At 38.2% G+C, this 144,179-nt stretch overlaps 2 protein-coding genes across 11 annotated transcripts; one reads left to right on the top strand and one right to left on the bottom strand.

Moving 5' to 3' along the window:
* Positions 1 to 27,905: 27,905 nt before the first annotated feature.
* LOC100806966 (arginine/serine-rich coiled-coil protein 2) lies at positions 27,906 to 49,136 on the top strand. Of its 10 annotated transcripts, none has more exons than XM_006575124.4 (8): positions 27,906 to 28,108; positions 28,391 to 28,446; positions 28,600 to 28,742; positions 31,852 to 32,697; positions 32,788 to 32,925; positions 33,404 to 33,495; positions 48,528 to 48,596; positions 48,725 to 49,136. In XM_006575124.4, the coding sequence occupies exons 3-8, from the start codon at positions 28,607 to 28,609 to the stop codon at positions 48,758 to 48,760; spliced, it is 1,317 nt and encodes a 438-aa protein (XP_006575187.1). In that variant the 5' UTR covers positions 27,906 to 28,108; positions 28,391 to 28,446; positions 28,600 to 28,606; the 3' UTR covers positions 48,761 to 49,136. The 10 variants fall into 10 exon arrangements, with proteins under 10 accessions (XP_006575187.1, XP_014623222.1, XP_006575186.1 ...); XM_014767736.3 differs by having other exon boundaries at positions 48,692 to 49,136; XM_006575123.4 differs by having other exon boundaries at positions 27,907 to 28,108; positions 48,719 to 49,136.
* Positions 49,137 to 78,936: 29,800 nt separating this feature from the next.
* Positions 78,937 to 80,995, bottom strand: LOC102663368 (uncharacterized). The gene is made up of 5 exons (XM_014771905.1): positions 80,917 to 80,995; positions 80,739 to 80,828; positions 79,902 to 80,684; positions 79,612 to 79,820; positions 78,937 to 79,497 (listed from the first exon to the last, which is right to left on the bottom strand). Exons 1-5 carry the CDS (start codon positions 80,993 to 80,995, stop codon positions 78,937 to 78,939), a joined length of 1,722 nt encoding a protein of 573 aa, XP_014627391.1.
* Positions 80,996 to 144,179: the final 63,184 nt, after the last annotated feature.

The following is a 144,179-nucleotide window of genomic DNA, read 5'->3' as shown; positions in this document are numbered from 1 at the left end:
CTAACTAATGAGATTACCCTCACCCATCTTGGCACTAAATTTGTGTTGCATCCTTAAACACCTTCACAGGTGGCCAAAGATCAAATAACTATGAAAGATAAGAGGGATGAGGAAGAAAAACTAGAAAAACAAAAGAAAAAGAAGGATAGTAAGGCCTTGTCTTCAAAGGCCAGGGGGAAGGAAAAAGAGGAAAAGGATTCCTCCAAGAAGATAAGGAAAATCATCTTGCAACAAAAGGTGATATCAAAAGAGCACTCCTTCATAAACAATCTTTCTACCTTGTCCTATCAAGGGAAGCATCCCTCAACACTGCCATACCTCTTTAGCTTGAGGTTATTCCTCAAGTAAAGGAGTTGTTGGATGAGGGTTTAGTTTGTAAGAGATTAACTCCTTGTTCTTTGTTGGTGCCAAAAATAGGTATTCTGAGGCATCGAATCCCTATGATAGGTGGTATGATGAATGTGTAGAGTGGTGCAACCCTTTTTTTGTAAAATCACCCATGCATCCAACATCTTCATGATTCACATACATACTGACTCATTAGGTTGGCTTGTTCTTATTTTTAGTTTCACTACAAACTTAGGTACTCATATGGGACACCTTAGATTTGTCGTACTTTTTGGTAGGAAAATCAACATGAAAATACAGAAAAATGTATGTTTTATTGCATTACTTTCCTTAATTTTTTAAATAGTGATCAAGGGGTTCCCACGAACCTTAAGAGAATAAAGGTCATTCTTGAGAGGCCCACTCCACCAAGTATAAGGAAAATTTGGGGCTTCCATGACTTAACAAACTTTTACAAAAGGTTTGTCCCATATATTTCTATACTTGTAGCACCACTCATTGAGTTGGTGAGGAACTATGTTCCCTCATGGGAAGTTGCCCAGGAAATGGGTTTTCAGACCTTACCTTACTCCAACATACCAAACACCACTAATATATATGTTTTTATTCTTTTTACAAGTGTTGAGGGAAGAATCCCAGAGTTTCAAGAACCTCTGGATTTGAGGTCAAATCCTTTTCAAGGGGGAGGGAATGATGCAATCCTACCCCCCAATGGCATTGGATAGAAGACTCCAAGAAGATTGGGCCAGAGATGCAAGAGAAGACCCTAGGGTTCTTATGAGCCTTATGGTAGATTTCGGGCCCATGGGCTACGTATAAGCTCACTTATCTTTGTACATATTAGATTAAGGTTTCATTATTTTTTGGCCTTGTATGTGGCTCCATAATGTAGGTAGGGTACCCTAGAAATGTAAGATTTTTTAGCCCTTGTATTTTAGGACACCTAGACTAGTTTTTGCATTTGGGGTAGTTTTGTAATTTCACATGCATTAAGTGAATATTTGATGTGTGTCTTGGGAAATAAATTTAATTGAATTGGGAAAAGCCCAATCCAATTAAATTTTAGAGAGGGAGGTGAGCATTTGCTTGCTACTCCCCATTGCCACATCATATAGTCACACTTTGTGCATGTCCTTCATGTTTTATATGCCTCATGACACCTAAGCACACTTAGTGGGCTGAACCATAGCTAAAATTCACTAATCATAATTAGTGAAATTTTGGCTCCACAAATTCAAGTGAAATTTGAATATAAATTCAAATTTTCCTCCAATTTTGTGTGACACTTAAGCTATAAATAAAGACCATGTGTGTGCATTTTTTCAACTTTGATCATTTGAGAATTACACTTCAAAGTTCAAAGCTCATTTGAGGCACAAAATTTCATGCTCCCTCTCTCCCTCTGCCTCCACTCATCTTCTCATACCTTCAAGCTCTTATCCATGACTTCCTATGGTGGTGAGGTTGTTATTGACTCATTTTCTCCTTGAAGTGGCGTCTCCGATCATCTTTCTTCCATCTCCATTCTGTTGCCATTGATCTTCAAGAAGCAAAGAAATCCAATGATGAAGAAGATCCAAGGCCTACAAGCTCCACATGGAGCTACATCACATCTCATCTTAATGTCATTCTCAACATCAACATCATCTCATCTCAATGAAATTATCAACAACAATAACTTCATCTCATATCAACATAATCATCAATAACAACATAATCTCATATCAATTATTATCAATATCATCTTCAATAGCAACATCATACTCTATCAACATTATCATAAACACCAACATCACCTCATATAAATTAATATCATTAATAACAATATCATTAGTAAATCACATTCCGCACATACATACATATATAGTTCATGCCTGAGATTCACATTCCCCAGGTCTTCAAACAACACAAGTCTAATAAAAATAATAATGTCATTTATCAATAACAGGTGTATCGTATCCCATTAGTCAAAAACATTTTTTTCTTGAAAACCAGCATACATAGGGAGAGACATACATTCCCATAATTAGGTTCCTTGACCCCAATTATGGTATCAAAGCCATAAAATTATAATAAACTCCTCTCACCTATCATGAGCTCTCCATCAGCTCCTCTCTGGGTTGCTCAAAGACCTCTCTTGTTCATGTTTGTTGGTCCAAACGCAAAGTTCTATATACCAAATCGAAGGCAATTTAGTATAGATTTCAAAAACAAAGCAAAGAGCTGAAAGGCCTACCCTACATTGTTTATCGCAAGTAGACTTTGATTGAATCTTATGTAGATTGATTGCAATTTTATGCATTGAAATGATCAAGGCAATGTTTTCATGTTTAGCCAAGAGCCGAAAGGCCTACCCTACATTATTTATCCCTTGCATCTTACTTTGAGTTTAATTGATGTATTCTTTTCTAATTCCCTAACCTTGAAATTTATATGTTTATATATCCACTACTACCCTTAACTTAAAGGATAGGAAAACATAAGTCTAGGAATTGGGAAAAGCTTTAAGTTTGGAGTGCAATGCACCACTCAAAAAGAACAAAATAAAATGTACCAACAAGAAATCACGTGAACAAAGGTTGAAAGTATTATCCTCATTCTCTCTTGTAAAGTATTGAAAAAGAAAAAAAATCTGAAAAATAGAAAAATAAAGAAAAACAAGAGAGAAGCAAGGTAAAGAAAAAAATCAAAAATTAAGGACAAAGCAAAGTATGTATGAAATTGAAAAATTAAGGTACCAAGGATTGGTAGGACGTGAATGAAATGAAATGAATAAACCAATGCTTTCCTTCCACTAAGTTACTTTGAAATATCTAGAAAAACCAATACTCCTTGTTATCCAAGCCCATTACAAGCCAATAAAGTCCTTAGTGATCATTGCATGCCTTTGATGTATTGATTAACTTGAAATAAAAGTCAAAGTCAAATTGTGGTGTTCTAAGATGTGAATTGAGTGAAACACAAGCTAAACCTTGAGCTTAAGAGAAAAAAACTTTATGAAAGGACAAGTTGCTATGTGATTAGATTTGTAATGCCACTCTTGTTTCATGTTTAAAACTTTGCAAACGATTTGGTTGAGCTAAAAAGCTTAATGTGGGCACCATACTTAGACGATTGAAGAACATAATCAAATAAATCATTGAATAAAAAGAAGGAATGCAAGAGAAGCATGTTTGTAACTTATCATTATGAATCCTTGTTCTTAATTTTAGTCTAGTTTTATTTTAAATTTTATTGGTCAGTTTGTTTTTAGTTCACTCTTGCTTGAGGACAAGCAAGGTTCTAAGTTTGGAGTGTTAATAAACGTCGAATTCACTATAATTTCATATGCAATTTGAGACGTTTATTTGATACTTTAGGCCTTGTTTTGAATCAAAATCGTTTTGTTTTTAGTTTGTAATATATTTTAGATAGGAATTACGATTTTAGAAGTTTTTAATATGATTTTGTAAGTTTTTACATAGAAATAGGGAAATTTTACAAGGTAGCCTCACTCAAGCCATCTCAAATAGGGGAGCGCGCTAGACAGTGTGTCTAGAAACATAATTAATTCAAAATGGAGATATAGCTCGAAGATAAATGAAGACAATCACTTGGAAGACAATTGCAACAATTAAAACAAATTATATCAGCTAAAGAAATAATTTTCTTGTATAGATTATATTATTTTGTAAATTAAGGAGATCATTTGCCTGTATTAAAGACATTTATGATTTTATAAAAAGAGAGGCATAGGCAAAAGCAAAAAAAAAAAAAACCTCTACAAACCACCCTTCACTGAAAAATCCTCTTCTCTTCTCTATTCTTGTATTTCATAAGTGACTAGTTTCTTTCTAAGCTAGAAGAGGAAAGGATTAAACCTTATTTGATGTAATTTTCTCACATTAATATATTGTTTAAGTTCATTATTCGCTTTCTATACTTAATTTTTTGTGAGCCTACACCTCATAGATGTTTCCAAGAATTGACATGTACTTTGGCGAGTCTCGTTGAAACCCGAACTAAATTGGATACTTAATTGGGGTTATCTTTAGGGATATAATACATTAGTGAATTAGGTATGAACAATATAACGATTTAGAAGTGTGAGGAATTGAAGCAAATACGGGATTCGGACTACAATCTTAGCATCACAACATTATTGTTTCCATCTACAATTATTATCACGTCAACAAGTAACTCTTACCTTTTCTTTTAATTTTTGTTATTAAATTTTCAACACATTAATATCTCTAGAAAAATATATCTTTTATTTTCTATTTTGATTAGTTTTAGTTTTAGGTCGTTTAAAATATAAAAACAAAAATATCTTTTTCTAAAAGGTTTTTATTTGAATATTCATCCTTGCATTATTCCCTTGGGAGACGACTTAAGCTTTGATTCAGTACGACAATTGGGATTTGGTTATAGTTCGCAAATGTAACTCCTAACATAACTAAAATGTTAATAGCATTTCAAGAGGGATTGCCCAGAGTTTAAGAAATCTTGTGAAGGGGCATCTGCTCAGCAAATATGGTAGAGCCTGATGATTCATACTACTACAATAAGGGAGATGTCTACTACAGTGAGGGAGATGTTCTCTTTGGCTCATGTAGTTAGTTGACAAATGCATGGATTCTTGATTCTAGATGTTCTTACCATATGACTCCCAATAGGGAATGGTTCACCACTTACAAGTCAAGTAATTTTGGTAATGTTTATATGAGTAATGACAAAGCGTGTGTTGTTGTTGGAATGAGACAAGTGCAAATTGCTATGGATGATGGTGGAGTGAGAATGTTGTGTGATGTCCGACATATCCCTAAGTTGAGGAAGAATTTGATCTCACTTGGTACCTTGCAAACTAATGGTTTCAGTTACAAAACTTATAGAGATCGAGATACCCTCAAAGTATGTAAGGGTGAGTTGATTCACAATAGACTGTAGAAAATATTTATATGCTATTGGGGAGCATAGTTGTAAGTTGAGTTACATCTGTTAAGTCTGATAATGATGCTACCAGATTGTGGCACCTGCATTTAGGTCGTCTTAGTGAGCATGGGATGATAGAGTTTCATAAGAGAGGTCTCTTGAAAGGAGTTCGTAGTTGCAAGTTAGACTTGTGTGAGTACTTTGTGCTAGGGAGACAAACCAGAGTACAGTTTAAAGCTGCGAAGCATACCACCAAGGGGATTCTAGATTATGTTCATACTGATATGTGGGATCCTATTAGAGATTCATCCTTGGGAGGTTATCACTATTTTGTGATCTTCATATGTGACTTTTTTGCAAGGTCTAGGTGTACTTCATGAAATAGAAATTTGAAGTCTTTGAGAAGTTCAAGTTGTGGAAGGTTAAGGTGGAGAACCAAATGGGTAGAAAGATCAGGTTCTTGAGGTCTAATAATGACAGAATACACAGACTCTTGGTTTCAAAAAATTTGTGAGGAAAATGGCATTCAAATAAATTTCTCAATGTGGAAAACACCACAATAAAATGATGTTGCAAAGAGGATGAATAGATCCCTCATTGAAAGGGCCCAATGTCTGAGGCTGCAAGCTGGCCTTTCTAAAGGATTTTGGGCAAAAACGGTGAAAATGACTTCTGCTCAAGGGGGATGCTACCATGTGGAAGAGACTCACACTTGAGGGGGAGATTTTTGGAGTACAAGTATGAGATGAAGTCTTACATCGGGTATAAATGGGAAGGTCGAGCTCCATATAAGTAAGGATAAGACCCATAAACCTAACCTTTAAGGTTTTAGGTTAAATTGAGGTGTCAAGTTCACTTGTGTGATTACTCATGGCTCATTGGCTATCTCCCTGATGTTTAACTCCCCTTAATTTCTCAACAATTGTGGTGACTAGCTTAGATGAATATAATGGAGTCAGTGGTGGATCCATGGACATACGAATCCCTTGTATTGAAAGTCTTCTTGGCAGGTAAGTCCATGCATGGAGGCTAGGCAGCGGGTCTCGTAGGTGTTGCAATAGTGCAAGATACTAAAGCATGTTGGTGGCAATGGCTGGATGAGCCAGGTTAGCCATGATTAAACTCTAAGGAGCACCATTGGATTATCGTGGATTAAAAATGACTTTTGCTTGAGAGGGGAAACTTTTATCTGAAAGAGACTTACACTTGAGGGGGAGATTGTTGGAGTACAAGTGTGAGGTGAAGTCCCACATCAGGCAAGAATGAGAAGTTTGAGTACCATATAAGAGAGGATAAGACCCATAAACCTGAGCTTTAAGGTTTGGGTAGGAATGGGAAGTTTAAGTACCATATAAGTGAGGATAAAGATCCATAAACTTGAGCCTTAAAGTTTAGGTAGGAATGAGAAGTTTGAGTACTATATAAGTGAGGATAAGGCCTATAAATTAGAGCCTTAAGGTTGTGGGTTAAGGTGTGATGTCAAGTTCACTTATATGGTTTGCTTAGTGATGCATTGGTGAAAATCTCTCTAGTATTTACACCTTTGGATTTCCCAAATAGGTACACATAATTTGGCTTACAAAACATTTAATCATAAGACTCAAAGCATCATAAACAAACACAACAAGTACAAAACTTAAAACAAAAACAAAAAATACAAAATGGAACTAGAACAAAGGACAAGGATGACCAAGGGTAACTAATTCCCTTCATCACTGTCATCACCAATGTGATGCTTCCTCAGGCTTGCCTTAATGATGTTCAACATCTTACTAATGTTGTTCAAGTGCTCATTTTGAGTCTCATTTTGTTGGAGTTGCCAATTATAGATCTGATCAATCTTCCGCAACAGTGTGATCTCGAATGGTGAAAGAGGTTTCTCTTCAACTTTAGGAACTTGAGCCATAATCTCTAGCTCTGGTGCTTCCTCCCTATACTACCATTGACAATCTGTCTCATCAAGAGCCATATGAGATAACATGGCTTTGTCAACCTTGTATTTACCAGTCAGAATTTTGAACTTCTCATCCATGAAGTCCATTCCATAGTGCTCCATGACCTTGGTGAGAAAAATTGCATAAGGAATCTAAATCAGACAACCTTTTTATCTTCAAGATGTTGACAACCACACAAGCAACCTAATCAAACTTCACTTTGTCCTTCATGGTTTGAATGGCAATTAGATCGCCTATCATGAGTGTTGCATGATTGCCTCCTCTTGCCAGAAAGATCCAAGCAATGGTGTATGCAAGGAGTCTTTCATCCATCTTCATACCTCCAACTTTGAATAACTCAGTTATTGGCATTTGGAGGGACTCTAAAACATTCCTTGTAGAAAGCCACTTTGTCAAATCCTTCAAGACCACGAATGACTTTTTTACCATTAGTAGAGAACCCATAATCAATATCTATTCCTTTTACTCTAGAATGAATTTCACCATCCTTAAGTCTTGTATTAACATTAAAAGCTCTTACTAGTTCCAGATAGTGAACTCCATGCATCTCCACAAAAGATTTTACCCCTTGCTTGACAAGAATTTCTTGAAATTGAAAGTGTTGCATTTCCAACCAATCGATGGACAGATAATTATGAGCGATGATCTTCTTTTGTGACCAAAATGTTTGAAGTAATCTTTGTCCTTTTCATTTGACAACCACCCTTCAACATTAGCAACATGGCTAACTTTCTCCTTCACTTTCTTCTTTGAAGCCTCAACAACAGATCTCTTTGGCCTCTTGTTAGGGTTGGATGAAGACATGATGAGAAGGATTGAGTTTGGTGAGGAAGAGGGTTTGAGAGATGAAAGATTTGAGAGAAAGGTAGATGTTGAAGTGTGAAGGTTGAGATTAAGAGGATAGAGTTTATATAGGGGTTTTGAGTGTTTTTAAGACATTATGAGTGTTTATAGTCATGGGAAACAAAAGAGTGTGATTGGGTTGGGTTTTGCACCCAAAACGAAAAGACACAACATTCAAAACACATAATGGACAAAATGTCTACTAAAATGATAGCCTAATCGACTATTTGTGTAGAAAAACCATACAAAAAAGTTGACTGCTACAAATAGTCAATAATTTTGGGAAATAATCGATTGTTTGTAAGACAACATATGTTCCCAGATCCATTTAGTCAATTATTTACTTGAAATCATGGTTATCAAACTCTTGAGTTAACTCACTAATTCTTACAAGTTTACGAGTTCACTTATTCTTTGCGAGTTGGCTCGTGTGTAAACTCTCTTTTTAGTAGACTTTGGGTAGACTCAATAAACTCTAAGTAAATTTGGTAGACTCTCGAGTTTACCACCGAGTCAACGAATAAGTTAAAAAAATTAGACCAAAATGTAAGTCATTATGGGTTGTTTTTTGTCTGTTTAGTGTTCAACAAACCTTGATTTAGTGTGTTGTTCCCAAATAAAAAAAAATCACCTTTAATAACATCAAACCTCTGTTCTCTAATAACATCAAACTTTCGATGGGAATGATCTACCACTAATATAACATCTGCAGGTTATTATCTAGTAGTGATGCGTTACTAGACTTGGTTATTTAAGTATTGTGAAATTTATGATTTACTATTTTGCTTTATTATATTGTTGAAATGTTTAATTGTTATGTTATTTGTAGATATTTTGTTATTATTTTTATATGAAGTGGACTCTTACGAGTCTACGAGTTGAGTTCACAAGTCGAGTCTATAGAACTCTCATGAGTCTACGTAAACTCTCGAGTTTGATATGTGAATGTATGAATACAGATTTTTTATGAAGATAAAGTATAATCAAACAAGATTGCTTTAAGAAACATTCAAGGTTAAGCAAACAGAGATTGCTTCAAGATTAATTCAAGGTCAAGCAAACAAGATCAAGAAAAAGATAAGGTCTTAGTTTATTTGTTAAAAGAATCTCACTGATTGATCAGTTATGGCCTCAAACAAATTATTTTCAACAACTTAAGGCATTCGTAATCGATTACTAAGCACTGTAATCGATTACCAAATATAAGATTGCAAATGGGTTTTTCAAAGGGGCTTTGGAATTTGAATTTTAAATCTTGTAATTGATTACCGAATGTTTGTAATCGATTACCAATAACGACACTTTAGAAAACACTTTGAAAAGTCATGACCCTTCAAAACATAACTGTGTAATTGATTACTAGAATCCTGTAATCGATTACCAGTGAGAAAACTTCAGAAAAGCTTTTTGAAAAGAAACATCTCTTCAAACCATTTTGAAAAGGCATAATGGGCCTATATGTGTGTGTGTTTGACTTCAAAAAGTAAGAGAGAGATGTTCTAAGAGAACTTAATTGTCAAATGCTCTCTAAACAACTATTGGCTAAACACTCGCAAATCTATTGAGAATTCTTCTAGGATCTTCAATTTGTATCATCTACTCTAAAGGAGAAAATCTTTTTGTTCATCTCATAAACTCAGTTGTAATCAAGAGATTATTTGTCTCTTGGATTGTGAGAATATTGAACACAAGGGTGAGGGATCCCAAGGTGTGTTCAAAGTTTGTAAAGGATTTACAGAGATAGTGGAAAATCTCAAGTGGGTTGGTTGAGGGCTAGACGTAGGCACAAGAAGTGGCCGAACCAGTATAAATTGAGTTTGCATTTCTCTTTTCCCTTATCTTAGTTATTTTATTGTAGTTTACTCTGTCTTGCGCATTTAAAAGAATATTATTAAATTGATTGCTTCTTCTTCTTTTGCATTTTGAGCCTATCATATATCATTTAAAAAGGGGTTAAAATTTGTTAGTAGGAAAATTTTAAAACTTAATTCACCCCCCTCTTAAGTTATTGAGGTCACTTGTCCAACATGATAACCTTGCTTGAAATAATTGACTATCTGCAAAGCTAGAATTTTTCCAGATGTGAGATAGTCTATTATCTATTTGAAATAGTCGACTATTTGTGCTTCTAAAGCTTTTCAAATTTGAGCAAAGCACGAAATAGTAAATTATTTGTTGATATAATCGACTAAGTGCAAACAGAGATCACTTATTACACAAAACACACATCTATGCTCAAGACATACAAATCATATACCAATTAGCAGACACAAACTAAGCTATACATAAACACCCTATAAGCAGAAAAGAAACAAGACATAAAATTAAAACACATACACACATGTCGCAACGTGCCCTTCGCGGGCGAGCGAGGGCGAGGCTCACGGGTGCGCTTTCCAAAGGAGGAAAGATGCGCGGAGTCACCACCAACGTTTATTTGTGGAAAACGTCGGGAAAACCGAAGGAAACCAGTCAAAATGAAAATTCTAAGTTCGGGAGTTGTATTTACGCTTGAGGAAGGTATTAGCACCTCTTACGTTTGTCTCGAAAGATAACAGCCTATTTTTTAGAATTGTGGAATTGTGTTATCTTAACTTTTATTTCTTTTTATTTTTTGAGGTCGACAAAAGCGGGGCTCTTGCTCCTACGTACCCTCCTTTGGAGAGGAAATCAGACCTACGTAGTTCTTTCATATGCGTGAATCAAGTGATTCTTTTTACTTGAAAGGTGGTCATTTTAAGGCGTTGGACCTTAAGAATGATCCATTTTACTTGGTAAGAAACTGAAATGATAAACTTCCGAAATCCTATTTTTGTGGACGAGCTTGACTAGGCGAGTTGATTTTAGCCTTAGTTTCACTTTAGTTATTAGTCAATTCAATTAAGAATGAGAAATCCCAAAGAGAAAACGTCTGATTGATCTTACGCTTTTATTTTACTAAAAGGTATTTTTTTTATTATTATATTATTATTTTACCTCTTTTTTTATTTCCAACGTGGTTACGGCACGACCGAACGGTCGGAATTCGTTTTAACCAAAATTAACGGATGATACAATTCAAACGATCGGTGGAAATTTATTTTATTTTTAGATTAAGCGAGAAATGACTTAAATAAATGGCTTAAGCACGTCAAAAGGGGGTATAAAAAGTAAATGAAAACGAGAATAAAAATACATGAAACAAAATGTGGACCACCACGGGTACATAGAATGAATTGAAAAGCTTGGTTTGAGGTACTTACCCGTTGAAGACTGAAGGAAACGAAGAACGAACGATGAATCTTGAAGAACGGTCGAGAATTTTCGCGTAATTTCTCACAGAAACGTTACGGAAGCGCCTTGGCTTGGATTTTCTTCACGGAACTAATTTTCCTCAGCAATTTCGAGAGAGAGAGAAGTGCCTAAGGGGCTGAATCCTTTTCTTCTTCACTTCTCCCCCTATTTATAGCAAAATAGGAGAGAAGCTTGCCGCCCAGCTCGCCCAGGCGAGCAAGGTTGCTTCCTCCAGAAGCAATAGCCTTCTGGAGGAATCTTCTGGAGGGCCCAAGTGGGCCTGGTTGCTATTTGCACCCCCCCCCTTTTACTAAATGCACCCCCCTTCTATTTTTTTGTAATTCTTTTTCTGTAACGTTACGAAACTTTGCGAATTTCGTAACGATACTTATTTTCCTTCCGCAAGGTTACGAATTCTTACGGATTATGTATTTACTCTTTTTTAGCTTTCGAAGAAGTTACGGAAACTCACAGATTGCGCAAAACCACCTCTTTTCGACTTCCGCCACATTATGAAATTTCACGGATCGCGCAAACCTGCTTCCTTTTGATTTCTGAGACGTCTCGGGACTTCATTTATTGTGCAACAAAGGACGCCAAGTATCTCAAAGCGGCTAACCAAAGGTTGCATGTCATCAAGTAATAATCCCTGGACGAAATTAGGGTATGACAGTTGCCCCTCTTTACTTACCTCTCATCGGAGATAAAAGGAAAGCAAAGATAGGACACTGATTTCGTCCGTCCTGCCCTTTTTGTGATGACAACTCTCGTCTCTACTCCTTTTTTTCTTCTGCACAAAACAAAATACAAACAACAACAAGAACAATGAACGTAATATACATATACACATATTTGGCGAAGGAACCGATCTAGAAAACAACAGAATAATGTGTTTCCCAGTCACCAGAGACTTCGCGCTTGATAAGGGAGGACACATGAACAGCGCTAGGCAATAACATTCATGGGGCTCCGCAAAAGGAGAGAATGGAGGATTGCCTTGAGGGTCCGCACTTAGGCAATCATGAAACACAGCTCTAAACTCAAAAGTGGAGGACACATGAACAGCGCTAGAAAATAACATTCAAGTGGCTCCGAAAAAGGGTGAGAATGGAGGATTGCCTTGAGGGTCCTCACTTAGGCAATCATGAAACTCAGCTCCAAACTCGAAAATGGAGAACACATGAACAGCCCTAAGCAATAACATTCATGTGGCTCTGAAAAAGGGTGAGAATGGAGGATTGCCTTGAGGGTCCTCACTTAGGCAATCATGAAACTCAGCTCCAAACTCGAAAATGGAGGACACATGAACAGCCCTAAGCAATAACATTCATGTGGCTTCGAAAGAGGGTGAGAATGGAGGATTGCCTTGAGGGTCCTCACTTAGGCAATCATGAAACTCAGCTCCAAACTCGAAAATGGAGGACACATGAACAGCCCTAAGCAATAACATTCATGTGGCTCCGAAAAAAGGTGAGAATGGAGAATTTCCTTGAGGGTCCTCACTTAGGCAATCATGAAACTCAGCTCCAAACTCGAAAATGGAGGACACATGAACAGCCCTAGGCACTAACATTCATGTGGCTCCGAAAAAGGGTGAGAATGGAGGATTGCCTAGAGGGTCCTCACTTAGGCAATCATGAAACTCAACTCCAAACTCGAAAATGGAGAACACATGAACAGCCCTAAGCAATAACATTCATGTGGCTCCGAAAAAGGGTGAGAATGGAGGATTGCCTTGAGGGTCCTCACTTAGGCAATCATGAAACTCAGCTCCAAACTCGAAAATGGAGAACACATGAACAGCCCTAAGCAATAACATTCATGTGGCTCCGAAAAAGGGTGAGAATGGAGGATTTCCTTGAGGGTCCTCACTTAGGCAATCATGAAACTCAGCTCCAAACTCGAAAGTGGAGGACACATGAACAAAAACGCAATTCATGGAGCTCCGGAAAAGGGGTTGGCGGGACCGAACGGTCCACCGGGTTTTTCCACCTAAAAGGATAACACGCTTTTTTGCAAAGAAAAATAAATCATTCGCGAGAGCACCACATCTTAGAGAAACAATATACTTGTGCCAAGGGTAATCTTCCTTATAACCGAGAATGAAGGGTAGGATGTCAACTTCTAGCTTTCAAATGAGCACGCAGGGGAAACATCGGGCTAAGCTGAAAATAAATCACTCATAGTGTATAAAACTCACAAGGCAAGTGTTTTATCCTATTTCCAAACCATAACTGCCTCATGACTCTATTTTGCACGCGACTTCCTATCGAATCAAAGATCAACCGTACGATCACGGACCAATAGGATTTTCTCGAGGGTGGTGTTTTTGGAGAGGAAGCTGGGTGTTTCGGTCTTTTCCTCTTTGTTCATGTGGGGTGGAATATTGCCAGTCAAGAATGATTCTGAGTGGCAATCTGGCTTTGAAGAATTTCTGTCCTCTTTCTTTCATTGATCGAGAATTGCTTTTTTCCTTTTTCACTTCTTTTCGATCCTTGATTGGGAACCCTTCTTCCCTTTCTTCAGTTCTTTTCTTTATTTTTCTTTTTCTTTTTTTTTACTTCTTTCTTTCCATTTCTTCCTTCTCTTTCTTTTCACTTTTCCTTCCCCATCCCTTTCTTTGGGAAATCGGGTTTCAGCATTCTATTCACTCTCCCTTGAGGGGATTCCATTGTCCTTTGCTTCGGGGGAAAGAATGAGGATTCCCTTTTTCATAGGCCAAGGTTCAAAAAGGTCTAAGGTTGTCTTTCAATGGGGTCTTTTATCGTGTGAACCCAATCTTGATATCTGGGGCGAAACAAATTTGGGTGTCAAGGTGTCGATTTCAGGACGAGCTTCCATATTGTTCCATAAGGCACGCGTGACAATGATGATTTGAAAACAGCGTGCAAAATTAGTCATGGCTACAGCCAGGTGGGCACTCAAGCATCCTGTTTATGGCATTGTGATACTACGGTTGGGAATTTACACAGACAAACCCAATGTTTCCAAGTTATGTTCTTTTATCAGTTCAATGAATTCATCCATCCTTATCTCGGTTCATTCCGGAAAATAAACTCTTAGCATCAGTCCCTTGTTTCCAGAAGATGCGTTTGCTCTTTACGAATGATTTATACTTCTTAACTATAACATGTCGACCTTCGCAGTCTTTCTTTCTCTTTCCTTTTTGTTTCATTTTTATATATTCACAAAATTATACACCTATGGTCTTCTATGAAGAAATTTTCCTTTGTACATCTACAATCTTATACATAACAAACTCTTTCTGTATATGCATTGGAACTCTCTCTCTTTACGTCACACGGTCAAACCCTATTTACATTCAAAGATCTTTTCCGTTTTTCTCCAACACACACCCATGGCTCATACAAAAGTTTCTTTATATACACTTGTTGCTCACACACACAAGAATTTCTTTCCACACATCATTTACACACAAAGACCTTTTATACACATTTTCCTTTTACATACATGTATAGATAAAAATCTTTTTCTTTTCTTTATGAACATGACTTTTATTCACAACGCTTCTCTCTTTTTATTAGGATTTTTGGTTCATTTTATTTTTAGGACGACGTTCCTAAACGAAAAACTCTACACGATTCCGGAATTCCAACAAACACTATTGATAACAATGAAACAAGTACCGACGTAACAACTCTAACGATATGTATGTACAAAACAAATGTTAATCAACACGAAACAAACGTTAGTCCCTCAAGTCATAGAAATAAGATAACATACAAATGATAAATGATGGAACATACGAATTTGGGGATCCCACGGTCATGTGGCTCCGCATGCCACCAGACCCTTGGGTCACGGTAACAAAAAGTGGGGTGGTCGACAAAAGCAGGGCTTTTGCTCCTACGTATCCTCAATTTGTGATGAGGAACTCAGACCTACGTAGTTCTTGACAACTGTGAGACTAAAAATAGTCTCGGTTTTTTCTTCACCCAAATGCGAACATGCTTTAGTAAAGAGACAAAACTTCCAACTGATCAGAGCAACATATGCTTTTTGGATGAAAAATAATGTGTCTATCGGGGAAGGAGAGTATGCTGATGAAATTTTCTCATAACTGTAAATGAGATTTTGGATGTTAGCATTTCATTTCTAAATGACCATTTAGAGGAAACACTGGGTCCAACAAAGATAGGAGAAAATCACTCAAAGTGTATCAATCTCACACAGGTAAATGTTTTATCCTAATTTCGAACCATAGATATGTCATGACTTGATTTTGTAAATCATTTCCTATCAAATCAAAGATTACATGCGTGATCATGGATCAATAGGACTTATTTTGGGAATGGTTTTTAGGTGGGGAATTTGGCTTTGAGTGTTTTTGCCTTTTCCTTTTCTGTTTTTGTTTAGTGCGAGGCGAGAAAGTCGCTAGCGCACAGGATTTTGATTGGCAATCAAAGGGAGAGGGCCACTTTGGGTCGTGGTTTCCTTTCTTTTTTTGTTTACTTGGTGACAATTCTGTATTGTTCAGATATTGTCTGGTCCGAAGACCTTTCTGCATATTTCTTCTGTTTTCTTCCGATCCTTGATCGAGAATCTTTCTTTCTTTTTCTTTTTTTTTTTTTTTTGCTTTCTCCCACTCTTTCATTGGGAATTTTCTTTTTGTTTTGTGTCTTCTACCTTTCTTGGATTGGGAATTCTCTCTTCTTCTTTTTTTTGTGTCTTCTCCCTTTCTTGGATTGGGAATTTTCCTTCTCTTCGTGTTTTCTTCCGAGGGTAAGGATTATGGTAAATTGGGATTTTGGCTCAAGGCTTGTAGAACGGCTGATCATGATATATGTCAGGGTTTGGCCAGCGGTTCGGGGATAAAGGGGATGTCCTACATTATTTCCATGATACACATGCAACAATGATGATTAGGAAATTTTATGCAAAACTGGTCATGCATGCACCTATGTGGACACTCAAGCATCAAGTTTTTTTATGGTCATGTGACACTAGGGCTCAGGATTCATTTTCCCTATCTTAAGTCAACCCAGTATTTCCAAAATACGTTCTTTTATCAATTTGTGCATTCATTCGAGTCCATTTTGGGCGTCCGGGAAAATTTTCACAGCATTCACCCTTCAGGTGTATACACATTCTTTCAAAAACTAGTTATGATCAGTGAATTTTTTCAAAGAAAAGTTGGAAGTCATCTTTTTTTAATGGTTTTTCAGCTAGACAACTTTTTATTATTATTTTTTTTTTTCTATATTTTTTTTTCTTCTTATTCTTTTCTTGCTCGCTCTCTTATTGCTCCCTTTTTTTTTATGAGGTATTTTGCTACCTAAACATACGTATAATATTTTTGCTATATACATGCATATCCAAGGTATCTTGCTACCTAAACATACATATATATGTTTTATGAGATATTTTTGCTATATACATGCATATCCAAGGTATCTTGCTACCTAAACATACATATATATATTTTGTGAAGTATACATGCATCTCCAAGGTATCTTTCTACCTAAACATACATATATACATATACTTTTTTGTGAGGTATGACTACCTTCCGAGCTTGTGCTTGTTTTATTTAAATTCCTAGGATCATGAGCAACTAGGTGTGTCCTACTATTACTTGAGAAAGAAAGGTGATCAAACAAGCAGAGATTTAAAAGTTACTAAGTTGCCTCCTAGTAGCGCTTCTTTAACGTCTTGAGCTGGACGCGTGATGGCTTGTCGGTCACGGACCTAGTACTTTGCTTACCTTTAACTTTGGACTTGGTCGCCTATTGGTAGGCCATGGGTCGTAAGCAACGCTCTAACCTTTTTGTGGATGAGCTGAGGTGAACTCTAGAGGTGATGGCGGTGCGTCTGTTGCCCGCTGCCGGCCATCCCCAGGCTGCTGTGGTGTTTCGCCCTGCGCCTGCCTGGAGACGCAGTACTTCTTGATGAAAGCTCGATTAATAGGGGGCCTGATGCCCTTGCTGGAGGTGGCAGGCACTCCGTAGAACTGACAGAGACCCGTAATCAGAGCTTGACAATTCCAAGACCCTGTTGGACTTCTTCGGGTCCACTGGGTGTTTTGCAGGCGCGATCCCTGCAAACAATAGATGCAATCAGAAATCAGTCGAGCGATGTGCATACTTACCTATGATGATGTGATCTTGCCGGGGGGAACGGGCACCCTGTAGGGCTACAGAGGCCCGTAACCAGAGCTGGAAACCCCCAGGGCCCTATTGGACTTCTCCGAGTCCACTGGGTGTCTTTGTGGGTGCGATTCCTGCAAACAATAGATGGTATTAGAAATCAGTTGAACCATATGCATACTTACCTATGTCATGACGGCACAGACCAACCGATACATCTGCAGGGGGAGATTGGCATTGTGGTCGCCGGGCAGAATGTTACTAAATAGCAACGTCATCCATATCCATGTAAAAGTGGTCATGTTGGTGCGCATGATCCACACTCGTCTTTTTGCAGCGGCACAGGTGAAATCTTGCCCCGGTATGCATAGTTGATGCGTGATAGCCTTCTTCTCTGGATGTGCTCGCACAGTTGGTCGCCCTCCAATATCAGGGGGTGGCCTAGGAACTGATAAAAGGAAACTACTAGCCCCTTAACCGGGAGGGCAAGTCTCGGTTAAGCATCTAAGGGCAAAGGACCTTATATTCTCTTAAGGTGTGGATATGGAGCACACTGAAAATGAGGACGCGTAGCCCTCTAAAGGCGAGGGCGTGCAGCCCTCTGCAGGCGAGGACATATAGTCCTCTAAAGGTGACAGGTACTAGTACCCAAGGGTCCATCTTTATGAGAAAGCAAGAGATCGACTCATTGAGAGGGCAGGTCATCCAAAAAGATTGGACACGAGATGTAGGAACTCTATGCAGTTAACATGATTTTTAGGGATGCAGACGTATGCAACCTTTGTTGTGAAACTTGGTAATGCTGACCGCACATGAAACAATGCAATGCAATGGAAAGTTGTACAATGTTCATGACATTCTTTCCCTATTTCGTGATTTTGATTTTGATTTAATTTTTTTGGAAAACACAGATTGACTGTCCTTTTGAAAAATGTGATAATTCATGCAACCTTATCCTATCTTTTGCAAATCTCTCCGGAAACTCCCTCAGAGTGTATATTCTGTTTGATTTAGTCACTTGACCATTTTGGAGTGACGACAATGGATCTGTTTGACGTTTAATCAATCTATTGAATTTCCAGGGCTTGTCTCCCTTTTTTTTTGTTTAAAAACATCGACGGGTGAGAACTTTTGATCTGCCCCTATGTTCACTTGAGGCTCATGCACGATGCCCCTCATTGCCTTAGTGTAAGGCTTTGAGGTACCAATTGTTATCTTTTGTCATGACCTTGTAGCTGGGAACCTATTGGGTGAAAACTTCTAATCTGCCCCTAGGTTCGCTTGAGGTTTTTGCATGGTGCCTTTCATTGCCCCAGTGTAGGGCTTTGAGGTACAATCGTTGTCTTTCGTCATGACCTTGTAGCAAGGAACCTATTGGGTGAGAACTTCTAATCTGCCCCTAGGTTCATTTGAGGTTTATGCATGGGGCCTTTCATTGCCCCAGTGTAGGGCTTAGAGGTACCAATTGTTGTCTTGTTTTCACAACCTCTTAGTGAGGAAGAATGAAAGATGCAGTTGATTCTTGCAAAAAGAATTTTCCAAGGACGAGAAATAGTTGAAGGATCTTTCAAATGATGGATTAAGTCAAATGACTCCTATGTAGAAGCAAGATGTTTTGATGTCTTGATGATGCTAAAGGATCAAGTGCTTCTAAGTTTTACTCAAGACAAGAATCCAAGAAAATCAAGATATATGATCAAGTTGATCTCTAGAATCTTTAGGAAGAAGTTTCCAAATTGAAAATACAAAAGGTTTGACCAAAGAATTCTATCATTTCAAATTGAGATTTTCTCTATGGTAATCGATTACCAGCAGTTGAAAATGTTTATCACAGTCACTAGAAATTTGAATTCAAAATTTATAATGTGTAATTGATTACCAGAGGGGATTTTCAGAAAATAATTGCCAAGAGTCACACCTATTAAAACTTTTTTATGAATGACCATCAAAGGTGACTTGGAAACACGAACTTAAAGGGAGTTTTCATTGCCCAAAAAGTTTTATCCTCTTAAAAGATTAAGAGTTTTTCTGAACTGAAATATTTTATCCTCTCAAAAAGATTCCTTGGTCAACCACTTGCATATTCAATAAGGAATTTTGATTGATCTTCATTGTACAATCTATCTCTTTTAAGAGAGACCTCTTCTTCTCTTCTTCTTATTTCTGAAAAGGGATTAAGAGACCGTGGGTCTCTTGTTGTAAGGGATTCTTGAACACAAGGGAAGGGTTGTCCCTGTGTGGTTCAGACTTTGTAAAAGGAGTTTTACAAAGAGAGTGGAAAATCTCAAGTGGGTTGCTTGAGGACTGGACGTAGGCACGGGAAGTGGCCGAACCAGTATAAATCAAGTTTGCATTCCTCTCTTCCCTTAAACTTCTTTTATTTATTGCTATTTATCTTTTGCTTTAAAGAAGTTTATTTTGAATTGTCTTTTGAGTAATTCATGTTTAAGGGTGCATTGTTAATCCGAAAAGAGAGAGTGAAAGTTTAATTGGGGAATAGTCTTCGTATCTTAATTCAATCCCCTCTTTTTCTTAAGGTAACTGAGGCCATTTGTCCAACATCCTATTCTTGATAACTCACTTCTCTCTAAAAAGACAAACTTTCCGGAATGATAAAATGAGGTCACATGGACGTCTTGAAAACACAGTCAATCAAATGCTCTTTTTTTTTTCTCTTCTTTTATTTTTTGAACTCTTTTTTTTATTTTGAAACTTATTGGTTTTGAACTTTACTCGTTGTTTTACGGCACCCCCACCAACGTGCAAGACGAGTAATCTCTGATTGAACGGTCTTGGAAGTCCAAACTCAGGAGCACAGGTTGCTTGAGCAAACAGACCAATGGCTTGCACCCACATTCCGGTGAAAGTTGAATAAGTAAAGATGCGTTTGTGAGAGGATGAGGGACAAAGATATCAACTTCATCCATTTCTTTTAACATTGTAACTGTGGTTTACAATAATGGTACAAACTTGAAAATCCTGATGAGTCATTAGAGACATCTACAACAGCTTTCAAAATTGCCCCATGTGTGGCATCTTTTGTTAATGTCAGGATTTACACGTGATTCTCCTCAAATTTCAGCCAGTCCGCATCAATTAGACCTTGCACCTTACGCTTCAGAGCCCTACAATGCTCAATGGAATGCCACGGGGCTTCTCCATGACAAGCACACATTGCGTTCGAGTCGTATTCTCGGAGAAATGGAGGTTGATGAACCTTGGTTGGGGTTATGGCGACCATTGAATTATTAAGTAGATATGGGAGCAAGTCAGCATAGAACACTGGAATTGGGGTGAATTCTAAGGCTTTCTCGCTGCAAAATTCATTTTTTGGTTGGTGTTTTGGTTTACGCTAAAGGTGGTGTTTGTCATTGGAAGTGCGGTAGGTAGGCTTTGTGGTTGATTTTAGGGATGGCCTTTGTGGATAACTGGGCGGTGGGTAAGGAGAAGGTTTGTTATTGGCTGAGTAATGACATTGTTGGGTTGGTGGGAAACTTGGCTGTATTGGAATGGCAATCACAGCACGGGCTTCTCCTTCATCCCCACCCTCTTCATTTGCCCCAGTTTTCTCATTCGTCCAAGCAGGGTGACTAAATTTGCCCTTTTTCAGACCCACATCGATCCTTTCACTGGCAAAGACCAAATCCGCAAAGCTTTGAAGGTGCGTAGCCCACCATTTTCCATAGTAGAATACTGGTAATGTGTCTACTATCATTGTCATCGTTTTTTCGTCATTGAGGTGCCACTTGAGCTGCCAGGTTCTCCACCTTTGGGCGTATTCTTTGAAAGATCTGTGCCCCCTTTTTTGCACATATTTTGTAGTTGCATCCTATCCAAAGCCATTATACCGACACTGCCTAACGAAGGCAACCATTAGGTCCTCCCAGGAATGGACTCGGGAAGGTTCCAAGTTAGTGTACCAGGTAACAACTACCCCAGTAAGATTTTCTTGGAAGGAATGTATCAGCAGTTCCTCATCTTTTGCGCATGCCCCCATCTTCCGATAATACATCTTTAGATGGTTCTTGAGGCAAGTAGTCCCCTTGTACTTGTCAAAGTCTAGCACCTTGAACTTGGGAGGGGTGATGATATTGGGTTCTAGGAACAACTCTTTTAGGTTAGCAAAGGCATAATCTTCACCTCCTTCAATGGCTCTGAGCCTTTCCTCTAAATGATCCAACTTTTCCATTTCTGCCATAGCACGAGGGTTTTTACTTGTTGTGGAATGCAAGAGGTGTAGCTGGGGGTGATACTGAGGGCCTTCCGAAGTGTTTTCAAGGGGTATACCACCAACTACTTGCCCTTCAGTGGCATATCCGAGCCAAGGCTCGAAGTCGGCTAGATTGTGGTGGCGAATTTCATGTGTCTCCCCCACGGTTTAGGAGACATGTGCATGATCAGTTTGGAGTTGTTGGCTCTCAATGGGTATAGGAGTGGGGTTATTGACATTCTTATTGGGAGTGTACGCCACATTGGGTGGCGTATAGTTGGGAGGCAAGCCATATGGTGGGGAGGCATCCTTGTTTTGACTTTGCGCATAATGGGGGCCGCTCGTACTTCCCAAATCTTTGCCTACCATATTTCAGGTTGGATGATTCATTTGGTTGATGCCGAATGGGGACGTCGGGTTCACCTTAGCAACAACACTGGTAGCGGCAATTGCAACCGCATTGGCTTCCATTATCTTCTTCACGCTCATCATGGTCTCCATCATTGCGGCCATTTGCTCTTTCATGGCCTCCATGTCGGCCTCCATCTACTCTTGTACCTCCTCTACTTCACCCATTACTCTAGCTCTAGCACAAGTTGGTGAGGGCACCGTAAAGCATGTTTTTTTTCTTTTTTATAACAATGATTAAGTTCTTTTTTTTTTTCAAGGAAAGAATGCAATGAGCAATGCAACCAATGAACAACATGGATGTATGCGAATGATGCACAGTTGAAGTATTGTGAATTTGTACACTGGATATGGGGTTGAATCAATTTAGATTTTCAACATGGTCCATGACATCTTCGTCAAGGTGAAACTGGAAGTAACAAGGACATTAACAGTCCTAAATGTGTTTGGCAGTAGACGAAGCAACGATGTAACCCAATCCATCTTTTGCCCCAATTTTTTGCAAGATGGTTACTTCCATGCTTCAAATTGACTCGATGAACCTTTTCGTAAAAGCACAAGCTTGGTTCAACCCCATAACCCAGGGAATGACAATTTTGATCGCCAATACTTCAACAACATTTCATAGGGATGAAAGACTCGGGAATATGCATGATATGCATGGAAAATGTAATTATGAGATTGAGATGCCCGAAGAAACATCTTTTCTTAGTTAACCATGCATTAGGTACCATGTTCAATCATTTTGTTTTTAAGTGAAATGAGTTTATGATCCCAACATGGTTGGCTCATGGTACCTAACACATGCAACTAAGAATGCATCATGAATTTTCATGCTTCCCTTTTTTTTTGTTTTTGTTTTGTAGAGGAAAATACAAGGATCATGTAAGAGCAAACATGTAGAACAAAAAGTATGTTGAATGCATATGCATGATGATGCAATGACTCATGCAAAATGTGAGGCGGGAATGTGATAACGGACAAATGCAGGAACGATATGTTCATTATGATGCTGAAGAGATGTTTATGCGGTGCATGATATGAATGCATTTACGGACACGAGAGCCCGGAAAATCATCTCTCCTTACTTGCGCATTGGGGGGCACAGTGCCCCATGTGTGCAGTTAAGAAGACGATATGGATCTTCTGGCTTCCCATGACAAAAGACGAGACCAACATACAACGCGTGCATGACGACATGATGTAGACGCGCAAAAGCATAACATGGGGAGAAAACACAACAAAGGGGGAATTTACATATATGAGACCAAAAAGATCCATCTTTTTAATACTACGTTTTAGGCATTATGGCGCCTCAACGTGTGTATTAAAAAGTGATGTATTACTCTAAAGAAACCAAACATCACAAGCAAAACTATAAACTAGTGCTATTTACCAAAAAATGCATGAGAACGAATGGCACGGAGCGTGTTTTCTCTTTGCCCCTATTTGGGAACCTATAGGACAATATCTAGGGGTCTCTAATAACTACTCCCCAACAATTCATAACTCACACGGTTGTTTTCTAGAGGTATCATCACTCAAGATAATAATATTGTGGCGGTATGGAATACCAGCGACAACACATTATAAAGAGAGAAAGCTCTAGACGAGGTTTCACTATTATCAAGCAAGTCGGAGACCTAGCATGATGATAGATTCACCTCCACTCCTTAAATTCCCATGAACCCGGGTATAGGGCCCCCTTTTTTACTCAAACCCGTGGGTGCTTAGAATGCAGTGAAAAGAATGCGAAATAGACAACAGTTATTTACATTTTACACAGTTCAATAAAAGCACACACAAAGTTTCACAATTTCACAATTCCTAAAATAGGCCTAACTCACAAAATCAATCCCCAGTGGAGTCGCCAACTGTCGCAACGTGCCCTTCGCGGGCGAGCGAGGGCGAGGCTCACGGGTGCGCTTTCCAAAGGAGGAAAGATGCGCGGAGTCGCCACCAACGTTTATTTGTGGAAAACGTCGGGAAAACCGAAGGAAACCGGTCAAAATGAAAATTCTAAGTTCGGGAGTTGTATTTACGCTTGAGGAAGGTATTAGCACCTCTTACGTTTGTCTCGAAAGACAACAGCCTATTTTTTAGAATTGTGGAATTGTGCTATCTTAACTTTTATTTCTTTTTATTTTTTGAGGTCGACAAAAGTGGGGCTCTTGCTCCTACGTACCCTCCTTTGGAGAGGAAATCAGACCTACGTAGTTCTTTCATATGCGTGAATCAAGTGATTCTTTTTACTTGAAAGGTGGTCATTTTAAGGCGTTGGACCTTAAGAATGATCCATTTTACTTGGTAAGAAACTGAAATGATAAACTTCCGAAATCCTATTTTTGTGGATGAGCTTGACTAGGCGAGTTGATTTTAGCCTTAGTTTCACTTTAGTTATTAGTCAATTCAATTAAGAATGAGAAATCCCAAAGAGAAAACGTTCGATTGATCTTACGCTTTTATTTTACTAAAAGGTATTTTTTTTATTATATTATTATTATTTTACCTCTTTTTTTATTTCCAACGTGGTTACGGCACGACCGAACGGTCGGAATTCGTTTTAACCAAAATTAACGGATGATACAATTCAAACGATCGGTGGAAATTTATCTTATTTTTAGATTAAGCGAGAAATGACTTAAATAAATGGCTTAAGCACGTCAAAAGGGGGTATAAAAAGTAAATGAAAACGAGAATAAAAATACATGAAACAAAATGTGGACCACCACGGGTACATAGAATGAATTGAAAAGCTTGGTTTGAGGTACTTACCCGTTGAAGACTGAAGGAAACGAAGAACGAACGATGAATCTTGAAGAACGGTCGAGAATCTTCGCGTAATTTCTCACGGAAACGTTACGGAAGCGCCTCGGCTTGGATTTTCTTCACGGAACTAATTTTCCTCAGCAATTTCGAGAGAGAGAGAAGTGCCTAAGGGACTAAACCCTTTTCTTCTTCACTTCTCCCCCTATTTATAGCAAAATAGGGGAGAAGCTTGCTGCCCAACTCGCCCAGGCGAGCAAGGTTGCTTCTTCCAGAAGCAACAACCTTCTGGAGGAATCTTCTGGAGGGCCCAAGTGGGCCTGGTTGCTATTTGCACCCCCCCTTTTTACTAAATGCACCCCCTTCTATTTTTTTTGTAATTCTTTTTCCGTAACGTTACGAAACTTTGCGAATTTCGTAACGATACTTATTTTCCTTCCGCAAGGTTACGAATTCTTACGGATTATGTATTTACTCTTTTTTAGCTTTCGAAGAAGTTACGGAAACTCACGGATTGCGCAAAAACACCTCTTTTCGACTTCCGCCACATTACGGAATTTCACGGATCGCGCAAGCCTGCTTCCTTTTGATTTCTGAGACGTCTCGGGACTTCATTTATTGTGCAACAAAGGACGCCAAGTATCTCAAAGCGGCTAACCAAAGGTTGCATGTCATCAAGTAATAATCTCCGGACGAAATTAGGGTATGACAACACAAATGCATGTGCATGTTATACTAGATAATCTTCATCTAAAATGTCTACTTCATTTCTAATGGTGTAGAATCTATCCCTATGCAAGGGTTTTGTAAAGATGTCAGCTAGTTGGTTGGTTATATCTAGAAACTCTAATACACGATCTCCTTTAAGCACTTGATCTCTAATGAAATGATGTCAGCTAGTTGGTTGGTTGGTTGTTTCTAAGAGTGCCAAGAAACCAAAGCACTCCCAAGCAAATGACAAGTACCACTAGAACTCTTCCTATGAACTTTACAACCTGCATAATTTGAATCGGAATACCCAACTAAGCTAATAGATGCACTCTTAGGATACCACAATCCTACTTTTAATGTACCCTTAATGTACTTAAGAATCCTCTTAATAGCCACTAAATGAGATTCCTTAGGATTAGCTTGAAATCTAGCACATACACAAACACTATGCATAATATCGGGATGACTAGTAGTTAGATATAATAGTGAGTCAATCATACCTCTATATTTTGATTCATCTACATGTTTACCCTTTTCATCCGGATTAAGGTAGCATGAGGTGGACATAGGTGTCGATGACTCTTTGGACTTCTACATACCAAACTTCTTAAGTAAGTCAATACGGTACTCATATTGGTTGATAACAATACCACTTTCTAAATGTTTTATTTAGAGTCCTAGGAAGTAGGATAATTCCCCCATCATGGACATTTCAAACTCTCCCTACATGGTCTTAGCAAACTCTTTGCACAAGACATCATTAATAGCTCCAAAAATAATGTCATCAACATAAATTTGAACTAGTAAGATATCTTTTTTAGTTTTCTTAATGAACAAGGTAGTGTCAACCTTACCTCTTTCAAATTTTTGTTCAAGTAAGAAATTACTTATTCTTTCATACCAAGACATAAGGGCTTGCTTAAGTCCCTAAAGTGCTTTCTTTAGTTTGTATACATGATTAGGAAAGTCATAATCAATAAATCCAAGGGGTTGAGAAACATAGACTTCCTCTTTTATGTATCCATTTAAAAATGCACTTTTGACATCCATTGGAAAAAAACTTAACATCCATTAAGGAAGTTAAAGCTAGAAGAAATCTTATGGTCTCAAGTCTTGCAACAGAAGCATGTTTCATCATAATCAATGCCTTATTCTTGGCTATAAACTTTGGCTACTAAATGAGCTTTGTGTTTTGGTTATGAAACCAGTTTCATCAATTTTGTTTCTAAATACTCATTTAGTTCCCGTTACTTATTAAGCATTAGTTCTTGGAACAAAATCCCAAACTTCTTTTCTTTTAAATTGGTTCAATTTTTCTTGCTTTGCCAACTACCAATGTTCATCAAGTAAAGCTTCTTCAATAGATTTTGGCTCTACTTGGGATACAAAAGCCACATATCTAAAATTTTCAAAAAAGCTATGAGTGGTTACCCATTTGTTTATATCACTATTATGTTGTCAAGTGATAAGTCCCTAGAGGTTCTCCATTCTTTGGGTAGCTTCTTAAGGTTGTGTATAAAATTTTAACTTTTTTCTAATAAAGGTTGGGTCATAGAGATCAACTAATGACCCATTGGTTCAACCATTGACCGAGTGACCAAATGCCTTGACCATATCAATCATCAATTCGATTTTGAAAATTATGGGTGGTGGTGGGATGAAATAGTGACAACAATGGTGACAATAACGATGGAGGAGGCGATGAAATGGTGGTGATGGTGGTGAGAGTAGCATTGGAATGATGGTGGTGATGATGTGATGGCGACGCTGACAGTGGTAGTGCCGATAACTATGGTGGAATGATGGTGGTGGTGGAGTGAAATAGTGATAACGACAACAACAACACGATGGAGACAACAAAATAGTGGTGATGGTGGCACTAGAGGCAATGGTGAGGGCAGGGCGGGGAAAGTGGTGGTGGTGATGGTGATAATGATGGTTAAAATGTATTTTTTAAAACTAAAATCAAATTTATATAACCTTTTTTCTTGGTTTTGATAATAATTGTAAAATATTTTTGAAATTGAGTTAAAAATCAATTAAGATCTATTTTTACTGAGTGCGTTTTGTTTTAAAAATTACATATCGAAAATCATAAACTAACCATCATCATGAAGGGACCTTAGTTTATTAATTATTATATTAATAGTTATTATATTAAAATATATTTGATGTTGTTCCACAAATAAAATTATTAAAATTTATCTAAATCATTTAATATTTATTATAATAATATTAAATTGATGCATTAAATTAAACCTACAAATTTTATTTTGGTGGAAATTTAACCTGTAGAATGCATGAATTAAAATATTAACCAGGTATGGTTAAAAATTAAAAAATATCATTTTTGGGGGTGAAATATCTATCGCCGCTCAGGTCTCTTCTTTCCGATTTTTTCTCTTTTTATTTTAAAGGCGCAACGCTCTTCTTCATTCAAACGAACTGAAACGACATATTGCAGAATCAATCAAGGGTTTCGTGGCTTCCTGCGCATCTATTCATTCTCTCTGCTTTCAATTACAAGCACCAAAATTCCGACGAATCAGTCATCTTCCGAAACCTCGCAGTAGCTGGTTCCGTTTCTTTCTCTTTACGTTTTTCTGACCATGAAATTTGATGCTTGCCTTGTTTACATTTAATCTTTGGATTATATTTATTTTTTCTTCGTTTGCTTGATTACTTAGGAAAACCCAGAGAACTGAAGCGATTAACTCTTTCATTTTATTTAAAAAATTCGAAGCGGTGCTGAATTTCTGGATTGTTTTTCTTAATTTGAATCTTTCATTTTTGCTATTCAAAAGCTAACAGTTCCATTTATTTATATGTATTTTAATTTTGCTGTGTTGTTGAAATAGTGAAGCCGAAAAATTGATACCCTCGATGTCAGTAGGACTAGCCCTTGGTTGAAGAGGTTGGCATTAATTTATTTACGAGTCTGTTTAATAGGCACTGTAACTGCTAGCTAGACCCCTAATTTCTGTCTATTTCTGAAATTTTGCACTAGTCTTTTGCCTTGTCTTTTTGCACTAGTCTTTTCTTACCGACTGTGTTTGTGCAATTACAGGCTTAGCATGATGGATTCAAACTCACCGTTTCTGCCTCATTGCAATTCTGATACAAAAAATGCATTTCGCAAGCCTTCTGGTGATGCAGCTAATAGGAATTATCGGCGTCGGTCACCTGTTGAAGGATCACCCTCACCTGATGGTTGGGATCTTTTAAGCTGTTGATCTTATTTCTTTTTAAAGTTACAATGGTATTTGATGCTTATTTGCAACCAATATTGGTAATTTGGCATTTGAAACTTAATATATGGTGTTCATTCTTGGTACTTATTGTGATGGAAATTAGATAGGTGGTACTTTTAATATCTTTTATCACTGACCAAATTATCTAATTTATGGGAATACTAGACTGTTGGATAGCTGCCTTAATTGTGGCCAGTCACCCTTAGCCTGCCTTAGCTGTGGCCTCTTTGGGAGCTGATGCCTTAATTGCAGTCTCAAGGGTGCTAATTTAGTCCCACATTGGCTAGAGATATGAATCTAATAGAGCTTATAAAGCTTGGGCAGTCCTCTCCTTACAAACCGATTTTGTGGGGTTGAGTTATGCACTTATGCCCTAAGACTAATTTCTAAGATAGACTCAAGGTTGATTCACTGTGTTTTCTGACTTGACAGCAGTTCCCTATGCATCTTAGAAAACTGATACTGTGTTGTATGATTGTTATTAGCATAAGAGGGGAATGGGGTTTCTGTTTAGAAAATTTTAAAACACTTGCGCTATTTTAATTGACTAATAGCTTATGTATTCTATTTCTTTTTCCTATCTATGTGGTCAGTGTTTTTGGAGAATATTTTAGCTGGTATGCCATGAATTTTAATTCCCCTATAGATGGAATAGTTTTTTCTCTTATTAAGGTAGGGATACACAGTTATACACTCAATTGTTAGAATGTATGTTTAGAAATTAGAAGCATAAATCCTAACAGGAATTATGCACTTGTAATCTTATATGATGTTGTGGCATGAGTTATAGTTCTAAATTTGAAGGACCGAACTTCATTTATTCTTAATTGGAAATCTGATTTTTAGTCTTCTTGGGGGTGTTTGTTTCGTCGACTAAATTATATTCTTGGGAATGATATTTATGGGAGTGATGCTCTTGGGAATATTATTCCCGTTAAAGACGTTTGGCAACCACTTATAATTCCTTGGAATATTTTTAAATTTATTTCAATTAAAATAAAAATATTAAAAAGAAAAAGATAGAAGAAAGGGAAAGTGGAAAGTCATGTTAGAAAATAACTTCCATTTCCATGAGAATATAAGATTCCCACCCTTTTTACATGGGAGTAGAAAGAGGGGAAACATGTGTAATATGGATTCTTGTAATAAATAATGCCTGAGAATATTTTTTTTTAACTTGTACCAAACATGGGAATGTTACATTTCCAGGCTCACACTCCCGGGAATAATTTTGTAAAACTTGAAATAAAAGCACCCTAAGTATGGTTGAATAGAAATTTTTGTAATTAGTTTTGTTAGCCAGAAATTGTGATTAGACTAATTTTTAAAAAGATACTTATATTATCCATTTGGTTTAGCCTATAATTTTTATATTTTCTCTACAAGTAAATTGGAATGGTACTACATCTGCATGTTCTTGCATATTTTAAATGTTGTAGGATAGGAATGATTAGGTAATCCAGTACAAAGTAGTTAATAGTTTCTCAGCTATTGTGCGCCACCATTTTTTTTTTTTTTTTGATCAGCCAAAAATATAATATATTCATTAATGAGTACCAGAGGTACTATAACAGTACATACTTTTTAAAAATGCAATTCGTAGCTGACTCACTAGCAGACCTAGTGATTACACAAACTGATAAATACTACAATCAGGTAATAAAACAGAACTGTGCGCCACCATGGTTTGTGGGGCTGTGTTTCACCATTGTGGCATGTAGATTGGAATGCCACAATGGCTCTCAGTCATGTCTCAAATAGCAATGCCACATTTCTGGCTAGAAACCATTGTTACTGGCCCAAATCCATTCTCCATCTGGCTGTAACAACTTATTTTGATATTTTCTTTTTTTGCCCTTGGATGAAGAATCTGTCCCGCTGAGTTGAACCTGAAGTCTTGTTACCAGCCTTTACTCCTTTGGTCCTTTTCATATTTGGTTCAGATCCCATCCTAAATTTTGGAGCCATATTTCTTTTATCCTTTCTGTTTTGGGTGCAATTTGTTTTTTCTTTATATCTTTTTTTTGGAGTAGTGGTGGTGGTAGTGATAATGATGTGATCAGTGTTGTTAAATGGCGGCCATGGCGGCGCCATGGCGGTTTTCCGTGGCGGATTTTCGAAAAAACGCCAACCCTTTTATCCTTTGGCGGTTTTCCGTGGCGGATATTATCTGCACCAAATCCTACTTGTGGCATTTTGCTCCCTCATGGGCAAACTTGCAAAACAAATTGATCTTCCTAATTTCCCTCTTCCAAAACTACCCTCAAACGTAATCCTCAAGGTATGTTGGCTTCACCACCTTCCTCTTGCTCCTGGTCTCTTCTCCCTTCTGCACCCTTGCTGTTGGTGCTTCCTCTGTTAGCTGCATTTTCGTATCACTAGTTGTGTGACCTGACATGCTCTGTGTGCCCAACCTGCTGTGCAAGAATTGCACAATATGGCTCTGAATTGCAATTCCTCCAATATAGAAGCGATTCACATGATTCAGCAAATGATTCAAGGTCAAAAGCCATTGTGATATGTATCGAACTGAAGATTTTGTATCAAATCAGGATACAGTGGTTCCTATTGTCTCTTTTATCTTATTGTTTTTGTTTTTTCTTCTGAAAAGCCAAATTTTCTTCTATTTTCATAGTCACATAAAGGTTTACTATTCATATTGGTTAATTTTTTTAGTGCGTGTTTGGAGTTTGGACACGCCAAAATGCATATATACTAATAAAATCACATTAATTACCTTCAGTTCCGTAGAAGCTGTGAATCTTTGTTTTGTTAAACACACAACGTATGAAGATGTGAAAGCAAACATGTTGTTACTAGTTCTTGTCTTATATGCATTGAATACCATTCATTGCACATTATGGCATTGCTTATTGTTTTTCAAAAAGTTTGCTTTTGGGTATGCACTAATATCAGTGTCCCTCTGCTGCGATAAGAATCTCTATGAAAGTGTTTTGCATAATATGACCCTGCAATACTGATCTTAGTGTTACAAAATTCAATGCTAAGCTATTCTACTTATGACGTAAGGTTTGAATAAATAAATTTATGCCCTTCTTTATTTGCAGCTAGTCCTAGGCATGGACATAGCTCAAGTCCAAATCTAGTGAGAGAAAATTCTGCAAGAGTCTCTCACCATTCTAGGAAGTATGATGACAGGGAACAAGACCAACAGTATGGAAGAAATCACTATGGCAGAAGCAGTGACTCTCTTAGACATTCTGATAGACAGTCATTCAAGAGTTCCTATGGTCACTCTCGGCATGATAAGTATGCAAATGAAGACAGATATCGTGAGAAGCTATTGTCTCGTTCTGGACATGAGACAAGGGATGATCATATGAGAGATGAGAGTGATAGCAGGTCAAAAAACTACCAGCGCAGTGTGGAAAAGTATTCACATGACAAATATGACAGGTCTGATCATAGAAGCAAAGAAAAACGTAGAGAAACATACTTGGAGCATCAGAAATATAAAGATATGGATTCTTCATATGATAAATCTGCATCTAGCAAGAGGCATGCACTGTATGATGAGGTGGAGAGGGAGGGGCATTCAAGGGACTGGGATGGTCGAAATGAAAGAAGAGATTCCCGCAGAAGTTCAGGGGACTACAGAAGTGACCAGGCAGTCTGTTATTCAGAGTCAAGGAACCAAAGAGATGAATCAGGTCCCCAAAGAGACTGTGGTAAATCTAGTTTAAAAGAAGGTTATAAGAGTGAACAGAAGGAGTCAAATGATCAAAACCTTCCATGGGAAGAGAAAAGAAAACATGATGATACTGAGACTGGGAAGGGTAAAGACTGGAAAACTAGACAAGCAAGCGAGCAGTGTGGTATTGAAGACAAAGAATCTTCTGGAAAGAAACTAAAGTTGTTTGATCTTGACAAGGATGACAATTATAGAAAAGATGGTATCTTTTACATATTTTTTGTACTGATGGTTGATATGATTTGTACCATTATTGGTGATTATTGTATTACTTCGTTTTCATGTATTGAAGCAGATGAAAGTAAGACTTCAAGTTCAAAGCTTTCTCACGAGAGCAAGGCAGATGTAAGGGCTGCCAAGACCAGTGGCTTTGATGGTGACAATGACCTAGATGCTGCGAAAGTTGCAGCCATGAGAGCTGCTGAATTGGGTATACTACTTATCCTGAAATTTTTGGGTTATGAACATATGTTCAGTTTTCTATGATTGATTGGATTCTGATAGATTGGAGGTTCACGATTTTAATTTTAACATTTACTGAAGGTGAATTGATGTGGGTTTGGATGTATGCCGTGGGTTTGGTTTTTTCTTTCTCCTAATAATTTGTGTTTCCAAGTCTTCAACTTTTAAGAAAAATGATTTTAGCCAAGCATCTAGACTTTGATACATGAGAATTCTCCTAATAATTTGCGTTTCCAAGTCCTCAACTTTTAAGAAAAATGATTTTAGTGAAGCATCTAGACTTTGATACATGAGAATTCTCCTAATGATTTGTGTTTCCAAGTTTTCAACTTTTAAGAAAATGATTTTAGCCAAGCATCTAGAACTTGATAGATGAGAATGAAATAGGAACTTAATTGTAGATGACAAGCAAATTGTATTCATCTGGAAATTTTGGTGCATGACAGTTAATAGGAACTTAGTTGGGGCTGGTTGCTTGACTACTGACCAAAAGAAGAAACTGTTGTGGGGTGGCAAAAGGAGTACACCTACTGAAGAGGTATTTTATATTTTTCTTTTTTTGGCTGCGTTCTTACCTTTGCATATGGTATAAAAGAGTAATTTTTTTTCTTGGAGATTGATACTTAATGATTGACCATGAAGTTGAAATGGACTATGTTAGTGTTGTAAAAATTTAAGGAGCTACATTGTGAAGGGTTTGAGATAGAAAATATCTGAGTGAGTTGTGTTAACCCCCAACACTCAGCTGTCTCTTTTATAATGTGAAAGTAGCTTATAGAGGAAGCACAAGAGGAAAAGTCTACAGCTAAGACAGCTTTATACAGCTGTCCAACACATAATAAAATAACTATTCTAACACTCCCCCTCAAGCTAAAGCTTACTAAGCTTCAGATTGTTACAAGAAAATAATTTCTTCCCAACATAACATAAATACTTGGTGATTTGTTGGTCATGGGTTCGAATCCGGAAACAGCCTCCTTGCATATGCAAGGGTAAGGTTGCGTACAATATCCCTCCCCCATACCTTCGCATAGCGAAGAGCCTCTGGGCAATGGGGTACGAAGTTTTTATAACATAAATACTTGAAATCCACTAAATGGCAATATTTTGAAGACAACTCAGGGATCTTTGTGAAGTCAGGGAATATTGCTAGAAAGGGAGAGTTGGAATATCCATCAGCCTCAGAAAATTCAAAGCAAGTTCTGACATTCTTAGAACCAAGATTTGGAAGCTTAACAATATTTTGAAGACAACTTAGGGATCATGGTGAAGTCGGGGAATATTGCTAGAAAGAGAGAGCTGGAATACCCATCAGCCTTAGAAAATTCAAAGCAAGTTCCGACTTTCTTAAAAGCAAGATTTGGAAGCTTTTAAACCAATAGTGGAGATCCAATAGGGGGCTTCAGAAGAAAAGAACAACAGAAATGGAATCTATAGGTGAAAAGATGCTAGAAAAGTTAAACAGTGACAACTCCGGCAGTGGTGGCTGACAACATGGTCAGGCTCGCCAGAAGAAGATGAGCACAATGGTGGCAGTGGGTCTGCTGAATCTCATCGGAGAGAAGTAGATCTGACAAAAAAGGAAGGAGATGACCGGGGGAGATAGGTGAGAGGCGCATATGATGGTGGGATCGTCGGCCATAAACATCTTCGAGAAAAGATAAACATAAGAGGGCTAGCCAGATCTGAAATTCGCCAGAAAAGTTGTCGAAGACTAGGACAGCAGCGCCAATGACAGTGGTCGGCAGCAGACACTGACTGAAGCCTAGCACGGCAGCTGGCAGCGAACCACAAGCAGAGCGGGATTGACCTGCTCTGATATCAACCTTGGAAAAATTTAAGGAGCTACATTGTGAAGGGTTTGAGATAGAAAATATCTGAAATAGAGTTGTGTTAACCCTCAACACCCAGCTGTCTCTTTTATAATGTGAAAGTAGCTTACAAAGGAAACACGAGGAAAAGTCTACAGCTAAGACAACTTTATACAGCTGACATAATAAAATAACTATTCTAGCAAGTGTAATTCACATTTCTAGGCTTCTTTTTCTTTGGAAATAGTGCTTTACAATTTAGATAGTTAATGGTTCTGCAATACACTTTGAATTTATTGTGTAGGAATACTGATAGGAACCTGGTTTTTTAGAAGAAACAGAGCTATGCTCCCAGCTAAGGAAGATTTCCCTTAACCCCAAGCTAATGTTGAACTATCCAGCAATCGAGAAAGATCCTTCTCTACTACCCGATTCTCTCTTTTCTAACATAATAAATGATTTCCTTCCCTCTTTCTCTCTCATCTAACCCAGGCTATAGGATTTCTTGGGCCTTCGGGAATATACCAACACGGGCTTGTGCGTACTAGTCCTAACCTTAGTAACTACCAGGTCAACAACTCCATCTTTGTATTGGGTTACTTGGGCTTCGGTACTTATCAATACCACCCTTCTGAGGAGCTGCCTTGTCCTCAATGCAAAAAGCTGGGAATTGGTATCAATGATCTAGATGCGACAAATGTTGTGGCTGAGAAGGACTAAATTTAAATGTTGCTAAAGAAAACCAATACACACTTTCACAGCAATGGTGTCTGAAAAGTTGATGGGGCATTTATGAGGACGAAAGGCATGACTAGGTACACATAATAACCTCCATGAGTCTGAAAGGAAATTTTATATTTATCTTTAACTTGGATTTGATGAAAACCAGACTTGTGGTCTATTTGGATGAAATACTAAGCTCCGTGTAACTCATCCAACATCTAATGAATCGTCAAAATTGGGTCCTTATCTAGAATGGTAACTTTGCTGTGGGCTATATAATCCACACATATGCCATGTACTATCCTTAACTGGAATTATTTGACTAGAAAATGGACTAGTATTATGTTTAATATGTCTTGTGTTCAATAGATCACGAACTGATTGTTCTCTCATTCATCTTTGTGGCAAAAGGATACTGATATGATCTCACATTCACTGGATTTTCTCCTGCTTGTAATACTATTTGCACGATCGTGGTCTCTTATGAGAAGCAAACCTCTTGGCCTTCGAAAGATCTGTTGAAAGTCCTGAAAAATCAATTCAAATTTCTGTAACTGTTGCTCTTGGAGTTTGTTTTACTCTACTGCTTATGTCGAATGTGAAATTTCTTCAATGTCACACTCAAGTGTCTACAAAACTTGTTGCAAGGCTGTAATTCGTGGTTGTCCCCCCAATGTTGCATCCCTTGAGGGTAACAACTTGATCATTTTAATTAAAACACATAATTTTCTTCTTCCAATTTGTCTTAGTTTCGTGCAAAGCTTCTAGCCATTCCATTCCCAAAATAAGATCAAGACCACCCAAGTTAAGCATATACGCATCTACCTTGAATTTCACCTTGCCAACTTGAATTGTCAAATCTTCACATTTTCCTTGCAAGAACCGTTTACTGCCATCTACCTTAAATCTTCACGTTGCCGACTTGAACTGTCAAATTCCCTTGCTTTTCTAACAAGGTGCCCTAAAGAAGCCCCATTGTCATTGAGGAGAAGACTTGAAAATCCCCCTAGATATTGTTTTTTGTCACAACAAACCATCTCCCTTCTTGGTAAATGTTGTGAAGAAGGTACTGTGGTTTTCAAGTTTCTTCTTGGCTTCTTCAGGTTTCGTAGCATTAGGAAGGAAAGGTTCATTATAGTCATGGAGTTTGCCAAGATAGGTGCACATCGGGCCATTAAACCATTGTGGAGCAAAAGGGTCATGAACTCTTGGCACAATGCATAGAGGTGCTGAGTGTCATTAGTGTAGAGAGAGCTCTTGCTTCTTAACAAATCAATTCTCACATAGCATGAGGGTGAAAAATCAGTTTGATAGAATGGTGAATGGTGGATTTGATGACTGCACAATTGGGCGTCAATCTTTTGCCACTTAGCACGTTCAGCTTCTGGTACAGAATCAAACAGTAGAAGTAAGGTGGTCTTTGTACCCTAGACCACTAATCCAAAGGAGAATGTCGGAAGCCCATGTAGAGTAATTGGAATCGTCCAACTTGTCCATGGAGTGTTATTGAATTTGTATACAAACTGTCTTGGATGACCACACAAAGCCTTTATTTACAAGGGGTTTTGAAAAAGATTTCACAATCCATTTTAACCAATGGTCAAGTAGTATTAGTCAAGGTTTTTGTATCAGTAGAGGCTAGAATAGTATGCAGGGCAACATATGTATATTTAATTTATTCCTTACTTTGGTTCTCCTTTAGACTAGGACTGTCTGACTGTGGAACCAGCAGTAAGGTCTAATATATATGTATATCAGTACCTCTGGTACTGCATTTTATCTATCTAATATATTATCTTTGTCGATAAAAAAAAAAGCCTTTATTTATAATGAGCAAATGGGATCAATATTGATTACATTGGATGAATCTAATAATGGGAGTAATAAGGAATAAATCCCTAATTTCTATCTATAATAATAAATAAGAGAATGTTAAGTAATCTAACACTCCCCCTCAAGCTGGAGCATATATGTGATATGAACCAAGCTTGTTACAAATGTGGTAAACCTATTAGAAAGGAAAGGCGGTTCTAGCCGTGTGGTCGTGCTGAATAAATGATGGCTCGACACCAGTCAATGGAGGCCCACAGTTTTGACGGGTACGGTTCACCTGTGAAAAGAGCACGCATTGAAAGCGTGAGATGCATGTGCATAGGGGCACGTGTGGCAGCAGATGGTGGTGCGGTTGCGGCATCTGGGTCATCAAAGACAGGCATCGATAGTTGTAGGTAGGCATCGACGAAAGGGCGTTGGGAAGGCTGCCAAACAAGGGCAGAGGCACAATGCAGTTCTGTTCACTGTGATAAGGGCTTGTGCAACTAAAAGACATGTGTGAGAACGCATAGGTGGTTCTTCAAAATGCCGTCAATGGTGCAGCATAGATCAGCAGAAAGAAGATCCACGGGTTATTCACTAGAAAGGTCATGGAGCTTCGGCCGTGGCCATTGCTAGTGGACAGAAAAGCTTAAACTAGTTATTGAAAAGAAATGGCGAGCGAAGGGCCCACCGAGGACAATGGGTCCCCGGTGAGACACGACTTTTGTGATACCTCACCCAAAAATAAGAACAATCTGCTCTAATACCATATTGAATTTGTATAGAAACTGTGTGCCTTGGACGAGCACACAAAGCCTTTATTTATAAGGAGAAAATAAGATCAATATTGATTACATAGGATCAATCTAATAATGAGAGTAATAAGGAATAAATCCCTAATTGCTATCTAATAATAAATAAGAGAATATTATGTAATCTAACAAGTGTGAAGTTTGAAAGTAGGGCCTCAAGTTTAGATGTTTTAGTGGCTCCGGAAGATGCAATCAGACACACGAACAGAACCTGCAACAACAAAGAACGATAAGGCGGAAGTCTAGATTACAAAGGGGGTGCAAGCACTGCAACTCTGATTGCCCCCAAACTCCAGGGATTGGGTCGCTAGGAGGGGGCGTCGTTGGCGTGAAAAATGCTGCCTGAACAGAGACTACACGTGCTGACAGTGCACGTCTAAGCATGTCTGTTTGGCGTGTGGAAAAAACACGCATAAGGCCGTGCCTGTGACCGGAAAAGGACGCCATCAACGGCGTTCTTTAGATTGGCAAACACTGATCCTTACGATGGTTTCGGTGCCAGAAAAGTTGTTGGATGGCGGGTGGTTCGTCGGAAATGTCTTAAGGGATAGTGGCGACAAACAGAAATTCGAACTGGAGACATAAAGCTCATGGTTCGCGGAAAATTTTTTCTTTGGGGACATTGGGTCCTCTGGGCAAGCACGTTTTTAGAGGTTGCCTTTCTAAGAGGCTCTAGATACCTTGTAGAAAGGCAGAAAACACCATGTGTCTAGAGACCTCTCAGATGCCAGTTTATATAGTATTATTGTATTGATTACAAATAAATAGAGGAGATAACATTTCGTCTAAATCAAAGATACAGTTTCCATATAACATTAAAAGGAAAGATTATTGCTTGATATTCAACAGCCTCTATGTAGATAAACTACTGGTCATTGGCAGCAATGCAACAGAAATTGATAAGTTTAAAAGGAGAATAATGTTGTAGTTTGAGATGACAAATTTTGGATTACTGTCCTATTTTTTGGGGATGGAATTTGTCACTACAAATGATGGAATTTTCATGCATCAAAGGAGGTATGCAATTGAAATATTGAAAAGATTTCACATGCTGGATTGTAATTCTTCCCAAACACCGGTTGATTATAGTACAAAGTTAAAGAAGGAAATGACAATGTAGTTGATGTAACCTTGTACAAATTGTTGGTTCATTGAGATTTTGTGCAGCTGCAAACCTGACATAACTTATGGAGTGGGTTTGATTAGCTGATTTATGGATCATCCAAGGCTTTTTCACTTGCTTGCAACTATGAGGATATTGAGATGTGTGAAAGGCACTTTGGGCTATAAGTTGTTTTCAAACCATGGCAGAAATGTGACTGGTGAAGTATTTGGCTACTGATTAAGATTATTGTGGTGATAAAAGTGACAGAAAAAGTACAGCAGGGTATGTGTTGGAGCTCTTGGTGGTGTTCTAAGGAGGAGTCAATGGTGGCATTGTCCTCATGTGAGGCTGGATACATTGTAACTTCAATGGGAGCTTGTCAAGGCTTGTGGTTTGAGGATTTGATGTCAAAATCGAAGATTAGAAGAGGAGACTATGAAGATGCTAATAGACAACAAGTCAGTCAACTTTGGTTAAACATCCTGTTGCTCATGAAGCTAGAGTTGAAATACCCTATTACTAATGAATAGGTGACTGATATTTTAACAAAGCCTCTTAAGATTGTCTGGTTCAAGTTGAATAGTATTAGAGTATGTACTTGTACAACTGTGAAAATAGTTTTGTAAAATGATTTTAAGGGCTGTTAGCTTCTGCTAACAGCACCCCTCTAGAGTTAGATAGCAGATTATATGTTTGTAAGGGCTGTTAACTTCGACTAACTGCTCCTCACTAGGATTAGGAAATCAGAGTCTGTTAGTGTTGTAACTAACTCTAACTAACTTTTCAGATCACAATAATAGCAGTTACACTTTTCTCTAGTTTTCTCTCATTTCTTTTCTTAGTTTATCGAGTATGGTATCTAGAGCCTTTTTTCGTAATCATTGCCCCTTTGCAAGTTCTAGATCAGTGCTTTCATGGCTTCTGCTCCTTCGAACCTCGTTTCTTAGTCGTTCCCAAACTCCATTGCTGAAAAACTTGATGACTTAAACTATCTTCACTGACGTTAAAATGTAGAACTAGTTATTAAATCACACAAGTTACAACGTTTCGTCGTCAATCCCATCGTTCCACCTCTCTATCTCACGAAGGACGATCGAATTTCTGATCATGTGAACCCTGACTATGAAACTTGGGAGGTTCAAGATCAAACGCCCCTTGTTTGGCTTCAATCTACACTTTCAAAATCCGTACTATTGTGCGCTCTTGGCTCTAATCATTCCTATCAAGTTTGGGAGAAGATTCATGAGTACTTTAGCCTCCATACAAAGTCTCGTGCTCGACAACTTTGCACTGCGATGCGCGCAGTTACACTTGACGGAAAATCGATTGATGAGTACTTGCGCAAAATCAAAGGATATGTTAATGAACTTGCAGGCGTCAGAGTGCCTGTTCGTCACGAGGAGTATGTTGATGCGCTTCTTGAAGGACTGTCGTCAGATTAGACGTTGATAATCTCTGTAATCGAGAGTAAGAAGTGCACTCCATCCGTCACAGAGATAGAAGCTTTACTCTTATGGTCACGAAACTCGTCTTATGTGCTACAACAGAGATGCACAAGTGATAAGCTTTGCGTCCTTTGATTACACTCAAGGCTATTTGCAACAAAAACTTGTATAAAACTGGTGATTCTGATGGTTCTCGAAGTTCATATGGCCGTGGTGGTGGTCGTGGTGATTCCAGTGTCAAATTTGTCTTAAATATGGACATACTGCCAATGTTTTCCATTTTAGGTCTGATATGAATTTTCAGTCCATGAGTCTCTCACCTTCTTTGATCCTACCACATTCCAACTCATTCCTTACTCCACTAGTTCAGCCAGAGCCTTCAATACCTGGGTTAATCCCAATTCCAAACCTGTTGTTCCAGTTCCCAACCAACCCAGTGCTATACTCAAATTTCTCCTCTCATGGGAATGGTCCTGCTGGCTCTACGTGGATTCCAGACTCTGGAGCCAATTTTCATGTGACTGGTGACTCAGAGAATATTAAACAATTCCCTCATTTTGATGGACCTGATTAGATTTTCATAGGCAATGGTTAATGTTTAAATATCTCTAATACTGGTTCCTCATCCTTTGTGTTCCCTAATGATGTTGGCATAACATTTAAACTTCACAAATTATTACATGTTCCTTCAATTTCGAAAAATTTGTTAAGTGCGAGTCAATTTGTCAAAGATAACTTTGTTTTCTTTGAATTTCATCCTCACTTATGTCTTGCGAAATCTTAGGAGACCAACAAGGTTCTTCTTCAAGGAGTTGTTGGTGCTGATGGACCTTACTCCTTTCATAATCTCAAGTTTCAAGCCAACTCTCCTCTGCTGTTGTCTAGCTCAACCTCTGTTTCAAATACTGACTTCCCTAGTTCAGCTGCTACTGTTAATAATAATTCTAGTGTAGTTTCCAATTCTGTTGTTTCTTCTTCTAGTATTGCTAATCTCTGGCATGCTAAGTTAGGCCACCCTAATGGTCATGTAATGAAAATCATCTTCACTGATTGTAACATTTCTCCATCGAATAAAAATTTCACAGGTTTCTGTTCTTCTTGCTGTATGGGCAAATCTCATAGATTACCATCTCACAATTCTGTTTCTGTTTACTCCCCTTTAGAGCTTATTTTTACAAATTTGTGGGGACCTTCTCATGTCACTTCATATGCTGGTCATAAATATTATGTGTCCTTTATTGATGCCTTCTCTAGGTACAACTGGATATGCTGGTCTTTAGTGAATCTTGAAACAAGGCTTTCTTTGTTGAAGCAATCTTGAATTATTCTTGAAGCAAATGCTTATCATTTGAAGCAGCCTTGTTAGATTTTTCTTTGACATCATCAAAATTATGTATGCATACATTCACATCAAATACTGACTTCCCTAGTTCAGCTGCTACTGTTAATAATAATTCTAGTGTAGTTTCCAATTCTGTTGTTTCTTCTTCTAGTATTGCTAATCTCTGGCATGCTAGGTTAGGCCACCCTAATGGTCATGTAATGAAAATCATCTTCACTCATTGTAACATTTCTCCATCGAATAAAAATTTCACAGGTTTTTGTTCTTCCTGCTGTATGGGCAAATCTCATAGATTACCATATCACAATTCTGTTTCTGTTTACTCCCCTTTAGAGCTTAATTTTACAAATTTGTGGGGACCTTCTCATGTCACTTCATATGCTGGTCATAAATATTATGTGTCCTTTATTGATGCCTTCTCTAGGTACAACTGGATATTTCCTATTAAGTCCAAGGCTGAAATTATTTCTGTTTTTCAAGCTTTCAAGTCTATGGTTGAACTGCAGCTTAATACCAAAATCAAGAGTATTCAATCTGATTGGGCGGGTGAATACAAACCTTTCTATACTCTTCTAGCCTCCTATGGCATCTTTCACAGACTAATCAGCCCCCACACTCATCGCCAAAATGGTGTGGTTGAAAGAAAACACGGACATATAGTTGACTTGGGCCTCACATTGTTGCATCATGCCTCTTTACCCTTTCAGTTTTGGGATTATGCCTTCACTACAGTTGTCTATCTGATTAACAGGCTTCCCACTGCTTCCCTCAACTTTGCTGTCCCTTTTGTTACCTTGTTTAATAAGGATCCTGATTATCATTTTCTTAAAACCTTTGGCTGTGCCTGTTTTCCTTTACTTAGACCATACCATACACACAAACTGAATTTTCGATCTCAGGAATGCTTATTTTTGGGGTATTCCTCTTCCTACAAATGTTACAAATGTTTGTCCTCATCTGGCAGAATTTACATTTCCAAAGATGTTTTGTTTAATGAATTAAGGTTTTCCTATTTTGATCTGTTTCCCTCTTCCTCTAAACCCATTAAAAATCTTGATTCCTACTTCAGTCTCAATCCCAACCTTTCTCTACCTTTTGCTACTTCTACGCCTCAGTCCTCTCAAATGTCACCCTCTAATTCAGCCTTTGTTCCTCTTGTTCCCCCTGGTTTTTCTCCTATACCAGCTCATTCCCCCGTCACCTCTATGTATGTGCCTCATCCATCCCCTTCCTTTGAACCTATCTCTATTCAGCCTCAAGTTACAGAGTCTACTACCCCTGGTGCATCCACTTCAGAGTCTGTTTCAGCACCTAGTTCTATACCAGTGAATACACACCCTATGCAAAGAAGGTCTAAATTTGGAATTCACAATCCTAAACTACATCCTTCTTTATTTCTTACCCATTTTGAACCTAAAACCGTGAAACAAGTGCTAGAAAATACAGATTGGCCTGCTGCTATGCAGCAAGAGTATGATGCCTTTTTGAAGAATAAAACTTGGGACTTAGTTCCCTTTCCTCCTAATAGACAAACCATTGGTTGTAAATGGGTTTTCAGGGTAAAGGAAAATGCTGATGGTTCTATTAACAGGTTCAAAGCAAGATTGGTAGCCAAGGGATTTCATCAGATTCATGGTTTTGATTGTCATGAGACATTTTCTTCTGTGATCAAGCCTGTCACTATTCGAATTGTTCTCACTCTTGCTCTGTACCGTGGGTGGCAATTGATTTAGCTTGATGTGAATAATGCTTTCCTGAATGGGTCTCTTGAAGAGTCTGTTTTTATGATACAACCTCCTAGTTTTGAAGTTGCAGATAAGTCTTTAGTCTGCAAGCTCAACAAAACTCTCTATGGCTTGAAACAGGCCCCAAGGCAATGGTTTGACAGGCTGAAATCTACACTGTTGCAGTTTGATTTTGTTGGGAGCAAGAGTGATTCCTCCCTATTTATCTATTGGCAACAAATGCATATTGTTTACCTTCTAGTCTATGTGGATGATATAATCCTCACAGGTAGCTTGACCTCTAATTCAGCAGCTCACAAACAAACTACACATTGCATTCTCTCTCAAGCAACTTGGTCATTTGGATTATTTCTTGGGTCTGGAGATCAAGTACCTATCCAATAATTCTATCCTGATGACTCAAAGTAAATACATTCGTGACTTACTTCTCAAAACTCACATGGCTGAGGCTCATTCTATTTCTTCTCCCATGGTCTTCAACTGCAAGTTATCTCGATATGGTGTTGATGTTTTTCATGATCCAACTCTATATAGATCTGTGGTTGGTGCATTACAATATGCTACCCTTAATAGACTCGAAATCAGCTTTGCTGTCAATAAAGTTTGTCAATTTATGGCTGCCCCTCTAGACTCTCACTGGGCAGTGGTGAAAAGAATCTGAAGATATCTCAAGGGCACTTTTTTTCATGGCCTACTTCTATTACAAAGCCCTTGGTTATTCGTGCATTCTGTGATGCTGACTGGGCATCAGATGTGGATGACAAGCACTCCACCTCAAGGGAAATTATATTTCTTGGTCCAAACTTAATATCTTGGTGGTCTTTGAAACAAAAAGTTATTGTCAGGTCCAGTACTGAAGCTGAATATCGCAACATAGCTCAAACTTTCACTGAGTTAACTTGCATTCATGCTCTACTAATAGAATTACAAGTTCCATTCACTACTGTGATCTTTTGTGATAATCAGATTGCTGTTTCTATTACTCACATCTCTGTATTTCACAGTCCTACAAAACACATGGAAATTGATGTCTTCTTCGTAAGAGAAAAGATTCTGGCCAAGCAGCTCTCTATTGTTCATATTCCAGCTCTGGATCAGTGGGCTGATGTACTAACAAAGCCTCTTTCTGTGTCAAGATTTCAAGTTCTTAGAAGGCAAACTCAATGTGAAGAGTGTTTCTTCTGAAAACTCTTTCCCTTGAGTTTGAGGGGGGGGTATTAGAGTATGTACTTGTACAACTGTCAAAACAGTTTTGTAAAATGATTGTAAGGGCTGTTAGCTTTTGCTAACAACACCCCTCTAGTGTTAGTTAGATAGCAGATTATATGTTTGTAAGGGCTGTTAGCTTCGACTAACTGCACCTCACTAGGATTAGGAAATCAGAGTCCGTTAGTGTTAGTTTAGAGGGGAAGAGGTCTATATATATCTCTGTTGTAACCAACTCTAACAAACTTTTCAGATCACAATAATAACGTTACACTTTTCTCTAGTTTTTTCTCATTTCTCTTCTCAGTTTATCAAATAGAGACATGATATAAGTGCAATCTATTACTAATCTAAATTAAGGGGGAGAGTTGCAGATAATTCAGTTAGTGATTATATGTTAGGTAGTTAGTGGGTTGTTAATTAACTACTTGTAACTTAGTACTATAAATATGGATGCCCAATGTGATACACAAAAATGAGAAATAAAAATTCAGATTCAATACCCATCTCTCCCTTTTCTTCTGTGTTGTGAGTGTGTATTCTAACATTGGGTTTGACAATCTGGACAATTTTCAAATTGCATGTCAAGCTGAAATGGTATAGTAATTTTATCACTTTCAATTGTAGTCTCCCAACTCTCCGCTCTCATCAATGACAACATCTCTTCTCAACACTATCATTTTACTAATAGGGTTGTATAGTTTGTATGCACCAATTGAATATGAATACCCTAGAGATACCACTGGCTCTCCCTTATCATCCAACTTCTTTTTTTCTTTCATTTGGTGCATGTCTAAAGCAAAGACAACCAGATACTTAAAGCTGACTTACTCGAGTTTTCTTCCTGTTAGGAGTCACATAATATATGTTCTTAGTCGGACTTTTATTTAGAACATAGGCTGTTGTAAATACAACTTCACTTACGTTTAAGCATACATATAACCATGTTCATCAAGGTTCTATTCCTCCTTTCAGCCTTTCCATGATGTTGAGGTGTATCATAGCAGTAACTTAATGTATTAATCCATCCTTATCCCTATAGGAGTGAAAATCATTTGAGGTGTATTCACCACCCTCATGTTTTAAGAGGACTTTGATGGATCGACCACACTGCTTCTCCACCATTGCATTGAACCTTCTAAACACCTCAAATGCTTTTCCTTTTCTTTTAATCAAATATACCCATTAGCTTCCTAGTAAGGTCAGGAAAGGAAATGAAATAGTGATTACCTCCAAGTGAAATTGACTCCATTTGGACCACACATATTTGGGTAGACCATTTCGAGTGGTGCTTTTGTTGCTAGAATACTTGAATGTTGCTCTAGGGTCAAGTTTACTTTGATTTGGTTCCTGGGTATGCACCAAAACAATACATCCAAACATTAGGTAAAGTGCATGAGAGTTATTATTTGGGAAAGTTGTGAAAACATCAAAAGGAATTTTGATGTTCAAAACTTTGCTAGGCATTCTATTGATAAAAAAATGTTTCTGTTAAGTTTTGTGCCATGCTTTGAAGTAGCAAGTTTTGCAGAACTTCAAGTTTATGCTTAATTTTTCTTTCAGCCACTCCGTTTGTTATAGAATGTCAACAGAAGAGCTTTGATGAATGATCCTAACATAATATAGAGAATTCTAGAATGTTATAGATGAAGGTACAGTGAGCAACAGTGCAGTAGGCTACAATTATAGAGGTGCTACATCTGTTTTCCATCTGTTGAGAATTAGAAATATTTAATATATAGATTTGATTAGGATCTGATTTAGGGGAAACTTAATCTCTAATTATGTGTAATTATTACTATCAATCTATATAAATGAGCATCCGCTGTGTACTCTGACCCACAGTTTCCAGACAAATATCCCTCTGTTTTCTCTCATTTTCCTGGTATCCAGAGCCTGCCTGAGGGATAATGAAAATCATGCTCCACCGGGCCAACTCGTGGCACCTTTTCTGGCAAACTTCTTTCACTGTTTCCGCGTTCCGGTGGACCTCTCTACTTGTTGCCCTTCTTTCAACAACCTATTTCCACATTCCAGTGAACCTTTTATGCTCGTCACACTTATTCCAGCGACCTGTTTCTGCAACTCTGGAGACCTTTCCAGCAACCATTGCCACCGCTGCTGTTGCACTCCAGCGACTTTTCCAGCTGATGAACCCACCAGCAGCAGCCCTGTCCACCGATCTACATGGTGCTGCTCATGGCATTGCAAACGGACATCAAACATGCCCTCACACACGTGTGTTCCTTGCACCAAACAGTTGTTGTGCTGATCTTATTTCTGGCACGTGACAACACGTCTGACCACTGTTTCAGCAGTGCTTTTTGTGTGGTTAATCATGGTGTACCCCCAAAGACTCATGAAGAGGTGGAGTTAATTCTTGAAGACAGATGATGCTAATTCTTGAGGACACATGATGTAATCCTTCCTCGAATCATGGTGTACCCCCAAAGACTAGCCTATCAAAGTACCAGTATTTCAAGTACCAATCCTAATCAGGCACTCCTGGACTATCTTCTTTTAACCACATGTCCAAAAAAATATTAGGACCCTACTCATTTAACATTAGGAGCCCCACAAAAATTTGGAAGAGGGAGTATTATTAGGAGTCATGATAAAGATGTTGCCATGTATGTGGCTGAAAGTTTAGTGTGTTATAGAAGTTTCCAATTTCAAGATATTAATTTAACACACACGAGTACGGTGTGGTGTCCTTTTCTCTCCCTTGCATATTGTGTATTCTTGGTTATCATTTCAGCATGCTCCTCTTAAATTTTGGAGATACTTGACAATATGGTATAGTTGTTAGCAACTTTTGAGGTCGCATAGATTCATGTTTTCTATACATTAACAAGTCTTCTTCAGTTGTGCACGTGATGTCAACCAACCTTCATCAATTTTGTCCACATGCTTTATTGTGAACGTTGAACTAGGTAAGCTCAGGCCCAGTGAGGGTAAAGTTGGTACCTATTTGAGCTACATGGATTCACTTAAGTTGAAACATTAAGTGCATGTTTGGTTAGGAAAAATTGAGGAAAAAATGGGAGTTTTTTTTCCTTCGTTTCAGAAACTCCCAGAAAACTGAAAAAATTAGTAATTTTTCCAAAATAAACTGAAACTGAACTAAACATGATTTTAGTCTGACTTAAGCTGCAATGATCTTCAATTGAATGGGATCCCTTGCGACAATTGTCTAATCTCTTGTTAACGAATGCAAGTGTTTCTTGTTAATTTATGCTAGAGGTTGATTTGTTGGTATAAGTCGTCCTATAGCATTGACCTGAAAAGTTGTCTGCCTATCTTTATTGTATATATAAAATAAAAGATTGTACATATTGCTAAAAAATGTATCTTTGGTCGAGGTTGCATGTAATAAGTGGAAGAGTAGTGGTATCCTAGGGGATGATGTATCTCTGAATGACCTCTCCCTGAGGTCGCAGGATTTGTTAGTGTTCCTGTTTTATGACATGAGAAATAGCATAGATACACATTTATTTTTGCATTTCCTACATCTTGCTACTAACAATGCAATTGCTGCTTAATAATGCTCTTGCCAAATATTGTAGTCTGGCCATCGTTGGGATACAGCTATGTTTTCTGATCGTGAGAGGCAAGAAAAATTCAACAAACTCATGGTAAGTTTTGATTGAGCCGCTGCTTTATTCTGACCCAATAATTACATGAAGGGATTTTTACTTGTATTTTTGAATGACTCACTCCACCATTGTAGTTTCTTCACAAACTAACTCAGTTTGAGTCTGAGGTTGTGCTCGTGCCTATGGCAAATTGTAGGGTATGAGAGGCGAAACAAAAGTGGAGCAGAATTTCAACAACCAAAGTAGTAATGACAGTCTCCGTGCTGAGAAGGAGAAGGAACTTCAGATGGACCTAGAGAAACAATACACTGCAGGCCTTCGACGAAGAGATGGCCGTACAGTTGGCTTAGGGCTTTAAACATTCTCACTTCTGAAAAGTTACATCCTTTGACATTTATGAGTCAAATATCACCCCATGTTTAGGGAGGAGCTTTTCGCTTGTTTGCTGTAGACATGTTTGGGAGTTCATGAATCTTAGGCGCATCACCACTTGGCATCTGGTGGGAGTTCCTGATTTAGACAGGACATGTTATTTCTATGGAATTTCTCGTGATAATATCTAAATTTTTGTTCTCCATATGAAATTGGTTTAGGTAATTTGGTTTTCTTAAAACCTGATTTGATAAACCAACCATTAGGAATGCGTTAATTTTTTCCTTACGCCACCTAAATCCAATGTATTTATTAAACTGCACAGAGATTAGTCTCAAGTAACTAGGGATGGGTAAAAGGGTCCAGGTCCTTAGACTGGCCTGCGGTCCGCCTGGATTATAGACCAATTTTTTTTAAACGGTCCATGGTTGTCATATTTTTGGATCTGCCCTGATTAACCCGTGGACTATGCGGGTTTGGCCTGTGGAATCCGCAGGTTACCCGCAGTCCGCATTAGGTTTGATTTGTGTGACCCTGATTCAATTATATTAGGTTTGATTTTTTTTTTCACTTTAACTTTCCTTTTAAAATAATAGATAAAGAAATATATCAGATAAGATAAAGATTTAAAGATAAAAATAAGAGATTTAAATTAAAAGATGATAAAGATAAAAAAGGATAAGATAAGAAAAATAAAAGATATCAGAAATGAAAGATTAAGATAAAAAAAGATAAGTGATAATATGCTAAAAATCTTCCTTTTTGATATTTTCTCGATCTTTTTTCTTTTAATCTATCCTTTTCATATTTGCAAGGTATAAATAATAAAAATATCAATTCTTATCATTTAAGTTAAAAATAATTGTTAAATAAATATTTTTAAAGATATTTCAATATATTTTTATTATAAAAAATAGCTCACATCGTAATTAGCAGTTTTTCTCCACCACGCAGTCATACACGCACGCAAGTCATACGACTTTTTCCCTTACAAGGAAAACAAAACGCGACTCACACTCACGTAGTCACGCGACATGCCACAGCGGCATAGCCTCGACCCACCATCACTTCTCTCTCTAGAATTTGTTTTTATCCTATTTTTTATGGGACTGATTCATTGTTGTTGTACTCTTAAATGTAGAGATGGAGAAGACTCAAACTACTTCAAATATGGAATCATTTGTTGTCGGAGATGTTTAAATTTCATATTTTAGATTTATTGTTTGGATTTTCTTTTATTAAGACATTATTTATTTTATTGATGTAATTGACTAATTATTGAGATTTTATTTACATCTCTATTGAACTTAATTTGATTGTATTGTATATTTATTAAAATTCTTTTAAAACTAGGTCTGCGGACCGGCCCGTTTGACTCGCGGGGCATGAGCGAACCAATTTATTTGGTCCGTGTAAGAAGCGGGGTGGACTAACACAACCTTTTTAGCTTTGAACTTTGCAAATGTTATCAGAAAGGTCTAGTTTAAATTATGGGTTTTGCTTCTTGTACGAGGCAAATTTCTTCTACATTCAACATTTTTTCATTAATTCCTAGTTTATCTGTTTTTCCTTCTTATTTGTTCATTCCCTTTTCGTTTTGTTGTTGCACCATTCACTGATTTGTTGGAGGTTGGGATTGTTGTTTCGTTATGGCTGGTTTTGTCAACATGTATTGTCACGGTGGTTGATTACCTGCTGTATTGAGGTCGTGGTGGGTGTTGCAGTGGAAATGGCTAAGAAAAGGTAGTATTTTTACATCTACAACAAATATGTATATGGATTGATAAGTTGTAAGAAACATACAAGTTAGACGTATGGTTCATATGAATTGTCAATTTGTATAGTTGATACGGACTGTCGATCCGTATAAGTTATACGGTTACCAATCCGTATAGTAGAAATTTATTTTTTAAATTTTTATGCTTCAAATCACTATTGTTAGCAAACTAAAATATATGATCAAATTCAAAGTATAATTTTATTTTTAATTTTTTATAAATAACTATTTAATTATTTTGCTGATAACTTTTTAATACTTTTTTTATATATTTATAAATTCATTTTTATATTTTTTATACTTCAAATCACTATTTATATAAATATTTAATAGTATTAATGGAATAATATTTATACAAATATATTAATAGATAACATTTTTCTTATACAATATTACCTATTTTTGTTTAAATAAATTTTAAAATAAACACATTATAAAAATTTGGAATTTTTGTTATTTAATTATTTTATAAATAAATATTTTAAATATACAAAAGTACTAAAATAATTATTTGTGAAATAATTAAATAACAACAAAATTTATACATTAATTTTTAAATAAATAAAATTATTAAATAAATAAAATATTTAAAATTAACAAATATATGGATTGACAATTTGTATGATGACAACGGTATTGTGCATAGTTCAAAAAATAAAAACTCAATGTCGATGACATAATGTTACTCATGGCAGCATCGGAGAAGAGACTTGCGGAGGAGAAATCATGTATAGGGAGGAGCCACATATTCAAAACACACCACGAGAGGATTAGAGTTTCACGAAGGAGAAGGATGAGAGGAACAAATGTGCGAAAAATGCAAATGAACGGTGCACTTGGATGGTGTATTTGAGCTTTTAAGTAAAGAGCAAAATTAGTAGGGTGTACAAGAAAATTATTGAATGGTGCATGAAAAATATCCCTTAAATTATTATCAGTCCTCGTCGTCCTTTGCAAAGAGATTGACTTATAACGTGTGTTCATGGTCACATAAATACGTTTTTTAAGTAATTAATTTTAGTAAAGTGTATTTAATATGTAATGTATTTATAGGTACTTTATTGTTTACCTTTTCCTCATCCAGAGATTGGAAAATATTTACCATTTGTGAAATACAAAGGATAAGACCTGGCTTACTATGAGAACATCTTGAGAAATTTGTAAATTTTTTCTTCTAAGCTAATTTAGATTATTTATGGTTTTACTTCGATGTAATATTTTCATTCTTGTATCTATGGTTATCAAACTCTCGAGTTAATTCCCTATCTCTTACGAGTTTACGAGTCCACTTGTCCTTTATGAGTTGACTCTTGAGTAAACTTTTTTTTAGTAAACTTTGGGTAAATTCTATAAACTCTAAGTAAATTCGATAGACTCTCGAGTTTAACATCGAGTCAACGAGTTGACAAGTTAAAAAAAAATAGACCAAAATGTAAGTCATTTTTTATTATTATCGTCTGTTTAGCATTCAACATACCTTCATTTAGCCTGTTTTCCTCAAATATAAAATTCTCACCTTTAATAATATCACACCCTTATTTTCTAATAACATCAAACGCTCGATCAGAATGATCTACTACTACTATAACCTCTACAAATTATTGTCTAGTAGTGATGTATTATTACTAGACTTGATTTATTTAAATATTATGAACTTGATTTACTATTTTATTTTATTATACTGTTGAAATGTTTAATTAGTATGATATTTATAAATATTTTGTTATTATTTTTATACGAAGTAGACTCTTACGAGTCTATAAAAGAAAGAATTAGATCTTTTCACCATATTGGTTATACTATAAATCTAAAATAATCTTAATTTGAATATACTATACTATAAATTTAAATCAGAATATATATTAATATTATAACTTAATTTGGACTAAAATAATATACATTAATCAAATTCACTTTAGTTAATTCAAATTAAAATATGCACTAATCAAATTATGTTAATTAAAATAAGATGAATTAAAAAATAAAACAACTAACTGTTATTTTGCATTGTGGCAAGATAAATTAAAATCGTCTTTATTGATATAATTATATATTTTTATTAAAAACTGAATATATTTTTAATCTCTATAAATTAGAATTGTATTAATTGATGGTGTTTAGTATCCCGTGCATGACTTAAAAATATATTATTTTAAAAATAAATAAAATTAGGGTTAACTAAATTTTTAATCATAAGTTTTTTCAAATTTTGGATATTAATACTTTATTAAAATTTTAATCGGTCAAAATCTCTTTTGTTACACCCTAATTCCGGTTTACATATCATCAATATTTAAACTTATTTTAATTTCGTAAATGTGTTACTTACATTTTAATTGCTTAAAAACTGTAAACTAAGAAAACATAGGTTGAAATTTTACTAATTTTCTTTAAAACTTTTTACTAATTAACTTCAAAAGTTGGTACCACGTAACAACTAAAACTTAACATTTAATTTTTTGTTTTTAAAAACCGTAGTGTTGTCTTAACTAATACTTAGAAGCATCCAATTAAAATGATTAAAACAGAATGAAATATAAACGACATCTTTGGTTTACAAAATATACATATACGTGAAGTAAAGAGCATCATAACAAAGATATTTTTCTTGAGCAGAGTAATAGGTACAACCCCAAACTATAAACAGAAAATACATGTGATGTTAAAATAAGATGGTTGAATATACATATGTCAAAAGTTCTAAAGCCTATGTTTACTCATATCAAAATACATAAATACAAAAAATCCTGGACTTAGGGGAGTCAACACTAAACCTAAAAAAAATGTAATGGTGACGAAGTCGACGAAGGTAAATAAGACAGTATTTGTATGATTTCCACAGACGTTGTCGTCTAATCCTAAAAACAATTAAACATAAGGGTAAATCTTTGATCTTCGTCAAATGACACATAGAAGGACTATCCTCAATGATGTGGTTTTCTATCGGGTCTCACTCTCATCCCAACCGTTCATTACTAGTTTTGTAATCATTTCTCACTGGCCCGCTACTAATAGAACTCAAAATTCAATGGTTTTGCAACATTTGAAATTGGATGACTATTAGGAGTATATCCTTACCACGATACAATGGTGAGTTCTCACCAACATGGTTATGCCTGACATTTGTTGGGATTGCCAAGTCAGCATGAGGAAACACAACCACAACTCAGCGTTAGATCCCCAAGAACATGCAAGTCAGTGAGTGCACCTCACGTACCATTCTGTAGGGCCACCCAATCTCATAAGATTGACTCCTCAATAACTCTCCATACTAGGATCATCCTTTCTTTGTCACAATGGGATTCCACTGCTTTTAGTATTAAACGACAACGAACTGGCACATGAGCTTGAGACATTGCTTCTAGCTCCATAATCATATCAGTTTGAGGACCCATCACCACTCTAGGTGAACATTGTCATTCAACCTCCGTTTCATAGCTGAAATGCCCCACATGACTCTCTTTATCTTATGCTTTCCATGTCTCGTCACGCACTCATGTTTCCATGAATGTATCTCAAAATTATAATTATATTACTAGAACAGAGTTATAGTCATCACAAGTACTCTAGCATATGAATAAATGTGAAACCACTACAAAATCAATTATCATAATAATCACAATTTCGTTAAGTTTTATGTACATCTCACCATCTAAAGTCTTATGATCATCCACGCTTACCGTTAATTGGTTCCTCCAAGCAAGGGTCCTAAGTTCATTCTACGTCCAAAGCACAAATAGAGTTCAATTATGATAAAATTATTCTTAAAATTATTAGTCCATAATCTAGGTATTTTCACACTGTTTAAGGCTAATTTATCGTTTGTCACCAAAAATCACTATTAAAACTAGAACGAAGTTCTAGTCATCATTGGTCCACGTACAGGAGTCCCTGTGATAACATCATAAAACAGCCACCACAAATGAACAATTTCACACTCCAGTCGAAAGTCAACTGTTTCGCACAAAAGTTACATGCACACACAATTTCAATGCCCAAGGTTGACACACCTCCCGGTCTCCAATACAGTTCATTTACCATAAAAACATCGCATATGTCAAATAACAATTGCCTGCGATTCACTCTTCCTGTTTCAATTAACTTGAAACACCACGTCAAACATTTCTTCATAAGACAAATAAAGCCATAAATACACTTAGCACAAATAACAATTTAATTTCATGAATAGAGAAGTAAACTTAAAAACCTAGATTACTGAAAAATAGAACAAGAAACATGTTCCAATTGAAATTAGTAAAGGGTTTTTAACAAATTTTTTTTATATAGAATCAAATTTCATTGACTGTGCTTTCTAACTTGGTATCCCAATTGTTTAGCAAAAATCTACAAAAATTCCTAAGAATTCTACACGGTAGCGAGACAAATTTGATTCTAGAATGATATTGGTTCAAAGATTACATTTTTCTAACCCTCCCCAAAACCAAATTGAGTTGTACTTTCTCCAAATTAAAGCTAAAAAAATTATCTTCTCATCAAGGTAAAATTTGCACCAAAAATCGTTTTCTACAATTCCCAACAAAAATTTCTTTAAATCCATTTTTTCTTACTTCAACAGTTTTTCCAGCACCTCAACTCTTTGTTGCAATACCTTTTAAAATTTGAAGGTACCACTTTCAATTTACTTAATATACATGGTTAGAAAGCTTATTTTGTCTAGTTCAAGGTCTGACAATCACATTTTGAAGATGGTCAACACAAAATTTACAGAATTGATAAACACAGAGTACTGTCAGTTTCAAAATGACAAACAGAGGGGTCAATTTGCAGGCTACGGATGAGCTCCATTTAGCTCCATTTTGAGCTTATCTGATGGAACCCTGATTTGCGGATTCAAGGGAACCAATCAGGGACTCTATGAAATTGGGGAAAATAAAAGGAAAAAACGGAATTAGAGAAGGAAATGGAAAGAACAACGCCACAATCTTGGAAGATTGATAAAAAATAGAATTCTTTGATAAGAATCTAAGGTTTCACACAAGAAACAAGAGAGACACTCTCTTAAAAATGTGTCTAATATGAACATTTCATAAAAACTGTCAACAATGTGTCTAAGGAGTCTATTTATAACTCCTACTAGTAATCCTAAATTAGGCCCAAGGTCCAATAACTAATCTAATAATTAGAAGACTTAAAATAACAATAAATAGGATAGCAGCTCATTACAAGTCCAAAAATAGGTCCACAAATATAATTAAAAATAAAAATAAATCTTATTCTAAAAGTTGGCTAAGATAAATGAGTTTTGCTTCTTCTCCTCTTTCCCCTATAAGAGAATTTAATCTCTCGCTGTTGCATATTCAGCTCCCGCTACTGCTGTTTTCTTGATCTATCCTATTGGTCAGGGAAGCTTTTCAGATGGTATGCCTCTAGGAATTTCAGATACTTTCAATTTTATGATTGTATTTCAGGCTAAGCATAATATTCTTATGCATCCATTTCACATGTTAGGTGTAGCTGGTGTATTCGGCGGCTCCCTATTCAGTGCTATGTATGGTTCCTTGGTAACTTTTAGTTTGATCAGGGAAACCACAGAAAATGAATCTGCTAATGAAGGTTACAGATTTGGTCAAGAGTTTCTAAAACTCTCGAGACAATAGCACTTGCTCAAACCTAAGCTTGAAACAATCATTGCCTCAGATGTTTTGGCTTCGAATTTCAAGAGAAATGCTTGGGTTAAAATTTTGATAAAAATTGGGCAGAATCTCCTTTGTATTTGGAGCCTTCCCAAAGAAATCAAGAGTAAAATACGTGGAGAGAAAAGGCACATGCACTCTCCCAAGTCAATTTTAACACAAAATAGAATGTTAACAAGACAAGATTTCACCCATTCAAATTAACATATAAAGCAAAAATACTACCAATGGAGGCACACATGCAATTCCGTGGTTGAATCCTCCCTTAAACAACCATGGGGTTTGAGTTCACATGAACTAATTCTCCTTACCTAGTTCTAAAGCACACGAGAGAAATAACAAGGGGTGAGGATAACGATGACTTGAATTGGTGTTAATGGGACTTCCCAAGCTTGTATGTAAAGCAAAAAGATGATGAACCCTTCTGTATGCCTGTCGGCTAGCAGCTCCTCAAGAGATAAAAATGTTAGCAAAATGCTTCTGAGTGGATTGTGAGAGGGAAAGTGATTAGAAAGGATTTGGGTGAGGGATTTTGGGGTGGCCGTGGGTGTTGGGGTGTTTTAGTGGAGTCCAAGTGACATTAAGGGATCATGCAAGTTGTTAGTTGGAAGTTTAGGTCTCATTCATGTAGGCTTGCATGCGAGTAGGTGTCACCTAATTAGGGATTAGGTTTTAGGTACCCAAGTTTAGTTTATGCAGTGTAATTTTTATATTGTGTAATTATACTACAATACAATTAAATTTTATAAAACTTATGATAAAAATTTATATTAGTTGATCAATTAAAATTTTATCAGTAAAGAATTATTCAGGTGTAAAATTTTATGAGTATTAAATTATTAGACAGATTTTAGAATTTAAGTAAATTCAACCAACATGTAAACAATTCAAATAATTAATACACTAAAATAAATATTTAAATAAAACACCGGAGACAATTTAACTATAGAAAATAAATCTTAAACAAATAGCCCAGAGAAGTAATTTTATAGAATTACTCATAGAGAAATATATATGTGTAATTTTCATGGTATTACATTTTAACTTTTTTCCATTAAGGTTTTAGTCTCTACCATCCATTTGCATCATTAAATGATGACAAGGTGATAATTTTCTTATTGTTATTATGTTTTTTTATGTTTAGTTTTCTAAGAGTTTAAAATAGTTGGAAATTACTTGTTTGATTTGTTTGAAAGATATTAAGCAATTTCTGGCATTTTTATCCACCAGAAATTAGTTCCCTAAGCACAAAAAAAATCCTAATATTCTAAAATCATACTAGGAAAGAAATTAAAAAAAAAATGGAAGAGATCTATTATAATTTATAAGCTTTTCTTTGCGTAGTCCTCCAAAGGCATTAGTTTTGCCTTTAACTGGCTTTAGATATAGGAACATAGACCATTTTTCATCATGTGTCATGACTAGCTAGTTATCTAGGTACCAGCTCAAACCCTGGCCTTTTTTCCACTAGGGATATTTGTAATAAGAATATTATGAGATTTTGGTACCCAAATCTTTTTAGGTCCAACAACATTAGTACCCTTGGTCGGTCTAGATATTTGTTTTTTTCGTATGGATGCATTAGTATCTTTTTAAGTCACATTTGTGAAGATCAAGTTGTGCTTGAGAAGAAGATTCATCTTTTTCTAAGCCTAAGCTTCATTTATCATGGGGGATGCTAATGAAATTTTATAAGCATAGTTAAAGTGTTAGAGCTTTCCAAAAACTTCCCAAATTCTATGGTAAGACAGACTACTTCATCTCTTAGTTTTTCAACTATAGATGATTCGTTTGTTGTACCAGATTTACTGGATTTGCTCAGACTCTCGAAGGGAGTCTTCATCTTCTCTAAATTTGCCTTATATTTTTCGAACAAACTGTTTTCGCAAACTAAATGTTTGTATTTTTCTTTATATTTTTCGCATTGTAAACTCTAAATCAACTGTTTGTATTTTGAAGAAGAACATCATAGGGCATTTCTTCATCATCATCTGAGAGAAACTATATGAGACATCAAATTCAAAACAAGTTCTTTTACCTTAACTTTATCATCTGTATCTGCAATCAAATAGATGTTCGCTTGTTTCTCATCTGAGTTGTTGTTGCTTCACTCATTATTTGAGTCGTCTCATGTGGCAATCATACTTTTCTTTTTCTTCCCACCAGTTCTCTTGGGACAAGCCTTCATGTGTCCTAGGTTCCTACTGTAACATCCCAAATTTATGGACCTTAGAAATAATAATAAAAGATAATCTTTTATGGAATGACCATTTATGCTAAATGAATTAAAGGATACCTTTAGGAATTATAAATGATAGTTACCATATAATAGGATTCGATGGAATAAGATATTAGGAGAAGGGAGTTAGAAAGAAAAAAGAGGGAAGAAGGAAAATAAGGAAGAAGAAGGAGGAAGAGAAGAGAAGAGGTGTGGAGACCTAGTGCTTGGAGCTCGGATCCAAGACCTCCACAATGTGAGTGATTCCCCTTTAGCTTTTTGTTTCTTTGTTTGTGCTTGAAACCCTTGTCTTCCCGTTTTCCTTTTTAAACCCAAAGTTAAGGATTTGATGTTTGGAATGAGATTAAGTTTGATTGGGGACTGTTTGAGCATGTTTGAGAGCGGGGTTATCGTGCAGACATGCTATAGGCTTGATTGCATGTGTTTGGAAGAGGTTGAAGCATGGATGGTCATGGGTGCAGAATCGCGAAGGTTCGCAATTCCACAAAATCATAACTGCACTTAAACAAGAAATTCTCTGCGCTTAACTGAGAGTTTTGAGGGGAGGCCTGTGTGTGCCCACGCCTAAGAGATGATGGAGTCACACTTAAGTGGAAATCTAGTGAGTTAAGTAGGAAGTCTGATGATTCATGCTTAAGCAAGGATCATTTCACACTTACGTTTGAGTACTCACTTAAGAGAGGAAAGGATCTCACTTAAGCAAGAGTGCCTCCAGGGAGTAGTATTGTCAGTTCAGCTTAAGCGAGAATAGGTTCAAGCTTAAGCAAGAGTATGACCAAATAACATATGAGGACCCTTTTTAGGGGACCTTTGTTGAGAATGTAAATGTTGCACCCTGAAAATTTACTACTCATATATATATATATATATATATATATATATATATATATATATATATATATATATATATTTCTCTATGATTAATTGTCTGTGATTGGTTGCTTGCAATTATTTGCATGTGATATATTGTGAGTTGATTTAATTCTTTTAAGTGAAAATTTAATTGATCATTATGATTAATTTAATTACACCAAGGATACCTTAAGCATAAAGTTTTATTAAAGTTTAAATTGTTTGAATTTAATTTCTAAAACTAGTTGAAAGTTTAATTATATCACGTAACGATTTCGCATGTAAAATTACATTGTGTAAATTGTGCTTTGTGAGACTCAACCATTTTACCAAGTGGGTAACAAAACCCCACTAGGTAATCAAGCACCAAAACCCCATCAACCAATCCCAAACCTCACAACTCATTAACTCAGAATAGTCTTCTCTCTCTCTATCTCTCTCTCTCTCTCTCTCTCTCACTAAAACACAAAAGAAACTTCAGCTTCCCTTTTCTTTGATTGCTGGCTGTAGAGACTAGAGAGAAGGGAGAGGAGATTTTACCATTGTTGAACAACAAGAAGCTTCATCATCATCTCCCACCTTGTTCATCTTCATTCCATAATCATCTCTTTCTCCATTGTTGAGCACCAAGCTTGGTAAGGAGGAGTTTTTCCTTCTGGACTCAACCATGGCCGTTCCAAGTAGTATCAATCTTCAAATTTCATGGATACCCTTTGCATGAGCCTCTAACCTTTTCAATCTCTTTGCATGTGCCTTAAATCGCCAAAACTCACTTTTTTTTTGTAAAATTATGTTGAAGGTAGTTGCTGTTTTGTTTGGGTTTCTCAACTTGCATGGTTGTTTTTCTTCATGTTTTTTATTTCCTAATTCTTTGAGGATGATCCTATTTCAAAGGAGACTCTGCCTATTTTGTTTTAGAATTTAAAAATTAGGTTTTCCCATTGAAATCAAGACCAGATTAGAAGGGGCAATGGCTTTAAATGCAATTAGCATATGCCACTGTTTTGTGTTTTCATCAAAATCTATCCATTGGATTTGTGTGAAACCAATTTTAAATGAAACTAGACACAAAAAAATATACAACTTTCCTTTTGGCGTCACTGAGAGATGAGCTAAAAATAAGGATGATTTTGGACAGGCAAAGTAACCCTCGTCGTTTTCTGCTTTTGGCCTGACAGTGCTCACTATTTTCTAAATTTGTGCATTTGTGTTGATCTCCACCAAAATGTTTTTACATATTCTTGAACTAGACAGATAACATTTCAGAAAATTCATCTTAATTTAATTTTAGGTTTCAAATTCTATTTTTAAAAGTGATTCTAAGTCAGGAGCAATGCTTTGTCCAAGTTTCCCTCTAACTTGGAAAATGACCTTGCAATCAAATTTATTGGGAATTGTAGAAAACAAACTTAAGGAACAATTTTACCTTGATGGAAAGATAAATGTATTATCTATCATTGTATGTTTCTTCAATGCTTCCATTTGTTAGCATTTCTGACGTAACTTTTGAAACTTAGTATTTATTTATATCAAATCAAAATTAATGAAGATTCTAATTCGTCTTATGATTGAAAAAAAAGAATACTTTATTCTACTTTAAAATAAATAAATTTATATTTTACATAGAATCTTTTTAAATTTTTTTAAAAACATTTAATTGTTATAGTTATTATTATTATGAATATTCACTAAAAGTTGTATTTTATATTAATTGAATGATTCTCATAAATATATTAAAGTTTGAATTTGGATGTGTTGTCTTCCCAAGCTGTGTAGGCCTTTCTATGTTTTCTATCCTTCTTTCCTTTCTTTTCAACAAATTATTTTCTTAGGTAGATAGGACAGCTTGATTATGTGGCCTTGCTTCCCGCATTCAAAGCATGTGAAGGTGTTGTTGTTGCTTTCCACCTTCTTTAAAGGTTTAGAGAATTTTCTGTCTTTTGACCTTTTGAGAAATTTCCCAAACTTCTTCACCATCAAGCTTAAATTCTATACATCTTCATCATCACTAGAGCTTTCTTTGCGATCTTCCTTTGAGGAGCTAGCCTTGAGTTCAATCCCTTTCTTTTTCTTTTTTCTATCTTCTGCAAGAGATTGTTGAATCAACTCATGTTCATACGCAAGCAATTTTCTAAAGAGAGCTTCCATCAACGTATACGCCAAGTCCTTGGATTCCTTGATCGCTATGATTTTTGGTTCCTAAGTGATGCAATCCTACCCCCCAAGGGTATTGGATAGAAGACTCCAAGAGGCTTGGGCTAGAGCTACTAAAGAAGGACCTAGGGTTCTCATGAACCTTAGGGTAGATTTTTGAGCCCATGGGTCAAGGTTGGATCCACTCTTCTTTGTAAATATTAGAATAGATTTTTTTCCTTCTTTTGGGCCTTGTATTTTGGCCATTCTAGTAGTATAGGGTTTTAGCCTTGTATTTAAGGGCATTTTGAGTAGTCTTTGTAGTAGGAACTTTTTTTTTTTTGTATTTTCATGTATTTTGTCATGGGGGTGAGCTTAGCTATTATAGGGTGTGTGTAGCTAAGCTCTAGCTTCTCAAGGAAGTTTTCTCAAAGAAGCTTCTCAAGGAAGTTTTCTCAAGAAAGCTTCTCAAGGAAGCTACCTAGTCTATAAATAGAAGCATGTGTAACACTTGTTGTAACTTTGATGAATGAGAGTCTTGTGAGACACAACTCAAAGTTCAACTTCTCTCTCTTTTTCTTCCTTCAATTTCGTGATCCCACCTCTCTCTTTCTCTCCCTCTTTCTTTTCCTCCATTGAAGCATCCTCTCCAAGCTTCTTATCCAAGGCTCATCTTGGTGGTGAAGCTCCTTCTTCCATGGCTTATTCCCTAGTGGATGGCGCCGCCTCTTACCTCTTCTCCTTTGTCTTCCACTGCATCTCCATGGTGGAAAATCACCATTAAAGGACCTCATTGAAGCTCAAAGATCCAGCCTCCGTAGAAGCTCCACAAGCAAGCTTCCATCAAGTGGTAATCAGAGCACAAGAGCTTCAAGTAGGTGCTCCTTAAACCTCCATTAATTTTTTTGCTTTACCTTCTCTTCCATTGTTGTTTCTTCATTTTTTTCTCCATGTATCTCCTCACATGTCTTGTGATAAATGTTTTTAACATGATTCTTTAGAGTTTCCACCCATTAAACTTGCTATAAAAGCTAGATTTGATTTTCTATGGTTCAAATTTCTAGTTCTTGTTCTTGAACCATAAATTGTGTTGAGTTTAGGTTCCTTTGAGTTTTGTCTTGTTATTTTTTGTGGCTTAAACCTAAACCATAAAATTCTTACAAAAATATTAAAGTAGAAGAAAACCTCAAAAATCTAGAGTGACTTGTTCACCTATTGTAGTTTTGTCATAGAAGTCATGTCTAGTCATGAAACTTGTCACATAAGATTTCTTATGTTGTGCTGAATTTTTTTTTCTTGTTTCTTTGTCTAACTCATTTGTTCATGAGTGTATGAAATTAATTTAGCCTATTATTTGATTTGAGTCAAATCTTTCATGTTAATTAATCCTTAACATGTTCATGCAAAATTCTTAGAGAGTCTTTGATTGTGAACCTTTTCTTGAACTTTTAGGTTTCCTTATGATTGTGTCTATTGTGAATTTGAGTTTTGGTGATTGAATTGCTGGCTGAAATGTTGATCCTAAGTGAATATTGAACTCCTAAAACTGTGTTAAACAATCCTAGTGAGTTCAACATACATAGGAAGGTTGAAAGTAAGCCCAAGGCAATCAATATACCATGCTTAAAAAAAAAAATCGTTGGTGCTGGCAGCTTGGACATACAAACTTGTAAAAATTATTGAGAATTGGTTACTTCGAATTTTGAGCTGAAATTTTTACTTAATTTGCTAGAAATCTGGAAAAAAGTTATACAAAAAGAAACAAGTGATTTGGATAAAAGGAAAAAATACTAAAAATCACACAAGTTGGCAGAAAAATCAGTATCCAGGGAAAAAAAGTGAAAGGGAAGTGTGCTTGTTGTTTTGGCTCAAAATTTATTCTATAATTGGTGCCTATGTTATACCAATCTTAGTTCCGAAATTTCAATTGAAAATTACTGTAAAAACAAGTGCCAAAGCTAGAGGTTTGTTGAGTCTTTTTTTTTTTATAGTTTTTTAAGTCTACTCTAGAGCCATTTTAAGTTTCTCTTTGAGTCCTAGCTTGCTTCTATGTCCTTTTTCATTGCTTTAATTGTTGAGTAATCCTTGAAAAATTGTCTTGTTAAAAATCCATTGGTTTAGCTTTCATTTCATTTTTTTTGGTCTTTGGTTATTGCTTGTCTCTTTGTTTCCTTGTTTGTGGGTTGCCATATAGGGAATTGCAAGGAGGATTGGTGCCATCCCTTGAAGAATTTGAGTCAAGAAGCAAGGGGCCAACCACCTTAAGAGCTATTGGACTAAGAAGCACTCTAAATTGAGTGAATCACCAAAGAGAGAACAACCACCAAAATTGAGGACCGTTTTGTAATTTTGTAATTTGCAATTTACTTACCTTTATTGCTTTCAAGTTTTGTAACAAAAAGGCATTTCATTGGAAGTGTGTTGGGAGCCTCCAATAGGTTACCAAACTTCCATTTGTGTGTAATAATTTTAGGCAATTTTTCCTTAGGATAGTGAGTGTTTTGTTGGGAACCTTGAATGTGGTCATCCAAACACTCTTAGGATTCACCTAGTTTACATTTCTTGCTTACTTTCATAGCTTATTTCCTTTACCTTCCATTGTCAAACCGCCTAGATAGCTTTCCTTTTACCAATTAGTTTATTTTACCTTATCTTTCACACCTCTTTTAGTGTTTATTTTGGCTAGTTTCAACCATAGTTTCTTTTACCTTTTGTTTTCAAACCTCCAACAAGAAAGAACCACAACTTAGGAACCAACATGAGTCATCATTCATCTAGTGTTAATGGCGAGGGTACTAGTCATAAAGACCCTTTATCTAGAATCTTAGATGAGTTGAGTTCCCTCAAGCCATGGAAAGAAAAACAAGAGAGAAAAGAAAAAGGAAAAAAAAGAGTGGAAGAAATAAGTCAAGATGAAAGAAAGAAAATAAGAGAGGAAGAAAGAAGAAAAATAATAAAAGAAATGAAAAGAGAAAAACATGCCTCCTATAGTAGTCATAACTCTTACAAGAGCCTAAGTGAAGAACTTCGTGACTATTACGATGGAAGGCATAGGTCACATCTTAGACCTCACTCCCATAGAAGAGAAAAAGAAAGAAAGCCTCAAGAGGCTAACATTAACCTCTCATACTACCATGGGAAGGACAATGTAGAGGCTAACTTAGATTGGGAAATAAGGGTAGAGCAACAACTTAAAAGCAAGTCTACTTCAAAATCTTATGGCTCTCACTCTTATCCAAAGAAAGACCAAGGTCAAGGCATCTTAGGGGTGATACCTTCTAAGCCCAAAGATGATAAGGGGAAGACAATAGAAAAGCAAGCCCCTAAGGCTAGTATGCAAGAGAAAACTAGCTCTATAAAGTGCTTTAAATGTCATTGAAGAGGACACATTACTTCTCAATGCCCCACCACAAAAACCATGATTATGAGGGGCCAAGACATTTATAGTAGCCAAGATGAGGCTACTACTTCACCTTCCTCTAGTGAAAGTGAAGAAGCAAAAGGGGAAGAATCTAGTGAAGAAATCTACCCCCAAGAAGAAGGACAACTATTAGTGGTTAAAGAGAAGTGTAAGGAGGTAAGTGTCTCCTCCAAGAGTTTAGCTAAGAAGGAAACTCATTTTACAATAAAGACAAACATTAAAGAAACTTTCCCTTTTAGACAACCTCCACATTTTCTCTTTTGTAAAAAGACACTTGCTAGCATTGCCACACCTCTTGGGCTTGAGTTTATTCCTCAAGTAATGAAGTTGTTGGATGAGGGTTTGGTTCGCAAGAGCTTAAATCCTTGTGCTTTGTTGGTGCCCAAAATAAGTATTATTAGGCACCAAGTCCCTAAAATAGGTGGTATGATGAATGTTTTGAGTGGTGCAACCCTCTTTTGTAAAATCACTCGTACACCTAACATCTTCATGGTGTGTGTACATAGGGACCCATTAGGTAGGTTTGTTCTTATTTTTAGTTTCAATACAAACTTAGGTACTCATATGGGATACCTTAGGTTTGTCATACTTTTTGGTAGGAATAATCAATATGAAAATATAGAAAAAGATATGTTTTATTGCGTTACTTTTCTTAATTTTTCAAATAGTGATCAAGGGGTTCCCATGAACCCTAAGAGAATAAAGGTCATTCCTGAGTGATCCACTCCACCAAGTATAAGAAAAATTTGGCGCTTCCATGACTTAACAAACTTTTACAAAAGCTTTGTCCCATATTTTTCTATACTTGTAGCACCACTCATTGAGTTGGTGAGGAACCATGTTCCTTCATGGGAAGATGCTCAGGAAATGGGTTTTCAGACCTTACTCTACTCTAACATACCCAACACCACTAATATATATGTTTCTATTCTTTTTACAGGTGTTGAGGGAAGGAGCCCAGAGTATGAAGAACCTTGGGATTTGAGGTCAAATCCTTTCCAAGGTGGAGGGGATGATGCAATCCTACCCGCCAAGGGTATTGGATAGAAGACTCCAAGAGGCTTGGGCTAGAGCTACTAAAGAAGGACCTAGGGTTCTCATGAACCTTAGGGTAGATTTTTGAGCCCATGGGTCCAGGTTGGATCCACTCTTCTTTGTAAATATTAGAATAGATTTTTTTTCTTCTTTTGGGCCTTGTATTTTGGCCATTCTAGTAGTATAGGGTTTTAGCCTTGTATTTCAGGGCATTTTGAGTAGTCTTTGTAGTAGGGACTTTTTTTTTTTGTATTTTCATGTATTTTGTCATGGGGTGAGCTTAGCTATTATAGGGTGTGTGTAGCTAAGCTCTAGCTTCTCAAGGAAGTTTTCTCAAAGAAGCTTCTCAAGGAAGTTTTCTCAAGAAAGCTTCTCAAGGAAGCTACCTAGTCTATAAATAGAAGCATGTGTAACACTTGTTGTAACTTTGATGAATGAGAGTCTTGTGAGACACAACTCAAAGTTCAACTTCTCTCTCTTTTTCTTCCTTCAATTTCGTGCTCCCACCTCTCTCTTTCTCTCCCTCTTTCTTTTCCTCCATTGAAGCATCCTCTCCAAGCTTCTTATCCAAGGCTCATCTTGGTGGTGAAGCTCCTTCTTCCATGGCTTATTCCCTAGTGGATGGCGCCGCCTCTTACCTCTTCTCCTTTGTCTTCCACTGCATCTCCATGGTGGAAAATCACCATTAAAGGACCTCATTGAAGCTCAAAGATCCAGCCTCCGTAGAAGCTCCACAAGCAAGCTTCCATCACTAAGTTCTTGTAAGACAGTTGAGGATCTTGATGTTTAGCTCATCATCTTCAAACATTTTTGCAAGACCAAGCAAGTGATTCACTATATGGGTGAATCTTGTTTGAAGTTCTGAAATGGTTTCACCATTCTTCATTCTGAAAGCTTCATATTCATATACAAGAATGTGCTTTCCTGCTCTTCTTACATCCGTATTGCCTTCATTAGTGACATCAAGCATTTTCCATATCTCCTTTGCATATATGTTGATCACATTACACTTTTCTTTTGTTGTCATCTTTCGTCTCATGCCATTCTTTAGGAACCAATTCACCATTGACTTCTTTAGTCGATATGAATGGTCCTTTAACAATAGCATTCCATGCATCAGGGTCAAATGAATGAATAAAGATTTTCATTCTCTTTTGTCAAAACGAAAAAATGTTCTTTCTCAAACAATGGTGGTCGATTGAGAGAAACATCCTCTTTGAAAGTGATTTATTTAGAGCCCATTTTAGATGAAATGTGATCTTGAGCAACTTTCAAGATGTGGCTCTAATACTAATTAAAAAAAATGATGGAACTCACAAACGGGGGGGGGGGGGGGGGTGAATTGGTTTTTGAAATTAAATCAAATTTAAAAACAGATTTTTGAAAAACTTTCGCTTCCAAAGATTGTATCACAAACTTTTTATTTAAAACCAATATCTAATCAATCACCCTTACACAAAATCCTTTTGTTAAAGTTCTTTACAAAAGAAATATCTTTAAACTCAGCAAATTGATAAAGAATGTGAGAGAGAGATAAGACTCAAGAGAAAATGTACAACAAGATTTTATACTGGTTCATTCTCTATTTCTAGAGAAGTTACTCTAGTTATCTAATACAACCTAAATTAGATTTCCACTATGTACTTTGAGTTCTTACAAGCAATCACAATCAATCTCATTTCCTACCTAGAAAAAGAGACTAAGGCACCAAACCCTAGGGTCCTTTGTGAATGAAAGCCTAAGAGACACCTACCCTTAGCCTAAACTAGAAAACCTTATTTTAGCATGCTTTCAAAAACTCATGCATATGCTAAAACAACATGTAAAAACATATGAAAACTAAGTCAAGGAGAGACAAAACCTGGTCATTCAAATGCAAGAACCAAAACTTGATTGAATAGATCTCTTCTTGATCTCACAAGATGTTAACAACTCACTTTAACCATGAATGCTTCAAAAACAAAGACTAGAATGTGTGAGTCATAAAAGCTTATTCTAAACACTCATTCGAATTCATTGAGAGTGAGAACACAAGGTGGTTATTTATAGAGAAAACAGTTATAGCCGCTTGTAATCAATTATTGCTAATGTAATTGATTATCTCGAAGAACTAATCAATTAGATTCTCATTTTAATCAATTAAACTGTTCTTCCCAAAACCTAGAAAGCTTTCATGAACAATGTAATCAATTAGATTTTTTATTTAATCAATTAAAGTGCTTTTGATCACTCCTAGGAACACTTTCGAGAATGATGCAATCGATTATGATAACCTGATAACCGATTAAAGCAGAGACTCATGAAAACCAGACATGGTCTCAACAAAACTGTGTAATTGATTATGGATAACTAGTAATCGATTAAACCAAAACAAGTATCTCCATGCAAGTTTCTCAAAAGACTTGCATAATAGATTATGGATAATCTAGTAATCAATTAAAATAGAAAGTTTATGCACTGAAGAAGTTTCTAACTTTAGAAACATAAAAATCAATGTTTAATGCATTTCTTGCATTATTTGATTATTTGATTGATTTGGATGAGTTGAGGAGTTGTGTGAATTAGCTATGTGTGATTGCTTGATGTGGATGTTAGGTTATGTGGAGTTTGATTGGCCTATGTTGAAACTGTGAGATTTCAAGTTTTATCCAACCCTCTTCCAGTAAAATCGCGATCCCCGACTTGTTAACCGTTGGATCAGGTTCACATTTGGACTGTAGTTCTATAGCAAAATTCTTTAGGTGTTGACCATTGGGATTTTCAAAATAACACTTTTTGACATCTCGCTTAGCGAGACAAGCGCGCTAAGTGCAATTCCAGCTAGTAGAGAAATTGTGCTAGCGTGAAATGTCGCGCTTAGCGCCAAAAGTTGAATGTCGCTTAGCGAGATGAACTCACTAATCGAGAACTGTAGATATGACCTCAACTCTTGTTGCCTAGTTTTCTTAAGTGTGAATGTAGCATGGACATGCTCAGGCTATTTCTTGACGAATGGTATCACATTGCATTTGAGAGTTGAGGTCAGGTACATGCATCATACTGAGCATAATTGATTGGTTAAGTGTATGTTGAACGGTACTTGTTATTGTTTCTCTTGCTAATTGTGGTCATTTGATAATTATTGGTTTCTTTTATAATAAAACCACCCTTACAATTTTGTACCGTGTTATTGGTACTTGTGATGATCTCATACCTTTGTTTGTGGGAGCAAATGAACAACAATAGATGACATGGAGGGAGATTCTTTTTGTGGGAGCCACCAAGTCGATGTGATGATGTTAGGATTATTTTGGGGGAGAGTTGTGTTTTGTTATCAACTCCTTCGTAGTGGTTCCATGATTCTTTTGATTTGGGCATGTAAATCTTGGATTTAGATACATGTAAAAAGCTAAATTATTTCATGCCATGTGAATGGTGTGTAATGGTATATATATGTGTGTGTGTGTGTGTGTGTGTGCGTGTGTGTGCACATATATATGTTTATTTAAGTGTTTGTGCATTGTTTGGTAAATGTATATCGTGAAAAATTTACTCTCGTTTTCATAATCAAATTAATGGATATTTCATTTAAAAATTGAAATTACACGTTTTAGAGTTAATGATATCATAGCGACGAGGTAGGTCGTTACATATGTCCTTTGGTAAGGCTTTTATTGAAAAAGGTATACTTTCAAGGTGAGTTCCATGCTAGAATTTTGCCCCACTAAAGTGACTCAGGGGTCTTGCCTAATGGGGTATCTTACTAAGTATCACCTATGTTTTGACTTTGAATGGAGTGTCAAAATGTTAGGAACCACTCTTAACAGGATTATTGACCCTTTTAATGTTTATGAAATGATTGTTAGTAGTGGTGAAGCTTTCCTTGAGATGGGCCATAGTGAGATGGAAAGTACAAAGGTGTCATATCTCAAACCTCAGTGAAACCTAAGTATCAATCATATGATGTGTGTTTATTGTTGGTGGAGCGTGTATTCCTTGGGACTAGCCATGGAGAGATGGCATATACAGAGGTGTCGTAAGAGGTTGAAAAAGTGGTTGGGTTTGGGGAGGAGCTATAGGGGACATGCCCCCCCCCTCCACGGTTTTCAAACTTTCACAATATTATATATAAAATTATTTTATGGCCATTTTTTTCTTACTTCTCTAAGCTCTCTAAATGTCAAAAATCTCTTCCATTTTTGCTTTCCTATATTTAACAATTATTTTTAGTTTCTCATATGCTCTTTTGGCTTTCACAAGCCTTTTCCAATATTGTTCCTCTTCCTACTTTGTGTTATGAGTTTCTTTTACTATGCTTCTAACACTTTGTACCTTTCATTTTTATCTCATGTTTTTTTAATTTTCTAAACATTTAATTATAATTATTGGATTTGCATTTGCATTCTACACGTTTGTTATTTTTTCTTGCATCTTGTATGCTCTTTCTTTTAATGTTTATGGTAGATTTTTGCATTGCATTCCATTAGTGTGAACATTTTTTTTTTTATTTTTCTATTTTTTCATTATACTTATTAATTTTCTTCATATTAATCAGACTATCACGATAGTCATAGGATTACGCATCCTACTCAAAATCCCACATCTACTTAAGCTTTGTTATAATACTTCCTTTGTTTCCATTTATAAGATTCAATGACCTAATTTACTAAGATTAAGAAAAATGATTACTTTAGTTTATAGACGTGCATTTGTCCTAATTTTTTCTTCAAAATCATCCTTGTCATTAATACTTATCACTCTCTTATAATTGTTTGATAGTACTATTAATTAGGGATACTTTAGTATAAAAATAATTAAGGCTTGAATATATTTTTGATCCCTAATATATACTGTAATTTTGTATTTGATCCCTGATAAATTTTTTCTTTGCATATGCTCCCTTATATTTGAAAAGTTTTACTTTAGATCCCAGTCTCCAGTTAAGTGATGATGTGTCTGTTAAATATTTGATAATGCGATTTGTAGTGGTTCAAAAAACTGTTAGTATTTGTTTCAAAATCAAATTTAAATTTTATGGTGGTTAAAACCCGCCAGAATCAGTTAAAGTAAAAAATAAAGGCTTAATTAAGTTTTTCATACCTGAATATAAACCATTTTCAAATTACTACAAAACATTCATTTTTTCTCTCAATCAAGTACCTGAAAAAAAAATAGTTTCATTTTACTACCTGTTGTTAGTCGCCTTCCATTAAGTGATGACATGATAGATGAAGTGCCACATCATAACGCCTTGTCAGGGATACCTCATTGCCACATTTTCACCTTCAATGATATGACAATGACGTGTTAGTGATTGGGCGTGATAATGTGACACTCCGTCTGCCATGTCATCACTTAACGGAAGGGGATTAATGATAAGGTAGTAAGTTCAAATATAAAAAAATTAGGTAGTTATTTGACAAAAAATGAATTTTTAGTTAATAATACGAAAATGACCTATTTTCAGGTATGAAAAACTTATTTAAACCATATATAATTGGTGTGTTGCGATCTATGATTAATGTACACATGTAACATGTTATATCTTCCCTCACTCTTCCTTCACTATTCTCTGAACCCAAAATATATATCTCACCAATTGATCTTGTGGGTTCTCTTTTAGCTTTATCCAGATATTAAATGTAAGCATCTTAACTTTTTAATTTTACCTTTAATACTATCTTATTAATGTAGTCCAATTGATTAAACATGATAAATTGATAGGTGAGTTATTGTAAATTTCAAATAGTATTTTTTATTCTTACCAATAAAAAATATTTTATTAATTAAATGTATTTCTTATTTTGAATGAGGAATTATCTTAAAAAAATAAATAGGATAAAGTTTTTTAACTCTACATAAAAGTAAATTACATATATGTTCATCAAGTTATTTTAATTAATTTTTACTTTTTTGACAAGTTTACAAATATTTGATCAAATAAAATTGTTTGAGAAATAATTTTTTCTTATTGACGTATAAGATTTTCTTGTTAATAGGAGTGAGAATAGGCCAGGCCGGCCTACAGGGGCCTATGACCTAGCCTACATAAATCCTGACCTGGACTGGCCTATTTAATAAAAAGGTTAGGCTCGGACTTTTTTAAAAGCCTATTAAATTAAATAGACCAAGCTTAGGCTTATTAAAAAGCCTTATAAGCCTAATAAGCCTAATAGGCCGGCCTATATATATATATATACTTATATTATTTTTTTTGGTACCAATATATATGTGTCATTGCATTGAACAGAACACATGGTATAATTAATATTTTTTTTTGAACTAGCATACTTTGATTACACACTACTGCTCCATAACTTCCATTCCCATCATCAAGTAAGACTTTAATTACAATTTAAGTGGTGTGAGTCATGTGCTGACTGTTGTTTCATTCTTTTTACTAGTTGTAAGAGATTCAGTTCATTCCCTTTATATTCCTCATTATTTTTATTGGCTTATTTTCCTATTCCTTTTAACGTTTCCTTTTCTTATTAAGTTTCTCTCTATTAAAGTAAACTAGAGAACACAACTAACTAATAAAAATTGTAGAGCAAACAAAAATCGTATCCTTTTCACTTCAAGCTTTGATAGCGGTAAAACTTCAAAACCTTGCCATTTTTTCTTTCATCTTCTTATTCCTTTACCAAGTTTCATTATGAGTCTTGATTTAGGCACGTTCACGTTGGTTTTTTGTTACTTGGTGATATATGATTTCTATCAATACTTTTCTGCATGTCATTATAACTATTATAACTGTTAATTGATAGATATTTTATGTACCAGTTCTGTTCAAATGGAATGGAGATGTAGGCTTTATTTTTTGTTTGTAATAGTTAATATGTTGGTTTGATAGACTTGGATGATGCTACCTCAAGTATGAGGTTCTCTTTTGTTTTAGATTATTTTATATCATCTGATGATTTTAGTTTATATTATTAATATATTTGTAGGACTACCAACTAAATTAATGTTAGATTAAAAATTAAGCCAAATTATATATTAAGGCCTTGTTTAGCCTATTATAGAAGGTGTGCTATTATTTTTTGGTAAAAACAACTATCAAAGGAATACTAAATGTTTAATGTGAAGAAGGCTTTGAGGCTATCAGGTTAGGCTAGGCTTTTAAAAAGGTCAGGCCGACCCAAAATAAAAGCTTTTGATAGGCTATAGGCCAGGCTCAGGCCTAAAAAAATCATCGTAGGCTAGGCTCAAGCATTTTAAAGCCTGGCCTGGCCTGACCTGACCTATTCTCACCCCTACTTGTTAACATAACTTAAATTTACGATTACATTTTTATGTTTTTCAATAAAATAATAAAATTTATCATTTTATCTGAAATTAAATTATTTATTTTGATAAAACTCCTCTTTATCATTTGTTAACTAAATTGTTTTTCAAATTGGCTTAATTAAGTTTTTCATATCGGGAAATAGACTATTTTCAAATTACTACCTAAAAATTCAATTTTTGTTAAATAATTACCTATAAAAGTTTTATGTTTCAACTTACTACTTGTCGTGAGTCCCTTTCAATTAAGTGATGATGTGGTAGACGAAGTTCCACGTCATCACACCCAATCACTAACACGCCATTGCCACATCATTGAAGAAGATGACATGGAAATGAGGCGTATGTAACAAGGCGTGATGACATGACACTCAGTCTGACACGTCATCACTTAACGGAAGGAGACTAATGGCAAGTAATAAAATAAAATTGAAATTTTTTTAAGGTACTTGGTTGAAAAAAAATGAATGTTAGGTAGTAATATGGAAATGACCTATATTCCAAATATGAAAAACTTAATTAAGCAAAAAATAAATAAATCAAACATTGAGAAGGGCCTTTCCTTCTTCCTCCTCTTCCGCAATCACCTCCTTTTCCATCCCGCCACCTTCAACCACTCATGTGTGCTCTACGTCTTTGCCGACATCAATTCGTGGTGGGGCCCCACTCTACCACCATCATGGGCTTTCAAGAACTGTTGTGGGGAAAAACGATGCAGGACAAGTCAGACGATGACATTTTCAATGATGAAACACAGAAACAGATTGAGGAAATGGTGTAGGAGACCAAGGCTGCTTTGGAGAAAATCATGAATGTTAGGTCAAGTGTTATAGCAATCTGCGATGTACATTCTGGGTGATAAGGAAAGGGTTATTAGGATGGTTAAGATGTTGATGGTTGTAGCTGCTTCTCACTCATCTTACCTACTTTTCCAGTCATGGAACCCTATGTTGCATGACCAGAAGGAGATCAATAAGAGGCCCTATCATGAACATGAAATTTGTCCCCACTATATTAGTAATTTCCTCGGAATCAACAATGTTGTAATCTGCATCTCCCTTAGGCTTTTCACTTTCACCTAACCTTGAACCTAGGATAGTTAGAGGTTTAGGATCAAGCCCAACCTCAACTATGGTCTCCCCACAACAATTCTCAGAAGCCCGTGATGGTGGCGGAGTGGGGCCCCACTGTGGATTAGCGCCGACAGAGACGCAGGGGACACATGAGTAGTTGAAGCTGGCGGCATGGAGGAGGAGGTGGTTGCGAGAGAGGAGGGAGAAGAAGAGAACTTTATCAATGTTTGATTTATTTTTTTTCTTTTAATTGATTCAGGCGGTTTTTAACTTCCAAAAAATTTAAATTTCATTTGGAAACAAATACTGGCAATTTTTGAGCCGCCATAAATCGCGTTATCAAATATTTAATGGACATGTCATCACTTAACTGATGACAGGGATCTAAAACAAAACTTTTCAAATATCAGGAAACAAATGCGAAGGAAAAAATTGTCAAGGATAAAATGCAAAATTTGGGTATATATTAGGGATAAAAAATATATTTAACCCAATAATTAATGTAAGAAACATTATGGATTGGATCATGTAAAAAAGAACAAGCATCACTCTTAATTTGAGTCTTATAAATAGGAATGAGGGAAGTAAGAAAATACTTAAAATAACTCTATACCTTTTATAAAGGGATTAATTATTAAAAAAAACTAACATTGAAAAATAAAACAATGGGTTTCTATAGATAAAAAACAACTGCAGGTTTCTTTTAGTAATATTTTTTATTTATATTTTCTATTTTTGTTAATGATGCATCTATACTTAGTTAACTTATCTAAGCATTTATCATGTGTTATTCATTGAACCAAGTATTTTTTAAGAATGCGTCATGTTGACTCAAGTATCTATTTTTGAAATATTTTGAATAATAGGTTTTGACTATAATGAAATTTTATTTTCACTTAATTTAAATGAAATTTTCCTACTTTCTTCTCCTTTTGCTACTAGTCTTTGAACGCTTATGTGTTGATTCACTAATTGATTAATATCTCTCTTATTCTTAACACAATTATATATTTCTTTTTGCTCATAAAAATATTAGTTATACATTAAATTTCTTATACATGCCATACATGTAAAATTTTAAATATTTTTTTAGTCATGATTTTATTTTTATATTGGCCCCCCTTATAAAAGTCGTGGCTCCGCCCCTGGGTGTCGTTTCTCAAACCTCAAGGGATCCAAGTTGAGGGTGTAAATCTCCATGGAGTAGAATTTTTCTTTGGTTTTTATGAATCGTATGCATGGTGATGATGATTCATGGGGATGATACATTGATAATGATGTATGATGTTAATTCTTTATGGTGATTCATGATGATTGAAAATGAGATTCCCTGTTTATATGAGATGAATGTATTACTTTTTTTACTTTCAAATGTTATGGTTAATTTAGGGGCTAAAAATAGAAATTTTAAAAAATTTAGAGACTAAAAATATAGTTTACCCATAAATTAATCAAAGAGTTTGAAATAAAATAAAGTCTTCCACTATGTTAGTTTTAAGTTATTATGTAGTGGCGGCATATTGTTACAAATACATGGACTATATGAAGCCTATAAAAGTAAAAATCTAAGAGAAAATCAATAACATAGTTATCTTTAGACAAATCTGATGGAAGCTTGCTTGTGAAGCTTCTATGGAGGCTGGATCTTTGAGCTTCAATGAGGTCCTTCAATGGTGATTTTCTACCATGGAGATGCAGCGGAAGATAAAGGAGAAGAGGTGAGAGGAGGCGTCATCCACTAGGGAATAAGCAATGGAAGAAAGAGCTTCACCACCAAGGGAGTGCCTTGGATAAGAAGCTTAGAGAGGAAACTTCAATGGAGGAAAAGAAAAAGAGAGGGGGGGGGGGGCACGAAATTGAAGGAGGAAAAGTGATGCAATCCTCCCTAGGAAAGGACCAGTTACCAAAGCCATGAGCAAGAGGCTCCAAGAGGATTGGGTTAGAACTGTTGAAGAAGGCCCGAGAGTTCTCATGAACCTTAGGGTAGATTTTTGAGCCCATGGGCTAAGGTTGGGTCCACTTATCTTTGTACATATTAGATTAGGATTTCATTATTTTTTTTATCTTTGTATTTAGGACTCCATAATGTAGGTAGGGTACCCTAGAAATATAGGATTTTTCAGCCCTTGTATTTTAGGGCACCTAGACTAGTTTTTGTATTCGGGATAGTTTTGTAATTTCACATGCACTAGGTGAATATTTGATGTGGGTGTTGGGAAATAAATTTAATTGAATTGGTAGAAGCCCAATCCAATTAAATTTTGAGGGGGAGGTGAGCATTTGCTTACTACACCCCATTGCCACATCATATAGTTACACTTTGTGCATGTCCTTCATGCTTTACATGCCTCATGACACCTAAGCACACTTAGTGGAAAATTTTAGAATTGATCTTGGATTAGTGGGCTGAACCATAACTGAAATTCACTAATCATAATTAGTGAAATTTTGGCTCCACAAATTCAATTTCAAATTCAAGTGAAATTTGAATTGAAATTCAAATTTCCCTCCAATTTTGTGTGACACTTAGGCTATAAATAGAGGTCATGTGCGTGTATTTTTTCAAATTTGATCATTTGAGAATTAAACTTCAAAGTTCAGACTTCTTTAGAGGCACTAAATTTTGTGCTCTTCTCTTCCTCTCTTTTCATTCATCTTCTTTTACCTTCAAGCTCATATCCATGACTTCCTATGGTGGTGAGCTTCTTCTAGACTCATCTTCTACTTGAATGATATGATCCTTGATTGCACAAAGGCTGACTTAGGATCGTCTAGGATTAAACCTTGATGGAAAATGCAGAAATTGATTAAGGAAAGGATGGAAAATAAGGTGGTTAATTTCGTGGGTCTTAATAAGGTGGTTCTTGGCATAAAATGGAATAATGAGATGAAAAAAAACGTAGGTTAAGTGATGGCTGGATAGAAATATAAAAATGGTAATAACTCAAGCTACAAGGCTCCAAATGAGGTGATTCCAAAACGAGGTGAAAAGTATCGTTATGAAATTCAATTTAGGATCAAGAATCACTTAATTTGAGTGCGTAAAACGGGAGTTATGGCCATGAGATAATTCTGAGCAGAAGTGGATCTTTTGAAATTGTGGTTTGAAAGAACAAGGTTGAAGATGAAAGGAAGGAAAGAATCACTCTTTCCGGCGAGGGCAACACACAAAGGTTGTGAAAGTCCTTTGATACAGCCAGGGTGTTCTTGAATCACTCAAGAACTTAGGATAATCACTCTCACTAAGATAAAAGAGATAAACTCTAATTTTTTGAATAAAACTCAACTTGTGTTTATTGATAAAATGGTTCAGCTTATATAGAAGCTTTACATTAGATTTTGGTAATGATCCACTAACGTAGAATTAACAAAACTTAATGCCAATAACCTAGGGAATTAAAGTAACTTAATGGCTGAGTGTAACTAAAATTGTGGCAACCAAAAGTCACCCCCAACAGCCATCAAGCCAGCCACCATTTGGTCTCCCAGAAGAAAGAGAAGAAACATGACATTAAATCAATTTCACATAATGTTTGACATCCCAAAGCATAGTAGTTAGAAGCAATTGTTCAGTAGGCCATAATGTTTACATCATTTCACATGCCAGTGAAGCTTTCAAAATATACAACTACACATCCTAATATCAAAATGCAACAAAAAATGCTTCTTCAGTTTTCTTCATCAGCAACCTTCAAACTCAACAACTTTCAAAATGCAACAAAAAATGGGTCTTCAGTTTTCTTTAACTACATTATCTTTATCAGCAACCTTCCTTTGTTTGGCTCTTGTTATGGTTAGCTTATTCCTTGCTATTGGTGGAGCAATAGTTGCAGGGACCTACATGCAAATGCCAAACATGAATAATTGTAATATATAAAAATGGAGTGCTGCAACAAATTAGGTTGAGATAAAACTACTTTGTTGTGACAAATATTTACCATCAACTCCATGTCACTATCTTGTGACAAATGAGGCTGAGATAAATTAATCTCCACCGGATCTTTTTGAACATAAGCAGCAGCTTCTTTAGCCTCATTCAAAGCTTGTTCATCTTGAGATAATAGGAGGTCATCCTCATTTGAAGTTGATGGTGCAACATATTTCTTTGGCCTAACAGGAATTCCAATATTTTTACAGCTTCTAATGTTATGATTGGTTTGGTCACACCTTCCACATGTAAACTCAGCCAATTTCCTCTTTAGCTTATGTCCTGTGACATTGTCCTCATCTACAGATCTCCTTCTATTTTTCTTTGGCCTTCCTCTTTGGGCCCTTTTATGTGGTGGAACAGGGTGTGTATGCTGTGTCTGGGCCCAATATTGTGGTCCTTGGACTGGTTCAATAAAATGCTGGTATGTCTTATTATAAGCTTCTATTGACAACCACTCATGACACATGTCCTCAGGCTTCCCTCCTTTGTGAGTTATTGTTGCAATGGCATGTCGGCATGGCATCCCTACATCAAAGTTGTAAAATCAGCACACATGTAGGTTAGGAATGAAAAAAAAAACTATAAAGAACACAACCTGTTAGTTGTCATACTCCACAAGTGCATGTTCATTCAGCTAAATTGACCTCAACCTTATTCCCCCACATGTGGACCTCATATCTCAGGCCCATGTTATCACCACACCAAATGGGAGTCCATTGATTAGCAAAATGAAGTTCTTTTTCTAGTCTTTTATACTGCACTGGACATAATGGTCCAGGCTTTCCAGAAAGTTTAATCTTGCGGGCAGCCATGGTTCTCATGATATAACTTCTAATTTCTTCAAGCATTGTGATAATAGGCTTGCATCTATACTGTAAAATTCTGGAATTGAATACCTCACAAGTGTTGTTGCATATATTGTCCACCTTGGGTACTGTACTGAAGTGGGCTTTTGCCCATGCTTGTTTGGGCCATTTATTCAAATACTCCCAAGCCTGGCAGTTGATTGTCTTCAAATGGGCCATATGACCTTCAAACTTAGCAACAGTAGTGGATTTTGCACATTGCCACACAATTCCTTTAAGTTCCTTGCTTTTCCATTGCTTTGTAAAATTTTTCCAAAGATGCAAGACATAGAATCTATGAGGTGCACCAGGCATGACTTCCTGTAAAGCTGGAATATGTCCCTGAAAAATTGCAGCAAAGTAGTAAATACTTCTGGACTAGTCCCTAACTTATGTCATTAACTTCAATTAAATACCTAACTTATGATAACAATTGCAAATCACACCATGTCATACCTTTTGCATGTCTAACATGAAATTCCACCCATTCTGTATGTAATCCCCAAGATCTTCATGCAACAAAGTTAAAAACCATTTCCAATTGTCTTTGTTCTCAATGTCCATAACAGCATAAGCAATAACAAAGATGTGGTTATTGCCATCAAGCCCAACAACAGAGAGCAAGTTTCCTCCAAATGCACTCTTTAGGAAACATCCATCTAGACCTATGAATGGTCTACATCCAGCAACAAACCCCTTGTTACAGCCAGCAAGACAAATATATAGCCTCTGAAATTATGGTGGACCTTCTGGACTTGGCATTGTGTTGATCTTAACTGTTGATCCAGGATTGCTCCTCAATAATTCATGTGCATAATCAAATACTTTGGCATATTGTTTCCTCTCATTCCCTTCCACTAGTTGCTTTTCTTCTTTCATGGCTCTCCACATCTTTGTAACTTCAATGTGCACTCCAAACTCTTGCTTGAAATATTCCAAAGCTTCAACACATTTAAGGGTTGGCTGCATTCTGAGTTTGCCCTCAAGTTTACTGACCACCCACTGTCTATTTGCTTGTTTGTTGTTCACTTCTTTGCAGCAATTATGGTTATGCTTAAATGTCTTTATCTGAAAAGAGTTTCTAACGTCATTCTTTGCACAGTAGATTTCCCAATCACAAAATGCCTTCTTGCATTTTGCTCTAGCCCTCTGTTTATCATTCTTCTTCCACCTGAACTCCCTGCCCATCAATATGCTATACTCCCTCAAGGCAGATTTAAATTCATCTAGAGTACCAAACTCCATCCCTAATTCCAACTTCTGTTCACCAACTCCACTACTTTGACTATATTGAGGATAAACTTCAACATCCTCATCTTCATCATCACTACTAATGGGGATATTAAGCTCCTCTGAATGATAACCAGTTGTCTCAACTTCAGCTTCAACTTCATTCATCATACAAGAGAAATTTATAAACCACTCATCACTGTCAACTTCCTCTTCCTCCTCACTATCAGCAACATCTCTCTCTTCACCACCAGCATCTCTCTGCTCACCAGCATCAGCATCCCTCTGCTCACTACCATCTCTTTGCTCACCAGCATTAGTATCCCTATGCTCACCACCATCTCTCTACTCACCAGCATCAGCATCCCTCTGCTCACCAGCATCCCTCTGCTCACCAGCATCTCTTTGCTCTCCAGCACCAACATGCTCACCAGCACCAACATCTGCATCAATGGTGATCAAGTAAAAATTAATCATATTAATTAATCATGGTAACCATGTCGGACCAAGTATAGATGAATTAAAACTTACCTTCCTCATGGCCAGCAACAGGTACATCATCTAAATCATCCTCATTCTCAACAGCTTTTGGAATTGGATCACATTCCATGTACAACATCTGTGGGACTTCTTCTAAAATTGGATCTACTTCATGATGAAAATAAACATTTATCTCATTCTCATTTTCAAAAGCATCCCTAACTAAGTGTAATATATCTCCATCAGTTGTACAACTCCTTAACCCATGATTAAAATCTAAGTCTTTATCAATCAACCAAAAACATTCTCCTATATTGCTATACTTCTTACAAGCTTTCACCAGATCATATAAGATAAATGCATTCAGGCAATCTGCAGATATATCCTCCCAAACGTCAAATTCTCCGCCTATATATTCAACCTTTCCATCACTGGCACGTGGAGTGAATCTTCCTCCATGGTGCAATACTAAAGTTATATTTTCATTCATTCTACACAATCAGAAACCACAAACATTGTCATATATTAGGAAATAAAAAACCTACCTCAAACTCAAACATAGACACATCACACAACAACATGCAATGTCATCTATAAAAATAGAGAATCATAAACGAAAATAATAAAGGATCATAAACCTCCCTACGAAGCAGGAAGACAATGCAAATGAAACCCCTTGAACATATAAAACCCCAAATCAAACCACCAAAACAATGCAAACAAAATGAACGCAAAAAAACCACCAACCTGACAAAAAGCGCGAACCCTCACAATCACAAGAATGTAGGGGAGGGAAGAACAAACCACAAACAGTTAAAAAACCCTACAAACAGTAAGACAGTGAAAGAGAAAATGGGTTTACTTCATTTTTTTTATTTCTTTTTAACCTAATTTTTCAATTTAGTCCTTGCCTTGCCACATAGGATTGCTGACTTGGACTCAAACTTGGCACATTGGGATGCTTACTTGACTAACGAAGGAAATTAGATTTTAACAGCAGGGACTTATTTGCATAACAGAGGTAAAGTTAGGGACTATTATGAATTAAAATTTAAGCCAGGGACTAATATGCAAACTGGTTACAATCTCAGGGACTAAATTGCCTATTCACTCCTAAAATAAGCAATTGGATGACCTTCTTGCATCAATACAGCCCCAATCCCAACATTTGAAGCATCACACTCAATTTCAAAAGATTTTTGAAAGTTTGGTGTCACACCCTAATTTTGTCCGGGGACAATCTGTTTGGTGGGATGCGACCTTCGCTTGACCACTTCGAGGTACTTGACACCCATCGTTAGGCAATCCGTGAAGTTCCGCGACATGTCGGGAGTTGAAAGGGAGTGTTAATGCGTAATCCATAAAATTCCGTAACATTCCAGAAGCCAAAGAGGGGACGATTGCATAATCCGTGAGGTTTCGTGACATTACGGAAAAAGAATCAACAAAAAAAGGGTCGAGGGGGTGTATTTAGTAAACAAGGGTGTGCAAATAGCAATCAGGCCCACTTGGGCCTTCCAGGATGTTCCAACAGAAGGCGGTGCCTTCTGGTGGAAGCAACCCAGCTCGCCTGGGCGAGCTAGGCGACAACCACCACCCTCTTTTCCCCTATAAATAGAGGAAGGAGGGCTGAACAAATTCGTTCAACCCTCCTGGTATTTGAGAATCACTTAAAATTAGTGAGAAAAATTGTTTTCGTGAAGAAAATCCAAGCCGAGGCGCTTCCGTAACGCTTCTGAGACGTTTCCGTGGGCGATTTCGCGAAGATTTTCCACCGTTCTTCATCGTTCTTCGTTCGTTCTTCGTCGTTCATCGGTCTTCAACCGGTAAGTTCCCGAAATCGAACCTTTCAATTCATTCAATGTACCCTTAGTGGTCCCCACTTGTTTTGCGTGCTTTTATTTTTATTTCATTTGCTTTCTGTATCCCCTTTTGACGTGCTCTAGTCATTTATTTAAGTCACTTTCTCGCCTAATCAAAAAATAAAATAAATTTCCATCGATCATTTGAGTTGTAACATCTTTTAATTTATGTTAGAATAAAATCCGGCTGATCTTTCATGCCGTAACCACGTTTAAAACCAAAAAGAGGCAAAATAGTAATATAATAATAAAAAAATATCTTTAAATAAAATAAAAAAAAAATCAATCGGACGTTTTTCTTTGGGATTTTCTTTCTTAATCGAATTGACTAATAACCAAAGTGAAACTAAGCTAAAATCAATTCATAAACCAAGCTTTTGTCATCACCTAAAAAACCATTTTTAAGATCCAACACCTTGAAATGGTCCTTTTCGCTTTTATTGGTTAAACGTGGATTTTAAAGACATAAAACCAACACATAAGCTTTGTCACCTCTTTCAAAAAACCAAGAGATCATTAATGGTCCAATGCCTTAATGTTTTCTCTCCTTTCAAAAGAATTGAAAGATCGTTTAATGGTCCAATGCCTTAAATGATCTTTCATTCAATCAAAATATATCTTGCAAAAAAAAAAGATAAAAACAACTTAACCAACGCTTAGTTCTCAAAGAACTACATAGGTCCGATTTTCTTATCACAAATAAGGAATATGTAGGAGCAAGGGAAACACCCTTGTCGACCACAAAAAGATAAAAAATACAAAAGGCATAAAAAGACATGAAAACGTAAAAGGGAAGATAAAACAAATTGAAGTCATATTCGCACACTTGATTAAAGGTTGTTGTCCCTTGTGTCGGACGCGTGGGGTGCTAATACCTTCCCCGTGCATAAATACAACTCCCGAACCTTTCACACTTAAAGTTTGTAGACCACGCATTTTCCGGTTTTTTCGACGTTTTCCTCGAATAAACGTTGGTGGCAACTCCGCGCGTTTTCCTTCCTTGGAAGATGCACCCGTGAGTCTCACATTGCGCTCCTGCCTAAGGGTAGGTTGCGACAGTTGGTGACTCCACTAGGGACTATTGTTAGAGAGTTAGGCCAATCAATCAGTGTGCTTTCCTTACTATGACTTCCCATTTTGTTCTTTCTCTTTGCCTTTTTCCTTATGTTATTGTATATATGAACTCTTTTGGTGCTTTTAGTATGTTTCAAAAACGTATGCATGAGGTAAATATTTATTCATTTGATGCACACAAACACCAACACTATTTGCACACATGGTGAGTTGAAAAGGGGCCCTATACCCGGGTCCATGGGAACATAAGGAGTGGAGGTGAATCTATGGTCATGCTAGGTCTCCGACTTGCTTGATTACAGTGAACCCTCATCTAGAGTTTTCCTCTTTGATAACATATTGTTGCTAGTAGTCCCTACTACCGCAATATGTTCTTCGAAGGGGATGATACCTCTAGAGACCATCAAGAGAGATATGACCACCTTAGGGAATTATCACTAAAAGCCCTTTGATTATATTTGTTTGTAGATATTGTCGTAATATGTACATCCCATATAGGTCCCTAAAATAGGGGCACGGAGCAAACACGCTGCGTGGCACTTTTTACACTGCCACACATGTAGTCCTAAGTGTCATGTACCCCTTTGATTATATTTGTTTGTAGATATTGTCGTACTATGTACATCCCCGTGTTGTGTCTTTTGCATATGCATCATGCACGGGTTTCGTCTTGATCCCCTCTCTTTGGAATACCAACAGAGGGTCCGTGTCACCTTCTTAAATACATATGTCGGACGCTGTACTGCCCCAAACTTTGTATCTAAGAAGGAGACAATTTCCTGGGCTCCCGTATTCATAAAATTGCATCTGTGTCATATGCATTTCTTCATGCATTCATCCATTCCACCCATGATAGATGTCGGAGTTTTGATTTGCACTGGGTTTTGTTTCACTTTAGTAAAACATAGGAACAAATAAAACCGGAAAAAGATTCTATCAAGTCAAGATTAAGGGCCTAGATGTCACCAGCCTTAAGGAGTTGGGGCGGTTGATGGGACCTCTCCAAATGCAAGCCTTCCGCAAGGCGTACGAAAAGATTTTAGATTTGACCATAGCAGAGATATTCACGGAGGCCGTTGTATCACTCACCAATACTATGACCAGCCTTTGAGATGCTTCACGTTTGGAGACTTCCAATTAGTACCGACTGTTGAAGAATTTGAGAAGATTCTAGGATGTCCTCTTGGGGGAAGAAAACCGTATCTTTTCTCCGAGTTTATTCCCTCCTTGAGCAAGATTGCAGTTGTGGTCAGGGATTCGGCAAGAGAGTTGGATCGTGTAAAGCAAACTCGAAACAGCGTAGTGGGTCTACCACGGAAGTACTTGGAAGGCAAGGTAAGGGATATGGCGAATCAAGAGGAGTGGGTCCCATTTGTGGACGTATTAGCATTGCAAATCTTTGGGGTTGTCCTCTTTCCAAACGTGGACGGTTTGGTAGACCTAGCCGCAATTGATGCTTTCCTTGCATATCACTATAGCAAAGAGAGCCGGGTTGTAGCTATCTTGGCGGACTTATTTGATACATTTGACCGAAGGTGCGAGAAGAGTAGCGCACGGATCATCTGCTGCTTACCCGCTCTTTGTGTATGGTTGGTTTCGCACCTATTCCAACAAGACATAAGACACCCATGTCCGCTCCGAAGCCGTTGCTCGTGTGAGAAGAGTAGATTGGGACCAACACTTGGCTGGGATAGGAGGCAAAACAATCAAATGGTTTCCTCGATGGAAGGAAGGAAAGGAGGGAGTTCTCCTCTCATGTGGGGACTACCCAAACATCCCGTTGATAGGGACGAGGGGTTGTATTAACTACAATCCCGCACTTGCTATAAGACAATTAGGGTATCCCATGAGGGGAGCACTGGCGGAAGAGAGCCTCTCTCCTTTCCTTGTGAGAGATTTCAGGGCGCAAAGTTTCAAGGTTATACAAAAAGTCCACAAGGCATGGGAAAGCCCGTTAAGGAAAGATAAAGAACTTAGGGGCATCCATAATGGCATCATCGGTGGTTAACATGAATGGCTGAAAGTTCGTACACGAGGGTTAGATTGGCTCTCCAAATTGAAAGTTATCAACAAGGAGAATTTCGAAGCTCCGGAAGAGGATGAAGAAGTCCGAGCTCTAAAAACAGAACTAGGAAAAACAAGACTTGCCAAAGAAAAATTCAAGTTAGTCGCTACAGACGTCTTTTGGGACGCCTATGGATCCACTCGGTGGGAGTCGTTCCCTCTACACTCCACCAAAAACTGAAGTTCGTAGTAGAGGGGCATTTGGTCATTGTGTCGGGGGAGGAAGACATCTTGGTAAGTTGCCCGTCCTCTATGCCATATGTGGAAGCTGCGGAGGAGTCATTGGAAACAGCCTTCCAATCTTTTGAGGTAGTAAGCATTGCCTCTGTAGATTCCTTCTCTGGGCAACCTTGCTTGTCCGATACGGCAATGATGGTGGCCCGGGTAATGTTGGGAAATGGTTACGAGCCCGGAATGGGTTTAGGCAAGAACAACGGCGGCAGAACCAGCCTGATAAGCACCAGAGGAAACCGTGGGATGTTCGGGTTAGGCTATAAACCCACACAGCGGACATATGAAAAAGTGTCGCAGGAAGGAAGAGCGGAAGCCAAGGTTCGCAATTGGGACGAAAAATCGAAGGGGGCCCGCCCTGCCACATCAGTAGGTGCTTTATAAGTGCGGGTCTAGGACACGAAGGCCAAGTCATTGCGATATGCGAGGATGACTCTCCGAATGGGTCAGATTTGGTACGACCATGCCCTCCTGGTTTCCGACTAGGAAATAGGCGAGTGGAGGAGCGCCCAGACATTTACGCGACAAGCATAATGTAACCCTTTGTGGCTTTTAAACTCTACGGTTGGGCCTAGGCTTTAGAGTTTCCTTTTGTTAAGGCTTTATGTCTTTTGTTCCTGAATTTATAATATAAAGATCTTTCTTCATCTGTTCCTGCGTCTCTACCCATTCTCATTCATTTGCATGTTTATTTCTTTACGCTTAAAAGGCCAGATCCGACGACGAGTCCCTCGAAGGTACCAATACCTGGGACCCGGCCATCGATTTCAAGCGAGAAACGGATCAGACAGAGAGTGAAGAGGACGAGGATGTGGGACTTCCCTCGAAGTTGGAGAAAATAGTCGCCCATGAGGACCAAGAGATGGGGCCTCATCAAGAAGAGACGGAACTAGTAGACTTAGGAACTGACTGTGGGAAAAAGGAAGTGAAGATAGGCACGGGTATGACTGCACCCATCCGTGAAGAATTGATGGCCCTGCTAAAAAACTACCAAGACATCTTTGCATGTTCATACCAAGATATGTCCGGTTTGAGTTCTGACATCGTACAACACAGATTACCTCTGAATCCTGAGTGTTCCTCGATAAAACAAAAGTTGAGGAGGATGAAGCCCGAGACATCGTTGAAAATAAAAGAAGAGGTAAAGAAACAATTTGACGCTGGTTTATTGGCTGTCGCTCAGTACCCAGAATGGGTTGCCAATATTGTACCAGTCCCTAAGAAGGATGGGAAGGTACGAATGTGCGTAGATTATCATGAACCCCCCCTTGCTTATGCCGCCGGTACCCGGAAGGCCTCTCATCTTGTATATGACGATTTTGGACGAGTCGATGAGATGTATGCTAGGGCAACATGACGAGTCCCGGAAGAGAGAGCGCACTGTCTACTACTTGAGTAAGAAGTTCACGGCCTGTGAAATGAACTACTCCCTACTCGAAAGAACGTGTTGTGCTTTAGTCTGGGCGTCCCACCGTCTAAGATATTACATGCTGAGCCATACCACCTGGTTGATATCCAAGATGGACCCGGTTAAGTACATCTTTGAGAAGCCTGCTCTCACAGGGCGGATCGCCCGGTGGCAGGTTTTTGCTATCCGAGTTCAATATAGTCTACGTCACCCAAAAGGTGATAAAAGGAAGCGCCTTGGCAGATTATTTGGCTCAACAGGCTCTCAACGACTATCAACCCATGCATCCCGAATTCCCGGATGAGGACATGATGGCCTTGTTTGAGGAAAAGCTAGACGAGGACTGGGACAAGTGAATCGTGTTGTTTGATGGAGCGTCAAACATTCTAGGCCATGGCGTTGGGGCAGTATTGGTCTCTCCGGACAATCAATGTATACCTTTCACAACCAGGCTGGGGTTCGACTGCACCAACAATATGGCTGAGTATGAAGCGTGCGCCCTGGCTGTCCAGGCAACAATTGACTCCAATGTCAACCTACTCAAGGTGTACGGGGACTCAGCACTGGTGATTCACCAGCTGAGAGGGGAATGGGAAACTAGAGACCCCAAGCTGATACCCTACCAAGCCTATATCAAGGAATTGGCTGGTTTCTTTGATGAGATCTCCTTCCATCACGTTCCCCAAGAGGAAAATCAAATGGTAGATGCGCTTGCCACTTTAGCGTCCATGTTCCAGCTAACACCACACGGGGACCTACCGTACATTGAATTCTGGTGTCGTGGCAGACCCGCACATTGTTGTCGGGTGGAAGAGGAATGAGACGGTAAGCCTTGGTATTTCGATATCAAGCGATACGTTGAAAGCAAAGAGACCAGAGGCTTCCGACAACGACAAAAGGTCATTAAGGAGATTGGCGGCCGGCTTCTTCATGAGCGGAAGCATACTATACAAGAGAAACCATGACATGGTTCTGCTACGCTGCGTGAACGCTAAGGAAGTAAAAAACATGCTGGGGGAGGTCCATGAGGGCTCTTTTGGTACGCACGCTAATGGGCACGCCATGGCTAGAAAGATCTTAAGGGTAGGTTACTATTGGCTTACCATGGAAAGTGATTACTGTCTCCATGTAAGGAAATGTCACAAATGCCAAACATTCGCAGACAATGTCAACACTCCGCCTCTGCCTCTGAATGTCTTGGCCACGCCGTGGCTGTTTTCCATGTGGGGAATAGATGTGATTGGGGCCATAGAGCCCAAAGCTGCAAATGGACATCGTTTCATCCTAGTGGCGATTGATTACTTCACTAAGTGGGTCGAAGCTGTGTCGTACGCTAGTGTCACTAGGAGTGTGGTGGTCAGGTTCATTAAGAGGGAAATCATCTGCCGATACGGTTTGCCAAGGAAGATTATCATGGACAACGACACCAACTTGAATAACAAGATGATGGGGGAAATGTGCGAGGAGTTTAAAATCCAACATCACAATTCCACGCCCTACCGACCAAAGATGAACAGAGCCGTGGAGGCAGCCAATAAGAATATCAAGAAGATTATCCAGAAGATGACCGTGTCATACAAGGATTGGCACGAGATACTCCCATTCGCGTTACACGGTTACCGAACCTCAGTGCGCACATCAACCGGGGCAACGCTGTTCTCATTGGTATATGGAATGGAGGCTGTGCTACCGTTTGAGGTGGAAGTCCCGTCATTAAGAATCTTGGCGGAATCCGGATTAAAGGAATCGGAATAGGCCCAAGCACGTTTCGATCAGCTTAATCTCATAGAAGGCAAGCGTTTGGCTGCCATGAGTCATGTGCGTTTATATCAGAAACGAGTGAAGAACGCTTTTGACAAGAAGGTACGTACGTGTCGGTTCAGCGAAGGGAAGAGGACTTGGTGTTGAAGAAAGTCTCCCAAGCTCTGAAAGACAACAGAGGGAAGTGGGCCCCGAACTACGAAGGACTTTCGTTGTAAAAAGGGCTTTCTTCGGAGGGGCCCTGGTGCTCACCAGCATGGATTGCAAGGAGCTACCTTCATTTGTCTAAGTCACTTGCATCTAAAAGTCCTAATTCTCTTCTAATGGTGTAGAAAGAGTCTTTGGTTAGTGGTTTTGTAAAGATGTCTGCAAGTTGGTTTTTAGTATCTACAAATTTTAAGAATACAATCACCTTTTTCTTAAGACTAAGTGCTAATTGACTATCAACACTTACCAAGATGAGTTCTTATTAATATAGATTGTTTCATCACATCAAAATGATTTTATTTGAAATAAAATATAATAATTTTGAAAAACATAAAAAATATTTTGAACAATCAATCAAGTAATTCAAACATATCAAACAAGAATTATACAAGGATTGAAGGACATAGATCACAGGCATTATCAAACATTCAGATTTGTTATAGATAATTTAAAAACTTAGAAAGTTCAAAGAACTCAATCAATCATGTAATCATTATTTTCTCTAAAACCTACATGCTCAATATCTTTATCATGCTCATGCTTGATAACACATTTTTCAGAATCAAAAAGATACTTTATATATGAAAATTCTTATATATAAAAATAAATAAATATAATATAATGGATTTTGAAAAACTTTATGAATGAACCTTAAGCAAGTAATTCTCATGTCATATTAAAAAAATATGCAAGAATCATACAAGAGATATAAAATCATACATAACCATTCATAAATGACCAATCACATATTGCATAAAAAATCATGCATAATTATTTTAAAAATATATATTATCAAAATAATCAACATAAATTTTAAATAAAAAAAAATCATAATAGCTTTCAAGAACAATCAATCATCAATCATTTCAAATTAATTAAATTTAATTAACAATCAACTAACTATGCATAATACTTTAAAAAAAATTCAAATTTCAAATTTTTTAAATTTCAATTTTAAATTTCAAATTTCAAATATTAAATTTTAAATTTCAAATTTTAACTTCCAACTTCCAATAACTTCCACTTCTAATTTTCAACTTTTAATTTCTAGTCACCTCCATTTTCAACTTCCAACTTCTATTTTCAACTTTTAACTTCCAATAACTTCCAAATTTTAATTTTCAACCTTCTAAAAAGTTGAACACAATTACCAAAGACAAAAGATCAATCATGTATATAGAAATTCTTTAAACTAAATATAGTTAATTAATCATAATAAATTTTAACATAATCAAATAACAATCATCAACGCATATCATGGTAATTATTCAATTATCTTAACATGTCAAAACATTTTTTTTTAATTTTTTAATAGAATCTAATCGTCTTAGAAACAAAAACAAGCAATTTAAGCATTAATCAATTCAAACAAAATTCAATTAATTATACATACTAAATATAGTTATTTAATCATTGTAAACACAATCAAACAATTTTAACAATTATTTTCTATTTGTCACAAAAATAACTTAACTGTAAATACTAATCATACCTTAATTCATATAGATGGCTTAGATGTTACCTCTTTTGAGATTTTACTGATATTGTTATCGTCGTATGTAACATGTCCACTTTTGGGGGAAATAGTTGTAAACTTGGATACATCTTCCGTCATATGCTTGGAACATCCACTGTCAATGCATCACTTCTTCCTTACAGATTCTTCTTTGTTGTTTTCATGAGATTTTGTCATGAGACAAAAGTTGACTTGGTCTTCATCATGATCTTGGAATAACTTGTTCCTGAAAATGCTTTTGAAAAACAAAGAATCTAAAGAGGCCATTAATCTTGAAGTTGTTAAACTTTCTACAAGAAACCTGCTCTGATATCACTTGTTGGATCGAGTGGCCTCAGAATAATTAAGAAGGAGGGGTTGAATTAATTATTCCTAAACCTTTACTAATTAAAAAATTACTCTTTTAAGGCTTTTACTAAATTGTTAAGAGAATGAGGAGTAGAAGAGAAACTTAACAGAAAGTAAAAGCGGAAATTAAATGCACAGCGGAAAGTAAAAGAGTAGGGAAGAAGGAAACAAACACACAAGAGTTTTTATACTGGTTCGGCAACAACCCGTGCCTACATCCAGTCCCCAAGCGACCTGCGGTCCTTGAGATTTCTTTCAACCTTGTAAAAATCCTTTTACAAGCAAAGATCCACAAGGGATGTACCCTCCCTTGTTCTCTTTGAACCTAGTGGATGTACCCTCCACTAGAACTGATCCACAAGAGATGTACCCTCTCTTGTTCTCAGTCAAACCCAAGTAGATGTACCCTCTACTTGTACTACAAAGGATGTACCCTCCAATGTGTTGAGACAAAGATCTCAGGCTGTTAAACCTTTGATACTTTGTGAATGCGGATACAAAAGAATCCTCAGGCGGTTAGTCCTTTGAACACTTTTGTATTAGGGAAAGGGAAGAATCAAAAGAATTATCAGACCGTGTCGTTTTGAATTCTTTGACAAGAGAGAAGGGAGACACAAAAGAATTCAGGCGGTTAGTCCTTTGTTCTTTTGGAAAAGGGAGAAGAGAGACACAAAAAGAATTTAGGCGGTTAGTCCTTGGTGAATTCTTTTTGGCAAAGGGAGAAGGGAATGAAAAGGATGAATAGCACAAGTTTTCAAGGTTTGGAAAACCAGAAAACTTCAGAAAGCTTTTGAAACAAAGAAGAAGAAGAAGTTCAAAGAGATTCAAGGCTTGTAAAGGATTGATTGGAAAAGTAAAGTGTGAAGGAATGAATTGAATTGAAAATGCAAAACAAAGCCTTGCTTTTATAGACTCTTCATGTCTGGTCAAGAAGACCATTCAGAAGAGTTATAACTTTTAGAAAAACTTAAAACCTATTAGGAAAAGTCAAAACCTTTTTGAAGAGTTACATCTTTTGATTTTTTCAGAAACAATAACTGGTAATCGATTACCAAATTAGTGTAATCGATTACACAAAGCTTTTGAGTGAAAGGATGTGACTCTTCACATTTAAATTTGAATTTCAACGTTCAAGGGCACTGGTAATAGATTACCAAAACACTGTAATCGATTACAGCCTTTTGAAAATAATTGGAACGTTGTAAATTCAGTTTGAAAACCTTTTCAAACTCATTTTACTACTCGTAATCGATTACACCAATATGGTAATCGATTATCAGAGAGTAAAAACTCTTTGGTAAAGGTTTTGTCAAAAACTCATGTGCTATTCAAAGTTTTGAAATTTTTTTTTAATACTTATCTTGATTGAGTCTTTTCTTCATTCTTGAATCTTGAGTCTTGAATCTTGATCTTGATTCTTGAGATCTTGAATCTTGATTCTTGATTCTAGACTTTCTTCTTGAGTCTTGAATTCTTCTTGATTCTCAAACTCTTGACTTGTTCTTGATTCACTTGGTTGTTCTTTGATCTTTGAGCTTTTTGTTCATCACCTTTGTCATAATCTATTATTGTCATCATTATTATCATCAAAACACCTTTGAATCACATTCACCATGAAGCTTTACTTCTACAAGATAGTCCTGGAGTTCTATGCTAATGCTTGGCCCACAAAGGAGGGTGTGCGAGACATGCATTCATGGGTGAGGGGTCAGTGGATTCCCTTTGACGCAGATGCCCTCAGCCAGTTCTTGGGTGACTCGCTAGTTTTGGAGGAAGGCCATCAGTGTGAGTTCGGCAAGAGGAGGAACAGGGCCGATGAATTCAACGAGGAGGCCATTGCCCAACTGTTATGCACACCGGATGAGCGTCCACGTGGCCCAAGTGATTGCTGACGTCATCTATTTGTTTGCAGGTATGCCACCCACCAGGCACCCTCTGGACTCGGATAAGTCTAACAGGGCCCTGGGGTTTCCGCCGTTGATCACGGGCCTCTGCCAGTCATTCGGGGTTCCCGTCACCCCCAGTAAGGTGATCCGACCACCGATCACTCGGGCCTTCATCGAGAAGTACTACACGCCTAGGCAGGTGCAGGGTGATGCACATCATGCCGCAGACGCACCGCCACCCCCTCATCAGGCCGATCCCGCTGGATCACTAGGCATGGAGCGTTATCTACAGCACTTGGTTTGCCAGGAGGCGGCCAACCACCGAGGGCAAGTGCAGATACATGAGTGTCTCTACCGGTTCAACCTCAGTCAGCAGGGGTAGGGTTTCGCTCCTTTTGCATGCCCTACTCCAGAGCAGTTTGGGGCTGAGGTCGCATGGCCCGGAGACTGGCCCGAGGCCCAAGTAGGGGAGGCGCCCGCAGGATCCCCCGGTGAGGCAGAGGAGGCCCATATGGATGAAGAAATGACTAACTTGCTCGGTTTCTTGGGGGGAAGCGGAGCCACGTGACCAAGGTCACCGCACTTTTATTATTGACATTACTGTTTTCTGTTATTGTCTATATTGCTATTGACATTACTGTTTTCTGTTATTGTCTATATGGTTACTAACGTTGCTGTTATTATTTTTGTTGTTTCTGTTAGAATTTGGCGTTATGGCTCTCAGTTATTTCGTCACCGTTTTTTTTGCAACTTATCATTTCGCGCGGTTTTTTTCGTTTACCTTGTGGTTAGACGTAAGTAGGTAGTGTGCGCCCTCGTCCGCATAACCTTTTTAGAGAGAAAAAGAAAAATGGAGAGAGAGAAAATGAACAAATGATAATAACTAAAAAAAAAAGAAAAAGAAAAGGAGAGAAAAAAAAATAATAATAAGTTGTCTAGCTAAAAAACCAACATGCTTTTGAAAAGAGATAACTTCCAGCTTTTCTTTGAAAAGATTCACTGATCATAACCAGTTTTTGAAGAAAAGTGAGTGTAATACACCTAAAGGGTGAATGCTGTGAAAATTTTCCCGAACGCCCAAAATGGACTCAGATGAATGCATGAATTGATAAAAGAACATATTTTGGAAACACTGGGTTGACTTAAATAGAGAAAATGAATCCTGAGCCCTAGTGTCACATGACCATAAAAACTTGATGCTCGAGCGTCCACATAGGTGCATGCATGACCAATTTTGCATAAAATTTTTTAATCATCATTGTTGCATGTGTATCATGGAAATAATGTGGGACATCTCCTTTATCCCTGAACCGTTGGCCAAACCAACACTCTGACATGTATCATGTCCAGCCGTTCTACAAAAATAAAAAAACAAACCATTCCCAAGAAAAGTCCTATTGATCCATGATCACGCATGTAATCTTTGATTTGATAGCAAATGATTTGCAAAATCAAGTCATGACATATCTATGGCTCGAAATTAGGATGAAACACTTACCAATGTGAGATTGATACACTTTGAGTGATTTTTCTTCTATTTTTGTTGAACCCAGTGTTTCCTCTAAATGGTCATTTAGAAGTGAAATGTTAACATCCAAAATCTCATTTATGGTTATGAGAAAATTTCATCAGCATACTCTCCTTCCCCGGTAGACACATTGTTTTTTTTTCATCCGAAAATAATATGTTGCTCTCATCAGTTGGAAGTTTTGTCTCTTTACTAAAGCATGTTCACATTTTTAGTGAAGAAAACACCAAGACTATTTTAGTCTCACAGTTATCCAGAACTACGTAGGTCTAAGTTCCTCATTGAGGATACGTAGGAGCAAGAGCCTCGCTTTTGTCGGCCACCCCACAATCTCTGTCATACTGACTCTGTGGTCATGTGACATGCAGAGACAAATTATGGTCATTTCGCACACCTTTTCGCCATTCGGAGACAATCATGTCCTACGGCACACAAAGACAAATTATGGTCATTCTGCGCCTTTTGTCATCCAGAGGCGATGAGCCCAATGACATGCGGAGACAAATTATGATCATTCCGCACACCTTTTCACCATTCAGAGACAATCGTGTCCGATAGCACGCAGAGACAAATTATGGTCATTCTGCGCCTTTTGTCATCCAGAGGCGGCGAGCTCGATGACATGCGGAGACAAATTATGGTCATTCTGCACCTTTTGTCATCCAGAGGCGGCGAGCCCGATGACATGCGGAGACAAATTATGGTCATTCCACACACCTTTTCGCCATTCGGAGACAATCGTGCCCGATGGCACGCAGAGACAAATTATGGTCATTCTGCGCCTTTTGTCATCCAGAGGCGGCGAGCTCGATGACATGCGGAGACAAATTATGGTCATTCCGCACACCTTTTCGCCATTCAGAGACAATCGTGTCCGATGGCACGCAGAGACAAATTATGGTCATTCTGCGCCTTTTGTCATCCAGAGGCGGCGAGCCCGATGACATGCGGAGACAAATTATGGTCATTCCACACCTTTTCGCCATCCAGAGACGATCGAGTCGGATGGCACGCAGAGACAAATTATGGTCATTATGCGTCTTTTGTCATCCAGAGGCGACGAGCCCAATGACATGCGGAGAAACCATATGGTCCTGCACCTTTTTTCACTATCCAGAGACAATCAAGTCTGACAACACACGGAGACAAATTATGGTCATCCACACGCTTTTGCTATCTGTTCCGCTGGCGGGGATATTGGCCGACCGAATGATGTTCTGCTCGAATGAAATTAGTGTCTTATCTTTACTTACCTTTTATCTCCAATAAATGACAAGTAAAGAGGGGCAACTGTCATACCCTAATTTCATCCGAGGACCATCTGTTTGGTGGGATGTGACCTTCGCTTGACCATTTCGAGGTACTTGACACCCATCGTTAGGCAATCCGTGAAGTTCCGCGACATGTCGGGAGTTGAAAGGGAGTGTTAATGCGCAATCCGTAAAATTCCGTAACATTCCGGAAGCCAAAGAGGGGACGATTGCGTAATCCGTGAGGTTTCGTGACATTACGGAAAGAAAACAAGTATCGTTACCTAATTCATAAAGTTCCGTAATGTTACGGAAAAAGAATCAGCAAAAAAAGGGGCCGAGGGGGTGTATTTAGTAAACAAGGGTGTGCAAATAGCAATTAGGCCCACTTGGGCCTTCCAGGATGTTCCAACAGAAGGCACCGGCGGTGCCTTCTGGTGGAAGCAACCTATCTCGCCTGGGCGAGCTATGCAACAACCACCACCCTCTTTTCCCTTATAAATAGGGGAAGGAAGGCAGAACAAATTCGTTCAACCCTCCTGGTATTTGAGAATCACTTAAAATTAGTGAGAAAAATTGTTTCCACGAAGAAAATCCAAGCCGAGGCGCTTCCGTAACGCTTCCAAGACGTTTTTGTGGGCGATTTCACGAAGATTTTCCACCGTTCTTCATCGTTCTTTGTTCGTTCTTCGTCATTCTTCGGTCTTCAACCGGTAAGTTCCTGAAATCGAACCTTTCAATTCATTCTATGTACCCTTAGTGGTCCCCACTTGTTTCGCGTGCTTTTATTTTTATTTCATTTGTTTTGCATACCCCCTTTTGACGTGCGTTAGTCATTTATTTAAGTCTTTTTCTCACCTAATCAAAAAATAAAATAAATTTCCACCGATCATTTGAGTTGTAACATCTTTTAATTTCTGTTAGAATAAAATCCGGCCGATCTTTCATGCCATAACCACGTTCAAAACCAAAAAGAGGCAAAATAATAATATAATAATAAAAAATATCTTTAAATAAAATAATAATAAAAAAAAATCAATTGGACGTTTTTCTTTGGGATTTTCTTTCTTAATCGAATTGACTAATAACCAAAGTGAAACTAAGACTAAAATCAATTCATAAACCAAGCTTTTGTCATCACCTAAAAAACCATTTTTAAGATCCAACGCCTTGAAATGGTCCGTTAAACGTGGATTTTAAAGACCTAAAACCAACACATAAGCTTTGTCACCTCTTTCAAAAAACCAAGAGATCATTAATGGTCCAATGCCTTAAATGACCTTTCATTCAATCAAAATATATCTTGCAAAAAAAAGATAAAAACAACTTAACCAAGGCTTAGTTCTCAAAGAACTACATAGGTCTGATTTCCTTATCACAAATGAGGAATACGTAGGAGCAAGGGAAACACCCTTGTCGACCACAAAAAGATAAAAAATACAAAAAGGCATAAAAAGACATGAAAACGTAAAAGGGAAGATAAAACAAATTGAAGTCATATTCGCACACTTGATTAAAGGATGCTGTCCCTTGTGACGGATGCGTGGGGTGCTAATACCTTCCCCGTGCGTAAATACAACTCCTGAAACTTTCACACTTAAAGTTCGTAGACCACGCCTTTTCCGGTTTTTCCGACGTTTTCCGACGTTTTCCTCGAATAAACGTTGGTGGCGACTCCGCGCATTTTCCTTCCTTTGAAGATGAACCCGTGAGTCTCGCGTCGCGCTCCCGCTGAAGGGTAGGTTGCGGCAGTTGGCAACTCCACTGGGGACTATTGTTAGAGAGTTAGGCCAATCAATCAATGTGCTTTCCTTACTATGACTTACCTTTTTGTTCTTTCTCTTTGCCTTTTTCCTTATGTTCTTGTATATATGAACTCTTTTGGTGCTTTTAGTATGTTTCAAAAATGTATGCATGAGGTAAATATTTATTCATTTGATGCACACAAACACCAACACTATTTGCACACACGGTGAGTTGAAAAGGGGCCCTATACCCGGGTCCATGGGAACATAAAGAGTGGAGGTGAATCTGTGGTCATGCTAGGTCTCTGACTTGCTTGATTACAGTGAACCCTCATCTAGAGTTTTCCTCTTTGATAACATATTGTTGCTAGTAGTACCTACTGCCGCAATATGTTCTTTGAAGGGGATGATACCTCTAGAGACCATCAAGAGAGATATGACAACCTTAGGGAATTATCACTAAAAGCCCTTTGATTATATTTGTTTGTAGATATTGTCATACTATGTACATCCCATATAGGTCCCTAAAATAGGGGCACGAAGCAAACACGCTGCGTGGCACTTTTTACACTGCCACGCATGTAGTCCTAAGTGTCATGTACCCCTTTGTACAAAGGCTGACTTAGGATCGTCTAGGATTAAACCTTGATGGAAAATGCGGAAATTGATTAAGGAAAGCATGGAAAATAAGGTGGTTAATTTCGTGGGTCTTAATAAGGTGGTTCTTGGCATAAAATGGAATAATGAGAAGAAAAAAAAATGTAGGTTAAGTGATGACTGGATAGAAATATAGAAATGGCAATAACTCAAGTTACAGGGCTCAAAATGAGGTGATTCCAAAACGAGGTGAAATTTCTCGTTATGAAATTCAATTTAGGCTCAAGAATCACTTAATTTGAGTGCGTAAAACGGGAGTTATGGCCACGAGATAATTTTGGACAGAAGTGGATTTTCTGGAATTATGGTTTGAAAGAACCAGGTTGAAGATGAAAGGAAGGAAAAAATCACTCTTTCCGGCGAGGGAAACACACAAAGGTTGTGAAAGTCTTTTGATACAGCCAGGGTGTTCTTGAATCACTCAAGAACTTAGGAGAATCACTCTCACTAAGATAAAAGGGATAAACTCCAATTTTTTGAATAAAACTCAACTTGTGTTTATAGATAAAATTGTTCAATTTATATAGAAGCTTTACATCAAATTTTAGTAATGATCCACTAACCTAGAATTAAAAGAACTTAATGCCAATAACCTAGGGAATTAAAATAACTTAATGGCTGAGTGTAACTGAAATTGTGGCAACCAAAAGTCACCCCCAACAGCCATCAAGCCAGCCACCATTTGGTCTCCCAAAAGGTTGATGCCTAGGTTGCCAATTGGGCCCTTATTACAACTTGAACTAAACCAAACTAAAGCCCATTTAGTTGATTAACTCAAAACATATTTTTGGTCAACCAACTTTACAAGGATTGGGCCATTATTTAGACAAACTAAACACTCTAAAATTGAGACAAAGTGGTGCCATTTAGTCCTCTTCCATTTGGGCCATGATACAACTCACAACCTTGGACTTTTCTCCTTGAAACTTGGGCTTGTATTCAAATAGTATGGACAACACTTGTTGAAGAGCTTCCTTGGCTTTCCTTGCTCTAGCCCTTGTCATTGGTCCTCCAAGTCCTTCAAGTGGATCCTTGCCCTTGCTCTTGGTCATGTCCTCATCATTCTCTCCCTCTTGAGAAGGATTTGTACTCAAATCGGATTCTCCATCTGCATCAAAAAGAGATAAGTCAGATACATTGAGGGTGGAACTAACATTATACTCACTGGGTAGCTTCACTTTGTAAGCATTGTCACTAATTATTTCAAGCACTTGAAATGGTCCATCTCCCTTTGGATGAAGCTTTGATTTCCTTTGTTCCGGAAACCTTTCTTTTCTCATGTGCACCCAAACCCAATCTCCGGGTTCGAAGACAACCTTCTTTCTCCCTTTGTTGGCTTGTTTAGCATAGCTTTTGTTTTTCCTCTCAATTTGATCTTTGACTCTCTCATGAAGCTTCTTCACATAGTCCGCCTTTGCTTGACCTTCTTTATGCTTAAAAATAGAAACATTGGGCATAGGCAAAAGATCAAGAGGAGTTAGTGGATTAAAACCATAAACAACTTCAAAAGGAGAACAATTAGTGGTGCTATGAACAGCTCTATTGTAAGCAAACTCAACATGGGGTAAACAAGCTTCCCAAGTTTTTAAGTTCTTCCTCAAAACTGTCCTAAGCAAAGTTCCCAATGTCCTATTAACAACTTCCGTTTGGCCATCGGTTTGTGGGTGACAAGTGGTTGAAAATGATGAGGACATAACCAAGGGCAAGGACCATGAAGCACTTGAAGGTCCCATGACCAGAGGCAGACTTAAACAAGCCCAACATGTCATAGAGACAAGGCTGGTCATTTGTATAGCTGCCATTGATGATGATTGAAGGCCCAAGTGGAGAAAGATGAAGGCCCAGAGGCAGAGGCACTACCAAGACTACTAATTGGTGCTGAAGACCCAAACTAACTTGAAGGCCCAAGTTAAATAAGTTTTTAGTTATAATTTATTTTTATTGTAATTTTGGCCCAAACTGTTTAGAAGGCCCATGTCTATTTTTATCCTTTTGTTCAGATACACTATAAGTATTTTTTTTGTTTTCAGTAAAGAAACTTTTGGCATTTTCATAAAATTTGGTGAGAGTTTCTCTCTGGGTTCCTTGTTGAACCAATTATCAGACTTATCAAGGTAATCCTTGTGGCGTCTACCTTGACTTATCTTCCTTCACGGGAAGTGGCGTCTACCCAGACTTATCTTCCTTCACCGGAAGTGGCGTCTACCCTGACTTATCTTCCTTCATTGGAAGTGGCGTCTACCCAGACTTATCTTCCTTCACCGGAAGTGGCGTCTACCCTGACTTATCTTCCTTCACGGGAAGTGGCGTCATCCAAATCTCTGGAACCTGTATCAAATGATCCGCTCCTACTCAGGTTCACATCAGAAAATAACAATTTAGTGCCCAACTTGCCCCACAAAGTCCTCCAAAAATGGCTTAGGAACTTAGAGTCCCTATCACTAACAATGCTCCTTGGCAAACCATGGAGTCTCACAATCTCCTTGAAAAACAAATCAACCACATGGGAAGCATAATCAACTTTTTTACATGGAATAAAATGAGCCATTTTAGAAAACCTATCAACAACCACAAAAATGGAATCTCTACCACTTCTTGTTTTTGGCAGCCCCAAAACAAAATCCATGCATAAATCAATCCAAGGATACTCTGGAATTGGCAATGGAGTATACAATCCATGAGGCTTTATCTTAGTCTTTGCCTTATTACATACAATGCAATGTTCACAAAATTTCTGCACATCCTTTTTCATATGAGGCCAATAAAAATGTTCTTGTAATGTTTCTAGAGTCTTTTGGACCCCAAAATGCCCCATTAAACTTCCTTCATGTGCTTCACAAACAAGCAAATTTCTTGTAGAACATTTAGGCACACACAATTTGTTTTCTTTGAAAAGAAAGCCTTCATGTCTAAAGAAACCATTTTCTGAAAAATTTTCACAATTTTTAAAAATTTCTCCAAAAGTTTCATCATTTTCTTACATGCTTTTCAAACATTCAAGACCAATCAATTTTGTTTCAAGCATAGAAAGTAATGCATGACGCCGAGAAAGAGCATCGGCTACAATATTACCTTTTCCCTTTTTATGTTTGATAACATAAGGGAATTGCTATAGGAATTCCACCTACTTTGCATGCCTTTTGTTAAGCTTGCCTTGTCCCTTGATATATTTGAGGGACTCATGATCACTATGAATGACAAATTCCTTGGGATAAAGGTAGTGTTGCCATGTTTTCAAAGCCCATACTAAGGCATACAACTCCTTATCATAAGTTGAATAGTTAAGGGTAGGACCACTTAACTTTTCACTAAAATAAGCAATTGGATGACCTTCTTGCATCAATACAGCCCCAATCCCAACATTTGAAGCATCACACTAAATTTCAAAAGATTTTTGAAAGTTTGGCAACGCAAGTATGGGGGAATTAGTTAGCTTTTGCTTAAGAACATTGGAAGCATCTTCTTGTTTCTCTCCCCATTTGAAACCAACATTTTTCTTGAGCACTTCATTGAGAGGTGCTGCCAATGTGCTAAAATCCTTCACAAATCGTCTATAAAAACTTGCTAAGCCATGAAAACTCCTCACCTCGGTCACGGACTTAGGTGTAGGTCATTCTTGAATAGCCCTAACCTTCTCCTCATCAACTTGCACTCCTTTTGAACTTACAACAAATCCAAGAAACACAACATGGTTAGTACAAAAGATGCATTTTTCAAGATTGGCATACAATTGTTCTTCTCTAAGCACACACAAGACAGATTTTAAATGATCAATATGCAAATCAAGTGAAGTGCTATAGATAAGAATATCATCAAAGTACACCACAATGAACTTTCCTATGAACTCTCTCAAGATATGTTCATTAATCTCATGAAAGTGCTAGGAGCGTTAGTTAGACCAAAAGGCATAACCAACCATTTATACAAACCATATTTTGTTTTAAAAGCAGTTTCCATTCATCCCCTTCTCTAATCCTAATTTGATTGTATCCACTTTTTAAATCGATTTTAGAGAAGTAACATGCACCATGCAATTCATCAAGCAAATCATCAAGCCTAGGTATATGATGCCTATATTTAATGGTGATGTTATTAAGGGCTCTACAATCGGAACACATGTGCCATGTCCCATCCTTTTTAGGGACCAAAATCACTGGGACAGCACAAGAACTCATACTATCTCTTACCCAACCTTTGCTAATGAGTTCATCCACTTGTCTTTGAATCTCTTTGGTTTCTTGTGGATTACTTCTATAGGCTGTCCTATTGAGCAAAGAAGCTCCCGGAATGAGATCAATTTGATGCTCAATTCCCCTCAAAGGTGGTAGTCCACTTGGCACATTTGATGGAAACATGTCTTGAAAATCCTGCAAAAGAGTTTTAACACTAGAAGGCACTTCAAAATCATCAAAAGTGTTAGTGGTCAAAATCTGATTTTTGCAAAACAAGATGTATAGTGACTGTTTAGCATGAAACAACCTCTTGACCTCACTTTTTGTGGCTAAATAGCTCTCCCTCACTTCAAGTGTTTCACTCTTCTTTTGTTCACTCTTTTTCCTCTTAAGTGTTTCCCTCTTTTTCTCACTCTCAAGTGTTTTGCTCACTTTTTCTTTTTCTCTTTTCTCTTGAAGAAGTTTTTCTCTCATTTTCTTTTGATCCTCGCACACTTCTTGTGAACTCAATGGTTTGAGCACAATCTTTTTGTCTTGGTGCATGAAAGAGATCTTGTTGGTGTAACCGTCATGATTGGCTCTTTTATCAAATTGTCATGGTCTCCCCAAAAGTAAGTGACTGGCCTCCATAGGAACAACATCACAAAGTACCTTATCATTGCATTTCCCAATGGAAACATCCACTTCAACTTGTTGCCTCACTTGCACCTCCCCATCCTTACTAAGCCATTGAAGTTTGTATGGCCTAGGATGTGGTTTAGTAGCTAAATTTAGCTTTGACACTAATCTAGCACTAGCCACATTGGTGCAACTACCTCCATCAATGATCACCATGCACACCTTGCCATTGATTAAACATCTAGTGTGAAAGATGTTTTCTCTTTGGCTCTCCTCATCATGCTTCAATTGACCACCAAGTAGCCGCCTAATCATAAACAAATCTCCCTCCGGAGTCTCCTCTTCTTGTACATACTCACTCTCCTCTTCCTCTTCAACATTGGATTCACTTATATATTCTCCATCTCTAAGAACCATGGACCTTTTGTTAGGGCACTCATAAGCATAGTGTCCTAGGCCTTGGCACTTGAAACACTTCACATCTATACTCCTTTTAGAGGGTTCCTCTTGGGACTTTGAGTGAGTTTTTGATGGGATAGGTGTGGAACTACTAGAAGTAGTAGCCCCATCTTTCTTACCTTTGTCTTTCCAACTAGAAGAACCAAAGTTGGTAAAACTCCTCTTAGCCACTCCTTTCCTTTTTAATTGTTGCTCTACTTGGATTGCTTTGTGAAGCAAATCATCCATTTCAACAAACTCCTGCAGCTCAACAATATCACGAATATCATTAGTCAAACCATTAAGAAATCGAGCCATAGTTACCTCTTCATCTTCTTCAATCTTTGCTTGAATCATGAGCACATCCATTTCCTTGAAATACTCCTCAACCCCCTTGTTGCCTTGGGTTAGTTTTTGGAGATTGAATTTCAAATCCCTTGAGTAACTAGCCGGCACATACCGCTTCCTCATGATCCTTTTCATCTTCGCCCATGTATCAACCATTGGCTCTTCATTTCTTGCTCTCTATTTTTGTAGCTTGTTCCACCACACAAGAGCATAGTCGGAAAACTCTGTGGCGGCAAGCTTCACCTTTTGGTCCTCCTCATAGTTGTTGCATGAGAAAACATGCTCTATTTTCATCTCCCACTCCAAGTAGGCCTCCGGATCATTCTTTCCTTTAAAGGGAGGAATGTTGAGTTTAATACCATCAATTCGGTTTTGTCTAGGAACACCATCATTCCCTCTTCTCCGCCTTTCTTAATCATTATGATCTCTGTTCTCCATTTGATCCAACCTCTCATGGAGCGCATCATCTCGTTGTTTCATTAACCTCTCCAAATGTTGCATCAAAGCTTGCATTTGGAATTGCGAAAGCCCCCCTCCATCATTAGGATTTGTTCCTGCCATCTCAAACAAACAAATCAAACGTAACAAGACAATTATAGTTGCTGTTTGAATACCTCACCCACTCAAGTGTATCACACAATTATGTCTTTTCTCTAATGAAACACTCTTGCCTTTTACCACTCTAATTCCCCTTGAGTTCTTAGGCAATTCAAGAGATTATGGCCACAACAAAGAACAATTCACCAATATGTGTAAGGTAAGGCTAGAGAGACAAGGAAAAGGTTAACCAAGAAAAAGGCTAACAATGTTTTTAGGCACAAATGAAGGAAATAAAATTCAGAATTTAGGAATTCAAGTAACAATCCTTAATGCAACCAATATATTACCTTAAAGAGATTTGTTTTAAAAGTTCTTCAAGCATGAACCATTCAGCCCATTTTTTTTTAATTTTGCTTATACGAAATTCTACTTTTTTTTATATATAACAAAGAGATCAAAAGGCTTAACTTTTGCAATGGTTCAGCCTAAAAAAATATGAATAAGAAGGTAATATAAATGGCAAAGAGAATAAAGAAGGATGCTACCCAATATTTCCAGCAAAGGAAGTGTTGATCCTAGAACCGGAGCTCTGATTACCAAATGATATGATCCTTCATTGCACAAAGGCTGACTTAGGATCGTCTAGGATTAAACCTTGATGGAAAATGCGGAAATTGATTAAGGAAAGGATGGAAAATAAGGTGGTTAATTTCGTGGGTCTTAATAAGGTGGTTCTTGGCATAAAATGGAATAATGAGATGAAAAAAAACGTAGGTTAAGTGATGGCTGGATAGAAATATAGAAATGGCAATAACTCAAGCTACAGGGCTCCAAATGAGGTGATTCCAAAACGAGGTGAAAGGTCTCGTTATGAAATTCAATTTAGGCTCAAGAATCACTTAATTTGAGTGCTTAAAACGGGAGTTATGGCCACGAGATAATTCTGGGCAGAAGTGGATTTTCTGGAATTGTGGTTTGAAAGAACCAGATTGAAGATGAAAGGAAGGAAAGAATCACTCTTTCCGGCGAGGGAAACACACAAAGGTTGTGAAAGTCCTTTGATACAGCCAGGATGTTCTTGAATCACTCAAGAACTTAGGAGAATCACTCTCACTAAGATAAAAGAGATAAACTCTAATTTTTTGAATAAAACTCAACTTGTGTTTATAGATAAAATGGTTCAATTTATATAGAAGCTTTACATCAGATTTTAGTAATGATCCATTAACCTAGAATTAAAAGAACTTAATTCCAATAACCTAGGGAATTAAAATAACTTAATGGCTGAGTGTAACTGAAATTGTGGCAACCAAAAGTCACCCCCAACAACCATCAAGTCAGCCACCATTTGGTCTCCCAAAAGGCTGATGCCTAGGTTGCCAATTGGACCCTTATTACAACTTGAACTAAACCAAACTAAAGCCCATTTAGTTGTTTAACCCAAAACATATTTTTGGTCAGCCAACTTTACAAGGATTGGGCCATTATTTAGACAAACTAAACACTCTAAAATTGAGACAAAGTGGTGCCATTTAGTCCTCTTCCATTTGGGCCATGATACAACTCACAACCTTGGACTTTTCTCCTTGAAACTTGGGCTTGTATTCAAATAGTATGGAAAACACTTGTTGAAGAGCTTCCTTGGCTTTCCTTGCTCTAGCCCTTGTCATTGGTCCTCCAAGTCCTTCAAGTGGATCCTTGCCCTTGCTCTTGGTCATGTCCTCATCATTGAAGTGGCGTCTCCATTCATCTTTCTCCTTCTCCATTCTTTTGCAATCAGACCTCAAGAAGCAAAGGAATCCACTGATGTAGAAGATCCAAGGCCTATAAGCTCCACATGGAGCTACATCATGTGGTATCAAGAGCATCTTCATCTAGAAGATGTTCTTTTGCTTCCTCTATCTTTTTGTTCGGTCAATTTACTTTAATTCCTTGTTATTCATCTTATTCTCAATGTATATCCTCCATTGTCTTGTGTTTTGGTGCTGTTTAGAGTATATTAAAAAAAAATAAACCAATTAAATCATTGATCTACACTAGTTCTTGCATTTCTATGGTTCAAATTTTATAGATCTACTCTTGAATCATGTTTTTGTGTTGATTTTAGGTTCTATCATTTTTCAGTCATAATATTCTTGTTCTGAACCTTTAGATCTAAATTTTCTTCCAAAATATTGATTAGAAAAAAAAACACAAAAATCTAAGTGTAACTTAGTTAATCCATGTTGTCTTAGAGTCATGTTTAGTCATAGTAATTGTCACATTATGTTCTAAGTTTGTGTTGAATTTTTATTTTGTTGATTGAATTCTTGATACATTTGTTCATGTATTCTTGTCATTCTTAGCCTATCTTTTGAATTTTGAGTCTAATTCATGCATGTTATTTAGCTCATAACATGTTCTAAATCAATTCCTAGAAGTAATCTTGTTGTTGAACTATTTTTTTTTTTGTTTTCTAAGTTTCCTACATGATGCCTATGATGAAGTTGAGTTGTGGTGCTGAGTTGTGGCTGGATTTGTGAATCAAAATAAGTCTTAAGCTCTCTTGAATTGTGTTATTCAAGACAATTGAGCATAAGCAAACACAAATTCTAACTATCCAAGCCATAAGCAACATAAACACTACTCTTGATTTCTAAGATGAAATCGTTGGTGCTGGCAGCTTGAACATATGAACTTGTATAAATTTATGGGAATTGGTCACTATGAGTTTTGAGCTGAAAGTTTTACTGAATTTTCTAGACATATGGGCCAAAATAATAAAAAAGAACCAAGCTATTTGGATAAAAGGAAAAAATAAGAAAAATCACACAAGTTGGCAAAAAAATTAGTGTCCAGGAAAAAAAAGTGAAAGGGAAGTGTGCTTGTTGTTTTGGCTCAAAATTTGTTCTATAATTGGTGCCTATTTTATACCAATCTTAGTTCTAAAATTTCAATTGAGAATTACTGTGAAAACAAGTTCCAAAACTAGAGGTTTCTTGAGTCTTTTTTTTAGTTTTTTTACTCTACTCTAGAGCCATTCTAAGTTTCTCTTTGAGTTCTAGTTTGGTTTTATGTGCTTTTCATTGCTTTAATTGTTGAATAGTGCTTGAAAATTTGTCTTGTTAAAACTCTATTGATTTAGCTTTCATTTCATTCTTTTGGTCTTTGGTTATTGCTTGACTCTTTATTTCCTTGTTTGTGAGTTGCCATATAGGGAATTAGAAAGGAGGATTGGTGTCATCCCTTGAAGAATTTGAGTCAAGAAGCAAGGGGAAAACCACCTTAAGAGCTATTGGACTAAGAAGCACTGCAAATTGAGTGAATCACCAAAGAGAGTACTACCACCTAGATTGAGAACCTTGTTGTAATTTTGTAATTGACAATTTACTTACTTTCATTGCTTTCAAATTTTGTAACAAAAAGGCCTTTCATTGGAAGTAAGTTGGGAGCCTCCAATAGGTCACTGATGTGTCATTATTTTCTCCTATTTCTTAACCCTTTTTCTCACCATTTTAATTACTGATTAGCCTTGATTGTCAAATTAATTATGCAATTTTATCATTTGGGCCTACTTGACTAATTTTGTGTTTTTAATTTAATTTCAGGGGAATTATAAGCAATTGGGCTGAATCTAGAATTGGGCTTGGACTTGAAGAGAGCATACAATTTTATTTTATCAAATCTTATCTTATCCAGATTTTATTCCATCTAGATTTTATTTCGTCCAGATTTTATTTCATCTAGATTTTATTTTGTCCAAATTTTATTTCATCCAATCTTATCTTATCTTGTCCAGATTTTTTTTATTTCGTTTATGGGCTTGGACTTAAAATAGATATGTAAGCTTTGGGGCTGAGGACCTATATAAAAGCACTAGGGTTTTAGTTTAAGGAGTTTTTGAAGAGGAGAATAATTCTAGGGTTTTAGAATTCCAGTTTTTACTATTCATGCGCACTGTTCATGTAGAATAAAATTCATTTTTTGCAATTTCGTTTATGCTTCAATCTACAATTTCGTTTTCTACTGATTAATGGAAGGCTAAGTCTCCAGGGTTGTTTTCTATTGAAGATCAAGCACAACTCTTTTTGAGGTTTTGTTATTACTATTGAATTCTGACCTATTTTGCCTCTTCACCAATTACTTTGTATTTGTTGCTATTAATCCATGCATGCATAGTGCTTGATTAATTGTCTCTGCGCTTAATTTACGTTCATGCTTAATGATCAGTTTCGTTCATGATTAATTGGTGTATGTGTTGCTTAATCACATAATGACAGCCTTATGTTAATTTTCGCGTAGTAATTTAATTTAGGGTTGGATTAAGTGGTTGAACAGATTAAGGATAAATTCTCGTAACCTAGGATAAGAGACTTGCTTGTGAATCAAGGGGAAACAACATGTTTTAATTCTGTTAGTTTCTAATTCAAATTTGCTTGCTGTTTAATTTACAAAAACAAACAACCCCCCCAATTCGTTACTGTTTTATTACTATCTGTTATGAACGTTTGTTTGACCATTGCTCGTTGGGAGACGACCTAGGATCACTTCCTAGATACTGCATTTTTAATGTTTATTTGATTCGGGTAAGGCCTCGATCAGTCACCCTACTTCCATTTGTGTGTAATAATTTTAGGCAATTTTCCCTTAGGATTGTGAGTGTTTTGTTGGGAACCTTAAATGTGGTCATCCAAACACTCTTAGGATTTGCCTAGTTTACATTTTTGCTTACTTTCATAGCTTATTTCCTTTACCGTCCATTGTCAAGCCACCTAGATAGTTTGCCTTTTACCAATTAGTTTTTACCTTATCTTTCACACCTCTTTTAGTGTTTATTTTGGCTAGTTTCAACCATAGTTTCTTTTACCTTTTGTTTTCAAACCTCCAACAAGAAAGAACCACAACTTAGGAACCAACATGAGTCATCATTCATCTAGTGTTAATGGCGAGGGTACTAGTCATAAAGACCCTTGTATAAGATATTAGATGAGTTAAGATCCCTTAAGTTGTGGAAAGAAAAACAAGAGAGAAAAGAAAAAGGTAAAAAAAAAGTGGAAGAAATAAGTCAAGATGAAAGAAAGAAAATAAGAGAGGAAGAAAGAAGAAAAATAATGAAAGAAATGAAAGGAGAAAAACATGCCTCCTATAGTAGTCATAACTCTTGCAAGAGTTTAAGTAAATAACTTAACGACTATTATAGAGGGCACCATAGTTCACATACTAAACATCACTCCCAAAGAAGAGAAAAGAATAGAAGGCCTCAAGAGGTTAACATTAGCCTCCCATATTTCCATGGAAGATATAATGTTGAGGCCTACTTAGATTGGGAAATGAGAGTAGAGCAACAACTTAAAAAGAAGTCTACTTCAAAATCTTATGGCTCTCACTCTTATCCAAAGAAAGACCAAGGTCAAGGCATCTTAGGGGTGACACCTTCTAAGCCCAAAGATGATAAGGGGAAGACAATAGAAAAGCAAGCCCCTAAGGCTAGTATGCAAGAGAAATCTAGCTCTATAAAGTGCTTTAAATGTCTTGGAAGAGGACACATTACTTCTCAATGCCCCACCACAAAAACCATGATTATGAGGGGTCAAGACATTTATAGTAGTCAAGATGAGCCTACTACTTCACCTTCTTCTAGTGAAAGTGAAGAAGCAAAAGGGGAAGAATCTAGTGAAGAAATCTACCCCCAAGAAGATGGACAACCATTAGTGGTTAAAGAGAAGTGTAAGGAGGTAAGTGTCTCCTCCAAGAGGTTAGCTAAGAAGGAAACTCATTTTACAATAAAGACAAACACTAAAGAAACTTTCCCTCTTAGACAACCTCCACATTTTCTCTTTTGTAAAAAGACACTTACTAGCATTGCCACACCTCTTGGGCTTGAGTTTATTCCTCAAGTAAAGAAATTGTTGGATGAAGGTTTGGTTCTCAAGAGCTTAAATCCTTGTGCTTTGTTGGTGCCCAAAATAGGTATTATTAGGCACCAAGTCCCTAAAATAGGTGGTATGATGAATGTTTGGAGTGGTGCAACCCTCTTTTGTAAAATCACTCGTACACCTAACATCTTCATGGTGTGTGTACATAGGGACCCATTAGGTAGGTTTGTTCTTATTTTTAGTTTCAATACAAACTTAGGTACTCATATGGGACACCTTAGGTTTGTCATACTTTTTGGTAGGAATAATCAATATGAAAATACAGAAAAAGGTATGTTTTATTGTGTTACTTTTCTTAATTTTTCAAATAGTGATCAAGGGGTTCCTATGAACCCTAAGAGAATAAAGGTCATTCCTGAGTGGCCCACTCCACCAAGTATAAGAAAAATTTGGGACTTCCATGACTTAACAAACTTTTACAAAAGGTTTGTCCCATATTTTTCTATACTTGTAGCACCACTCATTGAGTTGGTGAGAAACCATGTTCTTTCATGGGAAGATGCCCAGGAAATGGGTTTTCAGACCTTACCTTACTTCAACATACCAAACACCACTAATACATATGTTTTTGTTCTTTTTACAGGTGTTGAGGGAAGGAGCCCAGAGTATGAAGAACCTCAGGATTTGAGGTCAAATCCTTTCCAAGGTGGAGGGAATGATACAATCCTACCCGGCAAGGGCATTGGGTAGAAGACTCCAAGTAGATTGGGCTAGAGATCCAAGGGAAGGCCCTAGGGTTCTCATGAGCCTTAGGGTAGATTTCGAGCCCATGGGCTAAGTATGAGCCCGCTTATCTTTGTAAATATTAGAATAGGTATTTCCTTCGTCTGGGCCTTGTATTTTGGCCATTCTAGTAGTATAGGGTTTTAGCCTTGTATTTCGGGCCATTTTGAGTAGTCTTTGTAGTAAGGAATTTTTTTTGTATTTTCATGTTTTTTGTCATGGGGGTGAGCTTAGCTATTATAGGGGTGTGTAGCTAAGCTCTAGCTTCTCATCTCAAGGAGGTGAGCTTAACTATTAGAGAAGTATGTGTATCTAAGCTCAAGCTTCTTTAGGAATCTTCTTAAGGAAGCTTCTCAAGGAGGTGAGCTTAGTTATGAGAGGGGTGTATGTAGCTAAGCTCTAGCTTAGTTATGAGAGGGGTGTATGTAGCTAATCCTCTACCTAGTCTATAAATAGAAGCATGTGTAACACTTGTTGTAACTTTGATGAATGAGAGTCTTGTGAGACACAACTCTAAGTTCAACTTCTCTCCCTTTTTTTTCTTCCTTCAATTTCGTGCTCCCCCCTCTCTCTTTCTCTCCCTCTTTCATTTCCTCCATTGAAGCATCCTCTCCAAGCTTCTTATCCAAGGCTCATCTTGGTGGTGAAGCTCATTCTTCCATGGCGTATTCCTTAGTGGATGGCGCCTCCTCTCACCTCTTCTCCTTTGTCTTCCACTGCATCTCCATGGTGGAAAATCACCATTAAAGGACCTCATTGAAGCTCAAAGATCTAGCCTCCATAGAAGCCCCACAAGCAAGCTTCCATCAATGCCCCATGTGGCGTCCCTAAATTAATGACTGGTTTAATAGTAATAATTTAAATAAGCAAAAACCATGGTAAATTTTTTTTTTCTTTTTCTTTTTCATTTCTTTCTCTTTTCACCAAAACAAGGTTTTGAAGGAAAATCCTCACTATAGAGTCCTGAATGGCCAGTTCACAACTCTATTCGGAGTCATTTCTTTCTCACCGCTCATAATCTCTAAACTATTTTGCTTTTTCAAAAGGAAGAATGTACTAGCCATTACTTTAGGTCGTCACGTGCAAATAAAAGAATAAAATACGGTCGATAAACTCTTTTACAAATAAAGTTGCTAATGCTTTCTTTTCAAATAACAAGATCGATCATAAATGCATTCATCATTTAATGCTGTCCAAAATATGGGAGTTTTACAAAATATATAGTGTCATCCAGAGCAAAGGTGTCCATAGTGGTGGCTTCAGCCACAAGTATACAATCATCAAATTCCTATACATCAGGTCTACCCATACAAAAACAAAAGAGTAAACCTAACAGTCAGTCCTAGATACACCCACCCTCAAAATATACAAAACTAATCCAAGGAGCTGTCCACTCCACCGTGCGCTGAAGCGTCCATGCAGGTTCATCTGGATGCACCAAAGAAGTAGCCGTGAATCGAATGGTGCCCCAAAATCGGCACCTCGTGTTGCCTTCGAGGGTCTCCCAGGCTCCCTCTAGGCACTCCATCTCTACTCGATCATGGATTAGCTGCGCCGCCATCACGATCTACAAGGAAGAAAAGAAAGGGGTAGACTCTTTCACAAGAATCTAACTATGCTGCCGCACAATGCATCTCATAACCACTACATGACATTAAAAAGGAGTATCTTAAGGCTTTTCATCTCTGGTAATCGATTACACAGCCTTGGTAATCGATTACCAGAGGCTAAACTTGAATTACACAGCCTCAGGACATGAAATATGCAAAAATGCACTGTGTAATCGATTACACATACCTGGTAATCGATTACCGGTGACCCATCCCTCTGTGTAATCGATTACACAGGCTGGTAATCGATTACCAGAGGCTCCCACAATGTTCCAGTCCCCTTTCTAAGCCTGGTAATCGATTACACCCCTTGGTAATCGATTACCAGAGGCTTCCTTAGCTTCCTGACCTCGTTTTCAAGCCTGGTAATCGATTACACCCCGTGGTAATCGATTACCAGAGACCATCCTAGTCTCCTGTCTTCATTTTTAAGCCTTGTAATCGATTACCCACCCTTGGTAATCGATTACCAGAGGCCATAATCCACATATCACACAAAATTCACAGCTGGCCAGCCACCACAAGCCTCCTTGCTTTGTGGTCTTTGTTCCTTTTATTTGTTGACTGCCAGGAGCTCGCCTGTTTAGGTACATCACAGGTTCTCACTGACCGACTATGCCCGGGTTGGGTCGGGATTGGTCAAGCTTGGTTTTGGGCAATAGCACCCCACCTGATGTCCCCAAGGTCTCCTGACCCCCGCGACATATCTCCAGGTACCACTCTGTGGTCAACAATAAAAGCAGGAAGTTTCACCCTTCAACACTTCCTCATCTCAAGCTTGTAGGATTATGGGGTACCCATCACATGTGGTACTAGGTGGCGGTCGGGCGATGGTGCACAACAAGCTTTCCACATCCACAATGCGCGCATAAACCCACCATCCCCTGTTGCCCACCTCCAACTGAGCTCACGTACTCCCACGTAGCCCATATCCTCGTTTCTCTCAACACCAGGTCCCCATCAATCCTCCCAAGCTTCCACAACATCCAAGCAAAACAAAATTCAAACAGCACAAGCTATCACAGTCAAGCAAAACAGAGCAAAGGCAGAAAACTCTGCTCAACACATCAACCAAAATCACAGCTTTTCTCACTTAAAGACCACAGTAACAATTCCTTCGATCCAATTCGTTAACCGTTGGATCGACTCCAAAATTTTACTGGAAGTCTATAGTGCATAAGCCTACATTGTGACCGTTGGGATCTACTAGCAAACATCCAGAACTCATTCTGCACTACTCTTTCCACAGCCAACCACACACAAGCATTTTTCTGCACAAGCCAAAATCCTGCTGCACCTATTTTGACAGCAAAATTCTGCATAAGTGCAGATTTCGAAAATCACACTTTCCCTCATCCAATCTTGCCCAAATCAATTCCTACAAGTCCCAAATCATGTATCAATCATGTCTAAACCAAAGTCAAGCTTTAAAGCACAGCAACACAGAATCTAGGTGTCCAACACCCCTCCATTCAATGGGTTTTCTAGGTTTGAAAAGTGAAATTTAGAATGAGGTAAATTTGAAGCAAACTCTCACCTCACACCAGTCCATAACATCAATCTAAACTTGCCCAAACTGGATTTACACCTAAAATTCCACCAAATCAAAATTTGACTCTTCAACACCCAATTTTGCCCTAGAAATGGCTCTTGGTTCACTTTGGTCATTTGTTTTCCTCTCTAGCACAGCCTAACCTTTCTCACATGTCCTAAATGACATTTCAAGCTAGGATTAACTCATTTTAACCTCCATTTACCACAGAATTCAGACTTAACCTTCCAACTCTCAAAGCCTCACTCTTTTTCCACTCATAACATCACATTCTCACTTTCTAACCCTAGGTTAACTCTACCATTCATCTCTAACAGTTTTCCATAGGCAATTTCAGCATATAAACATCACAAACATCATCACAAAAACCCTAAAACAGAATGGGTATGTTTAACTCATCCAACATGGCAATTTCAACAAGCTTTCAACAAATGTCTTCACAATTAATCATCACACAGCAGAAACCTAGCAAGACTACTCATCATATCTCCCCAAACCCCATACCCACGAAAATCAAAGGAGAAAGAAGTCCACCCAAACCTGAAATTTCGAAGTCCCACTCGTATCCCCGCACTTCACGACTCCAAAAACGCCCTCCTTTCACGATTTGGGGCAGAAATGATGGCCAAAGGTTGAAGCTTTGTGTGGAGCTTCAATGGAGAATGAAGAAGAAGAAATCTACGTGAGAGAGGGAGAGAAAAGGCTTCTGAATTTCTGCTTTGGCTGAGTGAGGAGAGAGAAAAGCTTTTTGGTCTTAAATAAAAAGGGTTTTCTCTTTTTCTATTATTTTATTCAAGCTCTGCCACATGTCCCCATTTGAGTGGAGCAAAAAGGGCCCACTTTCTCTTTTGATTGTGACCTATACTCAGTCACAAAAGTGAGAAAATCTGACCTTTGAAACGCTAAAATCCTGCCTCGTTTTGCGTGTCATTTCTCTGGTTCCAGTTCCTCGCGTTTCTCTGCGTCCGTCGGGGCCAGTTTTCGAAAGTAAGCAATATATATATCAAAACGCTCAGAATAAAACCCCGAGCGTGGTTCAGAGGTTGGTTTCGTTAAATTTTAAGTCGCACGCAAAACGATGATTTTTAGACTAATTAATTAAGAATTAACTCATAACCTCCTAGTTATGGACTTCTCTTCCTTAATTAGTCTAACCCGCATATCTTGCCCCCACTATTCCTACTCTTACCAAGAACATATAGGCATATACACTGAATAATACTTATATATATAATCATTCAAAATACATCGTTTCCAAAAATTCCGGGTAGAAATTTCCAGGGTGTTACACCCCACAAAGAAAACCATGATCATGAGGGGTCAAGAATAATGAAACCTTAATCTAGTATGTACAGAGATAAGTGGGTTCATACTTAGCCCATGGGCCCAAAATCTGCCCTAAGGCTCATGAGAATCCTAGGGCCTTCTCTTGCATCTCTGGCCCAATCTACTTGGAGTCTTCTATCCAATGCCCTTGCGGGGTAGGATTGCATCACCTTTCTCCATTGGACATATAAGGATGAAGTTAATTGTGATATAGTACCCATGGAGGCAGGACATATTCTTTTAGGAAGGGCGTGGCAGTTTGATAGGAAGATCATTTACAATGGCCTAACTAATGAGATTACCCTCACCCATCTTGGCACTAAATTTGTGTTGCATCCTCAAACACCTTCAAAGGTGGCCAAAGATCAACTAACTATGAAAGATAAGAGGGATAAGGAAGAAAAACTAGAAAAACAAAAGAAAAAAAATGATAGTAAGGCCTTGTCTTCAAAGGAAACATCCCTTAGCACTGCCATAATTCCTACATTTGAGACCTTACCCCCAAAGGTCCAAGAACTCTTACATGAATTTGGTGATATATTTCCCAAAGAGATACCCCCTGGGCTACCTCCTTTAAGGGGAATAGAACACCAAATAGATTTAGTCCTAGGAGCAAGCCTTCCTAATAGGCCAACCTATAGGACTAACCCTTAGGAGACTAAGGAGATAGAGTCTCAGGTTAAAGAATTATTGGAGAAGGTTTGGGTCCAAGAGAGCCTAAGCCTATGTGTTGTGCCAGTGTTGTTGGTGCCCAAAAAGGATGGTACGTGGAGAATGTGTACAGATTGTAGGGCCATCAACAACATCACTGTAAATTATAGGCACCTCATTCCTAGACTTGATGATTTTCTTGATGAGTTGCAGGGTGCCAATATCTTTTTAAAAATTGATCTTAAAAGTGGTTATCACCAAATCAAGATGAAAAAGGGTGATAAGTGGAAAACCTCTTTGAAGACCAAGTTTTGGTTTGTATGAATGGCTAGTGATGCCTTTTGGGCTCACTAATGCAGCAAGCACCTTTATGAGGCTTATGCATCATGTCTTAAAGGATTTCATATGTAGATTTTGTAGTTGTTTATTTTTGATGATATTTTAGTGTACAGTAGGAGCCTAGATGATCACTTAGGACATCTCAGGCAAGTTCTTTTAGTCCTTAGGAAAAACACCCTCTATGCAAATATAGAGAAGTGTACCTTTTGTGTAGATAATATAGTTTTCTTAGGGTTTGTAGTTGGTAGAAATGGGGTCCAAATGGACCCTGAGAAATTCAAGGCCATCCAAGAATGGCCCACCCTAAAAAGTGTGGGAGATATTAGGAGCTTCCATGGGTTAGCAAGCTTCTATAGAAGGTTTGTTCCTAATTTCTCAACAATTGCATCATCTCTCAATGAGTTGGTGAAGAAGAATGTGGCATTTACCTGAGTGAAAAACAAGATCAAGCCTTTGCTTTTCTCAAAGAAAAGCTTACTAAGGCACCTATTTAGCTCTTCCTGACTTTTCTAAAACTTTTAAGCTAGAATGTGATGCCTCCTGAGTGGGAGGTAGAGCTGTATTGTTACAAGGTGGGCACCCTATTGCTTATTTTAGTAAAAAACTTCATAGTGCCACCCTCAACTACCCCACCTATGATAAAAGCTTTATGCCTTAATAAGAGCCCTCCAAACTTGGGAACATTACCTTGTCTCCAAGGAATTTGTCATTCATAGTGATCATCAATCACTTAAGTACATTAGAGGGCAAAGCAAGTTAAACAAAAGGCATGCAAAATGGGTAGAGTACCTAGAGCAATTTCCATATGTTATCAAATACAAAAAGGGAAAAACAAATGTGGTAGCTGATGCCCTCTCTAGGAGACACACATTGTTTTGCTCCCTAGGAGCTCAAATTTTAGGATTTGATAACATTAGGGACTTGTATGCTTTAGATGAATATTTCTCTCCCATTTACGAGAGTTGTGGGAAAAAGGCCCAAGATGGATTCTATTTGGCTGAGGGGTATTTGTTCAAAGAGGGAAAGCTTTGGATACCCCAAGGATCCATTAGAAAATTACTTGTGAAAGAGAGCCATGAGGGTGGTCTCATGGGCCACTTTGGGATCGACAAGACCTTGTCTTACTCAAAGAAAATTTTTATTGGCCCTATATGAAGAAAGATGTCCATAAGCATTGCACTAGGTGTGTGGCTTGTTTACAAGCCAAGTCTAGGGTGATGCCTCATGGGCTATACACACCTTTACCCATCCCATTTGCACCTTGGGTAGACATTAGTATGGACTTTGTCCTTGGGCTTCCTAGAACCCAAAGAGGTGTAGACTCTATCTTTGTGGTGGTGGATAGGTTTATTAAGATGGCACACTTTATACCATGCCACAAAGTGGATGATGTTTCCCACATCTCAAAACTCTTTTTAAGGGAAGTTGTGAGACTCCATGGTTTGCCTAGGACCATTGTGTCAGATAGAGATGCTAAGTTCCTTAGCCACTTCTGTAAAACCTTATGGGCTAAGCTAGGAACCAAAATTCTTTTCTCTACCATTTTTCATCCACAAAATGATGGGCAAACAGAGGTAGTGAATAGGTCTTTATCCATCCTTTTAAGGGCTCTTCTGAAAGGCAACCATAAGTCTTGGGATGAGTATCTTCCTCATGTAGAATTTGCCTACAACAGGGAGTTTCATAGAACAACCAAGCAATCCCCTTTTGAGGTTGTCTATGGGTTCAATCCCCTAACACACTTAGACCTCATTCCCCTCCCACTTGACACTTCTTTTATACATAAAGAAGGGGAATCTAGGTCAGAGTTTGTAAAGAAGTTGCATGAAAGGGTTAAGAACCAAATAGAGAACCAAACAAATGTGTATTCAACTAAAGGCAATAGAGGAAGAAATGAGCTAGTTCTTAATGAGGGGGACTGGGTTTGGCTCCATCTTATGAAGGATAGATTCCCTACTAAAAGGAAATCCAAGCTTAGACCTAGAAGGGATGGACCTTTTTAGGTCTTGGAGAGGATCAATAACAATGCCAATAGGTTGGACCTCCAAGAAGAGTATGGAGTTAGTACCACTTTTAATATTTCTGATTTAATTCCTTTTGCAGGTGGAGCTGATATTGAGGAGGAGGAACCGACAGATTTGAGGTCAAATCCTCTTCAAGGGGGAGGGGATGATGCAATCCTCCCTAGGAAGGGACCAGTTACCAGAGCCATGAGCAAGAGGCTCCAAGAGGATTGGGTTAGAGTTGGTGAAGAAGGCCCGAGGGTTCTCATAAACCTCAAGGTAGATTTTTGAGCCCATGGGCCAAGGTTGGGTCCACTTATCTTTGTACATATTAGATTAGGATTTCATTATTTTTTGTCTTTGTATTTAGGGCTCCATATTATAGGTAGGGTACCCTAGAAATATAAGATTTTTCAGCCCTTGTATTTTAGGGCACCTAGACTAGTTTTTATATTAGGGGTAGTTTTGTAATTTCACATGCACTATGTGAATATTTGATGTGTGTTGGGAAATAAATTTAATTGAATTGGTAGAAGACCAATCCAATTAAACTTTAGAGGGGGAGGTGAGCATTTGCTTACTACACCCCATTGCCACATCATATAGTCACACTTTGTGCATGTCCTTCAAGTTAGTCGGTGAAAACGACTAACTTTTGCGTATAAAACTTGTATAAATTGTATGAAACTATCCCAACTTATGGTTATTTTGTAGTGTTATAAGTATTTTCTGTTAAGTATAGGTAATAAATACTTAATAATTTCATTTTGTGTGTTTAATAATCATTTTCTCTCAATTTCAGGTTAATTAGGCAAGCTTTGGTAAGTGCTATTTTTCACCTTCTTGCTAAGCCAATCTGCTGGCATAGCGAGCGTTTGCTAAGCACAACCCTCCTGGGCTAAGTGCGAGGAAGACTCTGGAAGAAGATGAGTTGTACAGGTTTACTAAGCGCACTGCTTCATCTCACTAAGCGCACCGCTTTAGTTCATCTACTAAGCGAGAAAGGCACGCTAAGCCAAAAATCACTAACATGCGCTAAGCGGTCCATAAGTGCGTTAAGCGCACGAGCACGAACAAGGCCACATATTTAAGCCTAAAATCAGATTTTGTGAAGAGAGTTTGGACTGGGATTAAGAGCTTTGCATGTTGTTCACGGCCGGCAAGTGTACCGGATCGCACAAGTAGTATAAAATGGTAAGAACCGAGTATCGAACTCTCGGGGAACTTGTGTTATCTGGCAAGCTATTTCGGTAAATAGGTGTTTAGTATGAAAAGATGCTTGTGGTTATGAATAGGTATGTAAACTATCTATACAAAAAGAAAGAAAATCACACAAGATAAATGTCGTGTAAAAACAAGTAGAGAATGCGTTGGTCTTCCTAATAGGTTCCTAATGCTAAAACGGATGTTCTCTATCTAACAATGCTCATGTATTACTATGTTGTCTCCTGGACTGCTAGACCCCGATTCCACATGATAGCCTAGCCTAATCCTGATCAAGCCTCGTTCGTAGATTCCTCTTGTAAGACTAAACTCAACCGGGCCCGCATTAAGACACACATACACAACTAAGTTCTTGTACCCCGATTCCTCGTGATAGTACAACAACTTAGCCCCGTAGTATCACGGACTTTAGAATCAGACTAGTTTCCACTGTTCAATGACCCTAACAAAGCATGCATCTACGTGATCAAGGTAACGACATACTGGAATGAAAATCAAATAGCACAGAGAACACACAAAACATCATTACATAGATAGAAATATATTTACATCAGGTACCTACAGGGAAGATCCAACAGAGGATTTAGCTTTCCATAGTCCGGAAACCTCCTTTACAACACAGAGAAGAACAAGATGGAAGATTGAAAAAAATACAAGTGGTGAGGATGTCTCCTTCACCTCTAGGATTTCACAATCACTCATAAACTCATCTCAAGCTCTCAGAACGGCTTCCGCTTCGAGCTCTCGTCTCTGCAGATCTTCACACAGCAAAATATCTTAGATCTCTCTGGAACTTGGACCTTTCTCTCTCTAGAACTTCCTAAACATGCAAAAGCTTCAAGCCAAGGCTAGACTCTCGCACATGCAGAGGCTTCTCAAGGAAAAATGCCAAAACTCCCACAAAAAATATGATTTCAAGCTTAAATAGGTGGGTTGGTCCATGCTCACGCGCTTAGCGCAAATATGAATTGCTTAGCACGCATAAGTGGATTTTGGCTTAGCGCACTTCTCTCGCTTAGCGGATGAGCTGAAGTGGTGCTCCTGATGACCTGGAGCGATGCGCTCAGTGAACCTGATAGCTCATCTTCTTTTGGCTTCTTCCTCGCGCTTAGCCACTGAGTGTCACGCTTAGTGAATGCTCGCTAAGCCAGCAGATTGGCTTAGCGAGAAGGTGAAAACAACACTTTTGCCAATTTGCCTAATTAACCTGAAATTGAGAGAAATTGATTATTAAACACACAAAACAAAAGTATAAATTATCTATTACCTATATTTAATAGAAAGTACTTATAATATTACAAAACAACTATAAATTGGAGAAGTTTGATACAATATACACAAGTTTTATACATAAAAGTTACTCGTATTCATCGACTAACAACTCCCCCAAATTTACAGTTTTTCTTGTCCTTAAGCAAAAGAGAACAACTCACTTGTCCTCAAGTGGTAAAACATGCAGTGTTTATGTACAAAGGTGTATGCATCAAAATTTGTTGATTGTATGATGAGAAATATGAAGCAATGTGTACCTATCACTTGTTTTCACAGAATATGCAGGTAGACAAAGAGGAGAACAAAATGTGAACTATATAGTTAGATGAAGTTAATCATAAGACATATATCAAGGAAAGTAGCTCAAACCACAGTCTCACGGCTACTGTTTCACTCAAGCACAAGTGTTTAAGCTATTCATTGATAACAACTAACAAGAGATCCAATCTTTGCATTTTATCTCATGCCATCAATTCAGAAATGTATAAACAGAATCAGAAGGACTTTCTCAGGCTTGTAGTGAGGTTTGGCAACAAAAATTCATTGGTTTTTCTAGGATTCAAAGGTTTAGATTCTAAGAGAGCACAAGTCCTAGACTTATCCCAATGATCTTTTTCTTGTATCATACAAGTAGCCTTCTCATTATTTTTCTTCTCTTAAGTCGCTTTTGACCTTATTGAAACAACACACTTATTCTTTTCTTCTTCCTTTTTTTTAACATATAACTTATTTGTTGTGTGTGCTGATGCTTAACCTTTTCTTTTCATTCTAATTGACTTTCCTCCCCAAAATTTAGAGTAAATTTGCCTTGAACCATATGCTCTCCTAGAATCTAAACAAGGTATCAAGAGATAATCATTTAAGTTTAGGGTTCAATTCATGACAAAAATCATTCAGCTTATAGAAGGAGAAAAAGATACAGTTATCATTCAAGGTGAGCTATTTGGTCAAAAGAGCTTGTGTATATACAAATCATGGCCTTCATCAAGTTCTAAGCTATACATATCATTCTAGAATTCAGAAATTCATGCAAAGATCATTACTCACAATTAGTCGTTCACTCACAGAGTAAGGTCAAACTCTCACCGGTTTTTGGTTCAAGCTTTTTCTTTCACAATCAGTCTGTCTATTGACTAACAATTCTACTGTAAGTTCACACTCTTGTTCTTTCTTTGTTCAACATGCATATTCGTTCAAATTCATCAAAAGAAACACAAATCTCATCTTAAGCATGCATTCAATTTAAAACAAGGCATACATCCATTTCACAAAATAAATAAACTACTTCATTGCCATACCAACAAAAGTTAAGTTAAACTGTTCCAGATGCTTTAGGATGAGCAACTACACTACTCATGCAAAAAATTAACAAAAAGTAAATAATGTACTAACACCATAATTATACTAATAAATCAAAAAGCACAAAAAGAAGCATAAACTCTTCAGAAATATCCACATTCTTGTCAAGATGAACCACAACTTCCTCAATAGTCCATCCAGTCAGAAAAGTCCGAACCATCCTCTAGGTAGTAGGCTGGCGAGTCAGGAGGAGCAGCAGCTTCAGCATCTGAGTCATCAGGAATGAGTATCAAAGGTGGTGCCCGTGGAGTTGGTGAAGGAGATAGTATCTCAACCTCCAGAGAAGCAGGTGGCTCTACTACTGGAGGTTGTGACTCAGCTAGTGCAGGCTTTGTCCTTGTTGGTATAGGACTGGGAGGAACAACCTCGGGGGCTCTTCCCAAAGGAAGCTGGGCTTCAGGCCTGGCCACCTTGTCCAGAAATTTTTCCATGGATACTATTGGCCTATTGTGAGCTAACTGTTGTTGGTTGTATACAATCACCAGCTGCCCCCTGAATAAGCTCTGCAACATAGGAATTATGGGTGGTGCATGTTGGGCATCTGGTTCCATGGTTGCTGTCGGAGGAGGTGGGTTGGATGATGAAGGGATGTCTTCAGCTCTTGCTCTCTTTCTTGAGGCCATCTGTAAGAAAAGAATGTGAACATTTACAAAAATTAAGACAACAGAAAGATAAAGGCCGCTTAGTGAAATAGCAGTTGCTTAGTGGTCCTCACAAAACAATATATATCGCTTGGCGAAGTAAAAGTCGCTTAGCGAGTTTTCAAGAGAGCTTATACTCGCTTAGCGACCTATAGATCCCGCTAAGCCTAAGACCAGCCGCAATGATATGTGCTTAGCTCTCCCTGAGTCGCTCTTAGCGGTATTACATAGTAAAATTTTCACAAATTTTACTAAGTTATGGGAGCTCAGCGAACTGGGTTGCTCAACTCAGTAACTGCCGCAAGGAAATTCGCTTGGCACAGGGATATTGGCTTAGCACGCAGCTATCATCACAATATAAAAATTTTCTTCATTACTTGGGCTTAGCGAATCAACCTCACTTAGCCACAAGTACTTATCAAGAGGATGAATGTTCATCCTCTACAGGTTAGATCGCTTAGCACAACGAACACACTCAGCGAATTCTTTTGAAGAATACAACTATTATTGGTACAGTCGCTCAGCACGACATGTGCGCTCAGTGAGTTCTTTCGAGAAATTCAATGAGCATTGATAATCTCGCTCTGCGTGGCAGGTGCGCTCAGCGAGTTCGTTGCATTTTCCAGAAAGACAGCAGGAAAAATAGTGCATTTTCTTCTAAAATAGGGGCCTCTAACAGGAAAATCACACATGCAAAGTTCCCAACACATTTTACAACAGACAACCTAAACTTTAACTTCTTTTAAGCATACTACAATCCTATAATTCCTAAAGCTAATTTTAAAGGTCGTCTAACCTAAGGTTGAGCAAACTAACAAAGAAAATGATCATATGGAACTTACTTGAATCGTTGATGCAGTAGACCAAATGCAGATGCTGGATTAGACGAGGGAGGGAGAAAGAGATAATAGTTTTTATGCAGGAAAAAAAATTCTCCAGCTGTCCCTTACACTCAACACTTGTCATAGTACTGAAGCTACACTTAACGAAGTGATTTTCGACGCTCCCGCTTAGTGAAGCATTCGCTCAGCGGGAGAGTCGTTTGGTTTCTTAAGGCCAGCCGCTTAGCGGAGCTCACGCTTAGCCAAGCTCTCTTTTTTTTTTTAGATACTTAGCTTAGCGCACGAATTCTATCGCTTAGCGAGATCTGCAGATCAAAAAACCTGCAACTCTCGCTAAGCCAAGCTCTGGGCCCACTTAGCTGAAATCATGTATTTTATTTGCAGTGAAGCTAGCGTTGAGCAGTTAAGAGATCCGCTTAGCGCGCATACTGCCGCAAGTGATTGAGCTCAGCGACCATGAGTAGCGCTAAGCTGCATCAAATCCAATTTAATCTGCAAGATAGTCCGCTTAGCCAGCAAATTAAGCACTAAGCTCCATGACCCTTAATTCTGGCCGCAATGAATTGCGCTTGGCGACACTCGGTCTCGCTTAGCCAAGGTGAAGGCATCACTCAACGATCAATCTATCACTTTGCTGAATTCAACTCGAATTGATTTTGGCTTAGTGGAAATAATCATCCTCAAATGCCAGGGTTGTGCGCTAAGTGCTTGAAATTCGTGGCTTAGCGCATGAATGATTATGCGCTTAGCGAGAAGCAAGCGCTTAGCGAAAGGACTAATTTTCAAAAAGATTTTCTAAGTTTTAAACTTAATCCTTTCCCAAGAAATTGAAACCCTTAATTTTACCATTCAAAAAGAGGTTGATATGCTCCAATGTTCAAATTATACAGCAAGTTCCCAATGCTCAAATGCATGAAAAACCAAAAATAACACAAATTGAAACTGGGTTGCCTCCCAGGGAGTGCTTCTTTAACGTCATTAGCTTGACGCTTTTACCTCACTGGGAAATTTTACGTTTTGGTTCTCACCTTTAGAACCCCTGGACCTTTTCCCATTATCCGCAAGCAAACATTGTGTTCTGGAGCAGGCTTGTCTACAACAAACAAGTCAAAATCAATTTTCTGGTCTTCAAAACCTAACTCCAGCTTCCTCTTCCCCATGTCAACTATGCAGCTTACGGTCAACATGAACGGCCTCCCCAAGATTACAGGGATGTCAGTATGTTCAGAGATATCCATGACCACAAAGTCTGCGGGGAAGATAAAATGCTTGACCCTAACCAATACATCTTCAATTACTCCGTAGGGCCTAGTAATGGAGCGATCAACTAATTGTATAGTCATTCGAGTGGGCATAATCTCCAACTCTCCCAATCTTCTACACATGGAGAATGGCATCAAATTAATGCTGGCTCCCAGATCAATCAGAGCCTTTCCTACATTGACTTCTCCTATTGAATAAGGAATAGTTACTCTCCCAGGATCTTTATGCTTAGGTGGAAGAATCTTTTGGATCACAACACTACAATTTCATTCCACTATGATGTTTTCCTGATGAATGTACTTGTGCCTCCTTGTCAACATATCTTTCAAAATTTTGGAGTAGAGTGGCATCTGCTGCAGAGCTTCGCCAAAGGGCATGGTTATTTCTAGTTTCCTGAAAATATCCAAAAATCTTACCAAATGACAATCTTTTTCTTTCTTGGAAGGTACCACAGGTTATGGTACTTCCACACCTTTGTCCACAGCCTTTCCACTTCTACTCTTCTCTGAAATCTTATTTTTTTTTCTTATTTTTCATTTTTCTCTTTTTCTTTTTCTTGGTTCTCAATCTCATTATTCTGGACCATTATTTTATTCCCTTTTTCCTGATTCTCTTTACCTTTTCACATTAGTTTCCTTAGCCTCAACACCAGTCTTTTCACCCATTTGCTCCTTGTACACCACATTGTCTTCATCCTCAACTTTCACAAACCTTTTACTCCTAGTCATCACATCCTTGCATTCCTCCTTAGGATTATTTTCCATATTTGCTCCAAAATTGTTGGATGACTTGTCAACCATCTGCTTGGCCAGTTGTCCCACCTGGACCTCAAGGTTCTTTAGTGTTGACTCAGTATTCTTATGATTTGACATCATTACCTGCATAAACTGAGTCAAGGTCTCTTCCAACTTAGTCGTCCTCTGAAAGATGTTAGGCCCTTGTTGAATTGGCCTGTTTGAGGATCCACCCTAGTCTTTATTCAACTGGTTGCTAGTGTGTGTCCTCCACTGTCCTTGCTGATTATAAGGACCTTGATGGAAGCCTGAAAATCCTCTTTGAGTATACCCTTGCCTCTCCTGATTCCCCATGAAATGAATTTCTTGAGTGTTTGCTTCAGTGGGGAAATGGTACAACCTGTGACCTGCAAAACAGAAGAATGTGTAGGTTGTCTAATCGACAGTTTAGTTGGCAGCTTACTAAGTGTTTCTGTTAGGATCTCAAGTTGCTTAGATAAAAACTTGTTCTGTGCCAACAAAGCATCATGTGATGTTAGCTTCAACAGGCTCTTGTTTGTGGGTTGATGGGTTCTGTCCCTCAGAATGGCATGATCACTAGCTGACATGTTCTCTATTAGCTCAGTTGCTTTTTCTGGGGTTTTCAGCTTTATTTTTCCCCCAGCAGAAGCATCTAGTAATTGCTTGGTTTGTGGTCTCAGCCCATCTATGAACATATTCAGTTGGATTGGCTCGGAGAATCCGTGGGTGGGAGTTCTTCTCAGTAAGTCTTTGAATCTCTCCAACGCCTCACTCAAGGATTCATCAGGGAATTGATGAAGATATTGTTGCCTTCCCTTCAGCAGTCTTAAATTCTGGGAAATACTTCTTTAGGAACTTTTCCACAACTTCTTCCTAGGTTTTAAGACTGTTACCTTTGAATGAGTGGAGCCAGCTCTTGGCCTCTCCGGCCAGTGAAAATGAGAAAATACTAAGTCTGATAGCTTCATCTAGTACACCGACAATCTTAACAGTGTTGCAAATCTCAATAAATGTTGCCAAGTATGCGTAGGGATCTTCATTAGGTAATCCTTGAAATAAATTCCCTTGTATCAGATGGATCAAAGAATGTGGGTAGGTGATGTTGTGCGCTTGCACTTCAAGACGTGCAAAAAAAAAAAATTGTGGTACCGAGCTACTTGAATAGTCCTCAAGGGTAGTCCTGTGGTCGTGCTCATCTGCCATGGTAGCAGTTTTAGATAATTGATTAGTGGATTCCCTTGATGATGGTGAATAAGGTGATGATGAATCCGAAAAATGGGTCTCTTCCTCAAGAATGAATGCAACTGTTCTGTCTTGCAATAGTTTCCTTCTCCTCTCAGCCCTGTTCCTTCTCAGTGTAGCTTCAATTTCTAAGTCCAAAGGAACTAAAGTGCCTGTGGGAGATCTATGCAAAAATAGTACTAACAGAACAGCGGTTATCCAGTTCAATAAGAAAAGACTAATATAAATTAAAGAACAAATATTCACAGAAACAATCAAAGAATAGACACCTAAGAACGATCTAAATTCCCAAAATCAAAAGAAGTTACCCGGCAACGGCGGCAAAAACTTGTTCACAGCCGACAAGTGTACTGGATCGCACAAGTAGTATAAAACAGTAAGAACCGAGTATCAAACTCTCGGGGAACTTGTGTTATCTGGCAAGCTATTTCGGTAAATAAATGTCTAGAATGAAAAGATGCTTGTGGTTATGAATAGGTATGTAAACTATCAATGCAAAAAGAAAGAAAATCACGAAAGATAAATGTTGTGTAAAAACAAGTAGAGAACGCGTTGGTCTTCCTAATAAGTTCTTGATGCTAAAACGGATGTTCTCTATCTAACAACGCTCATGTATTCCTATGTTGTCTCCTAGACTGCTAGACCCCGATTCCTCATGATAGCCTAGCCTAATCCTGATCAAGCCTCGTTCGTTGATTCCTCTTGTAAGACTAAACTCAACCAGGACCGCATTAAGACACACATACACAACTAGGTTCTTGTACCCCGATTCCTCGTGATAGTACAACAACTTAGCTCCGTACTATCAAGGACTTTAGAATCAGACCATTTTCCATTGTTCAATGACCCTAACAAAGCATGCATCTACGTGATCAAGGTAATGACATACTGGAATGAAAATCAGATAGCACAGAGAACACACAAAACATCATTACATAGATAGAAATATATTTACATCAGGTACCTACAGGGAAGATCCAACAGAGGATTTAGCTTTCCATAGTCCGGAAACCTCCTTTACAACACAGAGAAGAACAAGTTGAAATATTGAAGAAATACTAGTGGTGAGGATGTCTCCTTCACCTCTAGGATTTCACAATCACTAACAAACTCATCTCAAGCTCTCAAAACGGCTTCCGCTTCGAGCTCTCGTCTCTGCAGATCTTCACACAGCAAAATCTCTCAGAACTCTCTCGAACTTGGACCTTTCTCTCTCTATAACTTCCTAAACATGCAAAAGCTTCAAGCCAAGGCCAGACTCTTGCGCATGCAGAGGCTTCTCAAGGAAAAATGCCAAAACTCCCACAACAAATCTGATTTTAAGCTTAAATAGGTGGGTTGGTCCGTGCTTGCGCGCTTAGCGAAAATATGAATTGCTTAGCACGCATAAGTGGATTTTGGCTTAGTGCGCTTCTCTCGCTTAGCAGACGAGCTGAAGCGGTGCGCTTGATGACCTGGAGCGGTGCGCTCAGCGAACCTGACAGCTCATCTTCTTCTGGCTTCTTCCTCGCGCTTAGCCACTTAGTGTCGCGCTTAGCGAATGCTCACTAAGCCAGCAGATTGGTTTAGCGAGAAGGTGAAAACAACACTTTTGCCAATTTGCCTAATTAACCTGAAATTGAGAGAAATTGATTATTAAATGCACAAAACAAAAGTATATATTATCTATTACCTATATTTAACATAAACTACTTATAATATTACAAAACAACTATAAATTGGAGAAGTTCGATACAATATACACAAGTTTTATACACAAAAGTTAGTCGTATTCATCGACTAACACATGTCTAGGGTTTCTAGAGAGAGAAAGGACCAAGTTCCAGAGAGTTTTGAGAGATTTTGTTGTGTGAAGATCTGCAAAAGTTTGTTTGAGAGCTTGAGATGAGTTTGTGAGTGATTGTGAGATCCTAGAGGTGAAGGAGACATCCTCACCACTTGTATTTTTTCAATATTTCATCTTGTTCTTCTCTTTGTTGTTAAGAAGGCTTCCTGGTATAGAAAGCTAAATCCTCTGTTGGATTTTCCCTGTAGGTACCTGATGTAAATATATTTCTATCTATTTAATGATGTTTTTGTGTTCTCTATGCTATCTGCTTTTCATTCCAGTATGCCTTTACCTTGATCACGTAGATGCATGCTTTGTTAGGGTCATTCAACTGTGGAAACTGGTCTGACTCTAAAGTCCTTGATAGTGCAGGGCTGAGTTGTTGTGCTTTCACGAGGAATCGGGGTGCAATAATTTATTTGAGTATGTGTGTCTTAATGCGGTCCTGGTTGAGTTTAGTCTTACAAGAGGAATCTGCAGACGATGCTTGATCAGGATTAGGCTAAACTATCATGAGGAGTCAGGGTTTAGTATCTTTTTAGCATCAGGCACCTATTAGGAAGACCAACGTGTTCTCTACTTGTTTTTACACATCATTTCTCTCGTGTGATTTTCTTTCTTTTTGCACAGATAGTTTATACACCTGTTCATATTCACAGTTACCTTTACACACCAGACACTTATTTGCTCAAATAGCTTACCAAATAACACAAGTTCCCCGAGTGTTCGATACTCGGTTCTTACCGTTTTATACTACTTGTGCGATCCGGTGCACTTTCCGGAAGCCGAACAAGTTTTTGGCGCCGTTGCCGGAGAACTTTTTTTTATTTGGGAAGTTAGCTCGTTTTGAGGTGTCTATTCTTTATTTGTTATTCTTTGATTGTTTTGGTGAATATTTGTTCATAATTTCTATTTGTGTTTTCTTGTTTAACTGGATAACCGCTGTTCTGTTAGTATTGTATATGCATAGATCTCCCACAGGCAATTTAGTTCCTCTGGACATAGAAATTGAAGCTACATTGCGAAGGAACAGGGCCGAGAGGAGAAGGAAACTTCTGCAAGACAGAACAATTGCATCCATTCTTGAGGAGGAGACTCATTTCTATGACTTATTATCACCTGATTCACCATCATCAAGGGAATCTGCCACTCAATTACCTGAAGCCATTACCATGGCAGATGAGCATGACCAGAGGATTACCCTTGAGGATTATTCAAGTAGTTCAGTACCACAATTTTTTACTAGCATTGCACGTCCTGAAGTATAAGCTAACAACATCAACTATCCACATTCCTTAATTCATTTAATACAGGGGAACTTATTTCAAGGATTACCTAATGAAGATCCCTATGAACACTTGGCAACATTCATTGAAATATGTAACACTGTTAAGATTGCCGGTGTACCAGACGAAGCTATTAGGCTCAGCCTTTTCTCATTCTTATTGGCAGGAGAAGCCAAGAGGTGGCTCCACTCATTCAAGGGCAATAGTCTGAAAACATGGGAAGAAGTTGTTGAAAAGTTCCTAAAGAAATACTTCCCAGAGTCCAAGACTACAGAAGGGAAAGTTGCAATCACTTCATTTCATCAGTTTCCTGATGAATCTCTGAGTGAAGCATTGGAGAAATTCAGAGGCTTGTTGAGAAGAACTCCCACTCATGGGTTTTCCGAACCAATCCAATTGAATATGTTTATATATGGGCTGAGACCACAAACCAAGCAACTGTTAGATGCTTCTGTAGGGGGAAAGATAAAACTAAAGACCCCGGAAGAAGCAACTGAACTAATTGAGAACATCTTAGCCAGTGATCATGCCATTCTACGAGATAGAACCCACCAACCCACGAAGAAAAGCTTGATAAAGCTATCATCATATGACGCTTTATTGGCACAAAACAAGTTGTTTTCTAAGCAACTTGAGATTTTAACAGAAACACTTGGTAAGCTGCCAACTAAGTTGTCTATGGGTTAACCTACACACTCTTCTGTTATACAGGTTACAGGTTGTACCATCTGTGGTGAGGCTCATGAAACAGGCCAATGTATTTCCACTGAAGAAAACACTCAAGAAATTCATTATATGGGAAATCAACAGCGACAAGGGTATACTCAAGGAGGATTTTCAGGCTTTCAGTAGGGTCCCTATAATCAACAAGGATAGTGGAGGACACACCCTGGCAACCAGTTCAACAAAGACCAGAGTGGGCCTTCAAACAGGCCAATCCAATAAGGACCTAACGTATTCCAGAGAACTACTAAGTTGGAGGAGACCTTGACTCAGTTTATGCAGGTATCAATGTCAAATCATAAAAGCACTGAGTTAGCACTAAAGAACCTTGAGGTCCAGGTGGGACAACTGGCCAAGCAGATAGCTGACAAGTCATCCAACAGTTTTGTGGCAAATATAGAACAGAATCCCAAGGAGGAGTGTGAAGCTGTGATGACAAGGAGTAAAAGGTTTGTGGAGGTTGAGAATGACGATAATGTTGTGCATAAGAAGAAAACTGCTGATAAAAAAAGTACTGATGGCAAGAAAAATGAGGTGAGAGGTGAAAGTAATCAAGAAAAAGAAATAGAAAATGAAAAAAATGAAAAAGAAGAAAAAGAAGAAAAAAATAATAAGAATGCAAAGAAGAGTATGAGTGAAAAAGATGTGGATGAAGGTGTGGAAGTACCATATCCTGTGGTACCTTCCAAGAAACAAAAAGATCGTCATCTAGTGAGAGTTTTAGATATTTTCAGGAAACTGGAAATAACCATGCCCTTCGAAGAAGCTTTGCAGCAGATGTCACTCTACTCTAAATTTTTGAAAGATATGTTAATAAGGAAGCATAAATATATTCATCAGGAAACCATCATAATGGAAGGAAATTGCAGTGCTGTGATCCAGAAGATCCTTCCACCCAAGTATAAAGATCCTGGGAGTGTAACTATTCCTTGTTCAATTGGAGAAGTCAATGTGGGAAAAACTCTTATTGACTTGGGAGCTACTATCAATTTGATGCCACTCTCCATGTGCAGAAGATTGGGAGAGTTGGAAATAATGCCCACTCGAATGACTTTACTATTAGTTGACCGCTCTATTACCTGACCATATGGAGTAATTGAAGATGTGTTGGTCCGAGTAAAACATTTTATCTTCCCAGCAGACTTTGTGGTAATGGATATCTCTGAAGATACTGACATCCCTGTTGTCATACCCTAATTTCCTCCGGGGACCATCTGTTTGTTGGGATGCGACCTTCACTTGACCACTTTGAGGTACTTGACACCAATCGTTAGGCAATCCATGAAGTTTCGCGACATGTCGAGAGTTGAAAGGAAGTGTTAATGCGCAATCCGTAAAGTTCCATAACATTCCGGATGCCAAAGAGGGGACGATTGTGTAATCTGTAAGGTTTCGTGACATTACGGAAAGAAAACAAGTATCGTTACGTAATTTGTAAAGTTCCGTAACATTACAGAAAAAGAATCAACAAAAAAAGGGCAGATGGGGTGTATTTAGTAAAAAGGGGTGTGCAAATAGCAATCAGGCCCACTTGGGCCTTCTAGGATGTTCCAACAGAAGGCGGTGCCTTCTGGTGGAAGCAACCGAGCTCGCCTGGGCGAGCTGGGCGGCAACCACCTCCCTCTTTTCCCCTGTAAATAGGGGGAGGAGGGCAGAACAAATTCGTTCAACCCTCCTGGTATCTGAGAATCACTTAAAATTAGTGAGAAAAATTGTTTCTGTGAAGAAAATCCAAGCCGAGGGGCTTCCGTAACGCTTTCAAGACATTTACGTTGGCGATTTCGCGAAGGTTTTCCACCGTTCTTCATCGTTCTTCGTCGTTCTTCGATCTTCAACCGGTAAGTTCCCAAAATCGAACCTTTCAATTCATTCTATGTGCCCTTAGTGGTCCCCACTTTTTTCGCGTGCTTTTATTTTTATTTCATTTACTTTTCGTACCCCCTTTTGACGTGCTTTAGTCATTTAGTTAAGTCATTTTCTCGCCTAATCAAAAAATAAAATAAATTTCCACCGATCATTTGAGTTGTAACATCTTTTAATTTCTATTAGAATAAAATCCAACCGATCTGTCATGCCGTAACCACGTTTAAAACCAAAAAGAGGCAAAATAATAATATAATAATAAAAAAATATCTTTAAATAAAATAATAAAAAAAAATCAATCAGAACGTTTTTTCTTTGGGATTTTCTTTCTTAATCGAATTGACTAATAACCAAAGTGAAATTAAGGCTAAAATCAATTCATAAACCAAGCTTTTGTCATCACCTAAAAACCATTTTTAAGGTCCAACGCCTTGAAATGATCCTTTTCACTTTTATTGGTTAAACGTGGATTTTAAAGACCTAAAAACAACACATAAGCTTTGTCACCTCTTTCAAAAAACCAAGAGATCATTAATGGTCCAATGCTTTAATGTTTTCTCTCCTTTCAAAAGAATCGAAAGATCGTTTAATGATTCAACGCCTTAAAATGACCTTTCATTCAATCAAAATATATCTTGCAAAAAGGGATAAAAACAATTTAACCAACGTTTAGTTCTCAAAGAACTACGTAGGTCTGATTTCCTTATCACAATTGAGGAATACGTAGGAGCAAGGGAAACACCCTTGTCGACCACAAAAAGATAAAAAATACAAAAAGGCATAAAAAGATATAAAAACGTAAAAAAAGGGAAAATAAAACAATTTGAAGACATCTTTGCACACTCGATTAGAGGTTGTCGTCCTTTGTGAAGGACGCGTGGGGTGCTAATACCTTCCCTGTGTGTAAATACAACTCCTGAACCTTTCACACTTAAAGTTCGTAGACCACACCTTTCCGGTTTTTCCGACGTTTTCCTCGAATTAACGTTGGTGGCGACTCCGAGCATTTTCCTTTCTTGGAAGACGCACCCGTGAGTCTCGCGTCGCCCTCCCTTCGAAGGGTAGGTTGCGACAGTTGGTGACTCCACTGGGGACTATTGTTAGAGAGTTAGGCCAATCAATCAGTGTGCTTTCCTTACTATGACTTCCCTTTTGTTCTTTCTCTTCGCCTTTTTCCTTATGTTCTTGTATATATAAACTCTTTTGATGCTTTTAGTGTGTTTTAAAATGTATGCATGAGGTAAATATTTATTCATTTGATGCACACAAACACCAACACTATTTGCATACACGGTGAGTTGAAAATGGGCCCTATACCCGGGTCCATGGGAACATAAGGAGTGAAGGTGAATTTGTGGTCATGCTAGGTCTCCGACTTGCTTGATTACAGTGAACCCTCATCTAGAGTTTTTCTCTTTGATAACATATTGTTGCTAGTAGTCCCTACTGCCGCAATATGTTCTTCGAAGGGGATGATACCTCTAGAGACCATCAAGAGAGATATGACCATCTTGGGAATTACCACTAAAAACCCTTTTAGCTCCCTCTTGTCATACCATAATTTCGTCCGGGGACCATTGTTTGGTGGCATGCAACTTTCGTTTGACCACTTTGAGGTACTTGGCACTCATTGTTAGGCAATTCGTGAAGTTCCGTGACATGCCGGAAATCAAAAGAAAGCATCGTTGCACAATCCGTGGAGTTCCGTGACATGCCGGAAATCAAAAGAAAGCATTGTTGCACAATTCGTGAGGTTCCGTAACATTTCGGAAGTCAAAAAAAAGGGGATGGTTGCATAATCCGTAAATTTTTGTGACATTACGGAAAGAAAACAAGTATCGTTACGTAATCCGTAAGGTTCTGTAATGTTATGGAAAAAATCAACTAAGAAAGGGGTGAACTTATCAAAATAGGGGTGTAAATAGAAATTCGAATCTAGGCTCTTCCGGAACATTTTGGAAGTTGGGTTGCTTAAGGAGGAAGCAACTGGGTGGCAAGCTCCTCCACGTTTTCGAAAAATGGTTTCTGGGGCTTCCGTCGCTTCCGTAATAGTTCCGTAAAATTTCTGAAAACCTTGGGTAAGCATATTGCACTTAACGTTGGTGAAAGGGAAGAGAAAAAAAGATGAAAGTTAAGTCATATATGCTTCCATAAGGCTACCGTAACTTTTCCGTAAATTACGAAAGAAGGTGGGGTGAACTTATCAAGATAGCGGTGTAAATAGCAATTCGAGTCTAGGCTAAGGAGGAAGCAACTGGGCGGCAAGCTCCTCCACGTTTTTGAAAAATGGTTTCCGGGGCTTCTGTGGCTTCCGTAAAATTTCTGAAAATCATGGGTAAGCATATTCCACTTAACATTGGTGAAAGGGAAGAGAAAAAAGATAAAAATCAAATCTGAAACACTTCCGTAAGGCTTCTGTAACTTTTCCGTAAAATACGAAAAGGGGGGGTGAACTTAGTAATTCGGGTGCGCTTAGAAATCTTTTTCATTAAGTCTCTGGGCGGCAAGCACCTCCCTTTTTTCCTATAAATAGGGGAGGGGGGAGCTGTTTCAAAATGTTCAAGACCCCTTGGCTATGCATTTCGACTATTTTGGGCAAAAAACACATTTTCGTGAAGAAAAATCGAGTCGAAGTGCTTCCGTAACGCCTCCGTAAGCAATTCTATGGAAATTCTTCATCGTTCTTCATCGTTCTTCACCGTTCTTCATCCGTTCTTCGTTCGCTCTTCGTTCTTCAACGGGTAAGTTTTCGAATCCGAGACTTTCAATTCATTTCTTGTTTTGTGTACTTTCACTTTAATTTCGTTTACTTTCAGTTTTCTTTTCTTCCGTTTTTAACGTGTTTTAGTCATTTACTTAAGTCATTTTCTCGCCTAATCAAAAAATAAAATAAATTTCCACCGATCATTTGAATTGTAACATCCGTTAATTTCTATTAAAATAAAATCCGATCGTTCGGTCATGCCGTAATCACGTTGGAAACCAAAAAGAGATAAAATAATAATATAATAATCAAAAATATCTTTTAGTAAAATAAATCAAAAAAATCAATCGGATGCTTTCTTTGGGATTTTTTCTATCTTAATCGAATTAACTAATAACCAAAGTGAAACTAAGGCTAAAATCAATTCATAAGCCAAACTTTTGTCATCGCCTAAAAAAGCCATTTTCAAAGGTCCAACGCCTTGAAATGGTCTTTTCTGCTTTTATTGGTTAAGTGTAGATTTCTAAAAAGCCTAAAATCAATATGTAACTTTGTTACCTCTTTCAAAAATAAAGAAATCATTAGTGATTCAATGCCTTAATGTTTTCTCACTTTTCAAAAGAATCGAAAGATTGTCTAATGGTCCAACGCCTTAAATGACCTTTCATTCAATAAAAACTAAAAAATAACTTAACCAAAACGCTTTGTTCACAAAAGAACTATGTAGGTATGATTTTCTCATCACAATTGAGGAATACATAGGAGCAAAGGGTAACACCCTTGTCGACCACAAAAAGATAAAAACATAAAAAAGCATAAAAAAGACATAAGAATGTAAAAAGGGAAAAGAATATAAATTGAAGACATATTTGCACATTTGATTAAAGGCTGCCGTCTCTTGTGACAGACGCGTGGGGTGCTAATACCTTTCCCGTGCATAAATACAACTCCCGAACCTTTCACTTAAAGTTCGTAGGCTACGTCTTTTCCAATTTTTTCTGACGTTTTCCTCAAATAAACGTTGGTGGCGACTCCGCGCGTATTTCTTTCTTGGAAGACGCATCCGCGAGCCCCACGTCGCCCTCCCGCCGAAGGGCAGGTTGCGACAGTTGGCGACTCCACTGGGGACAATTTATAGAGAGTTAGGCCAATCAATCAGTGTGCTTTCCTTACCATGACTTCCCTTTTAGTTCTTTTTCTTTGTCTTTCTCCTTATGTTCTTGTGTATATAAACTATTTTGATGCTTTTAGTGTGTTTTAAAATGTATGCATGAGGTAAATATTTATTCATTTGATGCACAAAAACACCAACACTATTTGCACACACAGTGAGTTGAAAAAGGGCCCTATACCCGGGTCCATGGGAACTTAAGGAGTGGAGGTGAATCTGTGATCATGCTAGGTCTCCGACTTGCTTGATTACAGTGAACCCTCATCTAAAGTTTTTTTCTTTGATAACATATTGTTGCTAGTAGTCCCTACTGCTGCAATATGTTCTTCAAAGGGGATGATACCTCTAGAGACCATCAAGAGAGATATGACCGCCTTAGGAATTATCACTAAAAGCCCTTTTAGCTCCCTCCCATATAGGTCCCGTAAATAGGGGCATGAGGCAAACACGCTGCGTGCCATTTTTTCACACTGGCATGCATAAGTGTTAAGTACCCTTTTGCTTATATTTGTTTGTGAATATTGTCGTACTATGTACATCCCCGTGTCGTACCTTTCACATATGCATCATGTGTGGGTCCCGTCTTAATCCCCTATCTTTGGCAAACTAACGGAAGGTCCGTGTCACCTTCTTAAATACATACGTTGGGCACTGTGTTACCCCAAGACGTTGTATCTAAGAAGGAGACAATTTCCCGGGCTACCGTGTTCATAAATTGCATCTGTATCATATGCATTTCTTCATGCATTCATCGATTCCACCCATGATAGATGTCGAAGTTTTGATTTGCGCTGGGTTTTGTTTCATTTTAGTAAAACATGGGATCAAGTCAAAAGCCTTCACTTAAAAAGAGGTTCTATCAAGTCAAGGTCAAGAGCCTAGGAATCACCAGCCTAAAAGAGCTAGGGCAGTTAATGGGTCAGCTCCAGCGGCAAGCTTTATGCAAAGCTTACGGTAAAATCTGGGACCTAGCCATGGTAGAAGTCTCCACAGAGTCCATTGCCTCACTCGTCCAGTATTATGATCAGCCGTTGAGGTGCTTCACTTTTGGGGACTTCCAGCTATCACCCATGGTGGAAGAATTCGAAAAAATCCTAGGATGTCCTCTAGGGGGAAGGAAACCATACCTCTTCTCAGGGTTCTATCCCTCATTGGCTAGAATTTCTAAAATAGTCCAAATCTCGGCGCAGGAATTAGACCGCCAAAAACAAGTCGAAAATGGGGTGGTCGGGATACCGAGAAAATGTTTGGAGGCAAAAGCAAGAATCTTGGCAGGTAGAAGTGAATGGGCCCCGTTCATAGATGTTCTCGCACTGTTGATCTTTGGAGGAGTCCTCTTTCCGAATGTGGATGGGTTGGTGGACCTGGCAGCGATCGACGCTTTTCTCACCTATCATAACCACAAGGAAAGCCCGGTTGTCGCTATGCTAGCCGACCTATATGACACCTTCGACCGAAGATGTGAGAAGAGCAGTATGAAGATTGTCTGCTGTACTCCCGCTCTTTAAGTATGGCTGGTTTCACACTTTTTTCGCCAAGAGGTAAGACATGCTTGCCCGTTAGAAGGTCACCGTTCATGCACAGAGAAAGGAGGCACAAATTGGGACCAACTCTTATCAAACAAAGAAGGAGCGTCTGTCAACTGGTTCCCTCGATGGAAAGAAGGAAGAATCGAAGTTCTTGTCTCGTGCGGAGGATTTCCGAATGTTCCCTTGATGGGGACAAGGGATTGCATCAGTTACAATCCCGTTCTTACTATAAGACAACTTGGCTACCCTATGAGAGGGGCACCACTAGAGGAAGAGCTCGCACCTGTCACTTCACGAGGGTTCAGTGAGACCAACGTGGAGACACTTCGGAAGGTCTGCAAAGCATGGGAAGTAGTACAAAAGAAGGACAAAGAGCTCAGAGGCAACAACAATGGGCCCATTGGTGGCTACCGTAAGTGGTTGAAAGCCCACGTGCAAGGTTTGGATTGGCTCCCAAGTCTGAGAACCGCTAAAAGGGAAGAAGTTGAGGCACCGGAGGAAGACGAAGAGGTGCAGGCCCTTAGGACAGGACTCGAGCAAGCTCAAACAGTCAAAGAAAGGTTCAAATCAATGGCTCTTAGGATCCGGAAGGAGAATGCCGAACTGAGGGATGTAAATATAGCTACCACCAAGGCCTTGGAACAAGAGACCAAGAGGGCTTGTAGGGAAGAGCACGGCCGGAACAAGTTCCGAGGGGCTCTGTGGGGTAGTAACAGCGAGCTTAAGCTTCGGAGGGAGGAAAGGGACCAATCGCGGGTAGACAGTTTGATCTTGAAGGATGAGTTGAAGGCTTGCTCGAGGTCCAAGAGAAGTTTGTCTCAGTGTTTATGCGAGATAGAGACCAACATGTTAGCCATCATCAGCAAGTACCAAGAGGAACTAAGTCTAGCCACGGCCCACGAGTATAGGGTGGCGGACGAGTATGCCCAAGTGTACGCGGAAAAGGAGGCTAGAGGAAGGGTGATCGACTCATTACACCAAGAGGCAACAATGTGGATGGACTGATTTGCTCTTACCTTGAACGGGAGTCAAGAACTTCCCCGATTGCTAGCCAAGGCCAAAGCAATGGCGGACACCTACTCCGCCCCCGAGGAGATCCACGGACTTCTCGGCTATTGTCAGCATATGATAGATTTAATGGCCCATATAATTAGAAACCGCTAGGAAGCTTGTATGGTCGCTCAGATCTTGACTAGATATAACTTTCTAAATAAAATGAGTTGATCCCATATTTCTACTCCAAAGTTAGTGCGAATCAAATCACTTTTGCATTTTATCTCTAGCATACATTCATTATTCTTTACCTACTCCTCACGTTTGGGTTTTTTTTAGGAAAAACACCATAACTAAACGCGCCACAAGGCATCCCTATCGCACCAGATCCAAATCTAGAACGATGGGTGACCAAGAGGAGACATAGGAATAGATGAAAGCCGACATGTCGGCTTTGAAAGAACAAATGGCTTCTATGATGGAGGCCATGCTAGGAATGAGGCAACTAATGGAGAAAAACGTGGCCACCGCTGCCGCTGTCAGTTCGGCTGCCGAAGCAGACCCAACTCTCCTAGCTACCGCGCACCATCCTCCCCCAAACGCAGTAGGACGAGAGAAGAGTACACAGGGACACAACAGCAACCCCCATTTGGGATACAATCGGGTGGCTTACCCTTATGGATTGTCGCCTAATTACACGCTGCCAGTCATGCATGATGATGCGGACCATGTCTCTTCCCCCTTCCTTAAAAGGGAGCCTCCTCAACAGCCCCACGAGGCCCATGAAGATCATCAAGAGCATGCCCAAGGGGATGTTGATTTCTATCCCCCGATCCCTGTCGAGGGGCCGGCACCTAACACATTGCCTCAGCACAAACTCACAGCAAAACCAATATTCTTGTCCGCGGAAGGACCACCCCCGGCGTCCGAAGAAAGAAGGAAACTCCATCTCCTCGAGGAGAGATTGAAGGCTGTTGAAGGCTTTGGTGACTATCCGTTCGCGGACATGACGGATCTTTGCTTGGTACCGGATGTTGTTATTCCCCCAAAATTCAAGGTGCCAGACTTCGACAAGTATAAAGGGACCGCTTGTCCCAAAAACCATCTCAAGATGTATTGTCGCAAGATGGGCGCGCACTCTAAGGATGAGAAGCTATTAATACACTTTTTCCAAGATAGCTTGGCCGGAGCCACGGTTGTTTGGTACACTAATTTGGAAGCTTCCCGCATCCGTACTTGGAAGGACCTGATTACTGCTTTCCTAAGGCAATATCAGTATAATTCCGATATGGCTGCCGATCGTACTCAGCTACAGAATATGTTCAAGAAGGAAGGTGAGACCTTTAAAGAATACGCACAGCGGTGGAGAGACCTGGCAGCACAAGTGGCCCCTCCCATGGTTGAAAGGGAGATGATCACCATGATGGTAGACACCTTGCCAGTGTTTTTCTATGAGAAGTTGGTAGGTTACATGCCGTCCAGCTTTGCGGACCTAGTATTCTCTGGGGAAAGAATCTAAGTATGGTTGAAAAGAGGGAAGTTCGATTACGTTTCCTCCACAAGTACCAATGCTAAAAGAATCGGAGCAACTGGGGCAAAAAGGAAGGAGGGGGATGCCAACACCGTCACTTTGGCGCCCGCATGGGTCAAACCTCCGCAGACATCTCATGGTACACATCAATACGCGCAACATCATCCGAGCTTCTCAGCTCGCGCCGGGAACTCCTCCAGTTCAGCACCCGTACAGCCTAGGGCGCTCGCCCCCATCCAGAGGGAGGCCCCCCAAGCTCCGGCTCCAACCACGACTCGCCCAGCCGGCAATGCCCACTTTGGCGCCAGTTCCAACGCAATGAGGAACTATCCCCCGAGGCCAATTCCAGAATTCACCCCACTCCCAATGACGTACGAGGACCTCTTGCCGTCCCTCATCGCCAACCAACTGGCTGTAATAACTCCCAGGAAGATCTTCCAACCCCCTTTCCCAAAGTGGTATGATCCTAACGCCACTTGCGCGTACCATGGGAAAACCCTGGGCCATTCCATCGAAAAATGCTTGGCCCTTAAATACAAGGTCCAGCATTTGATAGATGCCGGATGGCTAACATTTCAAGAGGATCAGCCCAACGTGAAAACCAACCCGCTCGCCAATCATAGAGGAGGAGTGGTTAATGCCATTGAGTCGAATAGGCCGCGCAGGTCTAAGCCTTTAAGGGACGTAGCGACCCCTAACAGGTTTATCTATGAGGCCCTATAAAAGGGGGGTGTAATTCCCCACGGTGGTCATGAAGATGATTCTTGTCTGTTGCATCCCGGCGAGCTACATAATATGGAAACATGTTTGGTAGTGGAGGACCTTTTGCAACGGATGATAGATCAAGGTCGACTGGAAGTCGGCAATGAGGGAAGGGAAGAGCAGCATATATGTATGCATTACGCGGATGAGATAAGTTTTGGAAGGCCTAAACCTTTGGTGATATATTTCACCAAGGGCGTAGCTTCACAAAAGCCCTGATACCCCTCGGCAGCTAAACCTGCCTCTTTCCTATACCAAAACAGCCACGCAGTCCCGTGGAGGTACACACCTCCGGACGAAAGGAAAGAAAAAGCCACCGACATCAGCTCGTTGTCGACCAAGGTAACCAATATCACGGGATTGAGTGGTGTGACCCGCAGCGGTTGCGTGTTTGCGCCCACTGACCTACCAATCCAACCCATGAACGTTAAGGGGAAGGCAAAGGTAGTGGAAGAACAAGATGATAAAACGCCTCTCACTCCGAATGAGGATATTCCAGTAAAAGGTCTTTCAGAGAAAAGGGATGGTTATGGCAAGAAGGAGGTGTCGCTAGAGGAAGCCAGTGAGTTTCTCCGCATTATTCAGCAGAGCGAGTTCAAGGTCATTGAACAGCTTAACAAAACCCCGGCCAAGGTCTCGCTTTTGGAATTACTCATGAGCTCCGAGCCTCATCGGGCTTTGCTAGTAAAGGTCTTAAATGAAGCTAATGTGGCCCAAGATATCTCTGTAAAAGGCTTCGGAGGGCTCGTCAATAATATCACCGCCAACAATTATCTCGCCTTCGCCGAAGAAGAAATCCCCGCCGAGGGGAGAGGGCACAACAAGGCGTTGCATGTATCGGTCAAGTGCATGGACCACGTCGTGGCCAAAGTACTCATCGATAACGGTTCTACTTTAAACGTAATGCCCAAAATCACTTTGGAGAAATTACCGTTTAATGCTTCCCACCTAAAGCCAAGTTCCATGGTGGTTCGTGCCTTCGACGGCACCCGCCGAGAGGTTAGGGGAGAGATTGACCTCCCTGTACAGATAGGCCCTCACACCTGTCAGGTTACCTTTCAAATAATGGATTATCGGGACCTGAATCGGACCAGTCCCAAAGACAACTTTCCTTTGCCGCATATCGATATCCTCGTGGATAATACGGCCAATTTCGCTTTGTTTTCCTTCATGGATGGGTTCTCCGGTTACAATCAGATAAAGATGGTGCCGGAGGATATGGAAAAGACTACTTTCGTCACCTTGTGGGGAACGTTCTGTTACAAGGTGATGTCCTTTGGACTCAAGAATGTCGGGGCAACTTATCAACGGGCTATGGTAGCTTTGTTCCATGATATGATGCACCAAGAGATCGAGGTCTACGTGGACAACATAATTGCCAAATCTAGGACTGAGGAGGAACACCTTGTCAACCTGTGGAAGTTGTTCGAAAGGCTTAGGAGGTATCAATGGAGGTTAAACCCCACTAAGTGTACCTTCGGGGTCAAATCAGGGAAATTGCTAGGTTTCATCGTAAACCAGAAAGGGATAGAGGTGGACCCCGAAAAGGTGAAGGCCATCCTTGAGATGCCGGAACCCCGTACCGAGAGGCAGGTCCGAGGTTTCCTAAGACGTTTGAATTATATTGCCAGGTTCATATCACAGCTCACCGCTATTTGTGAGCCATTGTTCAAACTCTTACGCAAAAACCAAACCGTCTGCTGGAACGAGGATTGTCAAGAGGCGTTTGGAAGGATCAAACAATGTCTCATGAACCCTCCTGTGCTTATGCCATCGGTACCCGGAAGGCATCTCATTTTGTATATGACGATTTTGGACGAGTCAATGGGATGTATGCTGGGGCAACATGACGAGTCCAGGAAGAAAGAGCGCGCTGTCTACTACTTGAGTAAAAAGTTCACGGCCTGTGAAATGAATTACTCCCTGCTCGAAAGAACGTGTTGTGCTTTAGTCTGGGCATCCCATCTTCTAAGACAATACATGCTGAGCCATACCACCTGGTTGATATCCAAAATGGACCCGGTTAAGTACATCTTTGAAAAGCCAGCTCTCACAGGACAGATCGCCCGGTGGCAGGTCTTGCTATCCGAGTTTGATATAGTTTACGTCACCCAAAAGGCGATAAAAGGGAGCGCCTTAGCGGATTATTTGGCTCAGCAGCCTCTTAAAAACTATCAGCCCATGCATCCCGAATTCCCAGATGAGGACATCATGGCCTTGTTTGAGGAAAAACTAGACGAGGACCGAGACAAATGGACTGTATGGTTTGATGGAGCGTCAAACGTTCTAGGCCATGGCATTGGAGCAGTATTGGTGTCTCCAGACAATCAATGTATACCTTTCACAGCCAGGCTGGGGTTTGACTGCACCAACAATATGGCTGAGGATGAAGCGTGTGTCCTGGTCGTCCAGGAGGCAATTGACTCTAATGTCAAACTGCTCAAAGTGTACGGGGACTCAGCACTGGTGATTCACCAGCTGAGAGGGGAATGGGAAACTAGAGACCCCAAGCTGATACCCTACAAAGCCTATATCAAGGAGTTGGCTGATTCCT

The sequence above is a fragment of the Glycine max genome, chromosome 2 (assembly GCF_000004515.6).
Source record: "Glycine max cultivar Williams 82 chromosome 2, Glycine_max_v4.0, whole genome shotgun sequence".
NCBI lineage: Eukaryota > Viridiplantae > Streptophyta > Magnoliopsida > Fabales > Fabaceae > Glycine > Glycine max.
The sequence above is the reverse complement of the archived record's forward strand: the minus strand, read 5'-3'. Positions and strand labels throughout refer to the sequence as shown.

What these genes read in the sequence shown, in the direction of transcription:
- LOC100806966 (XM_006575120.4), top strand. Translation starts at nt 28,607, where the DNA reads ATGATGGATTCAAACTCACCGTTTCTGCCTCATTGCAATTCTGATACA. An exon ending in GGAGTACACCTACTGAAGAG is followed by an intron (nt 33,496 to 48,527) that starts GTATTTTATATT and finishes CAAATATTGTAG; the next exon opens with TCTGGCCATCGTTGGGATAC. An exon ending in AAAAATTCAACAAACTCATG is followed by an intron (nt 48,597 to 48,753) that starts GTAAGTTTTGAT and finishes GGCAAATTGTAG; the next exon opens with GGTATGAGAGGCGAAACAAA.
- LOC102663368 (XM_014771905.1), bottom strand. Translation starts at nt 80,995, where the DNA reads ATGGAATGTGATCCAATTCCAAAAGCTGTTGAGAATGAGGATGATTTA. An exon ending in CACAATGCCAAGTCCAGAAG is followed by an intron (nt 79,821 to 79,901) that starts GTCCACCATAAT and finishes GACCATTCATAG; the next exon opens with GTCTAGATGGATGTTTCCTA. An exon ending in TCATGTTAGACATGCAAAAG is followed by an intron (nt 79,498 to 79,611) that starts GTATGACATGGT and finishes GCAATTTTTCAG; the next exon opens with GGACATATTCCAGCTTTACA.